This window comes from Rhinolophus hipposideros (genome assembly GCF_964194185.1).
Source record: "Rhinolophus hipposideros genome assembly, chromosome: 12".
NCBI lineage: Eukaryota > Metazoa > Chordata > Mammalia > Chiroptera > Rhinolophidae > Rhinolophus > Rhinolophus hipposideros.
In genome coordinates, this window is record NC_138058.1 from 45,430,484 (window position 1) to 45,574,179 (window position 143,696).

The window sequence follows — 143,696 nt, forward strand, 5'->3', positions numbered from 1 at the left end:
AAAGAATACCTCCTTCAGTTCATTCACCGAGCCCATGCTTTCTGAGATCCAGTTTAGTGAATAGCCTTAAAGGCCAAAATCCATCTTTGTGTCCCATCTTGCTGTGGAGGACTGAGCTGGATGACGAGGATGACCTCTCCCCCTCTTCCGGGTATCCAGGGCCTCTCCTAGGACGAGGCATGCTGCAGGCTCCCAAAAATGATATATTGATTATGTTACCTTATGTTTACAAAAGGTTGATCAAGATACTCTCTTTAAGGTCCCTGTCAACTCTCTGATTCCATCATCTTATCTCGTTGATTGCAGAAACAAAACAAAACAAAACAAAACAAAAAAACCCAAAAAAACAAAACAGTCCACCAAAAAAAAAAATCTCGATTTTTGATAACATTTTGGACTCTGTCTTCATACTTCCTGTGTCACTAGATGTTTTCAAAAACTCAAATGTTTGTCAATTCACGAAGATAGAGACATTGTAGTGTTTTGTCTGGTTAGCTCTCTTTCCTGCCAGTTCTGCTCCTACTTTCTATTAACAGCATTCAACCATAGTAATTGGACCAATGGATAAATATGTGGCCTAACCACAGCCAGCAAAAAACTTCTTTGAGATTTTCTCTGGGAAAACTGAGACAGTTTCTGGACTCACAGCTGGATACTAGAAATGATGTTAAGCCTAGAGTCCTTTGTGCTTTTTCCATCCCCTGTCTGCACAAGAAGGCTGTATGCAGTAGAGGGCGAGGGCTACACGCAGAGAATGGATATGTGGCCGTAGTTTCAGAGTGAAAGAGAAATCACAAAACATACCAGGTTGAAGATAGCATGGTTTGAACTCTTGGATCCCTCTGACCTGAGGCCAGATCTACTGCTTTTGTTCTGAGTCATGTGTACCAATACATTTCTTGTGTAAGGTAGTTTCAGTTCTGTTTACATACTTTTGTTAAAAAAAAAATTGCATTCCTTCTTTCCAAAAGTATTTATTGAGCACAAAAATGTGCCATGCACAAAGTTAGATCTAGACAATAACCGTTGTAAATCATACCTGTAGCAAGTTCTGCCTCAATCTTTTCCCCAATTTTTGTTTCGTGTAAAAAAATAGCAGCACATCATTAAAGAGCACTTTTAAAGAATAAGATTTATCTCTATTTCCACTAATGTATTTTTTTTTTGGTTTTCTGTGTTTCCATCTAGTATTCCCTCACATGCAAGATAATTTTTCATGGTTAAAATCATAGTATACCCCACATTTAGAATTCTACTTTTTCTATTAACATCAAATCATAAAGTCTTTATGTTTTTAATGCTTAATTTCTATGTAACAGGGTATCTCAACCTCAGCACCATGGACATTTTGGGGCCCGTCTGTGCATTGTAGAATGGTTAGCACCGTCTCCGGCCTCTCCTCATTAGATGCCAATAGAACTCACCTCTCTCTGCTGGGACAACAGAAAATGTCTTCAGACACGGCCAAACGTCCTTTGGAGGGGACAAAATGGTCCCTGGTTGAGAATCATTGCTGGATATTATTGGTTTGACTTAACACCCTAATGTTCTTAACCAATCCCCTATAATTTGGACCTTGAGATTACTCCAGATTTATTGCTGTGGCAAATAATGCAGAGATGAATACCCTATGCATGTACTTATTTATATTATAAAATCGATATCCTGAGAATAAATTCATCAAGGTCAAGTGGTAGGAATGATAGTTATTTCCAACCTGTTTTTTAAAACAATTTCACCAGTCTCCAGTATAAGGTATAATTTTAATTAATTGTTTCCTCACCACCTTGCCAGTATATAGTCTAATGTGTTGTAATTTACATGCAATTTCAGCTTTCTGTAGTGAAAGGAATCTAGAATTTGGAGTCAGACTGGTCTGGATCAGAACCCAACATTAGCACTGATAACAGGTTAACCTCAGGTACTTTCTTAATCTCAAAGTCCCACGTCCTCATTTGTAAAATTGTTCTCAGTCACCCGTACAAGGGTTGTGCTCAGTCACAACTATTAACTGTTATTGTCCTTTACGGCTTTGGATGCTCAAAATACCTGTGAGATTGGCACTGGAAAATATCAATTGTGCTTTGAAAAGCCCAGAGAGGGGTAAGAAATGTACTGTAATCACACAGGAGATCTGTGTTCCCCACAGAGGTGGATTATTGCATCAGAGAAGTTGTTGCCTCATATCTGCCATCTTGTATGTGCTGTACCAGCTGCCTGCCCTGCTGAAGGCTGTCGGGGCCATCAGGGAAAGGGGTGGCAGAGGTAACTGACACCTGAAATTACAGGAGCAATAGGCAGAAATGTCAAAACGGAGGGCTGAACTGGGTGGAAACCTGTAATAAGGGCTGTGGGTATACTCAGGAGGACAGGAGGACAGGGGGCTGTGTTTTCAAGGGGAGAATGCTTTATGAGGACTTAGGGTGGGCTGCAGGTAAGCACTAATGAGGTAGAGAAGAGGAGGAGGTGGTGGTAATAGGGCGTGTCAGTTAGTGGGGAGGGGGAGGAGCCAAGAAGAGTGAGGAGCCTGGGCCAGCACTGAGGGGAGCAGGAGTGTGCTAGAAGCAAGCAGTGGGGTGTCAAGGAGGGCAGATAGGGTGGAGCACAGGTAGAGTCAGGACAAAGCAACCGGAGTGGCCCAACATCCTGTCCTGTTGCTGCTGTTGGGATGTTTTTGACCTGGTATTTTCAAAGGAATTGATGGTTTGCTGAAATGACCAGAAAGCTGATGGGAGCCATAACAGCAGGACTCTTCTTGGTAAAAGTGACAGAAATACAATATGCACATCTTTGAGCAAATAGAAAATACTGCTATTGGTGGTTCCTCAATGTCCCGACCGGCAGGACAATGCAACGTGGGACGAGGGGAAGAAACCTGTTGAGGGTGAGAAAAAAAGGGGAGACAGGAGACGCGAAGAATGGAGGCAAGACAGGGATCTGATCAAGCCTCAAAATTTTATTAAGATGGCGGGTTATATATATAGCTATGTCAGACGGGGGTGGGATATGCTATGTCATAGGGTGGCGAGGTATTTGTCGCGGGCTGATAGGCTAGGACAGGGCGATGCCATATGAGGTACAAGGAAATGGGCAGGCTCTGGGTTTGGCGCGCGCGGGCTCTGGGTTTGGCGCGCGCGGGCTTTTGGTTTTGTGACCAGGAAGTTCTGCCTAGGCAAGGCCTGGGGATTTCTATGGCTTCCGACATCTCCTCCCTTTTTGTTTGTTTTAAGGAGGTGGGCCTTGACCGAGTGAGGGAACAGAGGCCTGGTTCCTCCAACGAGCAGAGCTCGTTATTGGATGGTTTTGGGTATCTTTTGTGGAGGAGAGGTAGAGATTTTTTGATACCAACCTCTATGCAAACCAGGTATGTTCTCAGGAAAGTTAAAGGGAGCCGACCGTTGTGAGTCGAGCCCTTTCCTTGCAAATGCTTTGCTTTGCACTCACCTAGGTGCCCATACCCCTCCCCAACTCGTGGGGGGAGTAGACATACCCTTAGTATTATGTCGTCCCCGTGGGGAGGAAGCCAAGATAGCCTTCTTCGAGGCCGTCCCCTGTTGCTAGCCGCTGATAATGGATTTGGATTGGTTTGGCCAAAACAGCATCGATTTGGTTTTTAATGAGGTCAGTAATGCGCCTAAAAGCCCATGGCCCGAAGGCTATTAAGAGAAGGATGCATAGGAGGGGGCCAAGGGTGGGGAGCAGGTAGGGGAGAAGTCCGTTGAGACCCGTCCAGAGTGGGTTTTCGAAGAGTTCTTTGCGTCTTTTTACTAGGTCCTCTTGTAGTTTTTTGATCTTGTCTCGGACGATCCCAGACTTGTTAGCATAGAAGCAGCAGCGTTCCTGTAAAGCTAAGCAGATACCTCCCTGTTCTGCAGTGAGAAGATCTAGGCCTCGACGGTTTTGTAAGACTACTTCAGCTAAAGAGTCAATCTGATCTTGGAGATCATTGATGGTCCCAGAAAGTGTTTGGACATCATCTATCAGCTGGCGTGATAGTTTATTGTAGGACTGGACTGCAACACCTACTCCCGCGGTACCCGAGGCTATTCCAGCAGTAATTCCTAGCCCTACGAGTAAGGGAATGGCTGTAATAGCACGCTTGTGGCGCCCGGTGGCAAATTCTAGGCTGGGGAGAGGGACAGGTGTGTCTCCTGGGATAATAGAGATATCAGGGAGGAGACTAGCTGAGACACAAAGTCCAGTCCAGTTGGTGGGTAACGTGGTGTAAGCGAGGCTGTTCCCACATATGAAAACTTGTCCAGGGCTAGAACACAAGGTTCCGTTAACTTGAATGATGTCAGAACAGTTAGTAAAAGTGACAAACCCTAGATCTACATCAAAAGTGTTGTTTTGAAATCGTCCCTGATAGCAGGGGGAGGTATTAAATCCTACAGGTTGAACTCTAAGAGGAAGGGAGAGACGGGAACAGTTAGAGATTTGTGTGTTTACTGTGATATTGGAGGGGATTGCAGTAGGTATGGGAGTTCCCATAGTCATGCAAAGCCAGCAGTCCTGGGCAAGAGAAGGGTTGGAATGATTTAAGGCCCAGAAGGTGGATTCGAGAATGTTGTTGGTTTGTGTGTCTAAATCCATATCCCGGGATTTTGGGAGAGCCAAGGGGTGGTAAGTTGAAGGGGGGAATAGGTGGTGGAGTATTTTTTGAATGTGCTCAGTGACAAGAGTCTCTTTTAATATGTCATTTGGCCCTCCGCCATCTGAAATGTGGACAGGCATTTTAGTTGGCCAACAGACTTTATTTCCAATTGTACCACTGCAGCCCGCCTGACTATATTTGTTATTGTCAGAGAGGGAGGTGGAGTCCCAATCGCCTCCGAATGTGGCGGACCTACGTCTCAATAACATGGCTGTGAGATAAGTTTGGTTGTCTGAGCCAGTACAAATTTGGGTGGTTGTGTAGCAGGAAGAATGCATTTGATCAAAATAGCTGCATTCGCTGGGGCAGGGCGGTGGTAGTCCTGCAATGGGGGGAATAATGCGGGGCTTATTGGTACAGGTCCATTGTGTTTCATCTATTCCTAGTCCGAATCCCCCCTTTATATTAGGATGATAGGCGAGGTAGGCTACTTTATTACCGCAATCAGTGGATGCTAAGTATGCTAAATCTACCTGTCCTTGTGGGGCTGGCTCCTCGGTGTGGGCACGGAGGTATCCACTGGGCACTGTGCCTCCCGGGCAGTCACATGGGTTGCCATAGAGCTGTCTGTATAGCTGCTCGCGGCTTACGGGGGGCCCAAACCCTCCGTAAACGGGGATGATGAGGAATGTGAAGAGTGTCAAAGTGAAGGACTCCATGAAGAACTTTATGTCCTGTGAAAAGAGAGAGAGATTTTCTCAGGGAAGATATCCCTGGAGTCTTTATGTGTTATTTGGATTTGGGGTGTTGACAGGCTTAACGAGACGCTCTGGCAGCCATCGCGCGCCTCCTTCCTGAGAATCATAAATGCAGGCTGACCCACGTCCCCAAATGAGGACTGGATCGGGGCCGTTCCATTTGGAGGTTAATGGATCTTTCCACATAACTGTAGCATATTGATTTTTTGTTTCTTGGTGCCAGAAGCGATCGGCAGCCGATTTTCCCTGAGCGTCAAGTTGTAGGAAATTAAGGGTAAATAATGCATGGCTGAGAACATTACGAGGAGATCCTTTGGTCGGATAGGCAGTGGTGGTTTTTAACTTGTTGATGGTGTTTTTGAGTGTCTGGTGGGCTCGCTCTACAATGCCCTGGCCTTGGGGATTGTAAGGGATGCCAGTGACGTGTTTGATTTGGAATTGAGCACAAAAGGCTTGAAATGCCTGGGAGGTATACCCTGGTCCATTGTCTGTTTTTATAGTTTGAGGTTTTCCTAGTGTGGTAAGGCATTGGAGGGTATGGGCTATGATGTTTTTTGTAGCCTCGCCCCCATGAAGGGTGGCAACCATGAAGCCGCTGAAGGTATCTATAGTTACGTGTACATACTTTAAATGGCCGAATTCAGGAATATGTGTAATGTCCATCTGCCAGATTTGTCCAGGGAGTAAGCCCCTTGGGTTAACTCCTAGGTGAGGAAGAGGCAGAAAGGTTATGCACCCTGAGCAACTTTTAACAATGTGTCTAGCCTGATCTCGGGTAATTTTGAATAACAAGCGAAGTGTGTGGGCATTGACATGATGTAAGTTGTGGAATTGGGTGGCTCGCGTTATAGGATCTAAGGTTAAGGGACATACTAAGCGGGTATGATTGTCTGCTATAGCATTGCCCTGTGAAAGGGGTCCAGGGAGGTCAGTATGAGCCCGAAGATGACTAAGGAAAAATGGGGTCTGTCTTTGTAGTATGAGATGTTGTAGTTGTTGAAAAAGTTTGGCAGCGCTGGTAGAGGGCTTGATATATGGCACTGTTTCTAGTTGGGGCACAGACAGGGCGATATAGGCACTATCAGTGTACAAGTTAAAGGGTGACTCCTGTAGTTTTTTAAACACTTTTATAACGGCATAAAGTTCAACAAGTTGGGCAGACTGAAATGGAGACTGCACCTGAAATCTTTGTGAGTTAATGACATATGCTGCTACGCCAGAAGAAGACCCATCCGTGAAAACCAAGGCGGCATTTTGTAATGGTTTAGTGGCTGTTATCTTTGGAAAAACAAAGGGATGTAGTCTGGAGAACTGTAGGAGTTTATTAGGGGGATAATGATTATCTATCTTGCCCTGAAATGATGTAAGGGAAATGATCCAGTCATCGTTATTTTGGGTTAGCCAATTAAGCTGTTCTTTAGTGTAGGGGAGAATGAGCTGATCAGGGTCCCTGCCAAAGTGTTGTCGGCTTTTTTCTCTTCCTATCTTAATAAGTTTGACTACCAGGGATGGGTATGTGACTAGGACCTTAGACGGGGAGGAGGGTAAATGAACCCAGAAGAGGGGATTATCTTGCCATAAGACCCCAGTAGGTGTATGAGGGGTTGCACAAATAATGAGGGAGAAGGGCTGTTTGTATGATAGGAAGGTGACTTGTTGTTGTTGAATTGCCTTTTCTAGTAATTGAAGAGAGCCCTTTGCCTCAGGCGACAGCTCTCGAGGGGAGAGAGGGTCTGAGTCTCCCTGAAGAATATCAAAGAGGGGCTTGAGGTCTCCTGTAGTGAGCCTTAAGTATGGTCGAAGCCAGTTAATATCTCCCAAAAATTTTTGAAAGTCATGTAAAGTGTATAAATGACTAGTTTTAAGTTGGACTTTTTGGGTGGTTATGGACTGATTATGTAGCTCAAATCCCAGATAGTAGTAGGGGTCTTTGAGCTGGATCTTATTGGGGGCAAGTTGGAGTCCATAAGTGGTAAGATTGTGAGTTAAGTGTTGGCAGCATTGGAGTACCTCTGTGGTGGTCTTTCCTGCTAGAAGGATATCGTCCATATAATGAATAATATAAATAGTGGGCCATTGTGTTCTAACAGGATCCACAGCTTGTGCCACAAATTTTTGGCATAGGGTGGGACTATTGGCCATGCCTTGTGGGAGGACTTTCCACTGAAAGCGCTGCATAGGACCCTTGAAGTTGGTTACAGGCAGGCTAAATGCGAAACGCTCTCTGTCCAGGGGGTGTAAAGGAATGGTAAAGAAACAATCTTTAAGGTCTATAATAATCTTGTGATAGTTAGCTGGGATAGCTGTCGGGGAAGGGAGGCCTGGTTGGAGGGCTCCCATGGAGAACATGGTTTTATTAATTTCTCTGAGATCCTGAAGGAGGCGCCAAGACCCAGACTTCTTTTTAATAACAAAAATGGGTGTATTCCATGGCGAAGTAGTTGGTTCTATATGTCCTGCCGCTAATTGTTCCTGCACTAACCGAGAAGCTGCGGACAACTTTTCCTCAGGTAGTGGCCATTGGTCCACCCAAACGGGGGAATTATCTTTCCATTTTATCTTCTCCGCATGGGGTGCAGGAGGATCAATGGCCGCTAGGAAAAATCCTGACTGCCTAATCCTTGTCGGTTAGGGTTGGGCTTTATAGAGAGGGGATTTTTTATCCCTTGACCAGCTTTTCCCAGTCCCTGTCCAGGGAGATAGCCTTGGTTAAGCATCTGTTGAGCAACTATTTCGTTGGGGCTGCACATGATAAGTTTGAGTTGTGATAGGATATCACGGCCCCACAGATTAATGGGAATTCCAGAAATAATATATGGCTGGACCTTACCAGTATTGCCCTCTTCGTCTTCCCATGAGAGTATTTTAGAGCTTTGTCTGGGATTGGCTGATTGTCCTATGCCCTGTAGATGGGTATATGAGGCTTTAGAGGGCCATGTTGAAGGCCAGTATCTATCTGAGATGACTGTTGCGTCCGCTCCCGTGTCTATTAAACCTTGAAATTTTTTTCCATCTAAGTACAGGGTTAAAAGTGGCCTCTCTAAAGTGACCTGTTGTATCCAATAGGCATCTGAGGAGCCGAAGGCGGACTCCCGTCTCTTTGGTGTCAGATATTGTTTATTAGAGGTGTCTAATGGGAGAAGCACAAGCTGTGCTATCCTTTGGCCTTTTACTATGGATACAGGGCCCAGAGGGGCCGAGGCTAAGAGTTGTATGAGTCCTGTATAATCATTATCTATGACTCCTGGGATTATATTCAGGCCGGCGAGGGAAGAGCTGCCCCGTCCCAATATAAGTTCTTTTTCAAGGGCATGCAGCTCCTTTAGGAGTTGCATATGTTCGCGTTTTTGTTGGAGTGTCTCTCTAAGAGAAGAAATTTCTTGGGTTAAAGATATTTTTGCCTGCCTAATGGGATCGGTTAAGGATGGGGTGTTTTGAACTAGGGTGTCTTGAGGGAATAGGGGTGGGTTTGGGTTTAAGACTGGGTCATAGAATGTTGGGAGTTCCTGAGGGGGGACATAAGGGGGAGGGGTATGTATTTTTTGTGAAGGGGCGCGCAAGGTTGGCGCGGCGAGGCCCCAGGGATCTTCTTTTTTATTATAGCGGGCAGCTTGTTCCTCTAAATCTATCTGGTCTCTTGGGGAGAGCTGGTCCTGATTATTAAAGGCCAAAAGGGAAGGGTAGATTTTAGGGGGGTCTTTTAATGGGTGATTCTCTAAGGCAGAGGCTTCCTGATTATCAGCTTGTTTTTTAGGTTCCTCTGGCATGTCTATTGAAACAGATTGGCAGACAGAAGGGGGGCGGGAACTCTCTTTTAGGACTGTTTCCCCTGTCTGTAAGATCTCTCTAACATCTGGGTCTGAGGAATGTATTTTTAGGATATCATTAATCAGATTCCAATATGAGAATGCCGATACAGGGACCTTGTTGGGTCCAAAAACCCGATAGTAATCATTAAAACAGTCTCCAACTCTCTTCCAATATTTTTGATCAATCGTTCCTTCTTGGGGGAACCAGGGGCAGATATCAGAGACAAAACTGAAAAACTCACGTAAATCTTTTTTTCTAGCCTTAACTCTCCGCATCTTGAGAGATTCCTTAATACCCTTAAGGAAGAGTTCATGTGAACTCAACTCCTGTCCCATGTCAATCACCTACTCACCAATCTCTCGTCCTTCGCTGGGCGGCTACTCCAACGTCGGGCAAACTTGGAGTCTTTTCTTACGGGTGAATACCTCGTGAACTCCAAACGAGCCTTTTTACTGCCGAGGGGGCTGTCGAGTCTTGTCCCTTACGGGCTCGAAACAAGCCACACTCGCGCCGGGGAGGCCCTCGAGTCTTGTCCCACGAGTGAAAACTGCGTGGGCTCGAAAGAAGCCAGCCCGTGGAGGCTCAGGGAGGGGGGGGGGCCGCGGCGGTTTCCAGAGTAGGTGTCCTCATAGAATCTTCGTACCTCGGGCCCCACGTTGGGCGCCAAAATGTCCCGACCGGCAGGACAATGCAACGTGGGACGAGGGGAAGAAACCTGTTGAGGGTGAGAAAAAAAGGGGAGACAGGAGACGCGAAGAATGGAGGCAAGACAGGGATCTGATCAAGCCTCAAAATTTTATTAAGATGGCGGGTTATATATATAGCTATGTCAGACGGGGGTGGGATATGCTATGTCATAGGGTGGCGAGGTATTTGTCGCGGGCTGATAGGCTAGGACAGGGCGATGCCATATGAGGTACAAGGAAATGGGCAGGCTCTGGGTTTGGCGCGCGCGGGCTCTGGGTTTGGCGCGCGCGGGCTTTTGGTTTTGTGACCAGGAAGTTCTGCCTAGGCAAGGCCTGGGGATTTCTATGGCTTCCGACACCTCAAAAAGTTGCAAGAAATTCCATATGACCCAGCAATTCCAATCCCAGGTAGATAGCACCACCATGTCGCCCTGCCCCCCCTCCCCAAATTGGAAACGAGGCTCAAACAAAAACTGTACATGCTTGTTCGTAGCAGCACTACCCAGAATAGCCAAAAGGTGGAACCATCTCCTATGTCCATCAATGGATGAGTGGATAAACAAAATGTGCTATATACAAATAATGGAGTATTATTCAGCCATAAGAAAGAAAGAAATTCTGTTACATGCTACAACATGGATGAACCTTGAAGACATTATGCTAACTTAAAGAAACCAGGGGCAACAGTCACATGTTGTGTGACTCCACTGATATGAAATGCCCAGAATAGGTAAATCCACAGAGACAGAAAGTAGATTAGTGGTTACTAGGGTGGTGGAGCTTGGTGGGGAGTGACTGCTTAATGGAATGGGGTCTTCTTTCGGGAGGAAGAATGTGTTTTGGAATTAGATAGAAGTGATGATGGCACAATATTGTGAATGTGCTAAGGGCCACTAAATAGTACATTTTAAAGTTGTTAGTTTTATGTTGTGGGCATTTCACTTCGTTAAGGGTCATTGCCACAGACTCAGGAATGGCAGGCACACTGCTGGTCCTCAGAAATAGCTGGAAGCGGGATTTGAAGCCCCCTAGAAGGCTTCTCTCTGCTACTTTTTGTGTGTCTGCATCATGGTCTCTCACTTCTCATGGAGGAAATCTGGCAGCTGACAGTTCCAAGGTGCACTGAGCATGGCAGCCCCCCCACCCCCCATCTCTCCGTCTCTGACAGTGTTTCATATTGATCCAGCATGGATCAGCTACTCACTCTTGAGTCACTCATGCAGCGGGACCAGGATCATAAAACCCTTCAGAGACTGGGCAAACAGATGAAGCTGACAGTGTTGGGAAGAAGTCACTGGGGGGCCCATATATCAATTAGACACCAAGGGAGAATGAATAGATCTTGCTCACTAGGTCCACCTCATACATTTAACAAGGGTGTTCAAAATAAATGCTACCTTTCTGAGGAGCACCCACCTCCAGCCCCCACCCCACGTTATTATGACAAATGATTCTCCTCCAGAGAGTCCAAAACAGATTTGTGGAGGTGGCTTTGATTTTGCTGCTGTTGGGGCCCCCCAGGGCCAGCCCTATGCACAGTAGGTCCGCAGTACATGCCTGGTGCTGCTACTGAGTCCAGGCCTCCAAGGATTCATCTCTTTCCTTCATTCCCAACACTCACTCCATCAAGTGCAGTCAGCTGTACATCCACTATCCATCCACCACCCATCCTGATTCCTTGGACTCTCTCTCCTACTAGTGTCCTGCCTTCGGCTGTCACCCCTCCACAGTCCACTCCCCACAAAGCCTGGGCATCTAAAAGGTAAATCAGATCACATCACACCTTTTCCTAAACCCCTCAATGCCTTCTCAGTGCCTTGTGAATAAATGCAAACTCTCTATTGGGGTCACAACACCACACCTCAGTGGCTCTCAGCCCTGCCGAAGCTTTAGATTCACCTGGACTGCTTTTAAAAAACACTGATGTCCGGGCTTTCTATAGACCAATTGAATCAGCGTCTCAGGGTGAGGTGTGGGAGCTGAGCATGAGTATTTTCCAGAAGCTACAGAGCTATATTGCAACGGGAGTTGAGAGCGACTGCCCTACATGGTCTGGTAGCTGCCTGCCTCTCTGAATTTTCCTTTGTCACTGTCCCCTTCATTCCTATACTCCTGACATGTTGGCCTTCTTTTTGCTCCTCAAGTCCAGACACGCTCATTCTGACCCCAGGGCATTTGTACTGACTTATCATTTGGCCTGGAATGCTTCACCCTCAGGTCTTCTCTTGACTGGCTCCTTCTTGCTTTTCTGTTCTGCGCTCAAATCCCATCTTCTCAGAGAGTCCTTCTGACCCTCTGACTATTTTATCTAAAGTTGTTTCCACCATTTTCTCATCAGTTGCTTTCTATCAAGTTACCTTATTTTCCCTTTTTCACAGCACTTGTCACCATCTGAAACAAACTTAAAAAGAAATCTGTTCATGTCCTGTGTCTCTTACAAGAATGTCAGTTCCATAAGAACAGGAACCTTTCTTGCTTTATTAACCCTTTATCCCCAGAGTCTAGAATAGTGTCTGATATTTAAAATACAACTGAACCCTGCAGCCCAAATTCCACATCGTTTAGAAATGGGCTGTTTGTATGGCTATGATAGAGCACTTAATATATGGCTCTTCTGAATTGAGATGTCCTGTAAGTGCAAAATATACACTTCGTATAAAAAATGTAAACTACCTTGTTAATAGTTTAAAAATTGGTATTACATGTTGAAATGATAATATTTTTGATATACTGGTTAACTAAAACATTATTAAAATGAATTTCACCATTTTCTTTTTACTTTTTGTAATGTGGTTATTAGAAAACTTAAAATGCCATGGGGTGTGTTAAATTTCCATTGGACAGCTAAGGAGTTGAAAGGGCAGATGACCTTGTCAGTGGTGTATCCCCACCAATCCCAATGTCAGAGCCCCTATACTTGGTGTTTCACCTCCAGGAAGGTTTGGTGATCTTCACAGTTTTCCTGTTTCTGCAGATAACGTCCCATGGGGTTGACAGGCTAAGGACCTTTATTACATTGGTTTGAGCCCTCTCCCTGCTGTTTTTTTCTTCCCTTCCTCACCATTAGTCCATCTTTGTTATCTTCTTGGGTTTTTGCTGTAATCTTTTCCATGGACAATTGATCTTAAGCTACTTGGCAGCCATGCCTTTTGTTTTTCATTTGATCTTTTCTAAGAGCCACAAAAACCATTGGAAAAGAACCAGAGAATTGTGAGAGCTAGATGGGACCTTAGGGGACATTTTATAAATCAGGAGACTTGACCATCACAGAGTGCAATTGCCTTGCTTAAGGTCACTTAACATATTCAATCGTTCGTCTACCTTCTTGAATATATGGAATATAGTTCCACTAATTATTTTAATGGTTTTGTCTACTACGTTTGTCATTTGTGTTATTTTCATATGTTTCTATTGATTGGTTTTTTTCTTCTTCCTGTTCCTTTGTATGCTTGGTAACTTTGTATTGAATGTGAGACATGGATTTTACCTTTTTGGGTGCTGGATATTCTTGTATTCCTACAAATTTTCTTGAAGTTTGTTCTGGGATGCAATTCAGTTATTTGGAAACAGTTTGATACTATTGAGGCTTGCTTTAAGTAAGGTGGGGACATCATAACTTTTTGTCTAGGGCTAAATTTCTACTGAGGCAATACCTTTTCGAGTAATCTACCTGATATATCATGAACTGCAAGGTTTTCTATTCTGACTGATGGGAATACTGACTATTCCTAGCCTTGTGTGAACTCCAGGGTTTTTCTTCCCTCTCTTTTCTTGAGTGATTCTTTCTATAGCCTCAGGTAATTTCCTCACATGAATGCATTGATTCCCCCGCCCAGCAGAAATCTCAAGAGGAACCCTCTGAAAATCTTTGGATCTCTTCCCCTCCCCTCCCTTGTGCAGCTCTCTCCTCTCTGCTACTCTTCCCTGAGAACTCTCACTTTCTTGGGCTCCCCAGACTCCCAGCTCTGTCTCCTCAACTCAGAGAGACTGTGAGATTCTTCCTGGCTTCCCCACCCCACCCCATACCATAGCAACTAAATGCTCTCCAGGCAGTAAGCTGGGGAAATAATGGGGCTCACCTTGTTGGTTTCTCATCTTGTAGGGAGCCCTGTCCTGTATTGCCTTATATTTAATGCCAGGAAACTGTTATTTCCTCCCTTCCCCACCCCCTCACCCCCACTTTTTTTTTTGTTGAATCTGGGATGGTAAGTCTAGGCTGTATTATTCCATCTTGGCCAGCATCAGAAGCTCAACTAGATTTAAAGGCCTCAAAAACACTAACTACTCTGTTTTGAACTCAGTGAATATTGCTTTTTTACTTTCTATAATGAATTGTCCCAAACTTAGCACAATACTCTAAAAGACATATATTTGAACTAAAGTCTGTTTTAAAATTTTCATTGCTCCTAGGTACAATAAATTCATATGGGACTTGTTAATATGTCATTAGATTCATTTAAAGCTGACTGATTGCCTACTGCATGGTAGGCCCTGTTCTAGATATTGAGAATACAGCAGTTAACAAATCATATACGAATTCTTGCCCTCTGGAACTTATATTCTAGTGAGAGGCTGATAGATTTGACCAGGTAATAGCTAACATTTATTGAATGGTTACTATGTGCCAGGGACTAGGCTTTTTATTCATATAAATTTAATTCTATCCTTAAAACAAGCCTATGTGGTAGGTACTGTTGTTATACTTATTTTATAAAGAAAAGGAGAGGTAAATTACATGCCTAGGGTGGCACAGTTCGTAGGGGATAGAGCTGAGATTCAAATTCTATAGTATGTCCTAAGCACCATGCTATACTGACTCTATGTTTGGTAACTCAGATATGCTTTTCGAGCTCAGATTCCCATGAACATTCAGCTTTACAAATCAAGGGCAAGTATTTCAAATTATGCAGAACTCAGACCATGCTCCATTGGCCTCTGTTTTCTTGCTAGTAAATATGATGTCACCTAGCGAAGAGGTCTTGCCCCCAAGCCATTTAAGAGCTGCTTAAGATGTTGGAATCCAATCTCTCCTTGCCTTTATCATTTCTATAGGCAGTTCTATTTGGTGTTCCTTGTCCTTTTTTGAAAAGGTGACTCCCCACCCCCTCAGTTCACCCAAATGGGCTGCCTGAGTATTGCTTCTAAAATGAATGTCAGTTTTTGTGCAATAAATTGTAAGCCAGGGCTTCTTGATCCAATGTTTTACAAGAGGTGCAGGCAGGCTCTATGTACAGCTTTTCCACTTTAGAATGCATTGCCACACCTTGGGGGGAGGTCAGGTCAAGAGTATTAAAAATGGGGTATTTGATTCTGGACTGGAATTAGTTACAGATGATATTGGGTTGAGCTGCTGGCCATGACTGAAGAAAGAGATCATCTAAATTGTTTAATTGACAGCTTTTAAATCTGTGGGTCCTGTGCTGTGATATCTTTTATTTTGCTTGGTCTACCTAATTCAGACCACAAGCTTCTTGGGGGATGAAGCCAATCAACATTCAGTTAAGGAGGATTTCAGGAAAAGGTACCTTACATGTTATCTGCTATATGTATGACAATAAGTGGTCCATTCTTTTCTGTTTATACTGGCTGTTTAAAAATCCTAAATATAAAGACATATAAATAATTATACATTGTTTGTTTAATTATAAATTATATATAAATTACATAGTTATGAATAAATTAAAATAAAATAAAAATACTAAAGTTAGTAAAATTATTTTGGACACTATTGTCAACATGTGGTGATGTGTTGGTCTCATGATTTATTTTATTAAATGTCAAAATAACTTTGGGGCTCAAAAAGTCACTCTAAATCTGTAACTTTTGTTTGAAAATCACAGTTATAATGGCTGCATATGACTTAGAACAGCTTTTGGCCAATAACTGCAAGTCTCTCCCTGCCCAGGCACGGATATTTTAGCCTGAGATTTAAAGGAAATAGCAATATTTGGCTGGGAGGTAGGGTTGGTCTATTTGTTATTTGCACAGTGGGAATATTTCTTTTATTTTTATGTTTTAAATTAGGAGCATGAGAACTCTTGGCTTTCTTTCTTCCTGTCCTCTTTGGGCTATTCATTTTTGTGCTTGGCAGAAAAAAGAACTTGGAGAAATTAGCTGCCCAAACGTGTGATTTCTTGGTCTGCCACAGCAGGGCACAAAGCAGGTGCTCCCAAGACATTCGCGGGTTGTCCAGGGTGTTTGTAAGGGGATTGGAAAGTGCCCATCCTGGCTAGACGTTGCAGTAGCATCGTTTCCCAGTGTTCTACGGGCTCTAGCAACCTGGGTCAGCCCAGATCTTTCCAGTTCTCTGTGATCGATGCAGGCTGTTGGTGACATGTGGGGCTGACAGTTACCCCTAAAACTTGGACACGAGGGAAACAAGGATACAAGCAGTGTGCTGGGGTTTCTCCAGGAGCAGATGTAGGGCATCTTAGCCTCTTACAGTCCTTCCTGTCTTGGAGTCTCTGTGACAGGGACAAGAGCATTGAGGGGACATTGAAGCCCTGCATTCTGTTCCTAGCTGGTCATAGGACAAATAGTTTTCTCATCTGTAAATGAAAACGGTGGACCCATGAATGATCTGTAAGGTCCCTTTGAGGATATAGTCTATGTTCTATGATCCCATTTCTCTGTATTTTCTCACTCTTTTCTGTTACCACGTTGGGGCCAAACTTTGGCACTGTCTGTGATTGGAAACAGAGTTGGACAGGGGTATCAATTGAGGGTGGGGACAATTTCTTCCCACTTTGGCTCTCACTGTCCTTCCTTTCTTATCCTCTCCTTTTCCCCAAGGTGAAAGTGCTGCAGGATTCTCAGAACTTGGAACACCCCGCCCCCCCAGTAATTTATGAAGCTCAATATGTGAATTAGTGAACCAGGCAAGCTCTTCTTGACTGAAAACTCTTAACTAGACAACCTGTTGGGCTGTCGAGAGAAATGCCAGCTGTCTCAGGTGAATTTGGCTAATATTGAAGTTAGAGAGCTGGCTCCAGGGGAGGGAGTGGTGTGTGTGTGTGTGTGTGTGTGTGTGTGTGTCCTCACCTGAGCCAATGACACACCTAAATGGGCCCTGGGCCAGTGGCTATTGAGGCTGAGGTAAACACCTTGAGAAGCTTTTGTCAACAGAACCTCAGCCCTGCATGTGGACTGGAAGACAAAATTGGGCCTCACAATAGCCCAAAGCAGGCTGGCATACTTCCATTTAGACTACTTAGTTTTGTCTCCAAAAGCTGAGCCTAATCCTTTCAGCTCTCCCCTCCCAGTGTGTGTGGGGGAGGAAGGTAATGCTATCCTTGCCTCACCAGCTCAGGGAGGTTATGTAACCAGCACCAGGCACCGGGAAAGAGCCAGTCCCACCTATGTGCTCTCTGTGGGCTGTGGGGAAGACCAGCAAGGCAGGAAGCCCAGTCCTAGGGCTGGATTCCCCACTGCAGGCTGGAGAGAAGCGAAAGGAGGGCGCCTTCCAGATCCTCCTGGGGAACTTCCAGGCTGTCTGGACCTCGTTCCCCAGGACCCCCAACATGTCAGAGCCCCTCTCTCCACATTCAACCCTTGACCTTCTCCCTCCTCACTCTCGTACACTCCCTGACCTTATGATCTCCACACAGCTCTAACTACACCTTGCTTTCAGCCCAAGCTTCTGCTAAGCAATAGACACAAAACCAGCGTCTCAAGGTCATCGTGGAGCAGAGACATTAATAATGCAGGCTCTGAAGACCAGATCATGGCTCTGATACAAGTTTTCAATCACTCTATGCCTCAACTTTTTTCAGCTGTAAATGGGGATAATATCAGCATGCTTCTCAAAGGGTTGATGTGATGTTTTTATGAAATAATTCATGTAAAGCTCCTAGATCAGTGCCTAGCACCTATTATGTCTTTTCTTTACCCTCTCTCCCCTTCAAACCCTTCCCTGTTCCGGTCTTCCTACTTCTGATTAGTAGCTCCATGGTGACCCAAATCATCTTGGAATCTGCCTGTTCCTCATCCTGCATCTAATCAGCTCCATGCCTCAGCTACTCACCTCTTCTCCATTCCTGATTCCATGGTATTAGTTCGTACTTCTTTATTTCTCTCTTTGCTATTGCAGTAGGCTACCCTCTGCGCTCCTTACCTCCTGTCTGTCTCACTTCTTCCAGTCTAGTTGCCTTGTGATACACCCGCTGAGTCTGATCTTTACACAAAGGCCTCCAGTCTCTCTCTGTCAGCTACAAGACCAAGCCCACACGCCGTGGTACACACAGCCTGGCAACATCAGGCCTTTGCCTACCTTTCTGTCTTCATTTCACCACGTGCTCCCAGGTAGCAGTCATGCCAAGCCACAGCACATGCTTTCACTTCCCTGCCGCTGTTCCTGTGGTTCCGGCTTCTGGAGCACCTTCCCTAGGCCCTGCCTCATCTGCGAAATGCCTGCTTTTCCTTCAAGACAATAATATTAATAAGTACAGAACCCAATAGCCAACACTGTTCTAAGTGTGCTTTGCCTGTATGAATTCATTTAATCTTTTCAGCAACCTTATGAAGTAGGTGCCATTTACAGAATGAGAAAATTGAGGCACAGAGAGGTTAATAAGTTGACACACTCGTAGAACTAATAACTGGCAGAGCCTGGGTGCAAATCCACACAGCCAACCCTAGAACCTGTGCCTGCCCCATTACAGCACACTTCAGGCCTCACTGGCATTGCCCTTTCACAGAACCCCCTCCCCACACCCCACCTCCAGACCCAGTTTGTTGTTTGGCCTTCTGTACTGGTGATTACTGTTCCTTTGAACAGTTGTCTGCCATATTGCTTTCTCCTGTGAGCCTCTGGAGAGCAAAGACCATGTTCTATTCATTTCCATATTTCCGTTGCCCACAGTGCTTGGCACTTAGAGGGTGCCTAATACATATTTATTAAATAAAAACAAAAGAGCTGGTGAGTGCTTGCTTCTTCCAAGAAGCCTCTTCTTTTGCTTGAAGTATTCCTCTCCTTTGCCCATGACCATATATATGGTCAGCTCTTGGTTAGGTCTGCGGATGGCAGAGGAGCCACAAGCAGCCAGCCTACTTGGGAAAAACTCTGGTTTTCTGGTTCTCTCTGGTTTAGGAGAAGGAGGCTTGGTGGTCAGATCTTGCCCAGCTGGTACAAGGACAGAATGAAGAAGGGTGTGGGGCTGAGGGTAGAAAACAGACCCGCAATGGATCCTGTTGGGACGTCTCTCTGCCATCACAGCTGCACTCTCCCCAATAACACAAAGAGCAGCAAGGGATTCAAATGCAGAACTAGGGGCCATCCTGTTCCCACATGACTGTAATCAAGGAATCCATGTATAGAATAAAAGAAATGTCTTTCTCGCAAAGTATTCATTCTGAAACCAAAACTGTGAGTCAGGGACAAGACAGGACCTTTTGAGGCTCCTGAAAAGTTGCCACAACACCTAGAAGCTTCCGTTTGTCTAACAGCCTGTGTTTCAGGGATGCTGGCAGGGGTGGCAGTGAGGCAGTAAGGGCCTACCACTGATGGAGCTCCTTCTATGTGCCAGGTAGTAGGCTGGGTGCCCTTCACACTTAGTGTCACGTGGTCCTCATTGAGACTCAAGAGCTGAGGATTATGCCTTTTGTGCAGAGGAGGAAACCAAGTCAGGAATCAGTTCGTTCACCCCCAAGTGTGCACCCCCTAGGATGTCTGGTAGCTCTAACATCAGCCACTCAATGTTTTGGACACGATTCTTCCCTTCAGTTTGTCTTTCCCATCAAATGGGATGTGCACCCCAGAAGAAACAGGTCTGTGAGCTTTGGCAGTGTGAGCTCTTCCTCCAGGAAGTCTCTGCTCTTTAAAAGTGTTTCGTTCCCAGATGTTTCCTGCAGTCTCAACCCCACTCTTCCCGTGGAAGCTGAAGTTCAGAGAGGGCTTGGAACATTCTCTCAGCCACCTAGATAGAGCCAGTTTGATGTGGATATGTCAAAATGGCCCTGTCCAAATGTAAAAATCATTGGTTATTTCTCGAGCACTATGTCCCTCCCTCAGCCACCATGTCCCTACCTCATTTCTCCTTCTCTCCCTACCTTGATCTTCATGCCCCATCCCTGACTTCCTCACCATCTTTGACCTTGACCGTCAAGATCTCAAATGATTCGTGGGGGGCAGGGAGAAAATAAAGCATTTGTACCTTACTATGTAATTTTTCAAAAGCAAAATGTTTAGTGTGTGTGCGTGTTGCTGTGTTGGATTTAGGTGGTGTTAAGTTGTTCCCAACATGGGCCCTCTTCCAGAGTGTCGAGGGTTGTCCCTAGGAAGTGCCTTTGCTGAGAGAGGGGCTCCCTTGGTCACAGCCTCAGGTGGGGCCAGGCCACAGGTTAGCTGGGACATCAGTGTTTTCGGCCCCTGGGCCTTGCTAGCTCCCTTCTTGACAACGGGAAGGGTGCTAAGAATCCCTTAGGACACAGAGCTGGGCTCAATGCACACAGGGCAGGCCACCCCTGGGACCCAGTGGTGGCCCTCAGAGAGCACAGCCAATCTCTCAGGGCCAGGAGGGAATGCATTCAGCTGAGTCATGTGGCCTGTGCATGTAGGCTGACTGAGCTTCAGCTTTGCTGTGGACTACCTGGGTGACCTTGGACCTGCTCCTTAACTGCTCTGAGGCTCATGTCCTCATTCATAAAAGGAGGATAATGATACCTATCCTTTAAGTTTGCTCTGAGGGTGAAATACCAACATGTTGTTCTCATGATTCTCAGAATTCCCTTTCTCAGAATTCCATTGACCTACTTGTATGCTATCTCCACCCTTACCCTCATTCCTGACATTTCTTTATCCTCCCTCACCTCTGCCCTCTTAGGATTGACCTAGGAACACAGCAAAGTAATAATGGCTTTCTTATTTCCAAAAAGACTTTCTCTAGAATAGTGGTTGCCTGGGGATGAAGATGGAAGGAAGGAAGGAGGAAACATTTGGGGGTGATGGAAACATTTGCTATTTTGATTGTGGTGATAGTTTTGTAAGTATATGTCAAAACTGATCAAATTGTATACTTTAAATATGTGCTAATTATTATTCTTCAATTATACCACAATAAACTTGGGGACATAATTGAAAAGATATATTTCAAATGAGCACCAAGAACAAAAATACACTTTGTGCTACATTCACATTTCATTAAACTACACCAGAACATTAAAAAAAGCTTTGTTTGTGGTCATCTCAACAGACCATCACAGTTGCTCTGTAAGTGAGGCCAATATGTGCTATAACTCATAAGCTGTGCAAGGATAATATTTATGGTTATAGTCTTCAAGCTGAGCCCAGAGTCTGGTGCCTGGTAGGCATGCAAAAACATTGATGGATGGGTGGGTTGATTGATTGGCTGGCTGGCTGGCTGGATGGATGGCTGGATGGATGTGGAAACTAAGATTCAGTTAAGAGAAATGAATAGACATGCAACCAGCTCTTCTATATCAAACCTACTTTGAAGAAGGAGAATGTAGTCAGGAGTTTCTTCCTGAATCCCCCCACCTTTGGTGTGCTCAGGATGCCATGCAGGGTTCTCAGTGATTCCCTCCCTGGCCCCCAGAAGACCTGCTTTTCCTGTACACGCTTCCTGAGGCCTTCATTGCTATCTGACAACTTCATCTGCGCACAGGTTGAAGGGGATGGTGCCTCCCAGATAATGTATTTCACGTCCTGTAGGAATGTGGACGATGGGTGCTTCAGTTTCCTCATGGTATGTAAGGAGGGGTTGGACTGGATGGTCTCTAAACCTCTGCCCTGCTCTGGCATCCTAGGGTGCTTTCACTCCGGACACCATCATGAGGCCAGGACCATGTTTCTGTTTGGATTTATGAATTATACTCGGACATGGTACAAAACTGAAAAGATACAATAGGATGATTCTCCTCTCACCCTTGTGGCTCTTCTCCTAGTGCTGGGTCACAGAGGCTACTGCCCCTGCTAGTACCTGATGTGTCCTTCCAGGGACATTGCAGCATATGTAAACCTAGAATAAGGCTTGGCTGGGGCCAGATTGGGTCAACATTTGTTCGTTTGTTTTGAACGCTGGTATGCTATTGTTTAGCTGCCCCATAATTTATTTAATCTGTCCCCCAGCCCACTCCGACATTTGGGCTTAAACATAATGTTGCAATGAATATCCTTGCGCATGTATTTTTGTGCACACGTAGAAGTATAACTGTAAAAGTCCTATAAGTAGAATGGCTGGCTCAAAAGATATATATAGCATTTCAATTTGCATAGCTATGACCAAATTACCCTTCAAAGATATTTACAATTTATATTTACACTCACAACATGGAGTGCCTGTCTCCTCACATACCTGCACTAACAAATAATATTTATAAAAGCTTTTTCCAGTTGATAAAATTTTACTGAGGTATGGAATTCATGCAGGAAAGCACACAACTTAAACATGTATAGTTTGATGAATTTTCCCAAAGTGAAGCGTATCTATATAACTACATTCTGGTCAGAAAGAGAATATTTAACAACATTGCAGAAGCCCTCCTCCTGTGCTTTTTTTTGTGTCAATACTCTTCGTTCTGCCCAAAGGTGATTAATATTACTTTTCATCTTAATACCGTAGTGTCGTGCGGGGCGGCCTATGGGGTTTCATCTCCCGCTCCCCACATAAGAACGCAGGACACAGTGAGGCCAAACAGGAACACCCACAGAGCCATAGGTAGGGGAGTCATACCACTACATTCTCGCTGGCGGCCGGATTGGAGACACAGGAAACAGGAGCCACACAATTCTCAACCTTCACTGTGCCGCTTGCAGGCTCAGCCACCATCTTCTTGCTAGCCCCCATTTGATGCTAGCATAGCCACAGCAGTTATATTAGTGGCCAATGGCTCACTGGTTACAGCTGACGGCCAACTAGCCACAGCTGATGGCCATCCAATCACAGTTGATGGCTATTTACTACCTGAGCCAGCACCTTTCCATGTGAGGGCGAGAGCCTGGGAACTGCTTTCTGGGGCTCTGTCCCCACACATAGGTTAATTTTGCCTGTACAAAACTTATACATGGAATGATACAGTTTGTTCATTCACTGCTCCTGGTTTCTCTAACTCTCAGCATTTATGAAGTTTATCCATGATCTTGCATGTGGCAGGAGGTCATTCCTTTTCATTGCTGCAGCGTATTCTATTTTTTGAATATACCACAACTTAGTTGTCTGTTCTTCTGGTGATGGATTTGGGTTATATTTAGTCTGGGGCCATTGGAAATAACGCTACTGAGTATGTGAGGCTGAGAGCCTGGAAACTGCTTTTTGGGGCTTTGTTTCCACACTCCACCGCTACAGGGTCTCGCCTCACAATCTACGTGACAAGCGTCTTCTGCGAGGGTCCCTGTGCCAGGAGCCTGGAGGTGAATGCAATATCCTGGACACAGCCAGGCTCTCTGGGCACAGCCAGGTTTTCTCAGGGCACCACCCCAGTACTTCTGGACACAGTCAGACTTCCTGGGCTTCTTAGGGTACCACCTAAGAAGCCCAGGGTACAACCCTGGGCACAGCCAGTGTTTCTCGGGGCACCACCAGTACTTCTGGCTACAGCCAGACTTCCTGGGCTTCTTAGGGTACCGCCTGTCTCCCTGGGCACAGCCAGAGTTTCTCAGGGCACCACCCAGTACTTCTGGGCACAGCCAGACTTCCTGGGCTTCTTAGGGTACCACCTGTCTCCCCAGGCACAGCCAGGGCCTCTCAGGGCACTGCCACTCTCTCTGGACACAGCCAGACTTCCTGGACACAGCCAGGGCCTCTCAGGGCACTGCCACTCTCTCTGGACACAGCCAGACTTCCTGGACACAGCCAGGGCCTCTCAGGGCACTGCCACTCTCTCTGGGCACAGCCAGACTTCCTGGACACAGCCAGGGCTCTCAGGGCACTGCCACTCTCTCTCTGGGCCTCTTGGGGTACCATGCTAGAACAACAGCGGCTCACATCAAGGTGGTTACATATTCTCAATGGCGGCCAGTCAAGACACAAAAGCAAACATCCGCCAGTTCCACTACATGGTGGTATGTTCCCAAACAAACAGTCAAGCTGTCCATTAAATTAATTAAATTAGGGATGGAAGGCAATTCCCCATAGTCCATAGTCATTCGCCAGGGCTGTCCTGGGGGTGAGGGACGACCTTGACCTCACCCTCATCTCCCAAGAAGGACTCAGCAAGTGTTTCCTTCCGGGACAAGACCCGCATCCAGGCTGCCTCAGCAAGCACTTCCCAGCCCACAGGGCCGCAATGTCCTTTGCTTTCTCCGGCCTCTGCTGGTTGGGGAACCATCCACATCTTTCCACCCCTCCACGGGAATCGAGCTCCCGGCAGCTGCTCCTCCTGGTCTTCCTCAGACTGAGCTTTCATACGCACAAACTGCTCCACTGCCCTTCGGAAAGCTTTGGCCAGCACCATATCCTGCTGACTACGCCATGTGTCACGCGGCGGACCCTGCTCGCTGCGCCATTTGTCATGCGGGGCGTCCTGCGGGGTCTCAGCTCCCGCTCCTCACATAAGAACACTGGACATGGTGAGGCCAAAAAGGAACACCCACGGAGCCATAAGTAGGGGAGTCATATCACTCTATTCTCGCTGGCGGCATCCGCCTCTCTGCAATCCGCTCTTACTAGCCCCCATTTTTTCTTTTTTTTAGCGTAGCCACAGCTGTTATATTAGTGGCCAATGGCTTACGGGTTACAGCTGACGGCCAACTAGCCACAGCTGATGGCCATCTGATCACAGTTGATGGCCATTTACTACCCGAGCCAGAACCTTTTCATGTGAGGCCGAGACCTGGAAACTGCTTTTTGGGGCTTTGTCCCCACAAGTGTGCTTATGTTCAGCTTCTCTATGTGGCGGTACGCATTTACACTTCCACCAGTAACTGGCTGCTTCATGTCTTCTCTAAGACTTGGTGTTGAGAGTTTTTCAACCTAAGCTATTTGGTGAGTATGTAAGTGGTTTTTCTTTGTGTTTTTAATTTTCATTCTCTTGATGACTACTGAATCTGAGCTCCATTTTCTAGTTTTATTGGCCATAAAAACTTTTGTGAAGTGTCTATTCAAGTCTTTTGTTCATTTTTCTATTTTTTTTAAAATCGATGAGTTCTTTATATATCCCGGACATGAGTTTTTTTGTCAGATGTAAATATTGCAAATATTCTATTCTGTGGATTGCCTTTTCATGTTTAAGATGTCTAGAAGTCTTGCTTACTTTGAGGTCATGAAGACATTTTCCTGTGCTATCGTCTAGAAGTTTTATTTATCATTCACATTTAGATCTCTATTGAACCTGGAAATTTTATGTTTGGTACAAAGTAGGAGTCAAGAATATTTTTTTCCCCATATGAATATCTTATAGACTTGGTATATTTATTGAAAAGAACATTCTTTTCTTAATGCTCTGCAATGTTACCTTTAGCATAAGAGTGAACGTCCATATGTGAGTGGGTCAATTTCTGGACTATCTTTTTGTTTTATGGATCTAGTTGTAATATGTCTATTCTTATGGAATATCACATTATTATAATTTTTGTGATTTATAAGCTTATCAAAATAAGTTTTTATATCTGATAGTATAAGCTCTCCAACTTTGTTCTTCTTCAATATTGTTTTGTAGATACATCAGAAAAATAGCACTAAGAGCAATGTCAGAGAGTTTACCGCCTTTATTTTCTTTTAAGAGATTTATGATTTTGGGTCTTACATTTAAGTCTTTAAACCATTTTGAGTTTATTCTTCTTTGTGGTGTGCAAAGGTGGTCTAGTTTCATTTTTTTTTTTTGCATGTATCTATCTGGTTTTCCCAACACCACTTATTGAATAGAGTGTGTTTCTTGTTGAATTGAGTACTCTATGTTCTTGCCTCCTTTGTCATAGATTAAATGACTATATAGGCGTGGGTTTACTTCTGGGCTCTCTATTCTGTTCCATTGATCAGTGTGTCCATTTTTATGCCATTAACATGCTGTTTTGATTACTATGGTCTTGTATGGTTTGATATCAGGTAGCATGATACCTCCCATTTTGTTCTTTTTCCTAAAGATTGCTGTGGCTGTTCAGGGTCTTTTGTGGTTCCATATAAATGTTAAGATTATTCTAGTTCTGTGAAAAATGCCATTGGTGTTTTGATAGGGATTGCATTGAATCTATAGATTGCTTTGGGTAGTATGGACATTTTAATGATATTAATTCTTCCTATCCATGAGCATGGTATATGCTTTCAATTTCTTTCTTCAGTGTCTTACAGTTTTCCAAGTATAGGTCTTTCACCTCCTTGGTTAAATATATTCCTAAGGTTTTTTTGATGCAATTGTAAATAGAATTGTTCTCTTAATTTCTCTTTCTGACAGTTCATTATTGGTGTATAAAAATGCAAGCAATTTCTGAATGTTAATTTTGTATCCTGCTACTATACTGAATTCATTTATCAGTTCCAATGGTTTTTTTTGTTGTTGGAATATTTTGAGTTTTCTATATTTAGTATCATGTCATCTGCAAATAATGGCAGTTTTAGTTCTTCATTTCCAATTTGGATGCCTTTTATTTATTTTTCTTGTCTGATTGCTGTGATGAGGACTTCCAATACTATGTTGAATAAAAGTGGTGAAAGTGGGCATTTTTGTCATGTTCCTGATCTTAAGGAGAACACTTTTAGCTTTTCCCCATTGAGTATGATGTTAGCTGTGGGTTTGTCATATATGGCCATTATTATACTGAGGTATGTTCCCTCTGTTCCCATTTTGCTGAGAGTTTTTGTCATAAATCGATGCTGGATGTTGCCAAACACTTTTTTTGCATCTATTGATTGGATCATAGGATTTTTATTTTTCATTTTGTTTAGTGTGGTGTATCACATTAATTGATTTTGGAATATTGAACCAAACTTGCATCCCAGAAATAAATCCCACTTGATCGTGATGTATGATCTTTTTAATGCATTGCTGAATTAGGTTTGCTAATATTTTGTTGAGGATTTTTGCATCTATGTTTATCAGGGATATTAGCCTATACTGTTCTTTTTTTGTAATGTCTTTGTCTGGTTTTGGAATCAGGGTAATGGTCGCCTCGTAGAATGAGCTTGGGAGCTTTCCCTTTTCTTGAATGTTTTGGAATAGTTTGAGAAGGATCAGTGTTAATTCTTCTTTGAATGTTTGGTAAAATTCACCTGTGAAGCTATCCTGTCCAGGACTTTTGTTTGTTGGGAGTGTTTTTGATTACTGATTCAATTTTGTTAGAAATAATTGGTTGGTTCAGTTCTTCTGTTTCTTCTTAATTCAGTCTTGAAAGGTTGTGTTTTTCTAGGAATTTATCCATTTCTTACATATTGTCCACTGTGTTGGCATATACTTTTTCCTAATATTTTCTCATAATCCTTTGTCTTTCTGTGACAAAGGATTCTTAAACTTACATTTGGTTACTGACTTTAATTTTACTGTGGACAGGAAATATACTCTGAGTCATATTACACTTTTGAAATGTGGTAGGGTTTGCTTGGTACTAATACTATGGCCTAGTATATGGCTAATTTTAGTAAATTCCCCATGTGCACTTAAAATAATGTTTATTTTGTAGTTTTTGTATGTCTTACATATGTCTATTAGGTCTTATTTCTTAATTGTGTACTTCAATCTTTTATACCTTTATGTACTTTGTTTTTCTTGAGATATAATTCACCTACCATAATATTCACTGTACAATTCAGTTTTTCTTAAATATATTAACAAATTCTGCATCCATCACCACTATCTAATTTCAGAACATTTCATCACCCCAAGTAACCCTACCCATTTCCCCCTTCCTCCAACCCATGGAAACCACTAATTTACTTTTTGTATCTATTGGTTTACCTCTTCTGGCCATTTCATATAATTGTCTGGCATCTTTCACTCAGCATAATGTTTTCAAGGTTCATCCATGTTGTAGCATGTGTCAGTACTTCATTACTTTACATGGCTGAATAGTATCTCATTGTATAGATATGTGACATCTCCTTTATGCATTAATCAGTTGATAGACTTGAGTTTTTCCATTTTGGGCTGTTATCAATAATGCTGCTATGAACATTTGTGTATAAGTTTTTGTATGAACATATGTTTTCAATTTTCTTAGGTATCTATGTAGGAGAGGAATTGCAGAGTGAGGTGGTAATTTTATGTTTAATATTTTGAGGAACTGCCAGACTGTTTTCCAAAGGGTTGTACCATTTTACATTTCTACCAGAAATATAGGAGGGTTATAATTTCTCCACATCCTTATTAGCAGTTGTTCTTTTAGATTTTAGCCGTCCTAGTGGTGTGTGAAATGGTATCTTATTATGATTTTGCTTTGCATTTTCCTAATCATTAAAAACCTTTAGCATCTTTTTATATGCTTATTGGCCATTTATGTATCTTCTTTGGATAAATGTCTAAAATCTTTTGCCCATTTTTAATCTGGGTTATCTTCCTTTTAATTGTTGAGTTGTAAGTGTCCTTTATATATATTAGTCCCTTATCAGCTATTTGATGTGCCAATATTTTCTCCAATTTTGTGGGTTCTCTTTCCACTTTCTTGATCCTTATTTACTTTTTCCTGCTTGTTCTATCAGTTACTATGAGCACTGTGTTAAAATTTCTTACTATGATTATAGATTTTCTGTTTTTCCTCATAGCGATATCAACTTCTGAGACTTATTAGATGCACACAAATATCACATTATAATATCTTCCTGTTGCAGTGACCCTTTTTTTAAATTATGAAATACCCCTCTTTATTTTAGTACTGCTTCTTCCTTAAAGTCTATCTGATATTAGTAACTACAACAGCTTTTTTTTTTTTTTTTTTTAGTGTCTGTGTATCATTTTTTGTCCTTTTACTTTCTCCTGTCTACATTCTATTCCCTTCCATGGCCAAGCAATATTCCATTGTATGAATATACCACCTCCTCTTTATCCATTCATTCACTGATGGGCACCCAGGCTGCCTCCATATGTTGGCTGTTGTAAGTAATGCTGCAATGATCATATGGAGGCACACGTCCCCTTGAAGTTGTGTTTAAGGTTTTAGTTTTTTTCTGATAAATATTCAGAAGAGGCCTTACTGGGTCTTTCTTTGTCTCTTGTGATAGCCTTTGTTTTAAAGTCTATTTTGTCTGTATCAGTATTACTACCCCAGCTTTTCTTCCCCCTCCCATTTCCATTTTCGTGAAATAGCTTTTTCCAGCCCTTTACTTTCAGTCTGTATGTGTTTTTCAATCTGAAGTGAGTCTCTTGTAGGCAGCATATGTAAGAGTTTTGTTCTCCTATCCATTCAGCCACCCTATGTTTTGATTGGAACATTTAATCCATTTACATTGAAAGTAATTGTTGATAGATATGTAGTTGTTGCCATTTTATTATTCATAATTTTGATTTTTTTTTATTGTCTTAGAGACGGCCTTCTAACATTTCTTGTGATACTGGTTTGGTGGTGATGAACTCCATTGGTTTTTTCTTCTCTGGGAAGCTCTTTATCTGTCCTTTGATTTAAATGACAGCCTTGCTGTGTATAGCAGTCTTGGTTGTAGGTCCTTGCTTTTCATCACTTTGAATATTTCCTGCCAATCCCTTCCGGCCTGCAAAGTTTCTGTTGAGATGTCAGCTGACAATCTTATGGCAGCTCCCTTATACGTTACTAGTTGCCTTCCTCTTGCTGATTTTAGGATTCTCTCTGTCTTTAACCTTTGCCATTTCAATTATATTACGTCTTGGTGTGGGCCTGTTTGGGTGCATCTTATTTGGGACTCTCGGTGCTTCCTGGGCTTGTAAGTTTATTTCCTTCACCAGGTTAGGGAAGTGTTCAGTCATTATTTCTTCAAATAGGTTCTCAATCCCTTGTTTTCTCTCTGGGATATGAATGTTGTTATGCCTTGATATTGTCCCAGAGATCTCTTAAACGCTCCTCATTATTTATTTATTTATTTATTTTCCCCTCTGCTGTTCCAACTGGGTGTTTTCTGCCACCTTGTCTTCCAAACTGCTGATTCAGCCCTTGGCTTCATCTAGTCTGCTGGCGATTCCTTCTAGTGCATTCTTCATTTCAGGTATTGTATTCTCCCTTCTGACTGGTTCTTTTTTATGGTTTCTATGTCTTTTTTAATGCATGCTATCTCTTTGTTGAAGTTTTTACTAAGTTCCTTGAGCATCCTTATAACCAACGTTTTGAACTCTGTCTTTGGTAGGTTGCTTGCCTCCATTTTGTTTAATTCTTTTTTTCTAGAGTTTTCTCGTGTTCTTTCATTTGGGATGTATTACTTGTTTCCTATTTTGACTGCCTCTCTGTGTTTGTTTCTATGTATTAGATAGATCTGCTATGTCGCCCAGTCTTGCCAGGTGGCCTTATGTAGTAGGGACCGTGTGGGGCCCAGTGGTACAGGCTCCCTGGTCAACTGCACTGGGTGCTCCAGGAGTGTCCCTTGCGAGCGTTGTGTGTGCCTTCCTGTTATATTTGAGCCTTGATTGCTATTGGCACTTCAGTGGGTGGGACTGACCCTCCGGCTGACTGGCTGTGGGGTTTGAGCCCATCCATAGCTTATGGACTGCTGTGTGTGGGGACTGCTGTGTGTGCCACATGGAGTGGGATTTGACCCAGCATGCTCTGGTGCCTGTTGGGACTTCCCTTTGTGTGTGACACTTGTGGGGCTAATTGGGTGGTATTCTGCTATGGTCTGAAGCCAACTTTCAAGTATGTTGGTTCCAGGGGCCTCTTGGGAGGGGCTGTGGTACAGGCCCAGGTCAGCCGCTGCCTGTGACTGGCCAGGGTGTACATGGTAGGAGCTCCAAAGTGATTTACAGTCGGTCACTGACTGTGCTGGACCTAGACGCATGGGGGAGAGTGCATGTTGTGAACCAAGGACAGTTGCCACCAGTAGTGGATCTGGGAGAACTGCAAAAAGCCAGGACATACTGAGGCCCGGCGCTGGGTGCTAGTGCCCCTAAGGTTCAGCTACTGATAAAGCCTTGTGTAGTACAGAGTTGGGTGTGATGGGGTCTCAGTGAGTCACCAGGATGGAGTAAGCAGAGTTCACCAGGCCATCAGATTCAGATTTGGCCATGGGTGTGGGGGAGAGCTCAACATAGGAAAAATGGCACCCACCTGCCAGCGGCACAGGAGAAGGACCCCATACAGGGAAAATTTTGACTGTCTTCCAGCCATCTCCCCAAAGTCACGCACCTCAGTGTGCCCCCTGTATGTCTCTGATTCCCCCGAGTCACTGTTCCTTCTTCAGAGCCCAGTAAGTGCTTGGAGGCGAATCTATATGGGCCCTTTAAGAGGATGTCTTGGTTTCCTGCAGCCTCTGTCCCACCCAGATGGTCAGAATCCCCACTGCTTTTCAGAGCCAGATGTTGTGGGGGGGCTCCTCTTCCCTGGCACCAGTACTCCAGGCTGAGGAGTCTGGTGTGGGGCTGGGATCCCTTGCTTCTCCTTGGGGAACCTCTATGGTCAAGAGATCCCTCCCAGTTTTCATCCACCACATGGAGGTTTGGGGCCAGCCCGTTTCCGGCCCTGTTACCAGTCTCGACATGGCGTCTTCTTTGTATCCTGAGTTGTAACTTCTGTTCAGCTACACTTCAGATGGTTCTCCAGGTTGACTGCTCTATAATTTAGTTGTAATTTTAATGTGTTCACTGGATGAATCAAGCACGGTGTGTATTGTATCTACTCTGCCATCTTGGGTTTCCTCTCTGAGGCATCATTATCAACCAAGTACATACTTTATTCAAATTTCCTCAGTTTTTGCCTAATGATCCTTTCTTCCATCTCAGAAACCATATTACATATAATTATCATGTCTCTTTAGACTCCTCTTGACCATGACAATTAGTCAAGTTTACCTGTTTTTGATGACTGACAGTTTGGAGCAATATTGGTGAGGTATTTTATAGACTGTCCCTCCTGTGGGATTTGTTTAATGTTTTTCCTGTGATTAGACTGCTATTATAGGTTTTAGGGCTAAAGAACGAGAGGTAAAGTATCATTTTTATCACATGATATCCAAGTTACATACAATTAACAGGCCTCTCAAAATATGGATCTTCCTTTGACTGTGGGTAACTATGCCCATTGACCATTCCAGGCAATGACCACATGTCCCTGACAGGATAAGAAAGGAGCAGTGAATTGCATGTGTCCTCAGGGAGTCTATCACCATATCCCCCTCAAGGTGTGAGCATCTTGCTGTGCTGAATATAGTTGTGATTAAAGACGTGTCTTTTCTTTACAACATGGTCCCTAAATGTATGCCAACGATTTCATCTGGTGCTCATCCAAAGAAACCAGATTTGTTCTGACACTGGAGGAAAAACTGGCTGTGCTGGGCTGAAGAGAGGTGGGGTATTAGTTTCCAGCCTGGTCACACCTTCTGTGGGGGTTCTCAAGGTCGTTTTGACTCAGGTGGTTTTTACTTTGCTCACCGACTTTAGATGTGACTCCACAATATCTCCCAGAGAGAAGCAGTAAGAAAACTATACAGTAGAAATGTATATTAAGAAAAACATTTTTAAAAACCAAATTCAACATAATTTGTGTTTTCTTCTGTCCAGACAGGAAATAGCACTTAAGGAGCTGTGCCAACACCCCTCTGATCATTCTGGGTTCCATGGGCCATCTGTGTTTGATGGCCGTGCTTTATCTACACAGAGACCTGAGCAAAGATTTGAAAGTATAGCTTTTCTTTATCTTTACAAGATGTCCTTAGATAGTATCATCCTCTAAACAGCCTTCTTTGGTGATCAGGGGAAAGATATTATTTTTTTGTTATGCTGAGCAAGCAAACATGACACATCAGGAAGGAGTGAGGTTTACTCTTGAGTTACTGGCAGATTGAGCAGAACTCTTTTTCTGAACCTACAGACCTAATACGATCCTTTGTTGCCACCCAGAAAAACTCTGCACACTGTTTTTTCAGATATTTGAAGGTGGGCTTTTGAGCTCCCCTGATCTTATTTCCTCTTGGACAAACTGTCTCTATTTCTCCAGTCAGTTGTGACATGGTTGCATGTCCCATCAACATTGTATTTAACTTTTTTGAACAAAGTTCTGTTTATCTGTATGTCTATTAAAGTATGGTGCCCAGAGAGAGACATACTATATCGGGTTGCTCCTTAGCCCATGGTATTGTGGAACTATCAGGTCCCACAGCTCAGTAAGGCTCGGAGTTGGTGCCTCATCTTCAGGTCCTTGGTATATGGGATCGTGGGCATAACTGACCCTCATGGCAGAACCTCTCTGGTCAGTGTAGCTGCCTCTCCATGTTTTAAGAAGCAGCAGAAGCAGACACCCATACCCTGGGTTTCCTGCACTCATCTGGGCCAACCTGCCCCAGTCTGGAGTCATCTATCTCATCCAGATTTGAATCTTTAATTGGATCCCTGCCTTGGCCTTTAAGCACCGACCCTAAATGATGTCAATATCCATGCTCAGCTGCCCTCACTTCAACCAGGCTAATGAGAATGGGAAACCTCCCTTTGTTTTAGGCCAATGGCTCCTCCAACTTCAGCTGTCTTCCTTTGTTCCTTTGTTTGGGTAGGCCCACCCACAGGTTTTAAAAGCAAGATTCTGACAGGCAGAGAGGGAGAGCCACCCCTTGGCCACCCTCACACATGCCTTAGAGAGCAGCAACTCTACCTTATGTTCAATGAGTATATTTGTATGTTGGTCCCTAGGTGCTGCAGGATATAAGGAGAGCGTAGAAAGCTCCGCAGACATGGCAGGAGGGCACAGCTGTCATACCTCCCTGCCATGCCCCTGCAGACTGCAGGGGAGTCACCCCAGCTTTGCAACTTGAACCTTGAAGAGTTCCTCAGGATAATACACCGTCTCTACCACTGCATTTACCTCAGTCACCAGTGGCAGACCAAGGCTTCTAAGTCATCTGGCCTCTGTCCCTGGACAGTTCATTGTCTCCCATCTCCCACTCTTCCCCACCCTCCAGATCCTTCCACTGCACTCTCTGGAAGACCGTCTGACATCAGCCACCTCCTAGATCTTCCCGTCTTTTCTGAATGTGCCTTCACCTTCCTTTTTAACTGGAGCCCAACTCTGTGCTGAGGGCCTGTGCTCCCTGCGTTCCTCTCTCCCTGGTTCTTTCTCCAACAGGCAGGTGTCAGGCAGGGCTCGGAGGTAGAGGGGGGTCCTTTTAGATTCTTGATGCTGCTGCTAAACCACTTCTCCCTTTTTCCTCCCACTCATGTCATTGAACTTCTTGTTTCTCCCCATAGCTGTCAGCCGTGGCCTCTGGTCATGCCTCCTTCAATGATCTCAGTTCCCAGCTCATGCCTTTCCTCTGTCACTATGCTCAGTGTCATTGTAACACCTACCTCGCCAGTCCCAACAACACCCTGTGTCCCCTACTTCCTAAGGCAGTCTCTTCCATGTTATTTCAGCCACCTCTGTAATCTCAAATTTTACTTTTTTAAAAAAATTAAAATATGGTTAATAGTATTAGCTTCAGGTGTACAAGATAGTTATTCAACATTCAGTGAAGTGATCGCCACAATTAGTCTAGTAACCATCTGTCACCATATAAAATTATATTATTGACTATATTCCCTATGCTTAACTGATTTTACAACTGAAAACGTGTACCTCTAAATTCCCTTCATCTTTTTTTCTCCTCCTCCCAACCCGTTCCCCTCTGGCAACCATTAGTTTGTGACATATGTACCACAGTAATGTTAGCAATAGAGGGAACTGGGTGCAGGCATGCTCTACCATAGTCTTGCAACTTTTCTATAAATCTGAAATTATTCTAAAATAAAAATCCATTAAACGTTTAAAAGAAACAACACTTCCCTTGACTCCTTCCTTAACTTGACTACATTTCCCTGCTTCCCTTCACATGGAAGCCTCTTGACAGAGTTGTGTATTGCTGTGGTCTCTACCCCAGCCAGCTTGTTCCTCAATCCACTCCCATCAAACTACTGTCCTTAGCTCTCCACTGAAACTGCGTGGACCCAGGTCCTGGAGGACCTCCACGTTCCCCATTTCCAGAGCCAGTGTTCCCCCTTCTCTGTGTCCTCCTTTGACTTCTGCCAGCATCTATAGGGTTCAGCGCTCTGTCTTAGGACTCCACTCTGTGTCTATGCTCTTATCTCAAAGGCATCTAGTGTTATGGAGTTAAGTGCAACTAACCTACTGTTGATGCCCAAATTCATATCTCTGGCCTTAACTCTATGCGGCGGGGCCGGTTATCATGCTCCTTTCACAGGAAAGCAGACATAAGCTCTCAGACATTAAGGGGCTTTCCCAAGTTGACACAACTAGATGCTGCAGAGCCAGGATTTGAACCTAGATCTGTCTGACTCCAGGCCTGTGCTATGATTGACCAGGCTGCCCCTCTCCCTCCATCCCAGCTCAATTTGAAATGCACCTCAGAGACCATGCTTCAGGAGAAGGTAAATTTTGTCCTGTATGGACCACAGGGAGCCAGGGCTGTCCCTGCTCCACTAGGTGGGGCTGCCTCCTTCCTCAGCTCTGGACGTCCCCATCCCAGAGACACTACTCATCTGTAGGGTGCCAACCAAAGCAAGTGCTAGGACATGTCACACCCTGCTGGGGCTTGCCTGCCTAGAGGAGAACCTATCTAGAATTGGGAGCCCCAGTGGCTGAATGATTACTAATTCTACATAGGGGCCCTGCCTCTGGCCCCACACAACAGGCCATGCAGATACATACCTACTCCTAAGCTGACTTTTGAAAAGTAAACTATGAAAGCAGAAGCATTTACGTTAGTCTGCACTGGATTACTTGAGAGAAAACATGAAGGAAGCAGGGACAGCTTGGATGGGGCCTGTGTCTTTGGAGAGGCCAAGGTCCTCTAATCCATTGGGGCCAGTGGACTCAGTACACTCCCCAACCCCGACTCCGTTGCTGGACTTGGAAGCAAGGATCTGCCTTCACCCCCAGGGGCTGGAGGACGTAATCACAGCCTTCAAGTGGTTGAGGACAACAGCCCTGCCCAAAATTGCCTTGTAGACCCACGGCCTGCTGAAGTTGCTGTTGGGGTGGGGGGTGGATGGGCCGGTGGCAGGGTGTTGCCCATCCATGTCTGACTCCTGAACTTGCCAGGGCTCAGAGGCAACTCTGCTGTTGAAGGCTGGGCTAAGGAGTGTCATTTGCAGAAGAGCTTCAGAAAAGATGATGTTTTCAAGAAATCTAAGATGGCAGGCAAAAAAGCCCAGAAAATCCAATCTGCAAGTCCAGGCACCAAGTTTCGGAAGAAAAGAGATGAGGAGAGTAAGCAAAAGAACCAGAAGGCAGTCTAAATGTAAAAGTAATAAAGATAAAAATATTCTTTTTGACAATGAAACAGAGTCCTACCATGTTTCCCCGAAAATAAGACCTAGCCGAACCATCAGCTCTAATGCGTCTTTTGGAGCAAAAATTAATATAAGACCCGATCTTATTTTACTATAATATGAGACTGGGTCTATACTACACTATAATGTAATGTAATGTAATATAATATAATATAATACCGGTTCTTATATTAATTTTTGCTCCAAAAGACGCATTAGAGCTGATGGTTGGGCTAGGTCTTATTTTTGGGAAGCACAGCAGCATAAATTCTACCTCCCTGGAGGCAAACTCAGTGTGAGAGGAGTAGAGCATGGCCCAAACGGGGCTTATGTTTCATTTCTTCCAACAACAGGGTATGACTTGTGGAAGCCGCTTCATTTGACTGTTTCAGCTGTGAATTGGGTGCTCACGGGACTATTTAGCCTGAGAATCAAGCGAACTAAGAAGGTGAGTGGGAGACCCACACTATGGGGACTGAAGTATTAGGTGAACAAACGGCCTGACACTGGAACGGCTGGTTCTAGGCCTGACAGTTGTGAGCAAGACGGCTGCTGGGTGTCTCCCCACTGCCCCCATCACACCGTGGAGACAGCTGTCTGGTTATAAGCAGGTCATGATTTGGAAAAGTAAAATTTTGAATTCGGGAACTCATCATGGCCATATCCAGTTTGGGGCTTTCACTGTGCTCTGTCTCTGGCTTTTTTTTTCTTTTGGTTTCTTTTTTCCCCCGCCCTTCCCATTCTACCTGGAAAGTCCCCACTTGAGCCCTGCCACCTCCAAACTGAAGTCTTTTGACTGCTAGAGCCCAGGCTTTCCCTTCATCATAGAGGGTGTAGTGTGAACACACGTAGACCAGCACAGCTGTCACATAGCTTCATGTCATTTTCTGAAAGCAGGGACCATGACTGCTTTCCTTGGATCCCCGCATTGGATACAAAAAGGGCCCTGTGGCAGATAGAAATATAGACAATGCAACATGGCATCCCAGTCTCAGGCAGTTTCCAAGTATTAACATTAGTCTTTTCTTCCTTCATGTATCTTAGTGACAGTTGGCCTCTGTTGTCTCACAAAGCTCAGTGCCAATGTTCATTTTCTGTAAATTATTTAATAAATACTTTGCTTTACATCAGGGTAACCCACGATAAAGCCATAGGAAACAAGAGCCACCAGCAGTGGTAGGATCAGAATACTTTAATAAGATATCAGTGTCAAAATACATTTCCTTATAAAGTTAAGCTCCCATATAGTAATAATGTTGTCAGTAGGAATTCGACAAAATAATAATGTACATGAACTCGTTACATTGACAGGTAAGGTTAATATTGAAGCTCGGAATATTTTTCAGAGTGTTTTTAGTAAAACTGCAAGGGTGAAATACCCTTAATGCTGAGGCAACACACACAGGAATCAAACACCAGTATTTACATATCAGTAGCCCTTCAAGTTCTATTGCCGTGTGTGGAACAAAGCTGTGGTGCTTAAGTATGATTTGGGCAACACAGTGAGTAGGTAATTAGATTTATAACTTAATTTCTTCTGAAATTTAAATTTTTTTAAGTTTTGTTTTTGGCAATAAATCCATCCAGGCTTACCCAATTCTTGGCCTGCTATGCATTGTGTGTGTGTTTCTAGAAACTTCTTCATTGTACCCACGACAGAAGAGTTCTGTGATTGGTATTTAAAAACCAAAAAGTATTGTCCCTCTTACCCAGTGAGTTAAAGTGCTCTGAGAACACTCTATTTCCAGTGCTTCCTACCTGTACAAGTCACTTCAAGTGACAAACAGACCTGGGGGAGGGCCTAAGGCGGGGGCTGTGCTGGAGGTCTGCCTGCTGCTCACCAGCAGGAGGCGCTGCACCTAGGCCTTGCAGGGCGATCCGAGGGCAGGAGGAGGAAGGGGCACTGGGATGGTCAGGACTAGCTGCACCTACCTTCTGCGTCCTCTAAGTCCAGCGCCACATGCTCCTAGGTGGTAAGCTGGGAAGACATGGACTGGATCACTACAACATTTCTGAATCCTTTCTTTCATGAATTCCCATCTAAACCATCTCATGGTAGTTCTGGAAATAGCCAAATGTGCCACAGAAAGCCCATTAGTCACATAGCTCAGTGTACTTGAAGGGCTAGCGACAGAACCTTAAGAAAAGTTAAAGCACTTCCTCTCCCTTAGATTTGCGCCCTCCCCCCAACCCATGATGTGCCATCTGACCCTCTTGGCAGCAATAATAATATATACATACATACATAATACATACAGAACATGAGGAGAAGACAGCTCGCAATGCTCCCACTTGATTCCACGCCTTTGATTGTTTGTCACGCCTATGGTATACCCCAAAAGCAAAAGCCAACAGCGCGGGACCTTGCGCAGTGTTAGTACAGGCCCATGGAGGTACTGTACAATTCTGCAGTGTCAGCAACACCAGGAAAGAGAAAATTAACAGCTTAAAAAAGATCTTAAAGTGATTTTGTGAGCAGGATTCCATTTCCGTTTCTAAGTTTTAGATATTACAAAGTACCCATATATATGATAAACACTTAACCCAGATATAAATTTTTTAAAAAACAACCTCAGTTATGGTTTTGAATAATAATTAAAAAAAAAATCCACTGAATGTGGGGGAAAAACACCAAACAGTTTAGGAAAAGCCACACTGTGCAACTTTCACAGATAACCACATACACTGGAGTTCATCCTTCACATTTCTTTTTTCCCCCAAAAGTCATAAAAATTAGAGCAAAGAGTTGGATTAAAAAAAAAAAAAAAGACTGAAATTTACAATATGGTGATTGGTTTTAAAAAAGAAAGGAGAAGGGCTGTGAGAGGGAGAGGCCACAAATCAAGCTTGGAAAGCAAAATTATTTGTTTTTCTTTGGCAACAACAACAAAATCTTTTTAGTTAAATGAAGCCAAAGCTTTCCCTACAGTAGAACAAACATACACCGAACTTGTTAGTATGACTGTGTGTGTGTGTGTGTGTGAGAGAGAGAGAAAGGCCTATGAATAATATAAATTAGAAGTAATTGAAGTTGAGGGGGAAAATCTTACAAAATTTAAGAACATTTTCATTGACAAAGTAAAACACAGAGGGTAAAACAATTGTGTATTTTAAAAATATGGATAATAAAATGAGCATCTTCCAAAAAAGGCCATTATTGGTGACTTGGGCAAGTTTGCCAGGTAAGTACATCTTGTAAAAAGTGTGTTGGTGTTAGAAATACCTAGTTGCAAAAAATGACAGAGAGTGAAGCTGGCAGGATGGCATTGGCAGGGGTGCCTGCCTGGTAGAAGGCTCTAGTTCAAGTGGCCTGGTCCAGGGCTCTGAGGAGGTCCCCTCCTTGCAGGAGCGTGGAGCTTCCTGGTACAGGAACGTTCACCTCACAGTCATATCTGGTCAATTCTGGCAGCATGTAGGGCTCAAACGAGGGCCCTAGCAGCCGGCTTGCCATTCCTGAAAGAATGATTGGCACCATATTTTAAAAACTCTAAGTCAAACATTTGGAAAACAGTCTATTTCTTAAGAGGCTAGCAGGGATGAGAAGGGCACATGCGGAGAGCAAGAGGCATTTTTCAGTTGTCATGACTTGGGGGTGTGGGTGGGGCAGCCATAATATCACTGTGTTTTTTCAATGTTCTTTCCTCAGTGACCTACTCCATGCTTAGAGGGTGGACCCAGCAGCGAACGTGTCTGCCTCTGGACCCATCTCACTAGGTGGGGTGCTAAGTCCCAGGGAAGAGAGGAAGTACACGATGTAGAAAGCAGCAAGAGGAGGGTTTTGGGGGGTTTGTTGGAGGAAGACCCCATGAAGGCTTCCTGGCCCCAAAGGAGGAGACATCAGTAAGAGTGTGTGTCCACCGTGCACTGGCAGCAGGGAGGAAAGACCCAGTGGAGACACGGAATTCTGAACCAGCTGCTGCCTGCACACACACTTGAGTGTGTGCTGTACCATACACACGTGTGCATGAATATGTATACATGCATCTGAACAGACATGCACATACAACTATGTGCACAAACATATATCCACATTGTAGCAGAGGGGCAAAGGGGAATCTCACAGCACCCAAACCCCACTAACCTGGAAGGGAGGCTTAGGTATCCATAGGACAGCCTGGAAGCCCTTCATTGGGCCCCTCTAATATGCGGTACCCACTTTCTCTTCCCTTGGCTTACGTGCAGCACCCGATCCCCGGGGCCCTCTTCCTCAGCCCTTTCCCAGGGTCCACACCTGCCTCCCCTACTCAACAGCGCGCCCTTTGTGGTTGGGGGTGGGTCTCACGTCTCTCTGTAGCCCCTACTGTAGCAATGGATACTTACCATTCCTTTCTAATCCCTCTTTCTTTTACTTTCTGCCAGAAATAATCTCCCTTGATTTCCATAGTTCAAGGAAACTTGTGGGTTCACAGAAGGAATATTAATGTTGGTTATCATTACTGAACACAAACCACACCAGAACTCAATCCTTTGAATGCAAAGTTCTCATTTAAATGTGTGGCTCGCTCTGTCCTCAAGCTGGTAAAGAGCAGAGCTGGAATTTAAGCCCAAGCTAAAGGGAGGCTCTAAAGCCTGGATTCTGAAGCACTGAACAGTAACTTGCCGCAAACCATACTGCTGAGGATATTGCCCTCTTTTAGGGCAGGGGTCTGGTACATTCCACCACAACCATGAATTACGTATGTTTATGCTAAGTAGCAACTTTTTCATGACAACATTGATGTTTTCAGACGGTAATAGACAAAGGAGGACCAGGAGAGAAGATGGACATCAGGTGACTAACCCTCCCAGAAGGCACAGCAGTGTGAACCCTCTCAGAACTTTCCAGGACACCCTCCCAGCAGCACGTTCTCTGCTCGGTTCCTGGCTGAACTCAGAGCGATGCCTCCAATGGTTAATGGGGCATTAGGCAATATGGTAGCATGAAGAACCGAGTAAAAGATGCAGGATAGCAGACTCTGGATCAAAAGAGCCCTAGACGTCACCTGAACGTTGGGAGGGTCCTTCTAAAGCCCTGTGGGCAGATAGCCTTCCAGCCCCTGCTGCACTCCTTCTAGGACAGACAGCTCACCCCTCTGAGGTAGTGGCTGTTCACGGCAGCAAGTAATCCTCGTACTGAGCAGAGACCAGCTGCTTTGTGATGTCCATCTCCTGGCCCTTACCCCTTTCACACACATCAGACTCCGGCAGGGGGTTCGAGTTCCTGAGCGCACCCACCTGACACCTTGTGAGCTGATGGCAGACTGTAGTCCTGGTACTGGAAGGCACAACACTGTGAGGGGAACCCGCTCTTGGCGTGCTCCCTGGGGCTCACGGCCGATGGTGGCTGTGGTGGTGGCAGGTGTCTCAGAGGCTGGCTCAGACCTCTCATGGGATTTGGGGTGAATTCATCTGAAAGATCAGTTGCAGAGTGAGGGACAGCGCCGAGCAGAAGGAGGAGACTGTGAAGCCCAGCATCCCTACTTCGTTCACCAAAGGTGCTCAGAGCCACCAGAACGAGAGCCAGCTCCCGGGGGCCTCCAAGCCCAGAGATTTCTGATGACATCATTTGAGCCAGAGTGGAAAGGGTAAGTTGGGTGTAGGGCAGGCAAGACAGGTGGTGAGTGACTGGAGGAACCAGGAAAGACCCCTGAATCCCTAGCCCTTCTACCTTCAAATGCCCTCTCCCACCCCGGTCCCCCAACCCTGCTGCTCACCATTGGGTATGTCCGCACTCAGCAGTTTGTCAGGCATCGAAGGGCAGTTCCCACAGCCCCTGAGATTCTTCATCCTTTTCCACATCAAATGTGAAGTGCTGCTTCCTGGAGGGTCCCCCTGGGTGTGGGAAGGGCAGATGTAGAGAGGGGAGGGCTTGAGACAACCAGATCTTCAGACTGAGTGGGGGGACGGGTGGGGAGGGGTGTGCTCAGAGCAGCTGTGCCTGGAATGGGGCTGATGCTTGCTCTCTATGAAAGGCCACCCCTCCCTGCTGCTCCCGGCCAGAAGTCTGAGCCTCACAGCAGTAAGAGAGCAACCACCAGCCTGGATCTCTGCTCTCAGCCCCGAGTCCCGCTCAGCTTGCCCCAAGGGCTGTGGAACCCACAATGGTACCAGTCAGGAGATGGCTCACCCCATTCATGTCTTGGAAGGCTTGCTCCTCATATTCCAGCTGTCGCTTCAGCTTCAGCTTGTTGGAGAGGGCTATCATGGCTGGGCTCATTGAGTCTGGGCCCTGAGGCCTGAAGCGCTTTGCAGACCTGCCAAGCCCAAGAGGGTGGGTCATGAGGGATTCTGGAGCCCCATGCCACCCAGTACCTTTACCTAATCTCAGGGCCCACAGATGGCCTTTAGAGAACTAATACTTATGACTGTGGTGGCTCTAAGACACAAAGAACAGAGTCTCAGAGGAGGTGCATAGGCTTAGAAGGGGCCTGAGATTCAGCTCTGCTACCTTCTCCAGCTTCCTGTGCCTGCTGAGATGCTGACAGTTCAAGTCACCTATACTTCTCTCCACACATTTCCAGCTGCCCGGCTGTACCCAGGCAGCTCTCAGGCCTGACCTTGTTTGCAGATGCCCAGCTAGGAAACATCAGGCTTTAGGAAGGTTTCTTCTGCCCTATCTCCCCCTGCGCTGCTTGAAGTGCTCCCACTGAGGACCAGTGAATCTGCTCTGTCAAGGGCAAGAGCCCCAGGGCTACATAACCAATGGGCTCCGGGAGCTGGAGGCCATGTGCCAAACATTGTGCCTTAGCACAGGGAGCTCCAGAGGTTAAAACGGGGCTCGTTTGGGAGATTTGAAGGAGTCAGGAGAAAGCAGGGCAGGAAAGGCAATGCCAGACCTTGAGCAGCCAAAAGGCAGAGGAAGGCCTGGGCATCTTTTCACTTTTCTCAACCAGGGCTTCATGAGAGAACTGAGGACATCATCTGTCAGGTAACTGTTTTGTGTTCTGTGGCTCAGGTAAGAAAGGCACTCTAAAGGGTGGTCTGATAAGAGAGACATCAGTGTTCAAGGCCTGGACAAGCCACTTCTTTCCCCTTTCCTGTCCTCAGTGCCCTCTCAGGCTCCTCTGGACCTGATAAAAACGTGGCCCACCCACGGCCGCACAGACCTTGGGGTGATCACCCCCATAACCTAAGCTCTTGGGTTTCCGCGAAGGGCTAACTGGAGGACCAGCCACTGTGGAGTGGAAGTTGGTGATGGGGAAGGAAGCCTGCCCCTCAGTGGGTGCTCCTGTGTCCCTTCCCTGTTCAGCACGAACTTTGCTGAAGCAGCCATGGGTCAGTGCCACTTACCTCTTCTTCAACATGGAAAGATGGTGTGAGGTGTCAGAGGGCTCCAACGGTGACGCCCCCATGGCCTCAGTGTGCGGATTCCCAATAGGCCACTTCGATGGCCTGAAATGTAAGGGTGGATCAGGGGGCCACTGTGTGTTGAATCTGCCCCCCAAAGAAGAGAGAGGGGTATTGGCCTGGCCATAGCACAGTGGCAGGGATGCCTTGCTCCCGCCATCAAAGAAGATGGAGGACATGGGCTGGTGCTCAGACTCTATATTCTTGCTTTCCAGCTGCTGCTGATACTTGTCCAGGAGGAAGGAGCCGTGAGAAGACATAGGGGCCAGTGGCTGGAAGATGTTTGTCATGGTACTGAAGCAGTGCTGGGGGGTGAACTGAGGGTTCTCCGGCAAGAGCCTCTCCTCTGGGCAGATGGGGCTTAGCTGGAAGTCTTCCCCATCCATGGGGATGTAGGGTGCCAGTGTCTCCAAGTCCAGCTCGTTGAAATCCATCTGAGGAGACACAGAGCAAAGACAAAGAAGCTCAGTGGTTGGCACTGCCTCACACACTACTCCATCTCAGCCCCTACCCCCCTGCCCCTGCTGTCATTCACCCAGGCACAGCTTGACAGGGGCACTGCCCTGCTCTAAGGCCTTTATGGGCTCCCTGTGGCCCACCAGGAGGAAACTCAGACTCCTCTTCTAGCCTTTCCATGTGGTTTATCCCCTCTTCAGCCTGTGCCACATGTCTCCACACCCCACTCAGACATCCCTCCACGACCTACTCTCGTGTCACTGCCCTCACCCGATCCGAAATGCCCTCCTCTCTATCTCACAGGGCCCCAGCAAATCCCACCTCTTCCACAAAGCCATCCCTGTCTACTTTGGCTAACAATGACTCCCCCGTCCCTGTCCTCCTGGGACACTTAGGCCTGTGGTACGCACAGCGGCTCCTGGAGAGCCAAGGGCAGCTTTGTTCTCTCTTCCTCATATGCCCCGACATAGGCCTAGACAGTCAGTGCCCAGGGTACATCTGTGGATTGCTCATAGAGGGATAGATGGCCACAGTGGTGGAGGGACTTTCATTTTAATCAGCGAGCCCTCAGAGACGGCCCCAAAGGTCCCGGTAGCATGATACGCACCACCGAGAATACTCACAGGTAGAGGCAGAAAAAAAGTTCCACCTTCAGCGAAGGACACCCTCCCTTGGAGGTTGCTGCTTAATGTATTAATAATTACAACTAAATGAAATGGTTAAAGAGCAGAAGCAGACAGTTATGATCAAGGGCTAACTAATAAATCCTGTAGAAGTTTAGAGGAGAGAGAAGGGAGGGCTGAGAGGGAAGGGCTGAAATAGGGACAGTTTTGCAGAACAGCTGCAACTTGTGCCAAGCAGGATAAAGATTCAAGCTGAGGAGCAAGGTAGACATTTGGATGAATAACACAGACGAAGCCAAACGGGAATTAATGGGTTTTCTGAAACATTTCCCACCCCCGCACCTCAGCCTTATTCACAGATTTTGCAAGAACATTTGGCCTTATGTAATAAATGCTTTCCTGAAAAGTTGCATGCAAATGAAAATTTATGAATCAGATGTTATTTTTAAATGCATTTAAAATAATAGTTATTTCAAAGAATCCTAAGGTGATTAAGGTTATTTCAAAGAATCCTAAGGTGATTTGTGAAGGGAGTAATTGTTCCTTATGCTTCTAAATGTCTCATACCTCTGGATGTACTGTTTACATGTTGGGCTTCCGTAAAGAAAGGTTCAGTCATAATTTTGGTTTCTGTGCACTAAGAAAGCTATCTCAGTAAGTAGGAGATAAATAAGGTGAGAGTTCAAAATGGCAGGCCTGGATTTGCCATACGTAAAGCAGCAGCAGTGGGAGAAGGGGACCGACACAGGCTCCAGTTCCCTGCACCCTCCCTCAGTTAGTGAGATGGCCTTGGCCAAGTATCCTCACTGTTCTCGGCAATAAAGGGACAAGACTGCAAGAATGGATATGAGGCTTCACTGCCACCAGCTGGCAGGCATGGCACACCACCCCTGCCTTCTCCATGGCCACCTACCTGGGTGCTGCATGGGTCCTTTGCCTCAGTATCCATGGCAAAGAGCTTCTCAATCACTTCAATCTTCAGGTCATCATTCAGAGACGTGTAATAGTCTTCAGGGCTGCTGGGCTGGGGGCCAGGAAGGAGGGTGACCATGTCAAGGGTATGACAGTGGTCTTCCCGAAGTCCAAGGTGCAAGGGGAAATACATTCTTGGACCCACAGATCAACTCCATTCCACTAGACAAGTACTTGTAGGGGGCCACTCCCTACAATCTGTGTGAATTAGGTCAATTCATCAACCTCTCTGAGCCTCAGTCTCCTCCTCGTAAAATGAGCCTATCTTCAGGAGTAAATGGGATAAAGGCCATGGCCTGCCAGTTCTAGAAACTGTACAGCTCTGTGCCCCAAGCAGGATGGTTACTGCCCTGCACAAGAATGGAGCTGGGGCTCAAAGCTCTGTGCGGCTCAGCCCCTGCCCTCAAGGAACTTATCAGTTAGATGGCAGTGGGGATGGATATGGACAGCAAACAAACAGCTGGGATACCTGGCAGGCAGGTAAATGTCACCACCTCTTTAGGGGTCTTTAGGATAACTTGAGTAGGAGGAGAGCAGTATTTCTGTCTGGACTGTCCAGCCATCTGGCAGTGGTCAGAAGAAGGAACCCACCCTTTCCAGGCCCTCATTCCAAGGGAGGCTTACCGTGGAGCAACTGCTGCTACTGGTGGCACTGGGGCTGGTGTTCCCTGGGGCAGCCACCTGGGGCATGGTGAAGGCGGGCAGGCTCTGGGCCTCGCTTTGGGCACCATGGCTCTTCAGTTCCTTGGCCCATGGTTGGCTCGGGAGCAGGATGGTCTCGCCATAGGCTGAGGACTCCTCGAAGCTCTGGTTCCCTGTGGAGACAAGGTCTGATTAACACCCACAACCACTGGGCTCAGTCCTGGGGCAGAGAAAGCCCAAAGATGCACAAGAAATCCTAAAGGGTCTGGAAGTCATGACTGGGGCTAGGCCGTTAGCACTCTGAGGCTTAGCTGGGACAAACGGGCTGCCTTTCAAGAGGACACCCCTCCTGTAGCATTTCACTTTCAGAGACTAAATGTATGAGGAGTGTTCTTCCTTGAAGAGCAATCCAGAATGTAGATGAGGAGGTTATGAGAGGAGAATTGGGCAATTTGCCTCAGTACTACCACAAAAGAAGGAAACTACAAGACCTCTCAACCCAGGACTGTTCTTTATGATTCTCTAAAGTTGTGAGTCTCGACCTCTCAAGAACACATCCAAAGGGGCCAAGACAGTTCAGAGAGAGCACATGGAGGAGCACTTGTTCCCCCAGCAGCCACGGCAAGGCTATGGGTCACACACTGGGGAGGAAGGGGCCCCCAGGTACACATGAAGGGAGCTTCCAGCAAGGGAGTGGGATAGGACCTGAAATCTCTGTCTGAGGCCACCAGGACTCAACGTTCCCATAGGACAGGCATACATTTTAAAGAAGTAGAACCTATGAGGGCTAAATTTGGGCCAGAATATTTTCTCCATCCAAGTTTCTGGAATTATCTCTCCCCATATTATTTTATCCTACCCTTCTGCCTCAATAAGCAATGTGTCCCTCAAGGCCAAGTAGAGATCAGCCCTCTTTGTGGAATCGTGCTAGTGGCCTTGGAGCAGATCTCTTGCTGTCCCCCTCTCATCTCAGATTCCCACTGCCTGTGGGCCAGATGGGACTCCTCAGGAGGGGTTCCTCCATCACCCCGCCTGGTTCAACACTTTACGAGGTCAGAAATAGGACCATCTTACTCCGAAGTGAGGTGGGTGCATGTGTTGCACCCGGCACAGTCTGCCCACGAACAGATCCTTAGCAAGACTCAGGGAAGGGACAGCGTAGCTCTGGTTAAGGAATAGCTGTAGTCAGGGTGGCCTGTTACGGTAAGAACCTCCCCCACTCAAAGAGGGTTCGATGGGCCCCGGCTCAGCTGAGAAGCACCCACCGAAATCCAGGGAAATGATGGTATCTCCCGCAGTGGGAGCCAGCTGGGCCAACTCCTCAGGCTCCTCCTTCAGCTTGGTGAACAGGAAGTTACTCTTCTCAGACATAGTCAACTCGCCACTGTTGTCGAAGATGCTGCTCATGGCCATCAGGTGCGGCTTGAACAGGGATTCCGTCTGGTCCATGGAGAATACCACGTCGTTCTTCTCAATCTCACTAAAGGGACAAGAGGGGGCTTCAGTCCAGTCACATTTTCTAGCAAAATCCATTTGCTCCCCAGACACATGGAAATGCAGTGGCTAAGCCTTTCAACCTAACACATGGGTATGGACACTGTGTGTCCGCATTTTGTAAAGAACCATGCAAGGGAAATTTGAGTTGAGGTCGGGGTGTGGAGAGTACCGTCTGACTATGTATTGTCTTGGATGCTATTTTATTGTCAGACGCTGCATGGTGTATATGGGTTTGAAGATTTTTATTTCACCCTAGCAATGACTTTATTCAGCTTTCTCCCCAGGTGTGACAGAGTGAAGGTGTTACATCTTCTTTCCCAAAACACACAAACGATTCTCTTCCCTTTCTCCCCCTTCAGAAAATACTTGTTAAGTGATGACTATGTTCTATCTGCCTCCCTATGCGGGTCAAAGGCATGTCCTAGATGACACACCAGGGGGAAGGGGCAGAAAAAGCACTGTCCAAGGGAAACCCCAAGCGTCACACTGTTCCTGAGACATCCACAAAGCCCTCTGGGTCATACGGGTCAGTGCTGCAAAGAGCTCACAAAGAGCCCTCGGAGAAGCTGGGCATCCCCTGGGCCTGCGTTCTCCGTCTGGGGAGCTCGGGCACCTTGCCCCCTGCCCACCCACTGGCCCTCACACACTCACCTCAGGACATAGTTCACACACATGATGCACTGGGGCTGCAGGTTGCGAGGATTGTAGATGACTGTCCCCTGTGTCTCTAGCCACACGTAGCCGCCGTGCTTTGCCAGCATCCGGTACTGGCCGCTCACCACCTGGCCCTTGGTGCACACTAGGGAAGGAGAAATGGAGCCCGAGGTCAGGGAAGCGGGGGAGTGGAGACCCCACTGGAAGTGCCATCTGGGGGGGAACGGACAAGACTAGGTGCTAGACCGTGCGACTGGGGAAAGTGAGCTGGAAGGGCGCTTAGAGATCATCTCACCCAACTCTTCATGTTAAATACAGAGAAAGGAGGGCCAGATGGGATTTAAGGACTTGCCCAAGGCTGTCCGCTGAGGGAGTGGCTCATTGCCAATCCCTTGAGAAGTGGCTGGCCAACCTGCTCAGCTGTAAAAGGAACCAAGAACAGCATTGGCCCCACTTTTCCCCTAGGGTTCAAGGACAGGAAGCCCCCCACAGGGGATGCCAGGAAGAGCCTCATCTGTGTGTATGAGGGGAAGGGGGAGGACCTATTTGGAAACCGCTTGAAGAAACCCCTTCTTAGGGCAGCCTTTTGTAGCAGACCCGCTACCAAGACTCACTTTACGAATAAACGCAGTTTAAAAAAAACCCAATATCCTTGATTGCTTCAGGTCATCTGTCAGGCCTGCCACCTTAGAGCCACAGAAGGTTTGTGACTCATAGCAAAGGCAGAGGGTAGGCCCTCGGCCCCCAGCTGAGGCTGAAAAAGGGCTGGGCCCCCAGAAGACTACACTCAGTCTCTTCAAAAGCTGTGGATAAGTCCTTCCTGCTCCTCCTTCTCCCAGCTGCCCAGCTAGGCTGCCTACATATGACTTGGATCCAATTCCAGATTGTTCTAAATGTTTGTTTGATATTCGTTTTTACTGTATAAAAGCATGGAGGAAGGGACCTCACATCCCAGCACCTCTTCTCCCCAAGTCCAGAATGTTCTATCTGCTCCCATTAAAAATGAATCAATAAATCTCTTTAAATGAAAGTCTACTGATGTTAGAATTTCTGGTAGCTTTCCAAACTGCCCCACTTACTTCATTCTTTGGGAATTCATTCTTCAGAATCCCAATTCAGAAATCCCCAAATCACAGAGAATTGTAAAGAAGCATGATGGAAGAATCAGGAAATCTTGCTAGCATGGGGACTTTGGGAAAAGAACAATTACGCTTGGGTTTGGTTTCCTTGCCTGTAAAATGGGGTATTGATAACAATAATAATAGTAATGACAATAATTACCATTATTAGCTACGCAGTATACCATACCTGATTGTACTGAGGGCTAAATCTGCCTGGCTGGCTTATCAGGTACAAGAATGTTGACTGAACGTTACCGACAAATGCTATATAGGAAAAGCCACCTCTTCCCTAAAGTTACTATAATAAAATGGATAACGCTCAGGCCCTGTCACATTTCCAGGTCACGTTTGTAGATAATGTCGTGAGGGGCCCTGTGGGAGAATATCCAGATTCTCCTGGTAGGCTAGTGGGCCACCTCGCCATTCACCACCCCTGTGTGGTTCAGAAATGCAGCTCTGTTCACACTAATTTATGTCTTCTTGGTACATACTACCCTTTTCAAAAATGTAACAAGTACCTCCAAGGTACAGGAAATACCATAACTCACAGGTATATAGTGCTTTTCACGGTTCAAAACTGTCTCAAGACTAATTCATGTCTGCAAAGCAATAATAACAGTGCTTGGCACATAAAGCATCAATAAAGACTGTTACTGTTACCGTCACCTCACTTCGGACACAAGAACACCATGAGGTATCTTATTATTCTTGTTTTACACCTGAAGAAACTGAGGCTCAGAACTATTGAGTAATTTGCTGCAAGGCCCTCATCAGTGGAAACAGTAGACAAGATTATAGTCCAAAGTAAAGACTCCTAGTCTAAGCTTGTTTTGGTTAGCTTTTCATTTTTTAAAGCCAACTTCAGTGAGGTTTAATTTATCTTCAATAAAAAAGGCACCCATGTAAAGCATACAGCTCAGTGAGTTTTGACAAATGTATACACCCTTGTAACTATCACCACAATCAAAGGAATGGGACTTTTCCATCAACGCCCCCCCCCCCAATTCCTTATGCCTCTTGACGGTCAATCCCGGTCCCAGGCAATCAGGGCTGTGTTTTCTGTTACTCTACATGGAAATGCTCTTTTCTCCATTTGCATATAAGTGGAATCATACAAGACTATGTACTCTTGTGTCTGGCTTCTTTGCACTCAGCATGTTTTCCAGAGTCCTCATGTTGTTGCAGGGATTCACGGTTTGTTCCTTTTCATAGCTAAGTGGTATTCCATTGTATGGATGTACCGTAACTAGGTTATCCATTCACCTGTCAATGGATGTTTGTTTTCAGTGTTCGGTTATTATGACTAAAGTTGCTATAAACATTTGTGTACACATGTTTCCACAGACACGTATTTTCATTTCTCGTGGGTGCAGCTAGGAGTGCCATGGCTGGGTCATATGCTAAGTATATGTTTACTTTTAAGAAGCTTCCAAGTTATTTTCCCAAGTGGTTGTATTATTCTAATCTTTAAAAAAAAAAAATCTATTGGGACTCTGTGTTATCGGGAGGCTAGAGATCACCTTCTTTTGACATGAGGAAAACAAGGCCAGAGGGATTGTGACCTGTTTGTCATCACCCAGGATGATAGCGACTCGGTCTGGGCCAGACAACAGTCTGGTGGCTCCTAGCCCAGCACTCTCTGACTACATTTTCCTGAGCAACAATTCGCTGGGAAGACTAAACTGGCTGTTGCCTCTGTCTAGAACCATCATGGACTCTTCGGCCAAAGAAATAACTTCTGTCCTCCCTGACTTCACTTTATCTGCACCACCGAGGCTTCCCTGCTGCCGTGAAATGATTCTTGCACAATTTCAAGTGGCTGGAGTTAACTTATTTAGACGGTTCTTAATGCAGACAAAATTCAGGGCTTTTTTTCTTCTTGATTAAACAGTGCAGTGAGCAAAGGTTTTAACTGCATTTCTAGCGATTGCAGGCGAGGGCCTGCTGTCAGTAGAATATAATTATGCCTGCCTTCTAATCATCTGCTCATTAATGCCAGCCTTGGTGAGGGGCCTGCTACTTGGTAGATAGGCTTTTTATGGCCTTTAATCTTGTTTTCCTAAGAGCACATAATGTCCTCACACAACAAAGAGAAACCAACCCCTCCCCTCTGAGAGTAACAACAGTATAAATTACTAATCCATTTGGAAATGATGGCTTTCAATTATCTAAATCTGGTTTGAGGGCTGAACTTCCCCAGCAATTTCAACAGTAAATGTTCAGAGGCTAAGACATACATACGTGCCGAAATTCGGGATGCTGGTGTGTCAATGTAGACCAGCCTCAAACCTGGGCCTCCAGCTGTTACACAGCATGAGTTTGGGTCTGTGGTGCAATTGTATTTGCACAAATCCAATGAGAGGGAGAGTGAGAGAGAAGGAAGGAGGGAGAGGCAGGCGCAGGGGCGGGGGACGCTTTTGTTTTAGCCGGCATTAACCCAATTTCCAACCCACGAATATTTCCCTTTGCTGGGTTTGGGTTTGCTGGCGAGGTACAGGCCTCTAAGCTGACAGCAGCTTTACTTGGTTCCACCAGGGGAAGAAGGGAGCCTGTGATTTCTGTTTGGGCTGTGAATTACCTTGAAGTGCACCTAATGCTTAAATACACTGATTCGATAAAAAAATGTCATATTTTCCCTGGAGTCAGCAGAAAACTTACATGACAAATTTTTATCCCAGCTTGTTTTTAGGAACCAAAGCTTTTCTAAGAAGAAGAAAGAAAAAAAAAATCCTTTACATAGAGAGCAGTCATCATTTTTGCTTCCTTGGAAAGGAGTTCCCATCCCAGAAGACAAAGTATAATACTGTCTTCCAAGAATTCCCAGAAACTTTTACTGTTATCCCTGCTTCGACTTCACCTTTGGCTGAGAAGAAAAGCTGGACTTTCCCCCTATTTTACATCTAAAGGAGGGAAGGCCCAGAAAATCCAGCTCTGGGGAATCAGTGGGGCAGCTGAGCTGGAGCCCAGGACCCTAAGTCCCTGTGTCACGATGACTTTGGGAGCAGGAACAGTCACGGACCAGAAGAGCACGGGGGGGGGGGGGGGGGAACAAAGTGAAAGCTGGAAGCACATTCTATAATTTCAAAGCTGAGGCAGGGTCACTGCCAGTCTTGCGGGCTGGACACACAAGAACACCTCCCCCTCCCTCCCCATCCCTGGGTCCCTAAATGTGGCTGAATTGAGATTGTTTATTATATATTCACTTATTTGCCAGACAGCAACTTCTCAGTGAGAAACTTCTCTGAGATATCATCAAAGGGCCTTGTTTGTGGCATGGTCAGATGAACCCCAAAAGTCATGAGGAAGAGGCAGAGAAACCTGTTAGAAAGAGAAGACCTCACTCCATTAGAGACTATTGACGGTGCTCACATAAGCTCATGGGTTGCTGATCTGATAGCTTCTCTGAACTTCAGCTGTCCTAATCTTGGGATAGAGGAATGGATTTAGGAATAATGAGCAAATAGCTGTACTTCCATTTTCCTCATTGCCACTTCAAGCTACAGCTACTCTTGAGAGCCCCAGATCAGCAGAGCCACTGGGAATCTTCCTAGATTTACCTTCCCATTTTTAATCCTTTAATAATCCTCTCAGCACCTCTGCTTGTACCACTGTGGATACTTATTTTGAAGCATTCTTCCCCAAATATGTGTTTTGCCCTTGGGTTTATCATTCATTTAGTACCTGTACTGTACCTGACACTAAGCTAGACACTATAGCTAAAGGTATGAGCCACCTGGCTTCCGCAGAGCCCAGCCCCTTCCCCGCAAGAAATGAGATCCCTTAGGGTAGATATCAATCCTATCAATTTCTATGACCCTCAGTGGGCCAAGTATAGGGTTATAAATCCAGAGTCCTTGCAGGTTAATAGGCTGTAGACTCAAGAAAATGGTCTTGGATCACCTGTAAATGGGAAGACTGACCTAAGAATATGGTCAAATGAATGCACTAGAACTGCCCTGTCCAATATGGTGGCCACTAGCCAAGTGTAGGTAATTAAATTTTAAAAATTCAGTTCCTCAATTGTACTAGACATATTTCAAGTACTGTATAGGTCACAGGTGGACTACACAGATGTAAAACATTTCCATTGCAGAAAGTTCTATTGGACAGTCCTGTTCTACAGTCTTTCATAACTCAGGTTTCTTACAAGCTGAAAAGCACCGTTTCCATTTGCCATCACTGGGTTATCTGGACAGCCTCCTACCACTGAGCAATCTTGATCCAGCCAGCAAACTCTTCGAGAACCATGTCTATCTCAACACATCTATTAAATTTGTACCCTACTACCTTCCCCTCTGTTTAACTCAATTTTCCCCTATCCTTCAAGGTGTCCACTCAAATGCTCTATCCTTTTCTTTCCTGAACTTTCCCAGCCCTTCTCTTCTCTGAATGGATATACTTGCTTCTGCAGCACATAACCCAAGGTGATTACATGTTGTCTTGTGTTACTCGCTACAGGGCTGTCCCACAGAGCTGTGCAGACTGCAGACTGTTGACTCTGCAAGGGTGCTCAGCAGAGGCTGTATGTGGAGTCTGAGATCCAGCCCACCTTCCATTCTCCCAGCTGTATGCTTTGGTGCGGGTGTGTCCCCTAGAGGAATAGGTCCTTCTCCTAATTTGCATGAAGGTGTACTATAGGCTGGTGGCAGCCTTGGTACTCTAACCATCCTGACGGCATGAATCTTTCTGCTGCACAAGATGGTGGCTCTATGAAGGAAGTGACCAGGTCTTCTCCTGTCTCACTAGTCACACCCCACTCAAGGCCAAATTCCACAGAAACAAGGGAGCCACACAGGGTACCCCATGAACTTACAGTTCTGGTGACTTTTGGTCATGTTCTCTGAGTCCAGTGCATGGTAAAACTCATAGGCTGAGCGGCCGAGAAGCTCCTCTGGGTGGTAACCAACCAGTTCTGTGATTCTGAAAAATATATTAGGAAAAAAAATTGTGGGAAAAGAAAACATACGAATGTAGACAGAGGTTCAAGGAGCTATATAAACCCAGAAGGTAAATCAAATGCACCATATTCAGATGAAAACACTCCAGGCTTCCTGGTCACACCACTGAGGCAAGCAATAAAAACATGGTGGTCAACCTGCAACTATGGGTCTACCCAACCTCCACTCTTCCTGCCCTTCCTGAAATCATGTTTGGGGAAGAAGGAAAAGCACTTCCTCAGGGGATGCCCTACCCTCCCAACCCTAATATACACATATGCCGAGTCTCCAACAACCATTGGAAGGGGTTCTCAGTCCCTACTCCCCAGTTTTTGCAGATGAAGGGGTAGAGATCCAGAGATGGATGACAATTTGCTTGATATTCACATGTGTCCAGGGATCAGAGCAAGAATGAAAACCAGGATCTCCTGATTACCTACTAGATCAAGTTTAATCTGATAGAGGGTGATATAAATGAAAAGTGAAAATTACATGGCCCCAAGTGGGGAAAAGCATAGAGATGACATTTGTCTATGTGTGAACCACAGAGTAAGTGAGGATGAACCCCACACATGGAGAACCCCATCTGTGCTTAAAGCTTCACTCCTCTGAGTGCTTCTCCTCATGTCCTGCCTGGTGACCTCAGATTCCTCTTGGACATGGAGTCTGCCTTACATGGGTTCTTCTACTCATCCCCTACAGGAGGGAGGGCAGGAGTTGCTGAGAGAAGAAATGCAAAATCACAGTTATAGAAATGTGCCTCCTCATTACACTTTCTGGTAAACAGGAAGCTCTGAAATGACAGGGCTTGGCTGTCCCAAATGTCCCTTGCTTCATCTTATAAGGTGTCCGTTGTTGATGGGAAGTGGGCAGAGAAAAGGCAAATGTGGAGCACCATGAAGAATCACCTAACACTCCAAGGACCCTTTGCTCTGTACTGGAGTCATTAAAATAAACAAGCCCTGCCCAAGATTAACCACTATCCCATGTCACACCTAAATACAGAGGGTGCCAAAAAGATGTATACACATTTTAAGAAAGGAAAAAAAAACTGCATTAAAATTGTAATATCTAATATAGACCAATAACAAAAGATAACAAGCTACGTTTGACTTCTGCAATTACAAGAGGTGCTCAAAGTGGTTACCATCAGCATAATTTTAATATAGTCTTTTTCCTTTCTTAGAATATGTATACATTTTTTGGCTCCCTCTGTATTATTTTTCATAATCTTTGTTATTTCATGCATTTTTCTTATGGGCTCATTGTCTTGTTAATTTGGCCTATCACAAGTTAGAAGTGATGCTATTCTCATCATTCTAACCTCTATTTCAGAATGCATGACTTTTAGCTATGGCCTCATTATTCATCTATGTTGGAGACGAATAATACGGAGAGGACAGCAGAAGTGAAAGCAGGAGTTGTTCCTTGGTTTCCTGTCTCTACTCTCACTCCTCTTCCAAATGATTGCCTACATCTATCAGAATAAATCATCCTAAAATATTATTTCCATCATGGCATTCCCCTACTTAAACATCCTCAGCTTTCCCTATTACCAACCACATCAGAGTAAAGAAACTCTCTGCCTAACTTCCAAGTACCCCTAGCACCTAGTCTCTATCTTCTAAACAATTTGATTTGCAGCTCTCTCTCAGCTTGTCTTGTACCCTCTGCCTGGCGGATTCCTCTCCCCACAGTCCCTTGATGCCTCTCCTCTTCTCCCGTTTTCTAAGCCTTGACTATGGCAGGGCCAGCTTAAGGCTTCACCTTCTCCGAAAGCCCGCTCCAATTCCTCTGCCAATGTCTCCTCATGAAGTCCTCACAGGTGAATACAACATCACAGAGAATGATGTACTTGTCTCTCCACATCCTAGGCTATCAGCTTCTGAACTCAGGGACCATTTTCTCCTTTGGCCTCCCTTCCATGGGTGCTCAGCAAATACTTGGGTTGCTGGACTGATTCTGTCTTAGGACCTGAGGTTCATCCACAGCACTGTCTATCCCAGCACTGCTAAGAAATCTGGATACCAATGTTCTACTTTTCCTCCAAGAACTGTCTCAATGCCTGCTGGTGCACACACACACAGCCCTGAGCAGAACCCCTCATGATATTCAATCTGTCTCAATGCATGCATTGCATCTTTTCTTCATTCTGAAAGGTGTGTCTGGTGTTGACAAGGGCAGAGAAGAGGCAAATTGTCTGCCTGGGTGAGCCTTGGGGGCTTAAAGCCTTTGTCAGACAAGGAACAGTCCAACAGGCCTGAGAAGCGTAGGTCTCAGCTGATTGAGCCCAGTGGAAATCTCTCCAGTGAGATTCCACAAGCTCACTTGCACCAGCTCATTTACACCAGCCAGCTCGTCTCAGACTAGGAGGATCTGTCCCCTTACTTGGCTCTGAGCAGAGATGTCGCTGAACTCATCAGCAACGGACATGGCCCTTGTCAGCCTGACCCCAGAGCTGGTGCCCTACGGTACCTTAACTGAGTAGAGATTGGAGGAGAATAAGGAGACAGTTGAACAGTGCTGGCCCGTCCTTTCCTACAACCAAATAGCTTTTCTGTCAGGACCAGTGCCTTTCTAGACCAGCCTGGGAAACAGAATTGTACCAGCAGGCTCTGCTGACATTGAGCTGGCCATTTACAGGCTCACCAATTTGACAGATAAGCTGCTTCTGTTTCTAGATGGATCTAGAATTTTCTAGAGACTCAAAAATGAGGCTATTGGGACAGATTTGACTCTATTCCTTGAAGAAACTAAATTTTCTTTCAAGATTAGAATCTTTAAATTAAAATGTTCAAAGCAAATGTTTATTATAGTCAGCCTCATAATAAAAGTATTTTTAATCTAATTAATGTACCATCCATTCAAAGGCACACAATAGGCATGTTTTGGAAGTAGACAAACAAACCTACATTTCAGAATTGCCAGCTATCTTCCCAGCAGCAGCCTTCATTTATCTTGTCAACTAAAATAAATATTTAACGTCTCTTTCTTCATTCCTTTAAACAGACTACTATAAAAACTGGGAAATACGTATACCCTGAACACAATTGAAGAACATTCAAGTTGTCAGACTTCACAAAGCCAGGAAACCCCAACTTAAAGCTACTGGTCATTCGCCTTCATCTGTAGGCACACAGACGCCAGTGGGGAGGTTAATGAACTCAGCTTGTTTATAGGGTCGGCTACAACAGCACAGAAGGGCCTTCCCTGATAATTTCCCAGAAGCCTCTGGAGCTGGGCTGTGATAACACAGTTTCGCCCGCTCTCTCCATCAACAGCAGGGAAACTATTTATTTTTTTTCTTTCTAATTAAGGTTTCCTGACTCACTGGGGAAAAAATCAGCTTGGGGTCACCCATAAATTTTAAAAAGTCCATTCAGCAGGGCCCTTCTGTTTTTTAGAGAAGAGGGAAATGTCAAAGGGCTTAACTCACCAGATTTGAGAAATGAGAATAGAGGTCCCTTTTTAATAATAAAGTGGAAAAAGAAACAGATCAAGGATAAAGTTAGAAAGGGAGCTGTAGATACAGGCAACCAGAAGACAGAGAAAGACGGAAGACAGAAAAAAAGAAAACAAAATATAGAGGAAAAAGGGTTGTTAAATTCTGAAATTAGTATTACCCCAAGTAAATATGTGGGTCGGACCACGGGAGTCTGGATTTCTGAGTTAGATACACCTTTGTAATGTAAAATGACACTTAGTCATGGCTCTTCAATTGCTCTTTACCGTTAAAAATGTTCAGAGGCTCTTTTCAACATGGACTACCTATGGATGAGTGCTAGGAAGAAAATTATCCTCTTGGCTGCGGTGTCAGTGCCAGCATCTCAAGATGCAGAAGAAATCCAAGGAGGCCAAAGATGGCTTGCTTTTCTTCCCAGTGACACTGCCTCGTACCCGTCCATGTGGGACCTGGCAGCAAGCTCCGACTTCAAATACAATTGCCTGGAGTCAAACAAGGTCTGGCTGCAGTTTCTACCCTGGTCCCCACAGGAGTTATGGATTCGCTAGGTCAATTGTTCATGTAAACAAGATGGTTACAACATTTAAACTACTTAAGAGGATAAACCACCTGCTTGTTTTCCAAAGAGTGCATTTGCTAATAAACCACACGTTAAGGGTATGGTTAAGGGTCTGCTTTCTTCCCTTCCACCCTCGGGCAATGGCCTCTCCTAGGCAACACTTGATTCGCCTCATTTGGGTTTCTATATGTGCTTAGGAACTTTGAAATTTCATTTCCTTAGTAATGTCCAGACTAGTCACTAACTCAGATTTCAATATATTCACTAACTCTGTTGCAATATATTTTTTTCCAGATTTTGTTTGTTTTAAATAACATTACTTAAGCCTTGTGTTTTCCTCAAATATTACATGGTTATGTGAAATCTATACAACCGGCTCTATAGTTAATGGATAATCAATTTCCATCCCTTCAGTGTGATGTATTACGGGTGGGGTGAATTTATTCATAGGCAGGTTGCCCTGGCTCAATCCTGGATTGACCCTGCTCTGTGTGCCACCAGATGCATGGCTGCCTTTTATTACCTTGAAATAGTAAGAGGAGATTTGCCATGAATCACAGCAAGAGAGAAGCAGACCATGTAGAAGGAATACCTTTTGAATTGTGAGGGCTGTTAAACTTTGAGATAACTTTCTAAGAGAATTTGTAGGGCTACCCCTTTCAGGGAGTATTTCGAGTAGACTATATTAGACAGGATACTATATAAGGATTTCTCATTTGTATGCTCAAACTGTTAGGGCCGATTTCAGAACTTTCTCATTTGGAGGAGACAGATGTACAGGGAGAGCACTTAAAGTTTCTTCTAACTCAGGGACTGAAAGAAACACACTATACCCTCTTGCATAAGATGTGTACAGAGAGGCTAATATACACGTCTGCAAAAATGTTTAGAGCAGACTACATATTAAACTAAAAAGCTACATGGAATGTATTAATTTGGAAATCACCTTGAATTTAAAAATGCCACCCACACTCTAAAAAAAGTAAAAAAATACAATTTATTAAATCCATCTCAAAATGCAATAAAAGAATAAACTTTTACTACTAATTTGCCTGACGTCAGCCTATGTTCTTCTCAGACTTCAATACTCTTGCCTTCCAGGTGTTTTGATGTGTGTCTATTTTACCACTCATGGCTCTTTATAATTTTCTTCATTGACATTCTCTGTATAGCCCTCAACTATCCCGTTATCATCTTTGCTATTCCCAACTTCTTTGTAGAAAAAGAATCACCATAAATTTAATCCACAGAATTTGAAATGCAGGCATCTTAGTTTATTCAACTTCTGATATTATTACACCCTATGCTGTCCTAATCCAATGACAAAGCAGGGTTGCTCTCAAATCCTACCTGTAAAGATTACATGACCTTCTTTGTTAATTTAAAATTTTTACTGCAATTTTGATGCCTTTTCCTCCTCAGTAATACAGATCCTATTCAAATAATTTGCCTTTACAATTTGTTTCTAAGATACAGGAAGACTCATAAAACTGACAAAATCACAGTGGGATTATGTGAATTCCAGATTTTTGTCCTGCGCTCCTTAATGGCTTGATTTCCTTCACAGTTATTATCTTTTGCCAGAAGATGGCACCTCCATCTGAATTGAAGAATCATCCAATTTTAAAATCAAACTATTTGGGAACAAACTTTGTCTGCCTTTTGAGTGAATGGGATGCTCTATTACGTACTGTTCACTGTGGTTTCATTAAATTGCTTGTGTCTCAAACTCTAAACGCTTAGTGATCAGGAATCATCTCCTTTACTTCTTTGGTGTAAAACTCTCTGGCACAGGGTTAAATACATAGCAGATGCTGGATAAATAACAGTTTATTAATTGGTTACTCAGTATTTTAGGAAACAGAGTATATAAATGGAGGTGAGATTATTAATTACACTGGTAACTGGGACATTCTTCTTCTTTAACCTTGCTACTCAATTTGACTTTCCCTGTTGGGAGCAGTCAGCCATATACCAAATATGACTGACACATAAATTGTTATAGAATTCGCTTTTTAAAATATTCACTGTACTTCAGATAATTAATACAGGGCTTAATAGGGTCTTCTGACCCTTTATTAAAAGGAGCAGGACAAATGCATTTTGAACCATCTGCATTCCTTCTTTCAGTTTCAGAGTTTCAGAATAATAGGTGGTTTCAGATAAGCTGATTTTGGAAACCTGAGGGTGAAACACAAGATTAGAGTCATTTTTTCTCTCTGTTATATTTCTTTTCCCCTTTTCCTGTCTGTTCTCCCTTCTTTCTTTTCTCCACGATCCTTTTCTTTCTTTTTTTTTTTGTTTGTTTGTTTGATTATGTTTGTGGTCTCAATACATCTAATGAAAAGTACCAAACAGCCTCAAAAGTAATTTTGGAATTGCCTTACACTTTCATCAGATTTTTTTCTAATTTTCCTTATGGGAAAATAATTCGCTTTGTGGGAAATCATAGCCCTTAAGGTGTGTCAGATATCATTAAATCTAGTGAATTCCATTATTAAAATGGAAATTCCCCCATTAGCTATTATATACAAGTGTTGGTTTTTCAAACATTGACCTCAGAAGGGTATTAAAAAGAATATGTTGGAGAGGAAGAGAGAGAGAAAGAGGGAAGGAGAGAGAGAGAGAGAGAGAGAGAGAGAGAGAGAGAGAGAGAGAGAGAATATGCATATGTTTTCTCCTATCCCAATACAAACAACGAAAACTAAAACTTCCCAGTTCTCATCAAAATAATCGAGAAATAACACTTAGGGATTAAGGACTTAAAATAGTCACTTTATAAACTGTTTAAGCCACGCCTGTGCCCTTGTGGACTAATCTGCTAATCGGTTAAACACAACTTCTGCGTGGCACAGCATTCTGTGTATTCAAATACCTTTGCATTCATCTCCCCAGCACCACTGAATTCAGAGGTTGGGCCATGGAACTAGGTGTCTTGAAAGGCAAGGTTTTGCCGAAAGTTCAATGTGTCTAGCCGAACTTACAGGCAATATCCCCTTTGTGACTCCACACTCTGAGTCACAAAGCCCTAAATCATAGGTTCCTTCAAGCCAGTATAGACTCTGCCCACCATCCCTGAACCCAACTAAACACTCAGTGTGGGGTCACTCTCCTTTCTGTGTCCCTTTCCTCTTCAACGACTCTTAGGCCCCGAATTCCTTGTGTTTTTTTTCCGTCCTCTTTTATCCAAAGGTTAGTTGCTTTCAGGAAATAACCTGAAACTGATTCAAAATAAGATACTGAATGAAGGATAACTTCGAGTTACCCTTTCCAGAGGTTTTTTGCCCCCTTTACTTTAACAGGGATCAAAGTCTTAAGCTTAAATATATATCCCTCTTTTACATTATCTAGGGAATGACAAGTTATTTTCTAGGATCCCAGCAGGGTTTTTTCAGTGCTGTGGGGTCACTTTAGGGATGAATTTCACTCACTGGGGCTACACGCAGCTTTCATCATTCATAGCACAAGAGCTGCTGCCAGGCTATATGGCTAACAGTTGGGAGCACCAGCTAACCTGGAAGCCAGAGAAGAGACACATGGGCTTTGCAGAGGTATTTCCCTTGTCATCTTGGAAGATTACGCAGAGGGATACACCTTACAAAACTGTCTTCTGCCCAGAATGTTCATTTGAATACAAAGACTGCATCTGATAAATAACCTTACATACAACATGGATTTCTCTGGTGTCCGCCTTTGGAGCAATCTTCTCTCTAATCATCATCATCAATACAATAATAACAGTACTAACGGCTGTAATTAATGGTGACTGTGTCAGTTCCAGGACAAAGGGCTTCATATGTGACATTTTCTCCCTATGAGGTTAAAGCACTTAATTCTACTTATATAACCACTCACTACCTCCAACGGCCTTGAGTGCTGGCACTATGGTGGTTAGAACTGGGAAACAGGAATGATACAAGGGCACTTTTACAAAATTTCTTAAATTGTGTCAGCAGTGGTGGCCAATTCTAAGAAGAGGCACCAGCCAACATCAGGTCAGTCTAGAATCAGGGGAGGGAAACTCAGCCTAGCCTGGAAAGTTAGGCCCCACCCATGAAGAAACCCAGATACCCCAGGGATGTCCAGTGGATGAGAGAAAGGTGGGTAGGCCTAGGGAAGGCTGAGGGGTCTGGTGGCTGGCTAGGAAGGCAAGGCAGTTTCTTCCTGGTGGTCTCTTTTTGCAGGCCCCAAGCCACTACATGCCTCCAGAAGTGATCTTGGCCTCTTGGGTTTAGTGGGGAGACTTACTTCGGGGGAGGGCAAGGACAGGGAGTAAGACATAAGCAAAAGCTTCACATCAGTTGTGGTGTTCATGTTTTTCAAAGTGCTTTTATAGCCATGATCTCATTTGACAATGATCCTGTGAAACAGGTTGAAAAAGTATTATCATCTCCACTTTCATAAGGGGAAGCTGAGACTTCAGGGTTTTTTGAGAAACCCTAGAAGGGGAAAGGGGAGTAGTTGAGTAGCAAAGAGTTACCGCAAATACTGTGCCACTGGAAAAAAACGGCGACTCTGGCTACTGCAGAAAGCTGAGGCCAGGTTGAGAGATCTCTGCCCTGACGGGCATGTCTGGGGATACACTGATCAGCAAGTCACAGTGGCATTCACTTCAGCCAGGCCTATGTTGACCTCACCTCAACCTAAGAACTCGAGCCGACATGGCTTACACATGCCATGTTTTAGGTGCTCTTTTGACAACTTTTAAGAAAGAAACCATTGAGGGTGAGCATACTTACACAGAACATTTCCTATTGGATTTGAACCTAGGCCGTCTTGTCCCAGAGTCAATGCTCTTAACCACTCCACTCTCCCCTAAGAGAATTTCCACTTGGGCTCAGCGCTGAGGGTTAGAGTCTGGCCTAGCTTCCTTCAGCAACATGCCTTCAAAACGAGCCTGGGCAGCGGCCAGAATGGAGATGACACAGGAGCAGCAAAGATTGAGGGCAGTAATGGCAGACAACGCATGGACGTGAGAACACGTGGAAGTCAGAAGCCAGGGGCTTGGTTGGCCTCTGAATTGGGAATGCTGATGGAACTCTCTTGACAGTCATCTCCTGGGGATGCGGACTGGCCTGGAAATTTCCTCAGGAGTCTGACACATATGTGGAGAATATGTACACACCCCAGTGATCAAAAATGACAACAGAGTCTCACACGAGAACAACTCTGCAGTCAGACTGTGTGGCTGCCTCAGTGGGGAACCACCAAATATGATATTCAGAACCCCTTAGCTGCACAGATGGAATGAAACAGTGACACAGGCCCACAAACTTGCACCCCGCAATACCACATTTATGCCCCAGACCCACACCCATACCCACAGGCACAACCACTGTCTCCCTCCCAGGCCCCTACCTGTCATCGCAGTAGGTGAACTTCATGTCCATACTGTGGCGGCTCAGGAAGGTCTTGCTGTCCAGGGGGATGTCCATGTGGGACGGGTGCTGGATGGGCTCACACATGATGATGAGGCAGGAGAGCAGGGGCTCCTTGTAGCCACAAAGACTGCTGTGAGGGGGGCAGTTGTTGTAGACCTTCACCTGGCCAGTGCAGTGTAAGACCTGAAGAACAGCCATGGAGTGTCAGATGTGGGGCCTAGCACATGGGGTGGGGGCACATCGGGGGCTCCAACCCACACCTGATGCTGTCCTACCTTCCAGGTGGCTGACTTGAGGTTGACAGTTCGGCCTCTGTTGGTGACCGTGCACTTCATCCTCATGAAGAAGTCCCTCTCTGTGGACATGTCTTTGCTTTTCTTCCCAAAACCAGAGCCTGGATGGGGAACAGCAGAGGGAATCAGCAGAATTTAGTTTTTCACTTATATTCAGAAGAGGGACCCAGTGGCAGTGTTTTCTGGGCAACACCCTGTTTGTACTTCCCAAGTATCTGCTCTCTTAGCACCTGTAGCCTGCCATGAATGCAGAGTAGCATCTTGGCATATGGACTAAAGCTTTCTCATCTCCAGCTTGTCCCCCCAACTGGAATATAAGCACATGAGGAGTAAGACGATTCCGCTATTTTATGTCCACTGCACCTGCCACGTGGTCAGAGCTCCCTTCAGAGCAGCGAGGCAGTGAGTGACTATTAGCCATAATCTCAGCAAACTGCTGCTGGGGCAGGCCTAGGTTTCCTAGGAGGAATTTCCAAAGGACAGTCTGGGCGAGACCACAATTATCCAAGGGGACAAGCCTCTCAGATTAGAACTGTCCCTCAGACATGACTGTCTTTTCTTCATTTGTGTCCCACAGAAATTGGATCCTTCCTGTGCTCTATTTTCAACTAGCAATAGCTGCATTCAGGATAATGTACTATCAGCCTTTTCCCTAAAGTGACATACGCATATGTCAAGCTCAAGAGACACCTCTGGTCCAAATCTCTTGGGATTTGTTGAGCAAGTCCACTCCAAAGATGAACTCAACATGGATCATATCCTTTCTCAGCCAGAATTAAATAAATCACCAAGACAAACAATACAGCTTCCTTCCTTATAGTCTCCACGTAGCTTGCCCATTCAGAACTTTCTCCACTTTCTTTCAAGCAAACTGGTGAAAGCAGTACATGTCATCTGAGCACCCTTGTCCATGTCTAAATTCTGCCTAATCCACTGTCCCCATCCTGGGCCTCCCAAGTACGTGCCTACCACCTGTCTAGCATCACAGAACAATCCAGAGCCTTGTTTCAAATACTCACACCCCTCCCTCCAGGCATGGCCACCTAAACTCCAGAGGGCTGTGATTTATTTGATTGACATATACCCAAAGATCTGTGTGACCAGCGGATTGTGTCACCTTTGACTCTATCTTAACCCTAGGAGAGACCACTAAGTAATGGACCAAATGGTGAATCTGTTTTCTTTTTAAGAAAGAATATTCCTTCATCATGATCATAAAACCATGCCTCCCAGACTTATGTTTCTTACAATTTTAATTTTCATAGTTGGGGTTTGCATATCATGAGATATTCTCATAATCTCATACGAGATTAGACCCACTACCTCTTGGACCAGCTCTGGTGTTGGGGATGAGTGTGGCTGTGGCTTAGGTTGTTATTATTGTGGCCTCCTAACTTGCCAGCCTCTGGATTCTTGCCATTCTGCCATTCGATTAATCTTTCTAAACACAGTTCCAATCAGATTACTCCACTCCTGCTCAAAACCCTTCAATCGCTCCCCGCTGTCTATAGGATAAAGTTCGAGGCCCTCCACCTGGCCTTCAAAGTCTTCCACAATCTACCTCCTGACCTTATCTTCCTCCAGATGCTCACACTAACCCTTTGCTTCCAGATCATGAGTCCACTCAGGCCGGCACCTTCAATAAGGATTTGATTGCTGATTCATTGAGTTTGATACCAAGTTCTCGTGAACCAGGAGACCTAAAGTTCTACTCAGATAAATAGAGTAGTATCGTGCTGTGAATCATGGCACTTGAGAGCTGGAAGGTCCTAGACTTTGCCTGGTCCAATACCATCAATTTGAAAAGAAAGACTCCAAGGAACAGAGCAATGAAGTGACTTGCTTCAGGTCACATGTTCAGACCGCGACTAAGGTCAGTCTGAGAAGGAGAACTCAAGGACCGAAAGGTTTCTGGAGTAGAGAAGATATAAGAGACTCTGGTTTCTTCAGGCTTCAAGCACCTGCTTTAGAAAGGGATTCAGAAAGTCTGGTAGCTCCTTCCCCGCAGAACCAGACAGGACTTTCTCCGCAGCACAGCTAAGGTATTGAATAGCCCATGTAGTTGCTCTCCAGACTGGACTCTAGGAGCTAGGTGGCCCGAGGCTTTCAGGGGGGAGAAAAGAGGCACTGCATGAGAAGTCAGTGGGTGGGTTGGGGTGGGAGGGTAGTTTAAGTCTACATTTTGCCAGCCCAGACTGCAGGCTCGGTCTGTAACAAGGGTGGAAGTGGGCCAAGGAAGTGTCTGCTTTTGTGACGTGTACAGTAGCAGTATCCAAACCTTGCAGGCTTAGTATCACAACCTCTGTTATTCAGGTTGGCCAAGCATACACCCATGGCAGTGACAGGTGAAGGATGTTAAAGGGGATGTTTAGACATGGGCATAATCTTCCCAGGACAGTGGTTGAATCTCCGGTTCAGAAGGGATCGTTAAAGTCACGGAGCCCCACTGCCACCCAAAGCCTCAGTCCTCTTATAATATCCTCATTCATCCCTTTCCTTGATTGAATGTCCCCAGTTACACGAGATGAAGCAGCAACTTCAGTTGTCATTGCACAGTGTTTTCTGTTTGCATGGGCCTCCCATCCATCAGCGTCTAAGGCTGCCCCCACAGCTGGAGTACTGTACACTACACCTTTTAAATTTCTTTCCGTCAAAAACTACCTGTCCTATTATCTCCACTAGGGGACCAAATTTAGTTCTTGGCTCCCAGAGTAGCTAGTCTCCAAAGGTGGCCCCAATGAGCCACTTCCCCCGATATTCATGGCCTGTGTAGTTCCTTCCACACTGATTTGAGGCTGGCCCGTAACTTGCTTTAACCAACAGAGTGGGGCAGAGTGATACGGTGCCAGTTTCTGGACTAAGCCTTGGGAAGGCCTAGCAGCTTCCACTTTTGGGAACCCTGAGCTGCCATCTAAGAAGTCTGGCTACCTTGGAGGTCCCAGGCAAAGAGAGAGAGGCTCTGAGACTCCATGGAGTGAGACAGAGGTCCAGCTGTCCAGTATCCCAGCTGGCCTGAGCCTCTAGCCACAAGGTCCCAGAGATGTGGGTAAGCATGTTGGTCATCCCACCTAGCCCAGTCCCCAGATAATGGCAGTCCAGATGACATGACACGGAGCAAAAGAACCACTCACAGAACCCACAGAATTGTGAGAGGTAATAAAATGACGGCTTAGACCACTACATTCTGGGTGGTTTGTTACGTAGCAATAGACAGCTGCAACAGTTCCCATGAACACTTTGGTACAGATAAGTTTACCGGTTTGGGTGCCATTATTTGGCAGAGGTGCTGAGCTCCCTGGTGATAAAACCTCCTGGAGACAGTGTCCTAACGCCATGGAGTGCCCTAATAGTGTGATACCAGGCACCATGCAGGGCCAGAGGAGATGTTTCTGAGTACTCGGACCTTTCAGGGCCCTCGGTCTCATCTCAGAGGCTCTGCTGGATTTTTTTTATTTATTTTTTGGATGTCAGTTTTTCCTGGATGATATTCATGATCCATCTCTCCTACATTTGTGTGCAAAGGGAATACAGATGCTCTACCAGGTGGCACAAGAAGGCAGGAAACTCAAGAACACATTACCATTTTTGAGATTCAGATTCTCACGGATCTCCTCGTGGTCACAGGGATGAGTAAAGTCAAAGATACTATGTCCCGTTAGCTCCACCTGTTTCAAAAACAAGGTCGGGCGTCATTAGTCCTAGATTTGGTGATAGGGAGGAGACTGAATCAGTTCTTCTCACATTCTCAATCCAGTGTTGGGTCCCCAGACATAGGGATGTAACTGAGGGCCGCTGTTGGTGACAGAACCTTGATTCACAAGGGTGGGCCTATTAATCTCGTCAGCATTGCTGTCCATCAGGATGGCCATCGGCAATGCCAGACTCAATGCCAGGGAGTGGACGTGTGTCCCTGAGGCTTGTGGCCTGAGATCAGAGAGGGGGCCGGGTGGGTACGTGCAGGGAGAGGTCAGGAGGTATGTTACCAGAGTCTTCCACTAATTTCTAGCCCCAAACGGGAACAGTTTCCCTTTCGGAAAGAGCCAGAGGAGGGTGCCACCTGTGTGAGTCCCATGAACTTGCTGATGTTTTCCGACAGAAAGATCATGTCGCCATCCTGAGTCACCACGGCAAGGAAACCCTCCAAGGCTTTCAGGTACAGGGTGTCCATCTGCTGGTCAGCCTCGGCTTCAGACTCATTCTCAGAGCAAACTGGAAAGAGAGGGGGTTGGACGGCTGGTACGAATGTGGCGCTAACACAGGTGACTGGCATAGGCGGATATCTGCCAGGGATGGTGCAAAGGCATCAAGTGCACTTTTCTGGAAATGCACACTGCCAACCATCGAAGAGTCTGCCACATGCCCAAGCAGTGGGCATGGGGTGAGCTCACAGGATGAGTAAAGGTGCCAGAGTCACAGATGAGATCTGCAGAGGAATAGAGCAGGCCCAGGCCGCGCGACAGGCCAGCCCAAGACATGGGCTGTACAGACTAGTGTCCTCAGGCTTTCCCTCTGTTTTGCTGAAATGTTGGAACAAAAGGAGGGAAATTCTTTCCTCTTCACACCCTGGCTCCGGTGGCCAGCCTGTGGGAGGGGAGACCCTCTCGGAATGTCCTTATACCACACACCCACCCTTGATCCCTGTTTAGGGTGACTGCCAACTAACTAGTCAGCTGAGCTGATGATAATGAGCTGAAGCCCAGGTGTGGGTGACGCCTCTGACAATGTTAGGGCTCTCACTTAACATCTACACTTAAACAGAGGCTTTAGGAGAGACGATGATTTAAAACTCAGTGCTTTCAGCGTGCACCAGAATCACGTGGAGGGCTTGCTAAGACAAGGATTTCTGGGCCCAGGACTGCTGTATAATTCTCGGGGCTCGGTGCAAAGTAAAAATGTGGGACCTCTTGTTGAAAAATGAAACCAGGCCAAGGGCCCTTCTAAGTGTGGCACCTTGTAGGTCTGTGTAAGTCACACACTCAGGAAGCTGGCCTGGGATCGGCTCATCTGCAGAGGTCCTAACTAGGGAGGGCTCAACTGGGGGCTGAGAATGTGCATTTTCAACACGTTCCTAGCATTGATGTCAGCGCTACTGGCCCTAGGACCGCAGACGGAGAAGAACCACTGTAATTCAAGGTCCTAGAAATGACCCCAATACTGGGAAAATCAGCCTATTTTGGCAGGTGGTGACCTATCTGGAGGATGAGTGAGGAGAGGTTTTCAGCACCATTTAAATCACACCAGATAGGTGACCACCTTCTCCGGACCGCAGAGGCCAGCCCTGTGATTTCTGGCCTATGAAGATTTTTTTTTCTCTTCAATTTCTTTGATCTCAGTGGCAACACTGACTTTAAAATCTGGAGTAATCCCAAGACAACCTTATTTGGGTTAACTACGCCCAGAGGAAATAGTTCTGCTTAAAATTTCCTGTTTTTAACAGTTCTGACACAGCTAAGCTGGTTTCCATCCATGCCCAGTACACTTGCTTCCAGGAGGTGGCGAAATTGGCTACTGCAGCTGGCCAGCTGACCTCTGGGAGGGAGGGAGAGGGGCGCTCGGGGGGCCACGAATGGAAACAGAACATCTTGGAACTGAAGTCACAATGGCTGGAGGATCAGGAAGCTAGCGGGCTGGCCCCCAGGGACCCTGGGACAGCCAGGCCTTTTTCCTCTGTGGAACTATTTACTCCTGCAGCACCTGCTTACCCTTCTGGGGGCTTCTGAAGGAGCCCGGCTAGCTCACTGTCAGCTCGGAGCGGAGGGTGAAAACTGTGGGGCGAAGGCAGACTTTCACACAAGGGGCCAGCGCTCCTGCACATCACCCTGCGGCTGCACTTGTCTACCCATCGCATCCTCCCTGATGTATCATTAATCTCCGACTTAGCGTTAGGCACATGGAAAACTCACTCATTAGCTACAGTTATTATGCTCCTACTGTGTCTGCCGTGTGCTGAACCCAAAGCAGGAATCAGGCATCTGTGAACAAGTGTCACTTACTCTGTGCTCAGTCCTGTCCTAGGGAGAATCAGGGATACCAAAGGGTGCAAGAGCAATCCTTTCACCAGGACCCTACTGGTGGTAAAGACAAAGATAAACCACTGTAAGTTTGCACAACAAGGGAGAGAAATCTTTGGTGCCCAATAAAGAGGAGCCCACAGTAGGTGCTCAATAAGCCACCAAATGGGGGGTCTTTAAATCACCTTGGCTTCTCAGTCTCAGGTGCTTGCCTCCCGGGACCTTTCAGGGTCTGACATGAGAGGCGAGGGGCAGGTCACCCAAATCAGAGGCATTCTGCTGAGAACGAGGCCTGCCCAGCCCAGGGAGCACAACAAGATTCTTTAATGCTAAAAATAGCCCTGTAAACAGGCTTTGATGACTCCCCACAGCCAGGATATGCTCCGGCTGAGGTTTCGGAGCACTTTTTCCGGAGCACCGCTCATTTCCTTCAGTCAGCACCACCCTATGGGGTGGGACCCACTAGGCAGTGGGAACTAGGCATCTGGGGTGAGCAGACAGGGTGGCAGGTCAGACGCTCCTGACAGGGTCTCTGAGACCGGGCTGTCACATGATGCGGCTGCTGGTCAGGACGCATTTTTATTCCACCAAGGACATTTTCCCTCTTTGTTTCCTATTCTGAGAAGTAACCAAGGACATTTTCCCTCTTTGTTTCCTATTCTGAGAAGTCCCAGGGTTGCTTTGACTATTCTTAAGACCATTCTGCTGTGATCTTCCTGGTTCGGATATGCCTGGCAGACACTCACCACTTAGTTTTGATCACAGGGGCTTTCCATTTAAACCGATTCCTCCCCTCACGCTCTCCCAGGGCCACAGATTCCCGCCACCTCCCCACCCCCTTCTTGGGTATACTGATTGCAAGACCAATGACACTCAAACCACGACTAAATTACTTTTGCATCACTTACTGGCTCATTAGCCATACCTTTAAACTCTACTATTACCAGACAGTAGGCCTGGGCTCCCTCACATCTCTGGCAGAAAGCATTGTGGTTTACCCGATGTTGCAGGCATCCAAAGGGCCTTGAAAGTCCACCATTAGAGATTCATTCCTTTGTTCTTGACATAACTTCCTATCCTATCTTACTTCTCTATATTAACCTTCGTAAACTGTAGCACAGGGTTGAGGTTAGCAAATACCTACTGATTGACAAGATCATTCTTTGGTTTAAGCTAAGAGAATAATCTGAACAGGGTCAGTATCTCGAGAAGAGATTATACATTAGCAGCTCTTAGCCATTCACATCCCAGCACAAATCAGTTTATCAGCTCCTCTCCCAACAGGATAGAAAAAAGCCTTGGTGTGGAGGTTGGGTGGGCCAAGGGGTGGGACAGTAAAAACAGTGGGGGGTGAAAATTTAGGAAAGGCAGTCTGAAAGTGGCACTGAAAAAGGCATCAAAAACTATTATCTGCCTCCACAGTTTTCCCCGTTTGGTTCCACTTTCTCTGCCTGAAAAAGTCATGGTAGACATTTTAAAATCATTTGTCCCACATTTTAATATCTTCCCCTTCGTAGTCTAGAGAGCAGGAAACCATAATCTCTTATTAAGACTAATATCTTCACTAAGCAAATGCCAACGTATCAATAATAAACCTGACATTTCTCTTTAGGAAACTGGCTTCACATTAATCTCTAGCTCTTGTATAAAATGAATTTCATTTCACTGCATGTGAGTGGGGGGAAGTAAAAAAATCTGTTTTATGGTGAAAAGCCAATTTTGCATATTTACTGCTGTTTGTTTTAACGCCCTTCGAATGCAGAAGTGACGCTCATTTGGTCTTGATTTGTGGGACTCATCTTGAAAGAGGATTTAAGATAATCAAGTGGTATTTCCACAGATGTTCCCGTCAGAGTGTGTTCTGTTCTCGGCCCAGTGTGGAAGCTAATATCATAAAGCTATTGTTTCAGTTTGCTTCCTGTGATATGAATCTCAATCCGCAGCCCAGACTCCTAGCCTGAATTTCTTAGCGTTGAGGTTTCCTCTCCAACATTCCCACACAGAACAGCCTACTGTGAAAATCAAAGGGAAACGTGTTACTAAGTAAAGAAGAAACTTTTCTAAAGCAAAACCTGGTCTTTTTTAGCCTTTTGAACTTTGAGGTATGCAACCAGCTATTTCCTATTGTAAAATGAGCCAACATCAGTGCTCACCTTTGTTAGAAATGTTTCAATAATGAGTCTGTTTTGACTTGGAAAAGCTTGCAGAAGATAGTATACTTATTATGTATGTTATTTATATATACTTAGTGTAAATCAATTTACTCGTTCATAATAATTTTGATGTCTAAGCTATAACTTGTCGAGAGCTTAGTATGTGGCAGGCAAGCGTTAGATAAGGGCCTTCATGTCCATTGTCTCAATCCTCATACAGCATCCCAGAGTAAGTGCTGTGACCCCCTTCGGGGAGATGAGGCAAGTCAAGCTCAAGGACAGTAGAGATTTTCACAAGGTGGCAGAGAAAGAAGACAGCTAGACCGAGGTTCCAACACAGGAACTATCTGCCCACAATTCTTGTACTCCTTTTCGTATGTGTTGGAAAAGCAAAATATGATTAGAAAAGAAAAAGGTCCTGTCTCCCCTGCAATTCCTGAAGACAATTTTAACAATTGGAAGAGAGGGTAGAGCAGGGGATATTGAATGCCATCTATCTCCTCCTCCCCCGGGGCGCTGCTTGTTTTATGAGAACTGCTCTCCAAGGACATTAGGACCAGATGGTCAAATGTAGACACTTTTTATCCTTCTCTGTCATTTCTTTCCCTGGGATAGAGAGGACCGGAGCTGCCATGCAGAGGACGCTGGTTGGTCTGGGGCTGAGTCCAGCCAGCGGGTGGACAGTTTGTGTCCACAGTTAGCAACGGCTCAGTGGGAATACATGATATCTCACTGTGGCCACTCTGGGCCTTTCTCCCCGGGCACGTCTGGCACACAGGGGATTCACATCAGCATATGTGCAAGCAGACATGCCCTGCGAGTCATGGTTCCCTCAAAGCCAACCTCTGATCACTGAGAGGGAAGATTAGCTTATGTGTGAGAGAGCATGGAAGACAGGCCATGCACCAAGAGAAAGGATAGGAACAACTCACTGAATGTGTGAGGACCACCTCCCCTCCCCCTAGGTGATCTCCATTTAACGTTGGTTGCCCTGCCTTCCCCTCCTCTTCCCCACCGCTGGGCACTTGTCAGCATCCTCACCTGACCGTGTGCAGATTGCTCCTGCCCTCCTGTGTCTGTCCTTCCCACGAATTGAGATTCAAAAGGACTTGAGTTCCTGGTGCGCATTCACCACGTGCTAAATATGAGACTTTGGGCAACCTTAACTTTTCTTTTGTGCCTCACTTTTCATCATCTGTGAAATATTCTGCAAGTCCAAATTCAATCAGAGAGGCATCTCAGGATTAATGTATTGTCTCTTTCGGGCTCTCTTTTAGTGGAGGAATACGGGTGGTGATGGAAGGAAGTGATTAACCCAAAGGAATTCATGTTTAAGAGTTAAATTGTAAGTACCACAGCAAGGAAGTTTCTGGGTGTGGGGAAGGGGTCTTCATCTAGTCCCTATATCCTCCACTGCTTACTCTGTGTATCCATAAAGGTGATTCTAACACTACCAGACACTGCCCTCACCTATCCAGGAAAATGAGCCTCTTTAAAAGAAAGAGGTACACATGTACCCTGAGATGGCATCTCCAGGCTTTTCTCATGCTTCAGCCCGTTGTTCCCTCTTTCGATAGCATGTAGGATGACAAATCTGCTGCTGCTTTGCTTTATTTCTTTGAAAGTATTTATAGAGCACGCCTTTGCCCTTGGTTCTCCCCATCCTGTCTGCTCCTTTCCAAGCCTCTTTAGACTTGCACTACAGGGTTAGCCCTCCAACCCTTGGACTCACTGAGCTGTCATCCTATTTTCTGAAAGTCTTTCCCCCATATCCTTCCTGTGCTCCAGGGCCCAGAATAGCACATGCCGGTCTGGCCTCCCAGCCTCACACTGGATTCCCTCTGCTCAGGGTTTCTTTCCCAGAATAGCCACTTCATAACAGGATGGCAGAATCCACCCAGCTCCAAGGCACCGGGTTCACTCACAAAAACTACAAACCAACCGCAAAAGAACCTTCCCCTACCTGCCTCCCTCACACTCACTATCTCGGATGCGACCCACCTGGAGCACCACAACCAGTGGAGAGGGACACTACCCACTGCCCAATTTCCTTCCAAAACTGACAGATTAAACAGGACTGTCACACAGCATCCAACACTGGAAAATTCAGGCCACCTCTTTCTGGCCAGGACTAACAGGAAATGGTTTTTTTGAAGAATGTAAACTCCGAGGAAAAAAAAAAAAAACAACAGAAAAACTTTTGTGAACTTGAGACTTGCCGAGATACCAGGGAGGGTGAGAATGAGTTGACTCGGTGTGGAGGTTGTTACTCGTCAAAGACCCACCAGTGTGAATAAGTGCGGTGTGTCAGACATCATCTCGGTTAATTTGCACAACCACCCTGTACAGTAAGTACTTTTAACCCCTTTTTATAGATGAGGACACCAAGAGCAGAGGCACCAAATAATTTGCCAGGAATACTGGCTAGTAAGAAGGCAAAGATCATACGGGCACACGTCTGCCCTTTTGGAGAAGGTAGCTCACAGAGAAGTACTCAAACACTTTTAGGGAGTCAATCTAGAGTGGAGTGTGGGTCTGACAGCCAGATGGAAAGGCTACTGGAGGCCAGCAAAAGCTGCTCTTGTTCTCCTCTCTCTCCTCTTCAGCTTCTAGGTACCCTCGTGCTTCCCTGGTCCTGTCCTCGCCCTTCGTCCCATGGCTGTATTCATTATAAAGGTCATTGCTGGGAAGGAGATGTGCAACATGAAGGAATAAAGCATCGATGACAGTGTTGACAGTGTTTCAGTGGGCGGAAGTTTTGCAGAGTGGGGACTGCTGAGCGGGGAGACCTTCCCAGTGGCCTTCTAACTCTCGCAGCACAGATCCTCCTGTGTGGAGGGACACACTGGCAAGGCTGCTAGCAGGGCCAGCCTGGGGGAGCCTCCCAGCCTCACCTGAGGACAGCAGCTTGTGTGTTCGCAGGAAGCTGATAGCCAGCCGCATGATGGAGGCTTTGTCCAGGTGGGAGCTCACGCTGTGAGGCAGGGGCAGCTCGTGGGCCAGCTCATAGAAGACCTCCGTCTCCTTGCTTCGCCTGCACCTTGCCGCATCCCGGGACTTCTCCTTCCTTCTCTCGGAGCTGCTCCTAAATTGAGAGAGAAGAGGTTAGTCCCTGAAACATCACTGTCATCCTATCACATCCCTGACCAAGACATGCCCAGGGCCCCCCAAACCACGGTACAGCCAAACTGTCCCATGGAACCTCTCTGGGCTCACGCCCGTCGTCGGAGCCACACACCGCCTGCTTTCTATGGTCAGTTGCATGTTTCTGTCTTCTTAACCACCTTCCTCTTCCTGTAGGCCCACGGGGTCCAGGACAGGGCTTCACGGGCTTAGGCAGACTTGACAATTAAATTCATCCACTGGCCAACGCCGTGGACCTGGCCCTGGGTTATCTGGGCACTGAGGTGAAGATGCGGTGATGGGAAGGCAAGTGTGAAGAACTATGGCCAGTGACCCAAGCGGCTGTGTCAAAGGCTCTGGAACACAAGATGAAACCTGGTTCAAGGTCCTCTTTCTAGATAAAAGGCACTAAGGAAAAATTAAGTCCAGTACTGAATCTTAGATCCCATTTTGTATTGGAGTGATTTCCATGGTAAAAATCGAAAATGCCATGAGAGCCCAAAAAGAACAGTCCACCAATCCGTTACGCGGGTGACCCCAAGTGCACACCTAGCAAAGGTTACAGAGGAGTGAGCACACACACGTTTTCTTTCTAATCCTGCCAGCCTAGGTTACTAGCCTGTTACTTTAGCTTCTTTAATTCTTACACTACCGTTCGAAGTTATTATTATTATTATTCCTAATTTATAGACGAGGAAATAGGTTCACAGGGGCTAATCTACCTGCAGCCTCTTGGCAGGTAAATGGGGAAGTGGGTCAGGTGGGCCCCAGAATTCAGGCTCTTAGCCATGGGTAGCTCTCTTCTCTCTAAACAAAAATGTTAACAGTTTCAGGATGGTGAGGTTAGGGGGAGTTTATTTCTTCACCTTTATCTGTATTTTCTTATATTTCTATAAATAACCTGTACTGTACAGATATTAAATGAGTTGTTTTCGTTTTGTTTTTTTTCACCCTGTCCAATGCCGTGCACGGCTCTCAGAGCCTTATCCAATCAGTCGCGGCTCCCTCTGTCCTCCCTCTGAGGTTTCCAAACTAGGGGCTGCTGCTCCTTTTGTTTGACTTTGGAGCCTGTTATCTAGACAGATAATCAATATTTGGGGGTTCATGGAATGCTGACATGCCTTTCAAACCCTTCAAGTTTTGGGGTAGAGGCACTGGTTTGCTTCCTTTTAAAAAATAGAACATCTAGCAATCTGAACAGATTTTTAAGCACCATGTATTCAAACTGCGGAATGTCCAATAGCTGTTGATGAACAAGAAGGGCCTTCAGAAAAATTGTGAAATGGGTGAAATTGTTTTTCTTGTCCCATCTCTTTCTTCTGTTTTCTTTACCTAATCCTTGTTCCCTCATCTCCCCCTGACTTCCAATTTCCAGAACTCTCCCCCTGCATCCCACCCATCTCCAGCCTCTCAGACCTGCCCTGGGGATCAAGTCGCTTTTGCACCAAACCATTACCGACACTTTGTATGTTAGCCCCTCCCACTTGTATTTTAGTCCTGACCTCCAACTGTGGAGCAAAAGCAATTGTTCAAGGTTTGTAGTTTTCCTGGCACAGGAAAGGAGGGTGGGAAGGGAACAGGACACCAAAACTTTACCCATCATGCCTGTGTGTCCTGAGAGCCCGGTAAAGGAGAGCCAGTGTCTTTAAGATGTTATATGCCATCCTGCAGCACCAACCCTTGCACTCTCTGACACATGATCAATCTTCAGGGCATCTAGAGAAGCCATGCTGGGGTGGAGAGATCCCGACATAGGCTGTGAAATTAACGCCAATGTCTACATGAACAGAGTTTCCCTTTGCCATTGCCCCTTTCTTAGAGTGGAAGAGCAGACAAGACAGAGAACCAAGTGGGGGAAAAGCAGTCTGAAGTCAGTGCTCTGTCTGGCAATGGCATTTGACATTTGAGTCTTACTATGTTCCCTGGACAATGCAAACATTTATTGACACCTACTTTTGTGCCTGGCATTGTACCAAGAACCCTACATTATATTACCTCATTATAATCCTCCTAACAACACACTATGGTAGGTATTGTGAACACAGGTTACACATGTGGAATCTGAGGCTCAGACGCAAAATGTAAGTTGCCCAAGATCACAAAGTGAATGCCTGCATAAGCCCTTGAAGACTGTATAGTCAGTGAGCAGACTCTTAGAATTCTTGAGACACATGGATGCGGCCTGTTTAATTCCATCCTCACAAACTACATGTGAGATGGGCAAGACAGGCATTGTTGCTGTCCCCATTTCACAGATCTAGAAACTGAGGCCCAACCCAGTTAAGTGACTCACAAAGGGCAATCTAGCTAATTAGTGGTAGAGCTAGGGCTAGAACCCATCTCTTCCTAGGTCAATACACTTTCCACTGCTTAATGGTAGGAGACAGTGACGTTAGCAAGACATAAAGAAACAGCAATATCTTAACACTTAGAAAAAGATTGAGAATCTCACGCAGTCTCTTGGTTTTAAAGTCATGAGCTCCATTTTAGCTACCCTGTTTTTACAGTTGCACTCTGGGGACTGACACCACTTTAATTAGATTATCTAGTGTAACTTGACACAGCCCAGAGATATCTGTCTAATGTTGACTTTTGGAAGAACAGACAAAAATGCGTAACACTGCCATGATTTAATTAGTAACACTGAAGAACAAGTATAATTAATGCTAAGTGTGAAGGTAAGACCTCCCTAAGTCCAACTGATGCATATACAATCTACTTCCTTACACAATTTATCGCAGGTTAGGTTTCTTCACAAATAGAACAGGGGACTGGAAGCTAGGAGAACTGATGTTTTAATATATTGGCTACAGGACTATCCAGATATCTGAGTTTGGACAAGAAACTACATTCTTTGTACACTGATAGCCTCATCTATAAAATGAGAGAGCTCTCATGTCTTAGTTATCAGGATCAAACGAGACGAGTGTAAAAGGGTTGGCAGTCTAGGCATACCTCACTTTATTGTACTCCACAGATGTTGCAGTTTTTTATAAAATGAAGGCAAGAACTACTACCAGCAAAAAGATTGCAACTCACTTTTTTACGGTATTTGTTGCTGTTTCTTTATTTTTTGCTAAAGCCATTATCTCCTACCATTGGGGTAGTCTGGAACCAAACCTACACTGTCTCCGAGGTATGCCTGTACTAGAAAGCGCTCTACAAATGAAAACCATCAAGACAGATAATAACGATCCCATTATCTGGCTAATCTGAGCATTAATCACATTCAGACTTTGGCCAAAACAGCTGCTCTTCATCGCCAAATCAGTGCTGTCTTGAGGCTGGAGATGATTTGCCGTCAGCTCTTTGTGTCATGTTGCTGAACCCCCTTAGGTCAATGAGGCTTTGTTTCCTAAAATACTTGCACTTTATTTTCTCTCCCCAGATGGGTGATAGAATGAACTGCAATAGACCAGGGTTTTTTTTGTTGTTTGTTTTTAAATGACAATTCTAGACATGGCATGTTAGAATTCTCCAGTTTCTTGTAAAAAAAAAAAGAAAAATTATCCTAAGTTTTTCAAATCATCAGAAAAGATTCCAAAATTTATTTCTTACTCCAAATTGCTCTTTCTACAAAGTTCCTGCTCCTATCTTTCTTGGTGACCCGCCTGTGACCACAGGGTGGTCCTACACAATATTTCATATATGGAACACACAGCAGAAACCGGGCCCTGGTTCACTGCATCCTTGTGCAGACCCAGAAGTGTTTACTGAGCTCTGGGCTGGACCCTGTGGAACTGTAGAGTGGACAAGGCATACATTCCTTGTTCTCAAGGAGAATGAAGTCTAGTTAGGAAGCCAATAACTTGAAGCATTTCTATTAATGACAGAAATAAGCACAGGCAATAAACAGTATAGGTGGTTAAGATAAGAAACAGGCTGGTGTGAGCAATAAAGGTCAGCGAAGGCTACTCGGGGAGGCAGGAAGGATTTCAGCTGATCCTAGGACAAACGACAACTATAGTGTTTGAGGGCATTTTTCCTCCACGTATGTTATCTCACATAATAAGTCTCCCAATAACACGGAGAGATAGGAACTATCATTCCCATTGAATAGATGAAGAAGCAGAGATGTAGAGAGATTAAGTAATTTGCTAAAAGATACTGTGGCGCACCTCTTTCTTCTGGGTCTATGATCAAAGTTTTCTCCACTGGTAAAAAGGAAACTCACTGAATACCTTCAACGGCACAGTGCTGTGTTAGAGACTTGCCCACAAACCGGATGTTGATATACAGGATGGGAGGAAGAGGAGGCTTAAGATTTGGAAAAGAGACAGTGACATAAAGATTCCGTGGGAGGAGATTCTGTCCTTAAGTGACACCCACTGACCTTGGGAAAAACCCCGGAACCTTAAGAGTAGGATTAAGAACCAATACATGAGTTCGAATGGGGTGTGAGTAGGAAGAAGGGGAGTCAGTGTAGTGGGCCTTCACAGAAGGCTGCCTCCACGACCGCAGTGCTGCAGGGTGCTGAGGTGTGATCAGCAGTGACGCCATAGAGTTCCAGAGAAGCTGCGGGTCCAACCTGCAGGTTTGCCTCTCTCCATGCTGCTGGCGGAAAACAGCAGTTTCTGTCTTTTTGTTTTCTTTGGACATCTGAATATACACCAATTTATACTTAGTCTCCCCAAGTTGGAAACTCAAAGTCTGAAACATTGAATCCCAACTCAGGGAAGCAACCACTTAAGGAACAGGCAGCCAGTCAAAAGAAAAAACAAAGCTGGCGGTCCTAAAGCTCCAACAGGGTATACGTTACAACTCAGCCAGGAAAAACCTCTTATTCCAGAGCTTCATTATCTTAAAAATGTCTCAACTTTTGGGTCACTGCTCCGGACCTGGTTTAGGGAACCCTCACGTCAGTCATTGAACCGTTATCGGTTCTTGGTTAAGATGACCCTGGTTTCTGACTTGTAGGTGAACACAGCCTGGTGGGGGGCCTCCAAGATGTCACCAGTTGCACCAAGGGGGTTGGCTGCTTAATTAGCTATAGTCTCCCGACCTTTAGCATGTCAGGACTCCTATGCCTAATGCCCATGAATCATCAGGGTACCAAGACAATATGCCTGTCACCTGGAAGGTTAGCTGCTTAGAAGCAGCATGGATTTTAGGAGGTCAAGGAGAGAGACTGAAGCTAATCAAGCCATTTTAGATCAGTCTTTTGTTGGTGGTAAAATTCTAAGGGGATGTCAACTTGGAGGCGCTGTGAATAGAGGAAATGAAGGTCAAAAGCAATGGGGAGGCTGAGCGGCTGCTGCACAAGGGCTGCCTGAGGGAGGAACACACCAGCCGCAGGGCCCAGAGATCACAGGACAAGTGGCAGGTCCGCACACCTATGGGGTGACAGCTGAGTGGATTAAATTACAGCAGAACCAAAGCGGGTGCTTCTCAACCTTGGGTGCTCACTGCAATCATCAGAGGCGCCTTAAAAACTGATGCCTGGGTCCTCTGTGGACTCACCCCAGAGATTCCAATGTCATAGATCTGGGGTGCAGCCTGAGCACTAGGGGTTTAAAGCTTCGCTCGTGATTCTCAAGTGCAGCCAGGGATAAGAACAACTGTGGCAAAGCAGTCAGCTTTAAAATAAAAAGGCCTCTTTTCTATTTTTATTTTTTGGTGTAAAGCAAAAGAAACTGATATTTACTGAGCACAGGGGCTAGGTACGTTTCATCAACAATCTGATCAGCTCCTCACTTAAATTATGCAGTGTTTTTGGTCCCAATTTTGTAGAGCAAGGGTGCACAACTTTCGCCTGCAGCAGACTCACCTGGAGGCTTATTGAACCACAGGTTTCTGAGCCCGTGATCATATGTCTCTGGAGGATTGACACCTAGGTCGGTTTCTTAAACCTCACCACATACTTTCCCTCTGAAACGCACTGTGTTCACACTCACTATAGCCAGCAAATTTGAAGTCAGCATGCTAAATTAAACAATTATTTGCCTGGGAGCTCGTGTGACCATCACCGTACCAGACCCATGGCTGACAGAAAGAGGGAGGTGAAAATAGGCAGGCAGAGATTTGCATAGATACCACACAAAAGGCAGCTGCCCCTCAAGGTAGCCATCTTGGGAAGGTACAGACTTGATTTCCTGTGAAGTGTTTGGGGAGGTCTGTTAAGAATTAGTTGCAGAGCCACACAAGAAAATCAGTCATAACATTGCACAGAACATGCTTCATTTTAAATCCCCCCAAAACATTACCCTATTTACCCACCCCCTGTAGTCGCCAGATTTAGCTGTGGATGGAATTTGATTGTTTGAAAGAATAAAATGTGCCCTCAAAGATAAAGCTTTGCCACAATTGAAGGTTTTCAAAGGAATGGTCTTTGGCTCAGACGGCAATGCCAAAGGAGGGGCAAAAATGTTTTAGAAGAGGGCGGTATTCTGGTGACCAACTTTCTGGGGACATTCTGGTGTCTTTCTAAAGGCAGTAGTGATTAATTGGGAAATCTATTATATAGAGGAGGAAAAGGCATCAATGTTAGCCAGTCAAAATAGAAGAAATCAAATTAGCAAATTCAGGAGGTACTGGACAGAACAGACAGACCCAGACAAGGGGAAGAAGGCATCCATGAGGAACATGGTCTCTACCCTGAAAGAGACCACCGCCCAACTTGGAGATAAGGCTAATACCTCAGACTAGTGTATCAAAAGTCCAAAGAGAAGGGACACAAAGAGGAGGTGAGGGCCGGAATGGTTAAAACAGGAATGGATGTTTTCACTCACTCCTTCCCTGCAGGAGGAATCCTGAAAAGTGTCTCATACCTCAACCTCCCAATCGCCCCTCCTCTGGGGCCGAGGGCCCGGCTCCCTGACTCACCCTGATGGCCTGTGCCCCTGGACAGAGGGCCTGGATTGCATTCAGAGCTGACAGTAATGTCTGGGGCCTACCCAACATGGCCCTCTAATAGTCAATTCTGCTTGGGGCCCATGAAGATGCTTATCTGGTGGCCTTCTCTGCTCCAGGCAGCCTCGGAAAAGAGCAGCAGATCCAATTACCAGCAGCCCTATAGGTACAGTCCATCTGGGGCTCCAGATAACCCAGCTCCTTATATAATTGGAGGACGTGTGCAGTCCCCAGCCCAGCTGGGGAAAGCCATGCATGTACAGGGGTAACGGTGACAAACTTGTCCCTGTGCTTAGCTTCACCAAGCCCAAGCCATAGCAGGGTTCTCTTTATTCAACATATTAGTGAGTAATATCTCTACATTTGTATCACTCATTACAAAGCACTTTATAAGTAAATCTGTAAATCTTAGCCGGTCGGATAGAAAGAACATATACTATGATGGTCATTTTAGAGATGAGGAATATTGAGGCTCAGAAAGGTAATGGGAATGTGTGGAGTTGGAACAAAACTCTGACTTTGAGCTCTGACTCTCACAGAAACAGAGAGCCCATTGCCAACCAGCATTAGGCATGACACATAACTGGAAGTAGACCTTCATTATGCATTACCATCTCATAACCTAGTTTATCTTAACAGGTCATTTCCTTTTAAAAAATGTCTAGATGGAAATAAGGGTAACCCATATTTAGTGTAGGCAACTTTGAAAATACAGAAAGGTCTAAAGAAAGAACACTGAAATCTCATTGGATTTATGGCTTGTCACTTAACATTGAATCACATTTTAAAGAACTCTTTAAACATATGGATAACAGCCAGTGACATAATATTGTATGGCTGGATCATCAACAAATCTTGATGATGGTTCAGACACTTTCTAATTTCTAGCTATTATAAATAACACGATGATATCTATCTTTGCATCAGGTCTTGCTTTTCCTTTTTTTTATAATAAAAGATGACACACATCCATCTTGCTGCTGGTTCCCCACACTTTCCTCCCAGTAATCTCCTGGGGACGTTGAGGAGATGGGTTTGGCAACATCAGCACTGTCAGGACCACGGCCACCATTCCTGAATGTGGAGCCCTGGAGGAGGTGACGCAGAGAGCGGCATCAGGTGGAAGGACAGGGGGATGTGCACACCGTCTCAGCAACTTTCCCTGGCCAGTCACTGATTCCCGTAGGCTTCCTCTTTCCCTCATGCCATATCCAAGTTAAAGCATCTGAAGAGAGACGACCAACTCTACTGCAGTTGTAGAACCCAGTTCTGTGAAGACGGCCACTCTTGTTGGTCAGCAGGACCTCATCGCCCCATGTAAAAAAGTGTCCTTTCCACCTACCCATCTCTCACCATATCCAGTGCACTGATGGAGAAGCCTCGGTGGCATCTGCACCCAGGAAAAGGGGAAGACAGCTAGCAGCCACAGCAGGCATTTGCTTGGCCATCCATTGTTCTCTCTGACCTCGAGGCCTGCTACTGCCCAACCCCTACACTGTGCAGACTCCAGCTGAGGGTCTACCTGGCTCCAGCTATCCAAGAGATGGCTGCTGCTATTGCAGCTAGGAGAAAACCACATGTAATACTTGTAGATTGATAAAGAACTCTCATCACTGCCTCTGACGTAATCCTGAAACAATCGCATGAAGTAGTTATGGTCTCAAGCCCATTTTATATATGAGGAAACCGACCCCAAGGCTGTTAGTGACATGTTTAGTGTCTCCCAGTGATGGCGCCAGCACTCACTCCCATCATTTGACTCTAAATTCCATATTCTTGATTGCAATTGGGCAACCTTCCCCAAAATGCCTATAAGAAGGGCCCTCTTGCGGGTTCAAAAGGTTTAGCTGAGCTGGTTTTATCGGGGGGGTGAAGTCCCCAAAGGACACTTAATTTGATGAGCTCTTGATCTGGAAAGCAGCAAAGGGGATATCCTGGTCACCTTCTTGCCCTAGGTCAGCCTCAATTGACAAACCAAGCCCAGTGGAATCGTTTTTCTCTGCTGGGAGATGTCTGTCTTAAAAAAAAAAAAAAAAAAGTACTTACTTGGCGAGGCCCGTCTACAGATGCCACAGGGTAAGGGTTTCATTCTCACTAGACTATTTTCTTTGGTGCCACTACTCTGGGCTTGTTTCCCCCCACACAAGCTGTGATCAGGTCTGGTTTAGGGTTTGTCCTTCAGACTTTCTCCTTTGGATCCCACACGCTTCCAACAGCACAATCGGTGGTCTGGCTCAAGCCATTCTGTGTGCACCGCCATCCTGTGCCTACGACAGACACTGCCTTCAGCTAAGAATGTTGACAAAGAAATTGCACAAATAAAAGGAAAGAGACAAAAGCGTCCGAGATGTAAAACGGATTCCCCAGCATAAAAGAAGCATTCTCTCTGGAGCGAGCGGGGAGCAGTTTACCACCCCATAGATGCTGAAACCTAGGTCCCGCTCCATCCCAACCCCATGACCTTCCTGGAGGACACACACTTCACTGCCTTGGCCTGTCTAAACCACTCTCCTCGTTCAGGACCTCCCACAGTCCATGTTCTCTAGGAAGGCCTCCCCTCTGCTGACCTCTCTGCACCCCACTTCAGAGATCCTGCACTGCGAGATCCAGGCCCATGCTGCTCTCCAGTTTACTTCACTTCTGTAGCTTTTGTCTGCCTAACTGGACCACACATTCTTGAGGGAGGGGGCCCCATCATCTCTTTGGTGACCTCTAGAGCATAAAGAATACAGAGTGGTACAAATGGAAGGCACTGGACAAAAACCACTTAAATGAATTGTTCCATAAATTTCTCAAAATCGCTCAGTGCTCTAGATCGTTCATAAGAATTCTACTCTAATTCTTAATCAGAATAAAAAGTTTCCTTCTGGGAAGAGCCATAGTGCAGAGATACTATGTGTGTGTGTGTGTGTGTGTGTGTGTGTATGTGTGTGTGTGTGTGTGTGTGTGTTCCCAACTGTGAATCACATCTGGGGAGTCTGAAGTAGTGCCATCGACAGTTGCCCGTGTTCACATAGACCAGCACTTCTCAGACTTAACTGTGTACACGAATCACCCAAGATCTTGTTACAATGCAGTTTCTAACTGAGTGGGTCTGGGCTGGGGCCTGCGACTCTGCATTTCTTACAACCTCCCAGATGATGTTAATTCTACTGGTCTGTGAGCACATTTGGAGTAGAAAGAGACCCAGACCCAGGGACACCTGAGATCTTGAGACCAAGGACACAATGGAGATGCCAACATCTGGCAGGCTTAGTGCTACCCTCATGCCATCCTTATCCAAAGCCACCTGAAGTCTAACAAGCCAGGTCTCCTGCCAGGAAGAATCTTACTCTTTTTTTTTTTTTTTTAATATTTCTTTATGGGATTTCACTAAGCCCTACTTTGATGTCTCTTCCTTCATGTCTTCTCTACCTCTATCATCTCATCCCTTCTTATTTCTTAGAATTTCATCCTCAGGGCCAGTTCCTGGGCTTCCTTGGCTACCCTCTCCCCCTTCTCCAAGGGGTTTCTTGCCCACATTACTCACAAGGCCCCCCCCACCCCCATCTGTCTGGATTTTCTATGCAAACCTCCTGCTGCTATACCTGGACTTGTAAGTACCTTGGTGCCTTGGGGGTGGGGGGCACAGACATGACATCCTTCACATGACCTTGGCCCACGGCAGACAAACAGGGTAAATATTTGCTAATTGAGTGTAAGGACAACTCAAGTGTGCCTTTTACTCTTCTCCTTTCCCTCTCAGGGAGGACAGAAAACGTGATCCCAGCTGCCTTGGCCTCCATCCCCAGCTCCTGAGGCCTTGCTCCTCTCCCGGGAGCTGCAGCTGGGCCAGCTTAGATTTTAGGTCTCGGCAGCAACTCTTCCCTTCAGTGAAGAGTTAAAGCGTTGGGAAGGCTGCTTCCCACTTGGAAATCTCCATTTCCTCATGCAGCGTGAACAAGAGAACATCTATGGACAGAGGCTGAGCGAGCCAACTGCACAGGGAGTGAACTCACTCTGAATGGGGCTCTTCTAACACCCGCCAAGTCAAGTCATTAAGATGCCATCCCTGAGGTGCAGCCCCCAGCGTCACCTCTAGCTATCCCCCTGAAGCCTGAATGGTGAGCACAGAGCCTAGTAAAAGCAAGCTCTTTCATGAGCAGGGGAAGAGAGGACCTCTGCTTTTGCGTTAGAGGGGGTAGGGGTGCTGCAAATGTAGAGGTCCTCCTCTCTCCCACTGCCCCCCTTCACCACACTCAACTGAAATTAACCCCCTGATCTATGCAGAGTTGCCGAAACAATTGTTCCTCAAAAGGCAACCAAGGTGTGTGCGAAGGGGGTAATAACATTAGAGAAAATACGTGCAATGCCAAAAATAATCATCCTGTCACGAGAAGACGAGGAGTCACTGGGCCGCCTCAGGGGCGAGCAAGGTGTATTCAGGAAGGAGGGGGTAGAAATTACCCCGGCAGTGTTGTCAGATATGATATTCTGGGTGAAAATATTTTAAACGCCGTAACTGGAATAGACAATTGTCAGAGAGAGCTCTTTTGAAGTACAGGATATGATTTTCAAGGGTGAGCTCTCTCTTATTTCGGACACTTAAACTTCAAAGAAAATAACATTTGTTTGGTCTTTTAATCGGGATTAACGCTTAATCATATGCTAATAGAGGAATACCCTAGGATCTGCTTTACTAATCCCAATGTGAGGCCAGAACTTCCAGTGCCTGGTATTTGAAGCATTTCAAAAAGGCAAGAGAAGGGGGTGGGGGAAGCACAAAATCTCTTACTTTCCTCCCCCGAACCGGAACCCATAATCCCTTCTCTTTTTATTTTAAAAGAAGAGGGACAGCAAAAGCAAAGAAAAAGTGAAAGGAGCCCAGAGAGAATCTCAGAGACCCTTTCTCTCTGGGGCTTCCTTTAGAACCCCAATTTGCAGCTTACGTGGTCTCATGTCTAAAACTGTGGGATCTGATTCACGGCCACGGCCCCAGCACAAACCTGTGTTTTCTCCCAATTCTGCCCCGTCATACTACGATGAGAAGTAAGAGATTCACGCACATTTAGGAAGCTACACGCCGTTCCTTTGCAGAGGAGTCATCAAAAGCTATGGGAAATGCCAAAAAGTCTTTCCCAAGTTACTATCATGCTCTCGAATGATAATATGGAGCTATTTGGGAAATAGGGTTGTTTTTTCCCCTCAGCGGTAGCTTTTGCTCTCCACTCATTCAACAAATATTTATGAATTCCCCTTCACGTGCTGGGGCAGCAAGCCCTGGAATGAAACATGGAATGACTATTTCTGACCTCAGGAAGCCTGCAGAGAGAGTGAAGTCCTGAAGGACAGGCCTGGTGTCCGTGATGCAATGAGAGTGAGAGGAGGGGTCTGCAAGGCTGGACCTCCCAAGAGAGCTCAGTGCTGGAGGTGGGGCTTGACAGAGGACCAGGTATGAGAGGCACTCAGGAGGGCAGGAGGGCTGAGGACCAAGCTTCTGCTGGGGAATGAGCAGGGAGGCTGGCGGTCAGGAGACAGGGTGGAGGGCAGGAAAAGTCAGAGTGGGGAGAATGCATTCATTCCGCAAACACCGTTGAGTATCCACAAGGTACCAAGCACAGAGGAAGGCTTTCACCAACAAAAAGACTGGTAAATAAAGTCAGATGATCTGATGTCTGCCTCTGCCATTGACTAGTTAGTGGCTGATTTGCTAGGTGATGGGCAGGGCACAACCCAGCCTGGATTCCTCTTCTGCTGGTGGAGCTTTTGCCACACAGCAAGTATGAGCACCCCTTTTACGTGGCAGCAAAGCCAGGGGCTATGCGTCCTTTGTTAGGAGCTCTAAATATGGCAGCAACCCTTGGGTCACCACAGGCTGGAGCCTCCGTTCAGCCCACGGAGACCTCGGTGAGGCATTCTTGCTGAACAGTAACTCATAAATGCTACCCATGGGACAAAAAGCAAACTTTACTGAGGGCACATGCCTCCTCTGGCTCCAGTGGTGTTTTGTTTATTTTTAAAGACTTTAGTCCCAATATTTTTTTTAGTTGTTTCTCCTTCCCCTCACCTCTGTGACCACTGATCAAACAGAATACGATTCCAATCAGATCTCAGGGAGAGGAACAGTTCACCAGTCCACTGCCCTCCCCCCGCCCAAACCATTTCAGCATGTCACTCCCATATTTAAAAACAGGAATGGCTCCCTACCGCCCTCACAATGAGGTCCAAGCTCTAGATGCCCCTAGAGGTCTATCAACCCTGATCTTACTTTCCAACCCTAGCTCCCACAAGCTCACAGCACCCAATCTGCTCCAACCAGCCTACACTTTGCACCGCCACCCACCACTCAACACCCATCTGATACGAGGTATTCTTTTTTTCTACCTGAAATTCGATCCTGCTTTTCCTATATTCCATACTTGATAGTTTCAGAAATCACATAGGCCCACCACCTCCATGGAGATTGTGATCACTTGAGCCAGCCCACGTGGATCTCCCCTCCCACCCTGACCCTGAACGCCTGGAGAATTGATCTAAAGCACGAACTGCAAGGCAGCACCATCTCATTATTCCTTATCCTAAGGGTGTTCTCTGAGGGGAGAGGCACATTGTCAAACTTCTTACGTATCACACAGCCTGGTACTGTACCTTACCCCAACAATAGCAGTTCCGTCTAGCTCTCTCAGATACAGTACAGAGGGCTGGAGTGAAGGCTAAAGCAAGGCATGACCCCCCCACCCCCACCCCCAGCTGTAGGACTAGCATGGCGGAGGTATAATGCTTTGGTGCTTTCCTAAGGAAAACACCAAAGAAAGTGGGTTAATAAAAATGAGTGACAGTGGCTGCATTCATCGCTAGGTTACCAAATATCTGAGGACTCATCACTGTCCCCAGGAAACTGATCCCCATACTCTAAGGATGTTTTCATACAGAAGTTGCTGGCTGTGCCTGCTGGTCACATCACAGGGGGTATTCAGTGAGCTAGATGCCAGCCAGCTTCCACTGATACTGGTGAACAAGCCTGAACAGGGGCGGCCCCCTTCCCCCCACCACCACCGTTTCCGCCCCTCTCCTTCCCTCCCAATGAGACCAGGGAGGTTCTGCCTCTGATCCCAGCTCCTTGACACGCAGAACAATGTGTTGCCCAACACCACCCATTGCCCAAAGCGCTCACATCACATGTGTAGATGCCCTTCTTGGAGTCAGATTTCTGCCAGGGAGGATGCCAGGGTTTGGCCAGGGTGCCACCCTTTGGTGATGTAACATGGAGATGAGAAAATGGGCCAGGCCAAAAAAAAAGCCACTAAACACAAAAATCCTAAGGGTAAAAGCATCAAACAAATTAAAAACCTAATGACAACGTTAAAGTTCAGCATGACCCACACTTTGGAATAAACACTTTCCATTAGCCTAAACTTTTAATGTTTAAAAATCTAGTCTCCAAACCTCAATCTCATCCCCAAAACACACACCAGGCCAGGAGGGGGTTAATAAAATCCAGCTGCTCCCCTTATCTGGCTAACTTGCTAATGGCGAATCTCTGCCATGGAGATTCTATCAGTGATTTCTGCTAATCACTTTTATTAGAGATAATGTCATTTTTACTTCATTATCCAGTCCCACAGTCAAAGGGAAAACAAGTTGTATTTTTTCTGTGAAACGCCAGTTCGGTCCATTAACGCTGACAGGTGACAGCGAACTGAAACTCTTGGCCACACTTTTCAAGAGATTTTGTCAAAAGACTGGGCAGTTAACCCTTTGTCTCCTAAGCCGAGCAGAGCACCCACAGTAGCCTCTTCCCCTGCGACAATAAAGCAAAGGTTGGTTTCTATGTTTGTGCTACTCGCTGCCCTGACTGCTCAAGGAGGGAGCGTGGTTCCGCAGCCGTCGTTCTGCACACTCAGTTCTACCGGGCAGATAAATTAGTTGTATAACGTCCAGGCAGGCGAGTGCATTTGCACGGTTAATTCTACTTTGTGGAAAGCAATAATTAACATGTGAGTCAGCAGCAGAGAAAGACTTTAAGCCCAGGGAAAAAACAACCCCAAAGTCCCTGAAGCCTCAGAGGCCGCACCGTGTTCGATTAAACGATTTACAAGATTAGCCTGAGTGTAAGGAGACCTGAGCAGAGGGCGGTTGTGCAACTCCAGTGGCTCTCATGAGTCGTCTTTCAGCGATGCCTGAAACACTCCAAGTCCTGCTGCCACTGGGTACAAGGAAAGAGGTCACTTCTCCAGAATCAACTAAGAAATGCTCTTTTCTGTGTCCCTGCTTAGTTTTTTTCTCCTAATTGTTTATAAAATGCCAGACATGGCTTTAGTTTTATTGGAGTGATTTCTCCTCGACTCAGAGAGTGTGGCAAACCCAGGTGTCCTATACCCACCACCGTCGGCCAACCTCACAACTCTGTGGCACCTAGAACAAAGTTCTGAAGCAACCAGAGTTTTAAGAGCCATGCTTTCGCTAAAAGAGCAAGTATTCCTTTTCATTTTAGCATTTTTGCAAGAAGGGTGGCTCTTTGGAATTAATATCCCCTCTGATGGTTATGTTTGGGGAGCTTTAGCTTTCATGAATTAAACATGTGCTGAGAGTCGACTCTGTGCCGAGGACTGGGAATGCAGAAGACAAGACAGGTCTCTGACTGCAAAGCGTTGACAGCCTAGTGATGGGGACAGACAAGGAGACCAGGGCACAGGGCCAGACGGACTGCCTGGGCTTGGGGGCTCAGACACTTCCTGTGACCTGGGGCAAGATACTTAGGTTTTCCTAAACCTCAGTGTCCTGTAAAACAATCACTGTAAAAGTCCCTGCCTCCTAGAGCTCTTGTGAAGAATTATACATGTAGCATGCTTAGAAGGGTGCCTGACACACATGGTGTACTCGGCAGCGCTGAGATATTGCTGCAGAAGTCAGGAACAAGTGCTCTGGAAGCACAAAGGGTGCCATGACCCAAGGCAGGGACAAATGGAAGACTTGTGCTGGGCTTTCTTGGTGAGATTTTAAGGACAAACCCAAGTATCCAGGACAAAGAGGTAGTGAAGGGGTCCCAAGAAGATGGAGCAGAATCAGGCATGTGAGGCCCACTAAAGAAGCATTCAACTCAGGTTTTAGGGGCACAGGCCTTACCAATTGGAGCTGACCTCCAGAATGACAGCTGGGACCATCCCTCCCGAGGTGTCCCAAGGTGCCCTCAGCCAGAAGCAGAATCCTGGGTTAGCTGAACCATGGAGCAACCCTGTTGTGGCATTTCTTCTATTTTTGCATTTCTTGTGCTTTGACAATGAGATGATTGTGCGGATATTACAAGAGGTGATTATCTCCATGGGCACTGAGCCTGTTTTAGTGCAAAGACCTTGCCTTGCCAGAGCCAAGACTTCTGAGGTCACAGCTAACTTGCCAATTCTAGAGAACCTCTGACAAACCCGAAGGCCACTAGGGGACCTGCTCTTTGCAGGATGGCTTGTTTTAAAAGATAAGATGCATGAAACAGGTGTTTGACATGGGATGGTTTCAATTCAGGGTCTGTGGACTAAACATCAATGTGTGCCTACCTTCATGTGCAAGGATTGGAGGGAAGAGAAAGGCAGCCTCTGCCTCGAAGTAGTAACAGCTCAGAAATAGTCATCCATATTTCTAGATTCCATAAAGCCTTTTTCCCTGAGACCTCTATGGGAGTGGCAGTGCCTGGTGCAGCTCATGCCATCACAGGGGTGGAAGGGCACAGAGCTTGTTTGACTTTGTCATGATTAAAAGCATTAAGATGGAAACTTGGAGGAAAAGTTTTAAGAAAAGGGTAAACAAAATAGTACTAGTTTTTCTATGTATTACCGTATTTTCCCAAAAATAAGACCTAGACAGACCATCAGCTCTAATGTGTCTTTTGGAGCAAAAATTAATATAAGACTGGGTCTTATGTAATATAAGACTGGATATAATATAATATAATATAATATAATATAATATAATATAATATAGTATAATACCGGGTCTTATATAAGACCCAGCGTAATATAATACAATATAATATACTATAACATGACATAACAATATAATATCAGGTCTTAGATTAATTTTTGCTCCAAAGGACGCATTAGAGCTGATGGTCCGGCCAGGTCTTATTTTTGGGGAAACACGGTACAACAAACACTGGGCAGCACAAATGTTCTGGGACCTCAATCAGAACACTTTCAGCAGTTACACAGTCTTAGTTGGATTTAAGTCATTCTGTGAATGATTCATCCTGATGCCTTCCTGGCTATGAGGGGATAGATAACTAGAGAAACAAAAATGTACGTACGATCTTCCATATGAGACATGCAGAGGCTATATTGATAGCCAGTAGTATTTTATCTTTAGGAAAGTTTTTTTTTTAAAAAAGAACTCTTACTATTCTTATTATTCCTTAGAAGTAGAAATAGAGATGAACACAGATCAATGAACAGGCGAGGTCTCCAGGAAAAAAAACATACCTCGTCTTTGAGGGAGGGCGCCTGGGTCTTATTATCTTTTAGCAACCAGCTTCCCTTGAGCACCTTCCTGTTCTTTTATGGGTCTCCCTTTACCTCGAACTACGATAACCTACATGTTCCTCTCCCGCTTTGCAAGCAAGGAGCCAGAGAGTAGGGGCTGAGTCCTAGGAAAGCAGGAGTATTCTAGAAACGGCTCCTCCTTCCCTGTTGTTGCCTAGCTCCCAGAAAACAATCCCCAAACCAGCCTCAGTAGCCAACCATAGGTTTCCAGTTTTGGACATGGTCTAATCAGCCAGGAAGGATTTCTGGAACTGCCCTTATTAAGGAAAAGAAATGTAAGACGTAACTTGACTTAAAAATCCAGGAAGCTCTAACGCTCTATCAAGTTCTTAAGACTTTTTCTTTCCTCCATAATCCTTGGCCAAGTTCAAAGGTGAGCACTTTCCCAGAGGCTCATTAGGAATAATGTTTATTTCATACATTTGGAGGTTGCAAAGTTTGGTTCCATCTTGCTTATTTGGGGAAAAAAATAACTTTTTTTTTTTTTTTTTTTTTTTTAATGAAAGCAAAGGAGGGGGAAAAGGAGAATGAGACAGGGTAAAATTGGGTAGAGAAGAAAGGAAGAAAGGTGCTTAGAATACTGGCCTGGAAAGCAGACTTGAGTTCTGAACATTTTTCATCTCTAATTTTCTCTGAAGGGTTAAAATGGCATGTCACTGCACCTTTTACCCTTCTGAACCTCCACGACCCCATTTGGCCTCCCTGCTTTTGTGGGTACTTACGTGAAGGTTTGTTTTGATGGCAAATATGATGTCTTTGTGCTTTCACAGAAGGCGCTATAGAAATAAAATGTACTGACACGTATGAGTAGGAGGATTTCTGGGTTCTTGACTGTTAAGGAGATTCAGCAGAAAGCTCTCTGAGGGTTTGTGGTCTGCTCATTTGAAGCCAGGATGTCGCAAGCTAGCCTATCAAGTCAGACCATCGCTGACTGCCTGGGAGATGAGTGGGAATTCTCAACAACTGGTTGAGGCCAGGGAGTTCATGCTTGTGCCTCATCTATCATTTCCATCTCATTTCTTTCCCCCAGGATAAAATGCCACATCAAACTGGCTCTGCCACTTCCCTTGTTTGGTTAGTGAGGAGTAGTATGGAGCGTATCGGAGGGGGCAATGGAAGTACTTGATGCTTCTAGCTACCTTATCTGCTGACTTGGCTTCCCTCCCTCTTTAAGGCTCACTCCAGCCCCCCGCTCACCCATTCCAGGGGGGTCCTCAGTTGCCTGGACAGGGTGACCTCACTGTCTACACCCCTCTTTTTGGCATGTAGCAGTCTCTGCCAAGTATTGTTAAGTCTCTTGTCACCTGTGTAGGCCAGGGTCACAAATGGCCCAATCTGCATATCTCCCTTGAGGAACTGCGGGAGGTTGCAAGAGAAATTTGAGGCTGTTGTCAAGTTTTCTTAAAACCTCAATTCAAACGCTGCTGGGGAGAGAGGCTCTGTAGTCCCTAAGGTGGGGAAACCTTCAGGAGCAGGAGAAACTTTAGGGAGCAGGAGAACTCATGTTTTGGTAAGGCGGGCTCATCAGGAGCCATGAGGCAACAACAAAGCTCTCACAAAGCTGTGGCTGGAGGACTGTGCAGGGCTGCCTCTGTGTGCTGCCCTCTAGAGGGGGGGCTGAGAACACCACCCCAATGGCCGGGATGTTCAAAGCTGAGGAGTGCAGAGCACTGGCTGTTCCCACAAGTCATTCAACAGGTGAATTGTTTTGTGCCTACTTTGTGCCAGGCACTGTGTTCTACTGGAATTATCATCCAAGAATATATAGAAAATCAGTTTGAGCCTCTTTATAGTTTCAGTCCATGCTACCGCTTTGGGCAAGGAGTTTTACAGATCTCATCCCATTTAAATCCTAAAGAGGTAACCGTCATTTTCTGCAGTTCAACTTTAACTGAAATATTAATGCAATGTTCCAAGCTGAAGAGTTCTGGAATGTCTGCAAAAAAGTCTGAGCTCCTGTCTGCAATCCTTGTGGTTCTAGATATCGAATTTATTGTATAAATATGTCAAATCTCCTGGCTACTTTGGTCTGCTCGAACCTCTCTATTCCTAGTCTCTTACTACCATACAACCACGCTTTAACTTCTCATATTTCCTAATTCTCTAATAGTCTCCTGACGAGCAATTTCCTCTGCTCACTTAGATTATGCTTCTTGAGGGCAGGGACCACATATTTTATTTTCTTTTTTCCCCACCATACTCAGCACAGTATTGGGCACACAGCAGGCACTTAATATACTCTCAGTCACAGAATAATAGCATTTTAGAATAAACAAAATGGTAGCATTTATCCAGTCCCTTTAATGTACAAATAGGGAAACTGAGGCCTGGAGGTTGTCAGTCACGAACTCTAGGTCAGCACAGGTTCTTCTTTTGGTCTTGGAGCTAAGACCAACTTTATGAGCCTTAAGGCACACTCTCTGACATAGGTACTACAATGGCCCCCATTTTCCAGTTGCGGAAACAGAGGTACAGAGTGTTAGACTTATCCAAGACGCCTCAGCTAATACGTGGCAGGGCCAGGAGGACTTGAATGCAGGCTCTCTGGCTCCAGGGCCTACACTCTTACCACCTTTCTATCCTGTTTCTCCTTTCTAGAACCCCTAAAACCACTTTGCTCACTTCCCTGACACAGTATTGACCATTTCCTGCTTGACCGCAATCCCCTGCACACTTGTCTTACTCCCACCCAGCTCCCACTAGACTGTAGCTCTTACAGGCAGAAACAAAGGCGTCTTATTCTTCTTTAATCCTCTGGGGTCTCTAGCCCAGTGCCTTCCCTGCAGTGGGTATTTGTTGAATAAAACTCCAGGAAGATACAAATAAAGTCTGCAATGCGAGGTAAGGCAATTATTTCTTCCTCCTAAAATGCTGTGCAGATCTTTTAATACAGACATACCGTGGAGATATTGCAGGTTCTGCTCCAGACCACTGTAATAAAGCAAGTACCACAATAAAGCAAGTATCACAAAAAAGCGAGTCATAATTCTTTGCTGGTGGAGAGCCTTGCCTTCAATGTGCAAAAAATGCAATCTCTGTGGAGTGCAATAAAGCAAAGCGCAATAAAACAAGGTATGCCTATACTTGTTTTCCCCACGGGGAGATAGGAATCTATTAGGAGCACAAATGTGTGTGCCAAGGCCTCTCCACCCTGGCCAAATGTTGCCCAACTCTTGCACAACCATGAAGTCAAATGGGAGGTTCATCCCACCAGCAGGCGATCCAGCTATTAGGTACTCCTTTCTTTAGCCTTGTCATGCTTTTTATTACTTAATTCTTTCACTCTGCACAGAGGACTTCATCCTGACTCCCATACTTAAGCCACTCCAAGAAATCTTATTTCCCTTGTTATTAGGCAGCTGGAACTGGAAGCTAAAGTGGAAAGCAGATTTGCCACTCCTCCAGCTTCTCCCAGGAGCATAAGTTGATCCCCCGCTGGTGGGAGAGTCAGTAATGACTACTGGATTCCAGTGTTTCCCAAACCCACACAGGAGAGGAAACTGGGCTATCCCCAAGGGCTGGGATACTGCCTGGAGGGAACTGCCCCAAGGAAAGCAGTAGAGTCACTTCCATTTCATACTGAATGTCACTCTTTTCTCAAATAATCAAAATAACATCCTTGTTATTCCAAGGCTGCCCCTTATGTAGACTAACTGGGCCCCATAATTACAGTTTCTTTGTAGGAAGTAATCGCTACAGCTCAGCTATTTTCTCTCTTCAGGATTTAAACGGGGGGAGGGGGGGAGGAGGGGCTTTCACTAACTTTGTAAATAGCTGTTTTCTGTTTCTTCTATATTTTTTGTGTCCTATTTTTAAAATCAAATAGCCCTAACACAGATTCTGAGAAATACACCATGGTAATAGAATTTCAACTTTTTCACTAGAATTTTCATCCGTGCGGCAGCTATGGGTAAACTTACACAACACCTCCTGGAAATGGAGGTGTACATCCCAGTGGAGTTGTTCTGTAAAGGTGGCAGGAACAGAGAAAATGGTTATGGAACTCATCCTCCATCACCTGCCTGATGCCACTCGCCCAACAGGCCAGACTATGCCTGTCAAGTAATAGAGAAAGTCATGCTTACAGGACATTCTGACCCTGAGACTACGAGGGCTTTTACCACAAAGGAAGCACACCCTTAGTGCTTCTCATAGTCCCTCAGCCCCCCGGAAACACCCACATCAGCAAAATTTTTCTTTATGCTCTGTTTTACATCTGCCTCTTCTATCTACAACGATGGGGCAAAACAGCGCCCCCCTCCTCCCAAATACCTATCTAAAATAACACCAAAGGACATTAAGATTCTAACATAACACAATAATTATTTTTAAAAGTATTTTTTATCTAAGACTCTGACCTAGAACCTGCAGAACCACTGCCCACTGGAGAGCAATGAATGGCTCATCCAGGTCCCAGGGAGCCGCCTTCTCTGTGTGTTTAGGGAAGGATGTGTGCTCTTCCCAGGGACCTGTCCTTAGAGGAATTCTCTGCTCCATCTGGAAAGGTTCGGTCAATCCTAAGGACAATCTGGATCTTTTTTCTTTCTTTTTCCTTCTCCTTCAGTGTTAAATGAGCTACACAGAACATACCTATATATTAAACAGCCTCTCTGTCAATGGGGAATTTCATAATCCAACACTATAGGTCAAGTCTGTACCCTCACTAGGTAGGGCAAAAGGATGGCTCATGCAGGCTGTGAGACCGCCTTCAGCCAAATCCATTTTCAGCACAGAGCAGAAACATCAGCCGGTTTTGGATTTCCCTACGCTGGACCTTTAACAAAACAGGCTCCAAAAGGAAGACTGCCTCCCCTGTTAAGCCTTTGACAAGGTGCAGTTAGTTTCCTATTTACGTAGCTGCTTTTACTCCATAGCTTTCAAAATGTAATGCAGGAAAACATTGGCATCCAGAAACTGCCCAAAGATGACCATTTTTTCACTCTAACCAACCCTAGTCTTGTCCACCATGAGGCATCATCCCACTCCAAATGGGCAGCAAAGATGATGCCCTTCTTTTTGGGGGCTCCCAACAAAGCATGTACACTATTCAGCCAGGATGGAGGAAATCATAAAGGAATCTCTTTTTCTCTCTAGAGGCCCTATGTTTAAGTTTTTAGTCATTGAATAATCGGTACTCATTGATCTATTTCATTTGACCTGCATCACTATGGTCCATGACTTGCAGCGGCCAATTGAGTCACCACCGTGAGTCTGCACAAGATTTCAATCCCATAAATGGTTTCACTGACTACCCATGTGGCTGTTGGAAAGCTTTCTTGTCAGGACAGGTTTGTTGGATGAAATTTTCTTCTTCCTTTTGTCAGTTAGACTTCACAGGAGGTCTTATTAAAAAAAACACACACGACTACAAAAAACCATGACTACAAGCATGCTCATATAGAAATACGGGCATTAAGAATATGCACAGAAAGTTGAATTTTCTATACAAATGGGGAGTCCGAGGTAGAAATGGTCAAGTACCACAAAGTCTTTCCTCTCGAACAATTAACAGGGCAAAACCAAGGAAGGCTCTTCAAGGTAATAAACATAAATGCTCCCTGTAACTGCATCCTAGTTTGGCCTGAGACACCCTTGAACTATTCTGTTTTGAGGGTTACTTTTCCCTACCTCCAACATATACCTTCCTTATTGATGCTCTTTTCAACCCTGGCACAGATGACCTCAGCTCCAAGCTTTCTTCCTCCCCAAGCTCATTAGGTGCTCGATTCAGATCTGAAATGCAAAATCACCCACCCCTTAAAAAGTACATGCACACAAATATCCACAGATACACGCTCGCTTTCATGTCAGATATATAGGGTAGTGTACACACATAAGCACATCTTACATGTATGAGTATGCTTAGGAACATTACATTGTTTCTTTTCTCCAAAGTTTTGAAAAAAATCTGTACTTACATGTAATGAATATTTATTGAGTGTCTACTACAGATAGGCCTTGCTAAGTACGGTGGGGGTACTTGAAACATATAAAAATATAATTCAGCCTGCCCTTGCTTTTAAGTTGCTTACAAACAGCAAATGAGACAAGAGATTTCCCTGTGTACACAACAGAAACAGAGTAAATATTTGTTGTTGGTGATGACGAGGGCCAGACATTGTGTGGGCTGGCAGAAACATGCAAAAGACAGCGGTGGGTTATTCCAGAGAACAGCAGAATCACGCCTGACATAATCAGTTTCCTTTAATCCCTCACATACTCCTATGCAATTTAGAAGACTGTTGACCTTTGTAAATTCTGTTTTGACTTCCATTAACTTCCTTTGGAAAACTCTGAGCAAGTGTCTGAAGGACGTAACAGTGGCAATGCCTGACACAATTCATGATTTTTAGAGAGAGAGAAAAAAGAATTATTCCCTTGATCTGTCAGTTTGATCAGTTTTCTAATAATCTCTCATAAGAACGCAAAGAAAATAGAAATCTATAGATGCTTTTGGGACTCAGAGGGGCAATGCAAATGCAAGGTGTTATCTCTTGTTCAGTCTTACTTAATCTTCCTGTCCATTTGTTGAAAGGTCTCATCAAGTGTGGACACAGTTGCCTCTGGCACCTACTTTATGTTTGCCTTGGTTAACAAGTATTTACTGAGAACTATTTTCTATCCATCACTGAACTTAGGGCCAAATAATGGCTAATAACTAATTTCTGAGTAAAATGTAGCAGAGACAAATTACACAAATTACGGCTGCTTTAAAAAACTCTCTTCGCTAACTATCTAGATTTTAAAATTTTGAAGGATAAGGGCCCCTGGTCAAGGATCCTTGCCTGGGTGCTGAAGGAAGACTCTAGTTGGCGAGCCATGAGGTTCCAGCACAATGTGGGACAACTGTGCTTCCTGCAGCTCCCAATCCACCATCTACTTCCCTCCTAAGCAGGGCAGAGCAGATGGGCGCTCAGTCCAGGGCTCTAATTAGATGTTCATAGATCGCTTTTTCGCTAACATCTCTGTTTTAGAGAGGCTCTATCCGTCGGCATAGGTATAACTAATTTCAGCTCCCACTGATGGGTAGGTATGGCTGTTGGGGGCAGTGTGTGGGGATACCAAGGCTGCCCTGGGCTCAGAGATGCCGTGATTGATTACTACTGCTGGTCTCAGGGGTGGACTAGATGAGGGGTGCTCAAGGGCTGTGCGCCTGCTCCTCCTGACATAATGGAAACAACAGAGGCTTTGGAGTAAGGGCCTTCAGCTTCAGATTTGGGCGTTGGCGCTCTGTCTGTACGACCTGAGGCAAGTCAGCTGGCCTCCTGACAACTCAGCTCCTATAAACGAGAATAACATCTATTTCACAGAGTGGATGTGAGGCAGCGGTTTTCCTGGTGTGGTCTCCAGGCCGGCAGCGACAGCATCACCTGGGAACTTATTAGAAAGGTAAATGCCCGGACCCCACCCTGACCTCCTGAATAAGAAACTGTGGGGATGAGGCCCAGTACTCTGCATTTTAGTAAGTCCTCCAGGTGGTTCTGATGCATGCTAACGTTTGGAACTCCTGTCGGAACGAGTCACACAGTAAATTAAAAGTCCTAGAGCCCTTAAAGACAGGTGCTTCCATCGACTACACAGTGACTAGCAAAGTGCCAGGCTTATCACAGATGCTTAATTAATTCCCAGTTATTTCTCTTTCTTGTCAAAATATAAGCTGCCCACACACGAACCTCTTGGGTGGGAGAGAGGAGGAGGTGTTTATATTGTTTTCACTGGAGAAATTAGACAGTGGGGGTCATTTAAAGACCTAGGAAAACCCTTGGCAAGATGTCTGGGGGATTTCCTCCTCAGGAATGGGGAAGAAAATGGGCTGAGACTTCCGTAGCCAATGACAACAATGACAATTCTCGGGGCAGAGGGACACTTATGCCTACACATCACGCTCAAGCAGGAAGGATTACACAGGGTAGGCCACAACAGGTTTCCTTAGGAAAATCTCATCCAAAGGGTTGCTGTTACTTCAGCCCCAGAGGCCTCCATTTGAAGAGTTTCACTTGCTCCACAACACAAACTTTGAAAACAGGTCTCCTGAGGTGCCTGTACTGCATAAAATAATCACATGGTGCCTCCCTCCCTCCCTTCCACCTTTCACTCCCAACAAACATCACTGCATTGACAGTCTCATTTACCTCATAGGTATAAACAATGGGGTAGTGATTTTCATTCCCACACACATGACAATATAGTTATAAAGACAAATAAACTGCTAATCACCAGGGAAATGCAAGCTAGAACTACAACGAAATACCACTTCACATCCCCCTAGAAATGCTTTTGAATAAAACCCACAGAAAATATTATATGTTGGCGAGAATGTTGAGAAATTGAAACACTTGGGCATTGCTGGTGGGAACGTAAAATGTTACAGCTGCTATGGTGGTTCCTCAAGAAAAATATTAAACATAGAGTTATCATATGCTCAAGTAATACCACTTCTCGGTATATACACCCCCAAAATTGAAAGCAGATACTCGATATTTGTATACCCATGTTCCTAGCAGCATTATTGACAATAGCCAAAGATGGAAACAACCCAAATGTCCACTTATGGAAGAATAAACAAAATGTGGAATATCATACCATGGAATATAATTCAGCCTTAAAAGAGAATGAAATTCTGACACATGCCACAACGTGAGTGGAACTTGAAAACATGCTAAGTGAAATCAGCCAGACACAAAAGGTCAAATGTTGTATAATTCCACTTTTGTGAGGTACCTAGAACAGTCACATTCATGGAAAAAGTAGAACAATACTTACTAGAGGCTTGGGGGAACTGAGAAATGGGGAGTTATTGTTTAATGCTTATTTTCAATTTGGGATGATGAAAACATTCTTGAGATGGACAGTGGAGGGGCTGCACAACAATGTGAATATACCTAATGGCACTCAAGTGTACACTTAAAAATGGTTAAAATGATAACTTTTATGTTATATATAACTTACCACAACATTAAAAAAAGAAGTAATTAACCACCTCCATCCACCAAAGGAAAAAGCACCACAGTGTAAACCTAAACTGCTCCTAAACGCTCATACAAAGTAAACATCTTGAATAAAAAGGACTCCTCTCCATGCTTGAAATATAAAGTGATAATGGCAGTTACACCCTGTCAAGACAAACAGTATCCCCAATTTGCTTCGGCTTGCCACGCTCTAAGCATATCTGATGTGAAAAAGAGACACTTTAGCTGTGGCTCTCCAGTGTGTGCACTCGGTGACTTCAAAATCCCCATCCTTCTTCCCATTAATAAAGGTTTGCTTCGACCTTTCCATTAGCCCACAAACTACTATTAAAAAAGCCATTTATCAGATTAACACTGAGTACTGCAAAAGTCATCTGCCAGCAGCGTGTGCTTTTCCACGTAGGGGTTGCCATGCCAACAGCTGCTCCATGTTAACTGTACAGAAGTATCAATTTCAACAAAGTCCTGTTTCATAATTCTGAGAACCAATTCAGTCTTGCTATCTCTTTCCCCACTCCCCAAATGTGCACACATGGCAAAGACCTCACCAAAGCCAGGTAATGACCAAGAAAGGGAACAATTACAGAATCAATGTGTTGAATGTCTACATACCAAAAACGTTGTAAGAAGGCAAAGATTATATTCGTTCCTCTCTCTAACTCTCATCGCCCTCCTAATTCCTCAGGAGTACAGTCAAGAATTTGATGTAATAACAGTCTGGGCAGTAATTCTAGAAAAAGGAGTCCTGGGTGAATAAATTGAAGGAGCGACTAAAATTATGCAAATTGTCATAATAGATTATTTGCCAGGAGAGCAGACAACTATAAACAAAATGGAGTAAAATACTTGGATTCTATCGGTGCCAAATTCTATTGCAAATTTTTGTTTTAAATGACGTCTGAGAGTTTTTCAATAAGTGTATTTTAACTTACTAGCATTATCATGCTTTTTGATTTAGAAGTCTGAAACAGCTCTAGGAAACAGTTTGTCTTGACTCAAAAGTAAACCTAACAAGAAATTTCCAACCACAAGCAATGAGCCCCAGCCTCAGACTAAAACTCCTGATTAAATTAAAAACTATCCAATCCAGCTTTAAAATGATTCAAAGAAAACAAGCAAATGCTGTAGACACCTGGCTCCCAAATGCACAGGAGTCATCTCTATGCTGAAATTTACTGTAAATCTAGGCCACACTTCCAACCACGATTAGCAGTGGAAGAGAAAAAGCTCATCACGACCCTTATGAATATACAGCTTTCAGGGATGGGTCAGAAGCATTGTACAGATAGCATCTATTTCAGGTAAGAAAAAAGAAATTTAGATCTTCCAACTGTAAAAAATCTGAATGATACTAAATATGCATTAAAGTGTTCAGTATCATGAATACACTGTATAAAGAAGAGTACCTTTTCAAAAAATATGGATTGTGTCACAAAGTTTCAGATTAAAATTAAAATTTTAAATGGAGCTTATGTGAAACCTTGGGCACAGGAATGCCACAGAAGACAAACTCGTTCTCCCAGCTAATGGCTTCTTGCTCAAGCAGACACATGGGCCACATTGGGAGACCCAGCCCAGCTCTGACAGCTCTCAGTCCTGCAGCCTCCTCTCTGTAATCATGTTAGTTATTCTAAGCCTAGAGAAAGGTCGACATGGGTACAAAACCTTTGAATTCATAGTCATTTCTGGGACACCAGAACTAACACATTGGTCCGGCATCTAGAAGAGATGCTGCTTTTCCAGTTGGAGAATAATCTTTAGGCTGGTTAGAGCTTGTTTTCTGAGCCTGGACACATCGATGAATAGGGACTGCATTTTGATACATCTATAAGTAGAATTCACTACAGCTCTATTAAATCTACGCACCTTGATATCAAGAGATAATTCTGATATATTGCTGTATACAAAGTACATTTTCACAACAGCATATAATATTCTGTCCTTACGTATCCACATTTATTATATTGAAGAAGTGTGTTCACCAAAGTGTTAACAGTGATTATCTCTGGGTGGTGGAATTTTGGTGATTTTTATTTTTATCTTGATGGCTTCCTGTACTACGACTTTTTACAGGGGACATGTATACTTTTTATAATCAGAAGAGACCAACTTAGCTACTTTAAAAATAATTTTAGAGGAGAAATGACTTATGAGGATGTGTGTGAGTTATGTGCGCACTAGCACCGTCTCCCCTAGCTACCCTTATGCTACAATCTTCCACCAGGTAATTTGGGGAGCCCTGTTCCTCCTTCCCTGAATCCACAGGGCCCAGAGCACCCCTGGATGATGTTTGCACATCCCCGCCCTCCCTCCACATCCTGCTCAACGTCCAGCAGCGTCAGTGAGCTGCCCCCACACTGGGGGCAGCCGTTCAAGAAGCAAGGAAATATTATGCAAGAGCACAGGAAGTCAGAGGAGACAGGATTCTGGGCAGGCCTGGCAAAGAGTCTGTGTGAACTGCAGTGAACAAGCGGACTTTGCTCAGCGGGGCTGAAGCCAGCAGAAAGCCTTCCCAGGGCGGCAAGGGACAGCCGTCCACCGCAGGTCTCTGGCCAGCGGGAAGCCATCCAGGACTTGATGTACCTGATGAAAGGCAGATAAACTCAAGTCCCAATATTTCCACTTTTTGGGCACAATTTCAAGGTGACTCCCCAACACCCATGCACCGTGACTCACCTCTGGCCCACAGTGCACCCGCCTCCTCCCCAATGCAGTGTAACTCCATTCAGTAATTTTCAAACCTGATCCTCTCAAAGCCTCCAGCTTTCTAACTGAGTTCTCTTTCTTTCTCGATTTCTTTCTCTTCCCCTCCCTCCCTCCCTCCCTCCCTCCCTCCCTCCCTCCCTCCCTCCCTCCCTCCCTCTCTCCCTCCCTCCTTCTCTCTCTGTCTCTCTCTGTCTCTCTTTCTTTCTTTCTCTGCCTCAGATCAAAAGACAGTATTTTTCAGTAAGAGTCAAGATTATGTCAATCATCCCATGTCAGTATCAACTGAGCACTCCAGACGTGTTCTCTTATACACATACACACTAATATATAGACACGTACATATGAATCATAATAGTAATAACCCTCTTTTGTAGCAGTTCATATTTTCCAAGCCCCAAACCAATTGGCAAGGCAGCAGTTGATGCAGCCATCTGACAGATGTGGAAATAGGCCCAGAACGAGTCCACGACAGGCTGCAGTGTGGTGTCAGAGCTGGGAGCCAGGTCTCCTACTTGAGGGTATTCTCACTCCAGCAGCCTGCCTCCTTCTTCCCTGACATTAGGAGACCAGACACTGCCCCTCTTGATAACACAGCTGTTCCCTTTTGTAGAAACCACGGGGCAGTGTACATTGTCATATCTGAACCCACTTCCTTCTTAAGGGTGGTCCCACTGCTATTGTGGAAGTGGATCCAGCCCCTTTTCTCTGGCAGCATGCCATGTCCTTCCAAGTGACTTCTTCCAATAGTGACTTCCAAGTCTCTGTCCCTCTCTACTTTAACAGAACCTCTTATAGAGGGGGGAGTTACAGAAGAATTGGAAAGGCTTCCTCCAACCCCTCACTGATTACCTTTAATCTCCCATCTTCTTTCCCCAAGGAAGCACCTGGAAACAAGTCAGAACTAGGCTCCACTTAGACTGTACTTCACAATGGAATCAGAACCCTGGAAGGGATCTTTGAGTCAATCTTGTCTGGTTCCCACCTACTGGCCCATTTTAAAGATGGAGAAACTGAGGCCCAGAAGTCACCCCGCTGGTTAGCACTCCTCTTTCCTTTCCAGCAGGCCACAGGAATTCCACTAGAGAGGACATAAACAGGACATGTCCCATGCAGAAAGGGCCTAGGTGTGTGTGGTAGGATAGATGGGACTAGGCAGAAGTGGGGCTGTGGTCCTACTCCCCTTCGCCTCTGTCAGGAGAAGGCAGTGGTGTTTCAACACGCAGGACCAGCCATGTAGAGAATGACACCCACCCAGTTACTACCCCTGGCCTGACAATTGCTAATTGTGGTAAGGACCGACCGACAGTGACATTCTCCTGGGACTCTGTTGTATTTCCAGACGCCACCAACACACAATGGCCCCTACCACTGCGGTGTAAACATTGCCAAATAAGACAAACAATAACATCACCATAACAGAAAAAAAAGAGGAAAGTGCCTGAAGAGACACCACCAGTCAGTAGAAAGAAGCTGGGGCAGGGATCTCTTAACATGGTCTCTACCGCTCTCTGGCTTTAGGATGCCATTTTTGTGCTTCAGTTGTTTTGTCTATATGATGAGAATAACAACTACTTTAAAATACCTTATGAGCTTTGGGGAAAACATAAACACTGAACAAATGAGTCTTCAACAAATGCGGAGTTGAAGACGAAGACCCAGCAACCCTGGATTCATTATTTTCCTTACCCTGTGTTTAAAGAGCATCTAATATGTGCAAAGGACTGCCACAGACATGAAGGATATGCTGGTGAGAGGGTCAGCACAGTCGCTGCCCTCAAGCAGTTTACAGACTAGAGGGGAGCAATAGACAAATAAATTACAGCATGTAGGAAGTGTTGTTAAAAAACAACAACAACAAAGGAGACCAGAAGTGGAGGGATGGAGGTTAACTGAGGGAGGTCTGGAACGCCTTCCCTGAGGTGATATTTAAGCTGAGACCTAAAGCCCAAGTCAGCTGGCTGCCTCGGCTTGGGCTGAGGGAAGGGCAAACTCACGGACAAGAGGTATTAGGGATGCTGCAGGTGATGGGTCTGAAGCCAGAGCTGAGTGACCTGCCAAGGCTCACGGTCACTGTGCTGCAGAGCCAGACCCTTCCTCCCCAAAGCCTCTTCCCACTTCTAGTAACTCCAGGAGGCCCAGGTATTCTTCGAGGCATCATCCTGCCCCTCATTTCTAGATCTCTCAGTAAAGTGGTCTGACCTCGTAATGACTTTGGGCCAGGCACTTAGTCCCTTCGGGAGCCCACAATTAGGTCTTGCATGTAAGATGCAGAGCAACAAGTGGACCAGAGCAGATCTAATATGGATATAGCCCATCAGGTCTAGAGATTTGGGGGTGTTAAATCAAAGGGCAAACTGCCACTCATGACAGGATGGCAGCTGGCATGGGCCCTCTCTCTCCACAGGTGAGGGGAGAACAAGCCAGGCATGGAAAGGGCACACTCAAGGTCATGCCATTTTTCAGGAGTCCAGGAGGGTTCCTTGGTCTCTTGGTCAGAGTATGGGGAAAATATAATTCATATCCTGAAATCACTATTGGGAAGGGCTCATAATCCTGAAAAGCTCAGGCAGGGATTGAAGTGGGGGTGGGGTGGAATTTAAAGGCCTGAGAAAAAGCACTTTTTAGATTCTCCTAAGACTCCCTTCCAAGTGCAGTCAAACCACTCCAACAAATGATGTGCCAAATGATTATATTGCTGGGCTTGTTAATAATGGTGCCTTAATGGTCTGTACTTTAAACTTTTCAAAGGTCTTTCTATGGATATAATGGTTACAAGAAGATTTCTAAAATGTAATATACTTTTAAAATGCATGGCTCTATTGAAACTCTATCTCATTCCAACCTCAGAATACTCCTCTTAGAAAGCAATTAGTGTGTCTAACCCCCATTTAGGAATGGGAAACATGCAGAGAGGTTAAATGACCTGTTCTAAGTTACACACGTCAGAAAAGGATCTAGAACAGTCTTTCTCATTCCTAGAGCCTTTGAGTACTCCTTTGAACCTCATGTGCAGGCAGGCTTTGCCAGGGACACAAAAGCAGTGAGGGTGGCCCTGGGAGCATTTACGAGTATAATCTGTTTGGCAAGACAAAGGCTAAGAAATACGCAACTCTTGTGGTCAATCCCTGACATTAATTTTTTTTTTTTTGAGAATTTTTATGAGTTTATTTGAGCCAAACTGACAACATATGCCGGGGAGCAAGATCTGAAATGCTCCCCCCTGACACTAATTTTGAAGGCAAAGGAATTCAAGTGGGTGAAAGTTTGTCCCTTTCCAAAATAAACATGTACTCTGTGTTGGCCAGGAAGATCTAACTCACGGAGAATTATGCTAGCGTCATTACCCTTGTAATATCTGAACTCATACGAGGAGCTGCAGGTGGCCCAGAATCACAAGGTTTGTGTCGATCTGAATATGGAAAATGGTTTCTAATGTGCTCAAGTGAATGGCTCAGAAAAGAAGGAATCAGGGTTCCTGGTCATCTCAGCACGCCAAGGCCTGAAGCCGGCCAGGGACAGCAGTGACCACATCACCCCCAAGTGTGCCCAAGTCCCATCACCTCACACCCAGGTGGGGGAAAACAGTTTGCGAGGAGTTCAGCAGAGACAAAGTTGGAATTTTTCAAAAGGAACTTTTACTTTGGAAAGGAAACGAACAAAACAAGGTAAGTTCACAGGTTTCACACCGTAATGGCGTAGTCACAGATTAGCTTGGTTAGGTCACCTTCCTTTGCCTTCCTGAGGCCTACCTACCTACGGCTGTAGGAAGGTAGATGTTACACTCACATTTTCAGCTTTGGCTAGATTTGAGTGAACACCACTTTCCGGCCTATGGGTTTCTTAGGACCTCCTCGAGGCAGATTCCTGGGAGATGCCCACAGCCCCAGGCAGCCTTGTGTCTGGGCTGGGCAACCTGGGCCCTGCAGCCCCTTCCACCTGACTCCAGGGGCCCCTCTCTGGGCTCAGGCCCAACATTCAGCAGCCTGCACAGAGTAGTCATTTAAATGATTACTGAGCACACCACTGAATAAAACAATCCTGCCTGGGCTGGGCAGCAGTTTCCCAGTTCTACAACCATGTACTGATGACTGAGGGGATAGAAAAGGAATGAGAGGAGACACTCAGGTATCATGATGAGATTAAATTCCAAGCCAAGAGTGTTCAGGAGCTGCAGCCTCCCTCGAAGTACCACAGGACAGGGTGCACTAAAGTGACTTTCTTGGCCTTTGTTGGTCCCTGGTGTGGGATCTTTTCCAGTGATTCGGGATCTCTGGCCAAAGCCCTGCTCATGAGTGTCCAGCCATGACCTCAACTGCTTCTAAATACCTCTAGGGGAAAGGTTAGACCTGCTGGAGGAGGGGAAAAGCCCCAGCTGCCCTACCTAGGTGACCCTAGAAAGATGGCTCCTTTTTCTGTCTCTTCTGGCAGCATCGGGCCAAGAAAGTCAGAGCTCGGGCTTTAAGGAATGGTGAAGCCACATCACAGGAAAGCAGAAGTCCAAGGAACAGCTCTGCCGCACTGCTCCACAGGGCATGCAACGAACAATTAGTAAAGATGACAAAAGGAGTGATCTGACTTAGATTAGGCCGCCTCTCTACAAATAGTGGAGTGTCAAAGGGACTGTTCTATCTTTCTACAATGATCAGACTCAAAAAACCTAGAATCTGGAAAAGGGGAAGAGGGGCTAGAATGAGAGTCCTTAGCAAATAATCAAGGGGACAAAGACTACCATCCAAACAAGAGCACAGGATGAGGGTCACTGCACCCCTCCCCAGAGCCCCAAGGACTCTTTGTTACAATATGGTAAACTATCTCCTTCCAGCTCCCCCTCTGCACACGGGGAGACATTTATTACCCTGAGGAGTGGTACAGTCCACAAAGAAATATGTTCCACATCAATTCAGGCATTTTCAGGTGAGCGATTTCCTAAGGGAAATAGGGGGACATTTTCAGCCTTTGAGGTCATTCTTATAAAAAATAATAATGGCCTCTTCCAACCACCCCTTGGTGCTCACACTAGAACCAGGCTCCTGGCTGGAAGTTAATGGAGGTGCCCTGAGCAGCTCCCTCAGGTTCCACTAATTCCTAAGAGAGGCATGCACTGCTCCTGTAGCCCCAAGGCAGCCCAAAGATTCCATCGCAACGTGACTCCGTGACTCCGAGAGGATTGTCCCTCAACTTCCCAAACATCCGTCCGGGCCTGGTCCTCATAGCCTGTCCACTAACAGAGCTCCAGACTCAGTCCTGGAAGGAACCGCTCACCAGCCCTTGCCTGCACACCCTGTTGATTCCTCCTTCCTCGTTTGACTCAAGTGGTTCACCCCAACTAGAACATCCCATACCCACTGGCCCATCCAAAGTCCACCTAATCGTCAAGACCTAGATCTTATTGCTCCTCCATGAAACCTCCCTCTAATCTATGCTGATCACCCCTCTTTCTATCGATTCATAATACACAAGATCTATTTACGCAATTCACTCTCACAAATTACTACCAAAATTCCACTGTTTGCTTCACGTTTTATCTGAGCTAATTTTGACTATCTAACAAGATAGCGATATCTTAAATATGGGCCGAGGGCACCCGTCACTAAACCATTTTGCAATATTTTAAACAAATAATTTTAGGTATTTCTCGACTCTCTAACTAGACTATACGCCTCCTGAGTACAGAGTCCATCTAATGCCTCTTCGTGACCACACTGCATGGCATGGCACCTGAATGTGGAACGAAACCTACCAATTTTTACACACAGTGATGATGCCAGCATCCCCACCCACCTTACTACATGCACGGTGGGTGACCAGGAGGATGGGGAAGTTGATCTGAGAAAAGGTTCCTGCCTGTGCCTCTCAGCCTCTGCACTAAGCTCCCGTAGTTTCTGACATAGAACTACGAGTTCATACACAATTATTGGGCACCCAAATGTAGGCCTCTGTTCTGGGTGCTGTGGGAAGACAGAACAGAAAAGGATGACTGGGTCCCTGCCCTTGGAGGGCTTCCCACCTAAGTGGTGATCAGGGACAGATTCTCTCTCTCTCTCTTCCTCTCTCTCACACACACACCACTCAGAAGCAAGTTGTAAAAGCACCACACAAATAATAAAACATAGACTGAGGGCCATATAAACCCAGGGGTAACCAATGTGCTGCTAATTGAGGAGGGCCCCCCAGGGAAGTGGATTTCTGAGCTGAGAGCGCGGGTTCTCCCGCACACGCTTTCCCACCTGGCTTTTTAACTTTGAGGTTAAGCTGGAGTACTTTATTGTTTGGCTGGTCCTTGCCTTAGTGTATTGGGCATTCTGGAAGTGAAGCATTGGCATAATACTAACCTCAGGTTTGCCTTTGATGTAAAATCATTTATCACCAAGACCTGCCAGTGGTCCCCTCGATTTTTTCTTTTCCAAAAATAATGAGTAAAGGGCTCAAATCTATAGGAATGAAAACAACAAGGAATGAAAGCCCAAGAGGCAGGCTTTCCAAGGACCCAAAAGACAACAAAGCAATCCTGATTTTTTTTTTTAAATTGAGAAAATTCGTAGGGTTTTAGGAGCTGTGCCAGAAATGGGATGAAATCCAGATATATATTTCTTATTATAAATCACAATATCACACTCCTATACCTCACTTTGTGAATTGTACGATGCAATCAGACAAGTGAAAATTAAGCAGTGGCTCAAAGGTAAACTCTGAAGATGCCATTAAAAAATAATAATAAATAAATAAATATTATGATTTTAGGGACTCAAAATATGTCAGGTTTTACAGGGCACATCAGAAAATTAGATATCCTTGCCCTTGAGCAACATGCACTCTTGTTGAGAAGACACAAACACATAAAATGTCATTTGATAACAAGGAAATATAATCAGGCAGGCTCTTTGGCAAACATAAGCAAGAGTTAGAAACAAGTGGAGGGGGAGGTGCCAGTGTGGGAATTACTACAGAAGGGTTTGTAGGAGTTGTGGGTTTGGCCTCACGCTAAGAAAGTGGGAGATATGTGAGCAGAAAGAGAGGAGAGGAGCCTCCAAGATGAAAGGACTAGGGTGAGGGAACAGAGGTGGGAACACTACGCAGGGTACCCTTTGGGGCGGAGGGAGGAAGTTTGCATCTTTGGAGCTTAGGAGACATGTGGGGTGATGGTGAACAAGGTGAGAGAGCTAGGATGGGGTCCCTTAAAATCAGTGAGAGGAACTCCCGCTTCCCTGGAGGCTGCCCTTGGGCCAAGGATCTGTGTCTTCATTCAGGCTCTGAGTGTGTCTAGCTAATTCTTGCCGATCTTTAAAGGAAACACTCAAATCCACAGAAGGAACCCCTTTCCCACCTTGAAGACTCTCTGTGCTCTGCCTAAAACAGGGGCACTCTTGGAACCTTGCAAACCTCTTCTGAGAGGCAGGAAAGCTATTTTAGCAGCCAGACTGCTTCCTAGATGGTCAGACAGCAGGAAAATGCACTGGGCACTAATGTCCATGGAATAGCAGGAGGCTCCATGGAGTAGGGGGCGGGGATGGCGTGGGGTGGGGGGGAGCACAAAGTGGACTAGGATTTCCACCTCCCTTCTTGGCCACCCCAAAGGGCCTTACCAAATGGGAGGGGCATGTCGGTTTAGCCAGAACATGCAGAGAAGCCAAAAAACTGGGAAAGGCCTTGCCTGGCTCCCAGGCCCCACCCACCATTAAGTCCCCTAAGTCCCGGGTATAGAATAAAAGACAGACTCCTGCTGCACGGTGATATGGTTACATTTATAGAAGCTCCCTTGTCACCAGCGAAATGTGACCTTCATACTTTTCTTATCTTAATATCTAGGTAAACGTTTGTTGTGCAAGCACACAAATAAAGGTTCTAAAGGTGAAATGTGGTGTGTCCGGTAACACCACGGTGCTCCAAATCCAAGCACCAGAAAGCCCTTTTGGCTCTGCAGGTGACTCCTCTCTCCCTTTACCCTGGACACCAAAATTAGCTTCATCAACCTCAGCCAGTGCCCGAGTGAAGGCTGCCATTCTAAAATAGCACTGAGAACTCCTGGAAGAGTAGGAGAGAAATACAAGGGGACCGTGGTTTACAGACTTTTACTGAAGAAAGCAATTTCACTGGAGTGCTTTTTAAACCACATAAAAGGACATGAGCATTATCAGGATTTATTCTAGAATCTTGATAAAGTGAATGATATTCTTCTAACTCCCTGAATCCCCCACATGGCATATTTTATACATCCTGATTGACTCCATTAAGCAAGACTTTTCATTCAGAAAAATATTGTAGAGGTTGTAGGTTCATGAAACAGTGTTTATCCAATGACCTGTGCTTTCACTCACAATTGTACTTTACAAACTTGCACACTCCTATTATTTCTAGAATACTCTCTAAAAGTATCATTAAACACTGGATGACCCATTTTCTCATAGAGTTAATAATCCAGACTTGATTTTTAAAATTTTGTTTGGAAGTTCAAAGAATAGATGCTCAATCAGCCAGCCCCTCACAATCATTGTTTTCTGTTGTTTGCACATGGAATTCATAAACAGACCCAAGCAATTGATTTTGTGTGTGTGCTTAAAGACACTCTTTCCTGCAACAGTGTATGACGTATTTTTCCAGGACTATCTTTCTCAATACTCCAAAGTGCTTCAGCAACAGGAAGTCGTAAAGGTAGGAAAAGAGGCCTGTAAATATTTGCTGTAATTACTCATTAGTAATGAGAATAGTTAGTATTAAAGTTTGAGTCATCCCCTCTGTGCTCCTGCGTCTTCATTACCTTGTCACAGGAGCCCAAGGTGGTAGATAGAGGCCACAGCTCACCAGGGATACCTGGGCCCAGTTCTAGGTCTCACGGCATATGGCACGACTCGCTATTTTCAGCAATTCAGTTTCCCAGACATCAACTTTGTTTAATGTGTTGCCTTTCCTTCCCTCTGCCCCCTACCCCGAGGCAGTCAGGACAAATCTTATACAAAGCGGTGACAATTTGAAAATTTTATCAAGAAGAAAATATGTGTATTTTATTAATATAAATACGACATCAAGAGACAGAGAGAGCACCGTCTGGCTAGATACACAACACAGTGATTTAAATGATTACTACCAAAAAATAATCATACACTTCCATTGATGTATTTTAAAGGAATTATAAAATGCTTCTGAATTGTCTTAGGTGAAGCCCATGTGTCCTCACTAAAGCTGTTAGAGTTGATTAATTTCTAAAAAGACTATAATATTGGCTATACCCCCAGCATTTGCAGGCAGCAAACACGGCTGCGGGGTTAACCACCAGCGTCACAATCATGAGTAAACCACGATGGAGTCATTTTCCTGCTCATGTGTTTTATTACATAGCCTAACCCAAGAAGATCCCTAATCTGTTATGATTCCTAGCACTAACCTCTCTCAAGTTTTATTTTTCTATTGGAGGGCGCCACAGAGAGGGGAGGCAGGAAGTCACTTGAGGAATATAAAAATAGAGTTCTAACAATCCACTTCCATGGCTCTGCAGAATTGGGAAAGTGCCAGATGGGTGAATGGCAGATAAACATATTTTTTAATGGGGGTCATTTTCCTTACTGACAGCCCACCCACCCTTTCTGAAATACCTTTGCATGTGAAAAAAGGAACTGCTTCCCAGAGTCATTATCTTGCATAGAAGTTACTTGTAACTTTAAAATTGAAGAATTTTTCCATTTTAAAAACGGGGGAATACATGATGTTTCAGGTGGTGATGTGCTATAATAAGAGTTTTTGCTGATGTACTCGTGGTCCCTAGAAACACCCTAAGGCAGTCAAGCGAACCAGTATCTCTTGAGAAATTAGGGGAAAATGGAGGCCACTTAGAAGTAGATCACATGCCGGTCCATTCCGCACCTGTTTCCTCAGCTCCAGCGATCTTCAAGGGCCCTGCCACTCTTCTCTATTTCATGCTGGCAGGTCAGTTCTGTAGCTTCCAATTGCAGGACCAGACAACTGGGACCAAATTACACCCATCTCTATTCAAAAAATCACAGATACTGTGAATGGCGTGTACCCATGCATGGATACCATACATACGGTGCTATGATATGTGTCAGTGCAATTGTTTTACGGCACTTGGACAACTCAGGAGGCCCTTCTAGGTTCACAGTGCAGAGGTCAAAGGTGTGATGGTTGCGAAAGCTTGGCGCTCATCAGAGAAAGGGCTCTATAAAAATGCAACGTATTATTATTGCAATGGTCATAGCTCTTTTTTATCCCCCCATCCATTCTTTCCTTCCTGTGCTGGCAATTTCAAAAGATCAAAAGAACCAGAGGAAGTCTTGTGCATCTTGATTTGGAGATGGTTCTTCAGAAGCCACAGAGGAAGACTTCTAACAGGTTCTTCTGCACAATGGAGTCCGAAAGCTAAAGTAATTATTGAAGTCTTGCCACCAGTGAAGGGTGGGAGGTGGAAAGCTTTGAACTTCTTTGGGGCAGGAGAGAACCATCTCCTGCCAGAGTTGAGGGAAACTCATGAAAAATAAGAATTTCCAAGATTGCCAATTCCACCTTTCAGATCTTCAATCCCTGTCTACGTGTGAGGTGCAATGCAAGTGATGAGTCAGTCACAAAAGGGAAAAGTAATTATAATAACTGTAAATCCAAAAACAAAAGCAGTTATCATTTATGGAGTACTTACCATGAGTCAGGAATATTAATTACTTTATTGATATCTTGGGGAAAGTAAGGTGGTATGGATCAGTGGTTAAGAGCAGACACTCTGGAGATACCTTGCCTTGTTCAAATCCTAGCTCCACCCATACTACCTATTTGATCTTTGGCAGTTCACCTTTTTATACTTCAGCTTTCCCATCAGTGAAATGGGGATAATAATAATGCTTATCTCATCAAGGTTGTTATGAGGATTAAGAGAGTTAATCCATATAAAATTTTTAGAATAGTGCCTATACAAATATGACTAAGTGTTTGGGTTGTTTTTTTTGTTTCATCCTACCGCATATATGATTTTTACTAAGGACACACACATTCCTAGTGTATAAAAAGACCTTCAAATAACTGAGGAAGATGGAAAATGTAAGGATAAATTTTCACGGCCATTTTACGCAGCAGTAACGAAATGAATCACACCAGAACTAACCCTGTGCAGGGCCCTCGGCTCCCCTTCCTTCCATGACGGATGGGAGACATGTGGTACAGGTAAGGTTAAGCTGCACCACGGTATCTTTACTAGATGCAAACACCAATCTCCGTCCCTATCTCTATGACAGTGAGAGACACTGGTAGAAAAACTTAGGAACCGTCTGGGACCTGAACAGAAAGATATTGAAACGTACGGCAGTCACCAACATCCTCTAAGAGCCAGGGCTTACCTTTTCCAGATCCTAGAGCCTTTGAAAGGCTACTGAGAGCCGAACATATTTCCATCAGGGGGGAAAAAATGCTTATATACATCATCCCTTCCACAGAATTTCAGAGGCTCACAGAAGCCTCTTCACAAAGCGTAGGGTAAGAAACTCCCTCTCCCTTCTTGGCCTTCCTGGAGCCATAGCTGTCTCCACTGTTATCCTCAGTGGGACAAGAACCTGCAGCCCTATCACTCTTGGAGCCCTACTAGATGCCTCCCTCTCTGCCCAAAGCAAGTGTGTAGAGAACAGCAAACATACAAAGTTGGGGGCCTGTCTGACTGGTGTCAAAATATAGGACGGGAAATACTCTTGAACCCTCCACTTTTTCTTTCCTCTCATTACCCCCTACTCACATTTGACCCCTCCCTCAGAGCCAGTCTTTATGATGGTGGTCAGGACCTACCCTGGGTGATTACAGGGAAAACTATGAACCAACTCTCACACCCCCAAACACACACAATGCTTTTTAATAATTGTGTGTACTGGTGTAATGGTTACCATTGCCTGAAAAGCTAAGAGCTTCTTATCTTTAGCTTCAAAAGACTTGATCCCAACAGAAAAGTCACTTGTAAGCTGCTAGCTACCTATATTTTTAGTTAAGCTTCCTTGTGTGTCTTCCCCTCCCCCACCCACCCACCAAACTAAGGGACTTGAAGACAAGCACCACATCCTCTGTTTCTTCGTCCCCTCTCCAGTATTTTATCCAGAGTAGGACTAGATGCTCAATGCACATTTGTTGTCTTATTTATATTGTGATGTGAACACGGTATGGGGGAATGCGGGGGTAAAGGGTACTGAGGGCCCAGTAAGCACACGTTGCTAACTTTACAATATTAGGAAACACTCTACCTGTTGTGATGAATCAGCGATGGTAAGTACTAGAAGCTAAAGGAAAGATTCAGTAGGCTAAAGTGGAAAACTTATGAGGGTTTCAGACAGGACTGGGGACAATACAAAAAAGCAAATACTACTGGATAGATTTCCTGAGATGTGGAAAATCCTAAATCTTGAGATACTTACTGATAGCAAATATTTTCAAATGTATTGGGCTAAAATCCTGGAGCACACTAAGATTGATCTAATTTGGTTCCTTCTATTTGTAAACATTTTATACAGTAGATTCCTAGAAAGTTGAGTATCATCCTACAGAGACAGAGACAAAGATAGGGATAGGGATGGGGGGGGGGGGGAGAGAGAGAAAGAGAGAGAGAGATTGATTTATATTCAAAGCTCGTTAAACAGTTTTAGTCTCAGGCTTTTCACTCCTAATGAAAATGTCACCTCACTCAGTATAGGAATCAATCTAGTAGCTGCTTGAATGTCTCCTCTGACAGGGAGTTCTCTACTTCACAAAGCAATCTGCTCCACTGGAGAACAGTCCTTGCTTTGATTTTGTTTAATGAGGTTCATATATAACTAATGTTTTTTCTAAGTGAAATAAAGGAAAAGCACTAAAGCAATGAATTCATACTTCCCAAAGTTTACAGATACTGGAACCGGCACCCACTCTACTTCCTTTTTTGCCAAAAGCAAACAGAATTACTCCGTCTACAGCCTGAAGTCTTTTATAATTATCTAGAAAAGCAAGTCTCCTTTCTGCAAGGTTCAGTGTTTAGAGCTAGGGAGGCGGGTGGGGCACTATAATCCTTTGGGACTCATTCTCACTGTCTAGAGGCATTTCCAGGCTGGGGGTACTATTCTGTCAATTATAGGAAAATACATACTTAATTGAAAGTAATGAACCAGGGTTCTGATTCTCACCAGCAATAACTATCCCTGTGACTGGAGGTCACTTAACTACTCTGGGTCTCAGTTTCCTGATCCAGAAAGAGAAATGTTTGACTAGATAATTTCCACAGTCCCTTATAAAATAATTCTAAGCTCCCCATTAGTGACACTGAAAAAACCTGTAGCCACAGCATTCTTTTGAATTTCACGAAAGCTGTATGAATTAAAAATTTAACTATCTGAACCTATAATGTGTTACATGAATTCCTTATCATCCCTGAATCCTGGTAATGCAACAGAAACAAATATCAAATGTTGAAGGAGTATTTATAGAAAATATACTTAAATTGAGAAAAACTGTCCAGCAATATTTTTGCCTTCAGTACTGAAAATAGATGGACTTTGGTTTTATTTTAGCAGAGGAACAAATATGTTCAGCTGGCAGGGGGAGGAGGAGATAGTTTGAAAACTTCTGATCCAGATGTTTCTGACTCCTTCCACCACTGGCCCCACACTAAGCCTTCCAGAAAGTGTTCTGAGCTGGGTCTGGCTTTGGGAATGGACTTTGATCCCTGATTATCCAAGGATCTCATTTACATTTACCCGAACCATTCTGTTCCCCACAGTACCTAAAAACTTCCAGACTTTTTTGTCTTCCAGGGAAGGGACTCAGAAATTGTCATATCGGGAGGTGAGTAACCCAGACACTTTCTAGCTCTTTATAGAATCAGGAATCTTGATGAATGAGGCCTCTACTTCACTTCTGACAGATCAGTGCAGAAGGGCAAGGGCAGCACCCTTATCAAGCTTTGGTTTCTGACCATCTCTGATATCACCAGGAATGCCCTCTACTACCAGAAAGTACACTTTCACACCCTCTATCCAGGCCAGACAGCCAACTCTTAGAAAGCAAACTCTTTATTATTAAACATTAATCTACCCATCAACACATGAACATTTGGGAACAAAATGATCCTGCCCACTTCTTGAAGGGCTGTTGTTGAAAGGAACATTACAAGTGTTCCATGCATCTTGAATCTGGGGGAAGAAATGGCTCTGCTGAACCAAAAGAATTACAACTCTTGACAACTAATGCACAGAATCATCACCGACAGGCCCCCTTGGCAGGGGACACACTGCACTTGTGAGGTACTCTGGGAAAACTAAGGACAACCACTTACATGTCACACCACCTTTCAATGTATTGGTTCACCTATTTTAATTACACCTTTGTCCTGCAAGGAGCCTGCAGCCAGCAAACAGAGCCAGACACGAAAAGCAAAAATGTCTTTAAACAATTAGCCCTATAGGAATTGGACAACCCCTACAGGGACTCTCGATGGTTGAGGGACTCGCGTTTGCCCTGCCAGCCTGCAACACAAGAAATCAAGGCAAGTCGCAGAGGGCAGTCACACTGGGCGGTAGCACCCACTGAGCACCGAGGCTACTCGCAGGCAATGCTGGCAGTCGTTCTTCAACCTGCCGCTCTCACAAATAATTCGGAGTCTGATTATCCCACTTTTTTCCTGCTCCCATTCCGGCTCCCTCTGCCTCTAACGAAGGAGGCACTACAGGCGGGCTTGTCGAAATAATTCTTCCTCTGCTCTCAAGTTTCTTGCAACGATTAATATACATAATAGCACAGGACCTGCGCTGAGCGGCACGGGAGAAGCTGACACTTCACACATCTTTCAAGATTACCGTCAGGCCCCACCTCTGCGATTGCGACATTCACCAATAGGCATCACAATTGTAAACGTAGAAAAAGTTCCCTCGCCGGCTCCCGAGCCCGGAGCTCGAGCAGAGGAGCTGACTGTAACTTTGTTTTTTGATTGTTCGGTCCTTATTATTGGTATTATGATGCAGGTTACGTTGGTTTTACAAAAGGCGATGGAATCCTAAAGTCTCTTTCCTGCTTCGCTGCCCTTCAAAGACAGAGGACTCCAGGGCTAGAGTCCCCCGGGGGCACAGTCTCAGGGCCCTGGGTGACTGGGCCAAGGTTCGCTCACCCTTCTCAGGCCTGGGGGCGCCACAGTGACGCGGGAAGGGGCCTGCGGTCGGGAAGGGGGGAGTCGGGCTCAGTCCCTTCCCCCCATCGATCAGAGAACGGACGGCCAGGGCTCCCTGCCAGAACACCAGCGAGGTTTTATCAAATCCTTATCGGTGCCCCGAGGTGGGAACTGCGGCTTTCGACCAGAGGATACACAGTTTCTAGCTCCGTTCTCTCAGTGGACGTCAGACTAGAGCAAATCGGCACTGACCCTGAGTGAGCTCTTCGGGCCCCCAGCTCGAGGCCAGTCACCTCCTCTCTTGGTGGCTGGGTCCGGGGTCTCCGCACCAGCTCACAGCCGCCCAGCTGATCTCCTGAGGCTCAGGCTGTTCAGCTGGCCGGCCGCGTTCAATTCCAACCCCCCCTCCCCGAACCCGAGTCCTGCCAAGCCTCTGCCGAGTTCGGGGCTGAAAGTTCCAGCCCGCTGGGGCAGCACCGGTGGAGATAACGCAAGTGGGGTGCCAGGCGGCAGGCAGCGCACGACTTCGGGAAGAGACGCGGTCCTCCCGTCTGCGCGGCCGCGCGGAGCACTCTCACTCCGGCCGGGAGAGGGCCGGGCGGGGAGCCGCCCGGAGGGGGCGGGAGGGCAGTGAGAGTTGGCCGGAGTTGCTTCTCACACAGTGCCTGGAGGCTTGGCAAGGGCAGGCAGGCAGATCGCGGCTGCCCTTCTCTGTCCTCTTGGGTGGGAAACACGCCCGTTGCCGCCATCCCCTCGCTGCCACCAAGACACCTACTACCCCCGCAAAGCAGCCCCGCCCACTACCCACTCTCCCGCGGAGTCAAGGTGCGGGATCAGGAAGGGGGTTTTCTAAGCGTCAGTGGGGTCTGGAGACCCGGAATGGGGCCTTTTGCTGCGTCCGGGCCCCTCCGTCCGGCAGTGTCCCAGCGTCGCGTTCCGCCTCCGACCCCTTGTCCGTTGGGGCGCACAAAGGGCATAGCAATTCATTTGGACCGACCCGAAAAGTCCGGAGTAAAAGAGGTGTGGATGCTGCCCCGCATGCGAGACTTAAGAAAATCGAAAGTTGACTTCAGTTAAATCAACCTAGAGACATTTCAACCTGCTGGCCGCGGGAGGTTGGGGTAGGGACAGGGGAGATTTTGGAAGGTACCCCGGGAGCACCTCCGACCTGCAGGGCCATTTCCCTTGGCCTCCTGGCCTCGTTTCACGCTCTGATTCCCGATTCTTTCGGGCCGCAGAACTCTCCACCGCGAAGCTGCAGCACCGCGTCCCCAGACGGGGCACCTGCTCTCCCCCCTCGAAACCTTCCAAACCGATCCTCGAGCCTCAAGGACCTCTCCGAACTCTTCTCCTAGCTGCTCTCAACCGCGCCGGCCCCACAAAGCCCAAACACCCCTTCGGACCAGCTCCATAGCCGGCTCGGACGCGCGTTTTTACCTTTTCTTTTCCTTGTCAGCTGTCATTGCCGCTGTGGCCCTTTTGAGACGCCGAGCACCTGGGTTCCTTGGCGGGCGGGGGTTTGCAGCTGCTGGCGCTTTCCCACTCCCTGAGGTCCGGGCCCGTGTTAATGGTCCTAAGTGCTCACAGGCTCGAGAGCCCCGCACAGTCAGGTGCCAGTTTGCGGGCTGCTGGCTAGGTGCGGGGAAAGGGGGTGGAGAAAGGTGACAGGGAGGAACCTGCACCGGGAGGCGGGGTCAGGGAAAGGAGTGGGAGGAGGCTGTCAAACGCAAAAACGAGGGGAGCGAAAAGGGACCGAAGTTCTTTTTCTTCTTCGAAAAGCAGCCACTTTCCTGGGTTTTCAAAAAAAAAAAAAAAAAAGTAAAAAATAAAAGTGACTCTAACGACGGCAGTTGAAAGAGTCTGGGGCCGGGCGGGCGCGGTGGCTGAGATGACCATACAGTCTCAGGACACTGCCGAGGATTGTACGATCGGCTCAGAGCAGCGAGGCGGGACCGCAGCAGACGCCGGAGCAGTGCCGCGGGCTGCTCCCGAATGTCTAGTTCCCCCCGCGGCCCTCCCGCTTTAAAACCTGCGGCGGCCCACTCGGGGGAGGGCACGAGGGGCGTGGGCGCAGGGGCGGGGCGGGCGCTCTCCGGGAGGCCCCGCCCGTGCTGCGCCGCGCGCCCGGGCAGCCCACTGCGTCCTGGCCAATGGAGAGGCGCGGCCTCAGCCTCCGCGCTGACCTCGGCCCGCCCCCTCCCCCGGCGCTCCGCTCCGCCGCCGCCGGCCCTCCCCGCCTCCTCCCTCCGCTGCTGCAGAAGTTGTTTATGAGGGCTGCAGGGTGGCGGGTAGCAAGGTGGGACTGCGCGCCGGGGAGGGGAAGCTTCTGTGGGCTGCACGATAGCCATAGTCGGTCCGGGAGTGCTGCGGAGCGCGGGGGTGCTCCTGAGCGCGGGTGTCCTCCCACCGCTGCCGTGCCCTTGAGTCGAGGGCAGGACTGCCGGCGCCGAGGGTCCCGCGCCTGGCCTTGCTGGCAGAGCCGTCCCTCACCTCTCTGCGTGGCCCGTCGGCCGGGTGGGGATAATTCCGAGAGCCCCAGCAGCCGCGCTGCAGGCCTGGGCGATGCGCTTTCTTCCGCAGAACGCCCCGAATTTGCCGTTTGGAAGAAGAGATGGGGAGACCTATCACCTGCTCCTGTCGGGTCTGGGGAAAATAGTACAGTGACACTGAGCTAGGGTTGCCTCTGTTCTTCCCTTTCCTCAACTGGCATGTTGGTTGCTTGCAAGGTTGTACTGGGAGCTTTGGCTGGGATGCAGGAGAGTAGGGTCTGCCCTGCCACAGCCTACTAGCACCCAACACCTGCCACCACCGCCCGGGGTTTTCGGGCCACTTCAGAATCGGACAAGTCAGGCTGGCTTCCCAGTGTTATCTTGGGGTAAGAGTTGAGAGGCTGTCCTCCAATCATGAGATCTCAGACCTGCCCTATGAGTCTCCAGGGTCCCATTGAAGCCCTAGGATCCTGAAGGCTGCAAGTGTTAGATGTGGAGAGATCAGAGATCTAAGGGGCAGATGGTTAGAGCTCAAGCATTTTCCAGTTGAGCTTTGAACGCTGTCTCCAACCCCTGCAGGCCTGACGCCTCTGCCCTGCGCTGAGCTACTCTCCCAAGAATCCCACCCCATTCCCCTACATAGTTTACCATGATCCAGCTGGGATATCTCAGGAAGGGACCGGGGAAGCTTTTAATCTTTGAAGCTCTGAGAAGGGCCCACAGGCTTCACAGGTGTGAGTTGAAGACAGGAGAAAGCAAGGGCCACGGAACTGGCCAGCCCTGGGACCTGAAACCTTTTCCTGCTTAGCCTTACCACAGTTTATACACCACAGTTTATATTAAATAATCTGCCTGTAGAACCTCCAGGACTTTGTTAAGTGACATAAATGAGGCACAAAAGGACAATGCTGTAAGATTCCACTCATGAACTGTGGAAAGTAGTCATTCATAGAAACAAAGTAAAAAGATGGTTACCAAGGGCTGAGGCGGGTGGTGCAGGGCAAGCAGGTATTCAACGCACACAGAGTTTGTTTTGCAAGATGATAAAGTTCTAGAGAATCTGTTGCACAACAATGTGAGTATATTTATTGAACTGTACACTTCAAAATGGTTAAGATGGGAAATTTAATGCTATACATTTTTACAATACAAAAATAAATATCAAGAAAAAAAATAAGCAGATTTTTGGGTTGTAGGTCTATGTCACCACCACCATAAAATTAACATGCATTCTTCCCTTGCACATGGTAAGAGGGGCCTTTGGAAAGCGCTGGAGAGCAGAATTAGGGAGAGATGAATAAAACCTGTGGCAAATTGGGGACCTAGGCACGTTTTTCTCATTTTCCTACAGCCACTGAGCACTGTGCACATAGACTTTGAAATCAGACATCTAGCCTGACATGACAGCCAAGTGATTCAAACAAAAATTGCCAATCTCTCCAGGGAGCCATTTCCTGGGACTGGGGGGTTTCAGAAATGGGATGATTTCATCCTGGGCTTCTCCAGCCAACCAATCCTAGTGGACACATTTATTTATCTTAATGAGGAATTCAAATCGGTAAAACACGATTCTCCCTTAATCAGCAATAAGCTTACTCACCTTACTTGGGACTGGAGTGGAGGAAGAAACAGGTGCTTTGTTGGCTTCCAGTTACCCAAAGCCATTCACTGCCAAAGCAAGGAAAAACTACTGAGTCCTGAGCTGTGCTTATAAGTCACAAAGCAACACTTCCTACCCATAGAAAACATTTCAGCAGGGTTGAGCTTATGAAATTATCTTTTTAGATGTTAAAGAAAAGAAGAAAGTTAAAAGGTCACTGAAGAACACATCAGCCATGTTAATATAACCTATTCTCCATGACCAGCCTGCCCATCTTTCTAATTGGTATTTTGTCCTCTAAGTGAAAAGTCCCTACGCTAAGATTAACAATTGGACAGATTTTGTGGAAGTCCTACTGAGGAACTTTAAAGAATCTGGTATTTTGGCAGTGTCTAGAGATTCACCAAAGCCTGTGTAATTCACAGCAGGATTGGACCCAGACTTGTTTAGAGCAGAGCTGAGGATCCCAATGGCCATTTAAGATTTCTTTCAGGATTTAGTTCAACCAACTTTGCAGGAAGGATCTGAGAGTGTAAGCCAGACAAAGGCTTGCAGCGAGAGTGTCCCATTTTACTTTTTAAAGCCCATAGAAAACTAAAAGACGTTGGCAGGGAGAGATGGATGCCAGGATTTAGTGTCTCTAGAGACATTACTGTTTCGGCCACAGAGGGCAGCAGAGGGCACCGCGAAGCAAAGCTCCCAGGCTACTTAAAATGGGAGCGAACTGCCCATCTCCCAGCCAATCTCTCCACCTGTCTCCCAACTCTAGACTGGGTGGCTTGGCGACAAAACCTGTGGCAACAAGAAAACAGCCACTCATTTTTAACAAAGAGCAAGACTAAGTCTCTAGCTTCTTCTCTCCTCTATAGAGCACACCCTTCAGAGGATGGGATAGAGATGAGGAGTTAGTTAATTTACAAACTTGCTAGAGAGCAGGCACCTGGGATGAAGTAGGCAGGTGGAAGAAAGAAGGCCTCAGTAATCCCATTAAAGTAGCAGACAGTATGGGCCAGGATATGGTTAGAAATCAGGTTGGAATGGGTGGGATCTAACAGCAGAAGAGATCTTGGAGAGCTGGGCTCTTTCTTTAGTATTTTACAACTTTCAGTGCATTGAGGCTGAAAAGAGAGGCCCCTGGGATGCAAAAGAAGGCCCTCACTCTCTGGGTCATGCACTTCCTGAACTAGTCCTGGCCTACATTTGTTATCGCTAGGATTACCCCTTGGCTCTGGCCTGGCCATTTAGTTGGTTTTGGGCTGGGGAGAACGTGCAGGCTAGGGAGCAGAAGTGGAAGGAAGGATAATCTGGCAGAGACTGTGGCTCCTTTTCTATTGAAATGCTTTTACTGGGTCACCCCTTTCCTCACACTTGCGTGTTACTCCCTCTAAACCAGGGGGGTCCAAACTGCGGCCCACGGGCCAACTGCAGTCCGCAATCCATTGTTAATTGGCCTGCAGCAAATTCCAAAAATATATTTAGTTTACTTAAATAAACCAGGTGAGGCAATACGTACTTCACCTCGAGTGAGTGGCCTGGCTGTTTGTGTATTTTACCTCATATTGCCCTTGGTGAAAAACGTTGAAAAAAGTTTTGACACCCCAGCTCTAAACAAAACCAACTCTTCAAGTGTGACTTTCCAAAATCTATCCTCACACTCCCTGTCACTGAACTCCAGGACAGAAAACCATACCCCCTGTGTTTGGCTTCAGGCCAAAGCTGTATCTACCATTAATTGCTGGGACTTTTGACCTCCAAAAGAGTTCTGTGATTTTTATTGAGTAAAGGGTCAAGTTTTGTGTTTTTTTTTCCTACTTCCATTTCTAAGTGCTTACTGATAAGGATCCAGTGTGTTAAAGAACCACAGCCTCCATCCCTCTTGTCTGGATTATCACTGATTTCAAGACTAATGTCTTTCTAGGTCGAGGGATGAGATTTTGGCCTGTGAAACATCTTGCATGTTTATCATTCTGTCATTCAACTAATGGTGAAAGAGTCATTGGTCCATGGATACAGTGCAGTACTTCTTCCGGGAGAATGAAGACATCAGTCTGCTGGAAGAGAGAGCCAGTGGTTCTCTTCCCTCCGGGAGACCATCCAGTTATGCACACGCTGCATTTCCCAGATTCTGACATACACATTTACTTATTTTTCAAGGCTTCTGAAATCATTGAGCTTCTTTTAATGTATTAGGTTGGTGCAAAAGTAATTGTGGTTTAAAAGGTTAAAAATAATTGCAAAAACCACAATTGCTTTTGCACCAACCTAATAGTAATGATTCCAAAAAATGATTTTTAATTGATATATACAATTTATATAGTCTCTTTTTTTTTTTAATGTAAAAATTAAGGGATGGCCAGTTAGCTCAGTTGGTTAGAGCCTGGTGCTAATAACATGAAGGTTGCCGGTTCGATCCCCTCATGGGCCACTGTGAGCTGCACCCTCCTTAAAAAAATAAATAAATAAAATAATTGAGAGCCAAATCATATAATCATACAACAGTAGGTGTTGTAAGAATTTGGGGCTAGGTGGGTGGGAGGGTGGAGAGAGTGAATGGAAAAGCAGAAAAAGCTAGAGTCCCAGCCATGTCCACTGCTAGGACCCAGCGAGTAAAAGACATAGCAGAAATGAAGGTGCTGCTGTCACTCTAAACAATGACATTAGGCCCCAAGCAGTGCTACTCTGAAGCCTGAAAAACTAAGAATGACATGGAGTGGGGATCAGAGGTACCCTTCCCACTCCTATAGTCTGATTTTGGCTGGCCTGCAACAAATATTAAAATGGGACTTTTTCTAGTTCAGTTTCAACTGAGCTCCCAAGACTTTAGGCTGCCCTTAGGGAATGAGTGAGACCTTTGATGACTCCACTTGGTGGGATGTGTCCTTCATCCTTAAAGGCTGGTCTAAGCAGCGATCACAAGATCCAATACAGTACATAATGTCTGCAGAACAGATGTGGAAGCCACAAGAATAAACCCACATAGGGTTTCAGAAACATCCGTGTATGTTTCTTCAAATACATCTCTGCAGAAAAAGGTGGAGAAGCCACTAGAAGCAGAATCTAAGGAAAGATCACAAGCGGCCAGCTGAAGGAGGTCCTTCTGAAACCATGAGGGCTGTAGTTGGACAGCACCAGCAGGGGATATCCAAGAAACCCACTAAGACACCAATGAGGGCAACAGCTGACATAGCCAGAGAAAACCAAAGAGAAATTACACCCATGCTAGTAAAACAAAAACAAACAAGCAAGCCAAAACAACCTTTTCCTACTCCGTACTTTTTTTCTTCCTACCCTAGATGGGATAAGGTAGGCTATTAGGGGGATAGGAGAAGAGGTGCTAGGTGAGGAAATATTTTAGGATCCTCAGTGCCTAGCAGGGCATCTAGCATAAAATGGGCATTCAGTAAATGCTGATCAAATGGATGTATGACTGTATGAATGAATAAACGAATGAATGTGTCAGTCAACATGCTAAGTTGAAGCAAGAGACCCCATCTCTTCTTCTGTCCACACAGGCTAAAGGAGGTCTAAGTTGGGGAGGACAGAGCTTTAACTTGAGGTGAAGCTTGGATTTTTCATCATTACACTGGACTCAGACTTCTATTCAGTATGAGCAAAGCAATTTGTATTTTTACTATTGAAGAGTGATTCAAAATGTCTTAGGACCTAAATGAGGTTTTATGCAAACTGGGAATGCAATGATCCATCAAACAGTCTACTTAAAAGTTGAATGGGAGAAGATAATAATGTTGCTTTCTAATTGTACTATACAAATCCCACTTGTTCAACTTAACTATTCAGGAGACTTTGGGCCTCTTGAAGCCTGTGCATGTGGACCATATCAGAAGCCAGAGCAATGCTGGGGACTCGTTGAAAGAGACTCAAGAAGTGACCCATAAAGAAAAAATAATAATAAAAAATAATAAAAAAGATGGGCTCAGGAGGCCCAGTCACAAGCGTATTGACCCAATTTTGAAAGAGTCCTCAAGTATGGACATCCCAGGAAGTGCTGTAGAGATTGGGAAGCAAATGGCAGCTACAGACAGACCTTGTGAAAAAGGTTTCAGCCAGTCCAGAAATAAGTGAAGAGAAGACTGCAAGAGGGTGGGACATCCTGCTACAAGAGTCAGCCAAATGCACAATGTATTAATATCTTGCACCATACATTTTCTTAATTCATTCACGGTAATAGACACTTCTCTTTCTTCTTAGCCCCTTAGCATCTAAACCTTAGTATCTTTCAATCTTTGGGGAGTTCCTCACTCACATTATGAAGTAAGGCCTGCCTTTCACTACAGAAAGTAAAAATGCCAGCTATTCTCAGCCTCCTTGGAACCCTGGGTATGAACATACATTCAGGTTCTTTGAATCAGATACACCTGCCCAGACTTTGAAGCTAGTGATTGAGGGAAGCAAGCCCCTGCCAAGTGGGCACCATCTCGGTGGCAGCAGATCTGGCATCAGCATCCAGAGTCAGGAGCTGGTGGGTTGGTCATGCAAATTACAGTCATCTGCAGTGGGAACTATGGCGTTCTCATGGTTCCAGTTTGGGGCTTCATTCCTGGTTGCTGAATCTCTGAGTCTGGCTCTCCAGTATCCCAGAGATTTTGTGAGATATCCAAAACCTTTTTAATGAATCATTTCTTCTTAAATTAGCTAGAGATCCTGTCTGTTACTTATAGCTAAGAATCTTGGCTAATTCGTTCATTCGTTTACTCATTCATTCATATACAGTATTTACTTCATCAGCATCTGTTGAACACTCGCTAGATACCAGGCCCTCTGCTGGGCATTGATGACACCAAGATCAATGAGACGTACTCCATCCCTCAAGTAACTCACAGCCCGGCATAAGTTTCTTGAACAGCTAAGTTTCTATTTTTGGGCCTCAGTTTCCTTTTTTTTTTTTTTTTTAAAGCGAGAGGACTGGATCTTTAGCGTTCCTTTAAGCTCTGACACTTGAATAATCTCTGCATCCTTGAATTAGGTGGTCTCTTCCTCATTAGCCAGAGATGTGAGGCCCTCATTGACTGCTTAGGGTTAAGCTGTAACTTGTGTTATCAGAGCTTTCGTTGCCTACTTGGGAAACTAACCACTCTCGGCATCTTTTCCAGGCAGATGCTCTACTAAAGCAGAGCAGGAGTTGGTCTCTAGCATCTTCTCGTCTCCGGCTCTCATGATGTCCTCATCTAGAATGTTTCTCCTGCCAGCCCTTTGCTGGCAACTTTGGGGCAGACAACAGAGTACCCAGCAGTGACCTTGAGAAAGCCCAGGTACTGAGAGAAGATCATAGTCACATCTGGCCCACTCTCCATGTTTAAATCTCAGGTTTAAACTAATAGAAGTGAAAAGGAAAATGGGAGGAAAGGGCCTCACAGATTCAGAAATGGTTCCCCCCTCAAATCATCATCATGTCTCCCCAGCAAATCCCGTGCAGGTTCAAGAAGTGGTCAGAGATAGCAAGACAACTGAGGCTTTGGACCTACGTAAATTGAGAAGGATGGTTACATGACATTTAGGGGATCTAGGAGCTGTACGAGTTTGATTTTGAAATGTATCAATATACAAAGGAAAATGTTTGCTTCTTTATGATTTCCATGGCTGTGTAAAGGCCTTTCCTATTTGCATTATTCTGGGAACTGAAGTTGGGTGTTTTTGTAGTGTTGGTGTTAGAGGGGAGGGCGTCAGCAGCAACTTTTGAAGCACACGTTTGCATAACCCCAAATGTACTTCCAAGTACACACATATCCATGCGCATACTTCCCCAGGTGCCAAGCCAAGAAATAAGTTCCTGAACCGTGTTTCCTGGAAAATAAGACCTAGCCAGACCTTCAGCTCTAATGTGTCTTTTGGAGCAAAAATAAATATAAGACCTAATCTTATTTTAATATAAGACCAGGATATAATATAATATAATATATATAATATAATATAATATAATGTAATGTAATGTAATATAATATAATATAATATAATATAATATAATATAATATAATATAATAAAATATAATATAATATAATATAATGTAAACTAAACACTTGGTCTTATATAATATAAGACTGGGTATAATATAATATAATATATATATATATATATATAATATATATAATATAATATATAATATAATATAATATAATATAATATAATATAATATAATGTAATGTAATACTGGGTCTTATATTAATTTTTGCTCCAAAAGACACAGTAGAGCTGATGGTCTGGTTAGGTCTTATTTTCGCGGAAACACAGTACAACCTTCATTTTAAACTCTTCATTTCTCGAGTGCATATCTCTGTCTTTCCCTTTTGAAGAAAAGCAGGGATGCAATGCTGACAATGTGTCTTTACATACTTAAGATTTTAAATTCTGAGGATTTTCTCTTGGTAGCCCTCAGAGGGTACATGAATGCTGGGGTTGCAAGCCCAGTCGTGACCCATGTGCTCAAAGATTTACCCCAGTGGAAGGAAAGGAGGCACACACATTTCAAAGCCTTGAGACAATGACAATGGGCCTTAAATGTTAATTTTATATCATAGCAGATTAGCCTTCCTAGTTATTCTATTTTAGGCTAAATTAAAGCGGATGCTAATCAGATAGCAATTTATGGTAGAGAGATGCCTTCTGACCTAACAACATGCTAGCGGTAAAGCTCTAAGTAGATGACTCCAAGGCAGAGAACCCAAAGTTTACTGTGGATGAGAGCATTACAGAGTGAATCTCCTACGCCCAAGGTTTAATACTTAAGGCCATAATCAAAAGAGTAATGGAAAGACCCATAGACAATTCCAGGCTAACGTTTCCTGTTAAGAGTACAAAGCACATTATTACATAAAACAATAATTTATAAAATACAAGTTTCCAAACTCCCTCTTCCAATCCCATTGCACTTGAGGCATCAACCCCTTTGTGTATACTCTAATCTTTGTTTAATTAGTTAATTTCATTTTCATTCATTCTTCCATCCTTCAGCATTGGAGTGTCCCCATCATTAATTAATGTGGTTGACACTCAGTTAGAAAGATCAATAAAACACAGCTCTACCCTCTGAAGCTCACAGTCTACTGTTGGAGGCCAACTTACAAACAGATAAAAATACCACACTGAAGAAGTAAAAATCCTGTTTTCCTGGGAGTTCAGAAGGGGGAATGATTTTGCCTGCCTGGTAAGGGGTGGAGGATGTTGGGGAAATCTTCCAGAAAAGGGGACGTTTTGGCTGGATCTTAAAGGGTGACCAGGAGTGTGCCAGTCGGAGAAGGAGCAGAAGAGCCTGCTGGTCCAAGGGTAGGGACTGACTCCTCTCTCATAACTCTCAAAGCAAAGGACAGGAATACAGAAGCAGCACAAAAGGCCCTTTGAGGAGGTTTAGTTATTATTGTCCACTGAGGTTATCAGCTATTACTGGCTTTGCACAGCACTTATAAGACCTGAATTCTTGACCGATAGGGCCTTTTGAGGATGGCAATGACACTTGTGCTGGTGAGGAATGGGATGTGACCCTCATGTTTTAGCCATGACACTCCAGCTTTCCCACCATGGGTTTGTTCCCAATGATTAAAACCTAAATTATTGGGTTTGTTCCCAATAATTAGGTGGCTCTCACAGCAGTAATGACACCAAAGCAGACTCCTGAGTATTTCTCTGCAAACTCTAGGGGCATCTGTGGAACAGAACGCAGATGTCCCTGACCTGGGCAGCACTTGGCTCAGGTTACCAGGCACCTATTTCCAGTCCTTCTCAAGAACAGTTTATTTGTCTCGTTCAGCCCACTTTTTACAAAGCCTGCATGCTCTCTTTATATTGAAAATTGCACAATAGACGTTAGCATCAGAGAGAAATTCCTGTAGGTTCTAGAAGGTCCTGAGTATGCCTGCTCTAAGCAAGGAGCCAATTATTATAGCCCTGACATTGGAGGGGATACTGGTCTCTCTGTGTGGCCCTGGACGGATAGATGGATGGCCACGTAGGTTATCACATCATGGGGATGTTAAATAGGGTCAAAGCAAATCAAACTCTCCCCCACAGCCCAACTTGGGGGTTATTTTGGTGGAGGCATGAGGAGATCCCTGGAGCTGGGACGAGAGGACCTAAAGGAAGTCCCAGGGTCCTGCAGGTTTCCACTCCATTCTTGCCCTGAGCGGTCTTGGCCCCGACCTGCTCTCGGTGCCTGTTCCTTTTCTTTTTCTCCTCCTCTTCATTTCTCCTTTTCTTTCCACACTCCCCCCCATTCCTCTTTCCCAGTCAATATATCATTTTTCTCCAGAAGTTTCTAGTGAGTTTGAGTGTTTCAATGACCAGACTTTCCCCAACCATGACCATCCCAGAGATAAGAAGGCCACGTCCATTAGTCTGCATAAGAGAGAGCAGAGCTGCCGAGGCTCCCGTCTGCAGGCCTGGCTGAACTGTTGATGAGGAACTCTAGGAGATGATGTGCAGGCAGGAGGTCAGGCTCCAGCCAGCTTCTGTGACTGGAAGTGACTCAGGTCAGTGCCGAGGAACCCAGCACCGTGCTAGGCCCTGGCGGGTTGAGGGGGTGCTGGGGAGTGCGTGGACAACAAATGCTGGACAGGTGTGGTAGAGAGCTGGAGAGAAGGTGTCAGGAACAAAGAGATCCCATTTCCCATTTGTCCCTACATTGATTCTTCTTCCTAGTTAAAGGAAACCTCTTTCTTACAAGGTGAAGAATTAAGTGAGACATGGGATGGGAAAAGTCTAAAGCCCTGTATCACTATAAGACCTTGATCTGACCGAACCAGGTCTGTGGGAGTTAAGGTGCTCCGGACTGGGGCAGAGCTGGAAAAAGGAGGCAGTTGAAGGGTTTCTCTTTGCTCCTTTGGGTCCAGACTTCTCTATATAGGAGGGTGCTGCGGCACCCACGGGGTGGGCTTGGAGTCTGAAGCCCGGAGCTTAGGTTCTGGGCTCTACTTCCTAGGTGACCACTGCCCCCTTTGCCATCTCTGAATCTTCTTCTGCAAGATGGGAATACTAAGAATCCCTACGTCTCAGACTTCAGGACAGAAGCAGATGCAATACGGTGCCCAGAAACACCTTATAAACTAGAATACAAATGTGGTTGTAAATATCCTATCCATATCATAGTTTCTGATACCATTATGGATCTCTAAAGGGAGAGTATTAGCGAGATAGAATAGTCTCAGAATGGACTAAGAAAGCTAAATCTTGCACACTAAGATAATATCAATTTCACATATTTCAAAACTTTGTTTTTTTATTGGAGACCATTTTAAATCAGTTTATATTAAAATTAAGAGGCATTTTTAAGAGTCAGGAAAGACCCCTCTTCCCTGCTCTGCCAATGGTAAATTAGCCTACTGGGGGGGAGGGCCTACTTTTCCCCTCCCTACCCACTAAGGTAGGGGTGCTTAGGTGAACTTCCTCCCCTTCTCCCTGAACAGATGGGTGGGGAAAAGGTAAGCCTCTGGTTACATTTTTAAAATAGTATTGAAAGAGAGAGAGGGAGGGAGGCCCACCCGACAGGCAGGGCAGGTTCTTCTGCCTCCCTTCCTGCCTCTCGTCTCAAGGCAGGCGACGCTGCTGAACTGCACACCCCGTTACCTTGTCACCCCAGGGGAGCTCACGTTAGAGGGCACTACACTGGCCCCACACAGCCTTTCCACAATAATCTGTCCTTCCCACTGATTTCCCCTTTTCCCCAGGGACCTCCCCCCACATAGAAAGAAATCCCTTCTCTACCTCAGTTCCTGCATCCAGGCCCTGGGCAGCCGCAGTCACGTAGCCAGTCATCAGCTAGAAGCTGCCAATGCTGAGAGGATGGCTCTGTAGGAAAATGGACAGGGTCACCTGGACAAGCCTCAGAGGTGGGTACAGGCTGTGCTTGGCATTTCCAGTGGCCCTGTCCTGGCCATCCTCTATGCTCCAGCAGGGTCCAGGGCCCTGAGTCCCAGGCCCCAAGAAGGGAGGCAGTCGGGCCCTCTTCTGGCTTTCCCATGGTGGCAGCTGAGGCCATGGCATTACCCTCTTTCACTTCTCTGTATCCATGGATCCTGCCTCACCTTTAGGCCCTGGCAAGTTCCTTCTTCAGTGGCTGGCACTGCCCCTCCATTGGGCATAGATGTAGCTGTGTCTATTGAATTATTCTCAAGTTCGTACACATCCTGCCTCCCATGCCAGACCTCACATCAGGCCTTCAAATAATATTTGCTGGATGATTGATCATTTGAGTTTTGATGGACTGAATGACAAACCAGCCCCAAGAGGTCTGAGCTTGTCCTCAATCATCTCTGGCCTGAAGGGTTCCCAGGATGTCTAGAGTGTTGGCCTTCACAGAAAGAAAGAAGAGAGGTACATCAAATGCTTCAGAACTGTACGCCTGAGGACTGGGGTGTACAAACCCTGGAATTAGGCTGACGTGGGCCAACTCCTAGCTCTGGAACTCCTCTGATACCCTTGGACAAATCTATTACCTTCTCTGAATATCCGTTGATGAAACCTACTTGGAGGGATACTGTAAGGATTATATATATATAATGCTTAGGTATAAAAATCACCTAAATACCACTCAAAGTATAACATGTAAATGGAGTCTGTCTTCTTACGTTTGTTTGTTTGTTTGTGTTTCTTATTTTGCTTTGTGCGTGTGTTTTCAAAAAAAGTTCTCTTCTGTTGGAATCCAGACTATAGGGCCGGAGCTGGGCACAGGGTGACATGTGCTGGGGGAATACAAAAACCTTTCTTGATGTGTCATAGGCATTCTTTCCCAATCCACTGACAACAGGAATAGTTCCCTCAGCAGCAGGTCAATACAAATAGCATGCCAACATGTCTCCAAGGATTTCTGTTGATTCCACAGCTCCCTGTGAGGAAACTAGGACAAGATTCTTGTCCCTATTAGCTTTAGAGGAAATCACGTCAGAAGAGAGGTGAAGCAGCTCAGCTGGCTTGGAGTTGGTCTTCAATCCCAGAAGTTGCTCTCATTTCCTTGCATAGGGAGCTGCCTCAGCGGTGGGGAAGTGCCACTCTCTCAGTGGGGCTGGTGGTAACCAATGACATCCAACTGAAAGCTGTCTGATCAGCTTGGGATCTCGAGGGAATGGATCTACTGGGCACTGGGGTTACTCAGTTGAGTTCGGCCTCATTAACCAAATTAGCTAATCATCTCTGTGCGAGTAAAGTCTCAGAAGCCACAATGTTCATGGAGGAAATTAACGCAAGTTATTATTATACAGACACCACTTAATCAGTTGAATTTAGTGAGTGTCTAATATACATACCAAAGGGACAAGAAGATACCATTGCCTTTGCTTTTGTATAGCCCTTTGTTCTTTAAAAGTAACTTTTAAATGGCCTAGCACTGATTACTAGTCTGTCTCCATGACATAAAGAGCATAGATGTTACTATTGGCATTTTAAGGACAGACAACAGAAGAGAGACTAGGAACATATCCAAGATCACACACTGCATATTGAGGAATCCAGGGCTCCTATCTCTTAGCCCATTGTTTGGTTTTGTTTGGCTTTCATCACTGCTACAGAATATTCTCCACATAGCAGCCAGTGTCATCTTTTAAATTTCAAATGAGATCTTGTCACTCCTTTGCTTACATCACCCAATGGCTTCCCATTAAAGGAAGAATGAAATCCAGGTGCCTTCCCTGGTGTAACCACTGTCCCTTCTCCAAGCTCCTTTTCTGCCCCCCTCTCAGGCTGTGCTGTCTTCATTCTGCCCAACTCCAGGCCTTTGCTCATGCTTCCCCTTTCCCCACATTGTTTCTTCACAGCTTACCTCCTTCTCATCAATCCTAGGGTCTTCTCAGACTTCCAGGCCTCTCTGACCTACCAGAATTTTTGTTCTTTGGAATCATGTTTGTGTCTGGTCTCCTACTGTCAGAACACCAGCTTGATGGGGGCAGGGTCTTTGTCTTGTTCATGCCTGAGAAAAAAGTGAAGAAGTAAAATGGAGTCACTATAGTAAGGCATGAGGAAAATAATCTATCCTTGTGTTAATTAGCCTGAGAACTTAAAACTTTTAAACATTTCAGTTGTACATCAATGCCTGGAGGTATATAAACTCCTATAAGTAATCCTCTGAAGGACTTCAGAAAAAAACGAAGAACGTAGGAAAGAATGTCCACATGTCTTCATTGCCTGACATCCATTATCCAGACCACCAGACATCTGGAAAATTACCATCTCGGACCAATCTGGAGGCTAAGAATGCAAGACTGTCAAGAATGTGTTTTTTTACTGTTAGAACTCAGCTTTTCTTTCTTCTTTGGAATGGTATGATTATTACCTAGTTGTGTTTCCCATTTACAAATCCTAAGACCCTTAAATAAATCTTGGCCATTTATTTCTAGCTAAAGCCTCCTGACTCTTGTGCTCGGTTGACATTTAAAGCTTCAGGGTTGTGGAATCTGAAGAACTCTGCTTCAATTCTTGTGCTGCCATTGGATTCAAACAAGGTAACTCCTTGGGCCCTTTGTGCTCTGTAATCTCCAACAGCACCAGGATTCTAGCGGTGAGTGTTCTGGGTTCCCAACCTTCCTCCTTTGAGGTTCAGACCTTTTACTCTTGGGTCCTCTGATACCAGTTTTTATAATGAGGCATCCTCTTCCTAACTCTGCTTTGTAGGGATGCCCCCATTCTAGAACACCAGCTGAATTTACTGTCCATCCTCTGCTCCGTGTTTGTCTTGGTGCACTTCTGATAGGAAGGACAATTTGAAATCACAGCGGCCACTCCAGGGATCTTCCAAGATTCCATAATTAGTATACTTACATGCGTAATTAGAGAATCTTAGAAATGTTAAACAAGCTCAATGGGAAGCATTTTTCAATTGATAGTTATAGGCCTCTAAGAAATTAAATGATTCAAAGATAGCCTTAACATCACTTTAGTCTTTTTGTCCAGCCATGAATGCTTTCAGGGGAATTTGTCTTTAACATAGGAGCTTAACCCTCTAAAAGTTCCCCAAAAGCTCCTTCCTGGTTATAGATACAAACCTTTTGGTCTCTTTTTTTTGTGCCTTTTTAGTAAAATGGATCAACTAACCCAAATAATTTCAAACTCTAATGGCCATTTAGGAAAACCTTTGTTTTAAGTCCACTTCAAGGGCCCTCCCTGACAGAGAGAATACCAAACCACTAAGGAACAATGGAATGCATTCTTTGATTGAAAAGCAGAAGCTTCTAAAAGACAAAATGATTTTTTAAAAAAATCAGCTCTAAAAGCTTTGGCCATCGGAGTAGATACTTTCAGGTTTTTCACTGTTTCTCCCACCTGAAACCTGACAAAATATTTGAAAGGATTTAATAACTTTTTTGCTCAGAAATTTGGCAAAATAGGAAGCTACAGATTCAGAGCCTAATAGGATTTTTTTTTTTTTTTTGTAGGAAAAAACCTCCTCCCCTGAGCTAAAATAAAACTATGTACCCAGAGGGAAAGAAACAAATTAGGAATGACATAGTAGTTGGATGGGTAGATCAGCCTATAATGTCTCTAAAGTTACAATCTAATTCTTTGGGGAATTCAGAGCAACTGTCCTTATCCTACAAATCTTTGAAATCTTTGTGAAATCAGGAATGCAACTCTAGAAGCAGTTCAAAACCCACCTATCTCTACAATCCTCAACTCCTAAGACTGAAGGGGAAAAAAAAATAGGAAACAAGGGTTTTTTAAAGCAAACTGCAGCTCTGGCTCCAAGGTTCCTTGCCAAGGAGAAATAGAAATCTTGTCTTCACCACAAATATTAATAAGAAAAAGCCTTAGCTGTCTGAGCGAATAAACTTAACTTATTTCAATTGCCATAAATTAGTGTGTGTGTGTGTGTGTGTGTGTGTGTGTGTGTGTGTGTGTGTGTGTTTGCCTTAATGTATCTGTCTCATGGCAGAAAATTTAAAAATTGAAACTATCAGGTCTCTTGTTGCATTTATATATCTGTATATACATCTATCTGTGGAGGACGTTACTAGAATTGGTTTGTTTAAAAGCTCTGTTTAATTGGCTGAATGGAATTAGGCACTTATATAAACATTCTCAAAAATATAATAGAAACTAACCCAAAAGCTTTTCAGAATCATGTGATGTGGGAAAATATTTTATATGAAAGCTGAATTGAATCTGGTTTGGTTAAGTAGGCATGTTTTCAGAGTTATCAGTATTAAGCGTAATACTTTTATTCTACCTGGGTTTATTAATCAAATAAGTACTTGTTATCTCTTGCAAAATTTATCAGCAAAAATAAAAATGTTCAGTATGATACAATTTTCACAAGTGATCTACACATAATTGTTAAGAACTAATAAATTAAATAAATGTAAGTAGGTAAAAAAGGGTTTTTTTAGACAAACTCTTTAGCAATAATTATACTTTATGTGTACAAAAATAGTTTCCTGAAATCTTTTAGTAACTTGCAACTTTAAAATTTTGCTAGCTAAATTAAACAATGGATAGTCATTGAATATCCAGATCATCTCCAAATAAGATAAAATACTGAAATATTAATTGCTAACTAATTCTAAGTTTACCTACTTTTGATTTCTTATTATAGATAGATGAAAAGATAAATTTGGATCTGTTAATGAATATATGTAATTGAAACAAACCAAAATAACAAGGGAAACAACTTTGAATGCAAGGAAATAATATGTGTTTTCAGTAAAAGAAGATATAAAATACAGAAATGCAATTTTTGAGGGAATTAAAAGAAAATGGTTTGTTCTAAAATAAGTTGGTTATTTCTGAATGAGTAAGAAGAGACAAACTAAACGGGACAAGGAAAGTTGTAAAGTTTGTGAAAAAGGAATCTTGAAAAAGGAAATTTTATGTGTGGTCAAGCTAAATAAGATTGAAAGGAATTTAACTAAATAATTCAATTTAAATATAAAAGTAAGCTGATGCAAAATTAGACTTTTGTTCTTTCTCTTCTGTTAAAAGTCCAACATTTTCCTATACTATTGGTAGGTCCTTAATAAGAGATTATAAAGAGAAAGCAAAGATTTTGTATTTTATTAAAAGAACTTCCTGTGCTCTATATTGTCAGGTCTTTGATTGTGTAGGTAATCTTCAAATTCTCGACTCTGCAGAGGATGTTGCTTCCAGGGTCCTCCTATATCTGCGTATTAATGCAAGAGATAACTAGGAGCCCCTCAAAGCCTTGGGAACATACAGGTGAGGACAAACCAAAGGTTGTCCTGCCACAACCAGATTTAGAGAGGCTATGGGTAAATGATGGAGGCAGGTAAATGAGGAAGGGTGACGAGGAAGGGTGATGAAGGCACGAGGAATGCTAGGAGCGTGTCCCTAAACTTGGAGACAATGATTAGAAAGGTGCACAGCCTGTACAGTCCAGGCCCATTCCTGGTTTCCAAGTCCTCCAGCACTTTCTTCCTCCTCCTCTTCCATAAATGTCCCCAACCCCTCCAACAGCTGACTTCTTATCATTCTAACAAAACATACTCAAGTTCTACCACAAAGGTTCCCACAGCTACAGTTATCATTTCCTCTCCTTTTCTAACTTTGCTCTCCTGTCAAGATTTCTGAAGCCAGGAAGATCTGGGTTCAAAGGTGCCCAGACAGACCACTTACCGGTTGGGTGGCCTTGGATAATTCACTTTCCTCGTTGAATCTTGGTTTATTCATCTGTGAAAATGAGATTTTTTTTCCTCTTTATTTGGAAAATCATCAAGAATAAATATAATAGGCATAGGGTTAATATCATGAAAATATAAAGAGTTTCCCTAAAACAAGAAACACACTATGACAGAAACAATAAGTAGATAGGGGTCATAAACAGATAATTCCAAAAAATGAACTACAAGTAGCCTATAAACATTTCAAGACATGTTTACTCTCATTAATAATAAAAATGAAAATTAAAGAAATGAAGAACATTTTGAAAAACAATGAAAAACAACTATAGTTTTAATCTATAATAATCAGTATTTCAAGGGTATGGTAATGTGGACAATTTCTGGCTATTAAAAATGCTTTTTGTAACACAATTTGGCAAGGTGTACCAACACTTTGATAATGCTTGTACACTTTGACCTAGTAATTTCACTTCTAGTAATCTATTTGAAGGATATAATCAGAGATGAGGTCAAAGAATAATATTCCCAGATGTTCAGATATTCATAACAGAGTTATTAATAGGAAATTTTTGGAAACAAAAATCTAAATGTTCACTAGTAAAAGAACACTTAAATTTGTATGGTATATTCTTAGAGTGGAATTTCACAGCTATTAAAATAATATTTTTAAAGATAATTAATCACATGATTATAACACAATGCTTGTTGATAAGCAGGATATAGTAATACCAGTTTTATGCAGCTGTATTTATTTAAATTTATATATGCATATCATCGGAAAAATGACTGAGAAATAAACACCCCAATATGTTAATAATAATAATTTAAGGTTAGATGATTTTATTTTTTTATGTGTTCAAAATTTTTCACTATAAACAACTGTTACTTTTAAAATCAGAAAATAAAACTACTATTTAAAATCACAATTATACTGTTTGTCCCAGTAACTCCACTTCTTTTAAACTATTCTAAAAAAAAAATTAGAAATTCATAAAAAGATATTGGTACAAAGATGTTATTGAACCATTATTTATAATTTCAAAAGATAGAAAAAGAGATGTCCAGCAGTTGGGGAAAGTTATTTCCACCTAATGGGGCACTGTGAAGGCACTATAGATCCTTTTTTCAAATTTTTAGTGACATAAAAATATTTTTGTCATAAAGGTCAATTTTTTAAAAAAAGAATAGAAAGTTGTGTATACAATGTGATATCACATGTTTAAGATGAATTTTAAACATGTACACATATAAGTACTAATAATGGTTATAAGTTTGTTGTGAGAATATCAGTGGTTTTTCTTTTCTTCCTTGCACTTTTGTATGATTTTTCTTGTACCATGTCTAAAACACATGGTACACATGGTACACATGGAACACTAATTACCTTATGACCAGAAAAGAAAAAACAAACAGAAAAAACAACAATGGATAAAGGGTGTGAGAGGAAATAAAGTTCTGTGTTGAGAAATGCAGCTGATGACAATTATCTCACAAGATTGTTGGGAAGATTAGCGGAGGTTAAGCGATGTGAATGTGAGTTGCACAGTGCCTGGCTCACCACAGATGTTCAATAAATACAAGTTCATCCCTCCCTCTCCCTGTCCTCCCCACCCATCTTTCCTGTTCTGAACCCTATGCACCATCGGCAGTCCGTCTCCTTCAATCAAGTAACTTTTGTCTCCCCAGTAGGTCTGTTGGACCACAGGATTGAGTTAGCTCCTTCCCACAGCTTTTCCTTGTGAACAAGGTGCTGGCAGGAACTCCGGGCAGCCTTGTTGACCAGGGACAGGGGAACAGGGATGACACCTGCTTCCCTCCACCCAGAAAACCTAGGCCCAAGGTTTCTTCTCAGGGATGATGTCTAGTGAGGTAAGGTTTGCATGCGGTGAAGGAGTAAAAGATGAGTTTCCTTGCAAATGGAATAGTTCCTTTCTCCTCTTTCTACCCCCCTAATCTAGTATATGCAGAACACCAGGCAAAGAAGGCAGGGAAAACAGGGTAGAATTGAATGAACCCAAGACAGAAGCTTCTGAAGATGATTCTAACATGGGCGGGAGAGCATAGGAACTGATATGGGGTGGAGACAAAGTGGTGAGTCAGGAGAAAAGCTAGGCCATCCGTCCAAGTGCAAAGACACAAACAGAGTAGGACTGTGGAAGTGAGAATGGGAAGAAAAGGATAGGGATTTTCGAGGGAAGACTGGGCAAGCCTTGGGGGCTGAGTGGTGGGGGGCCTTCCACCCCAATGCATTCTTTGTCAATGCTGTTGCTGCCTCAGGAGTGCTCAGAGTCCCTGGGAGAGGGAGAGGAAGCACATTTCTGACCAGGGTTTCCAGGAGTTGTACAGGCAGCCACAAATGGGCACTCGGAGCAGGGGTGCAGCCAGGGAGAGGGGCAGCCTCTCCTATTCTCTCCAACAACAATACTCTTTGAGCCAGCCATTTTCTGTGGTTATAATGAAGGCCCTTCTCCCTGCCAGTCTCTCACCCAGAGGAAATCCGGGTCCCGGGAGTCACCAGCTGTGAATACAGTCTGTTAAATAGCCTCGGGCAGACGGGCTGCCCCACTCAGGCCCCTGAAACTCTCTCTGGGGAACAAAGCAGCCAAGCACTGGGCATTCAGTCGGTTGACATGCCTTTACTGAGCGCCTACTCTGTGCCAGGAAGGTGCTAGATACTGGGGATACAGAGGTGAGGGAGACAGGCCCATTGGGGCCATAGACAAGTCAACACATAAATGCAGTATGGCTAGACACTTGCCAGTCGAGGTCTGTGCCAGGAGTCATTATAAGCAGAGATTAGGGCTAGAATGCTCAGGGGAAAGTGAAAAAACGTTTCATGGAGGAGGTGATATTGAACAGAATTGTGAAGGAAGCGTAAGGGCTTGTCAGGTAGACACAGGTAGGAGGAGGTAAGTGTATGGCATTCCAGAAAATTCCATGTGCCAATGCCTGGAGCAGCACGGTTCTCCTGGGGAACCACAAGTCATGGGTCAAGCTGCAGGTACAAGGAGAAAGGGTTGGGAAATGGGCCTGGAAAAGGAAACAAAATCCAGGTAATGAGGATACCTGTGGGCATCCCAAGGTGTATAAATCATCTGCAAACCACAGGGAGCCATTGGAACACAGACATGGCTACTTCCTTTGGCCCTGCTTCAGGGAGATTTTTTTCGTCCTCAGCTCTGGGAATCCAGGTGAGGCAAAGGTGGCTGAGAAAGAAAAGTATTTCTTTGTAATTCACTTCCACCCCACTCAGGGCTTTGCACGGTCTGTTTCCTCTACCTAGAATGCTCTTCTCCAAATAAACCCCACCCCACTATGAATTTATCCACCCCACTCTACTCTTTCTTTCCATAGCACTCATCATCGGCTGTATACTAATTATGTCTGTTACTCATTGTCTCCCTGCTAGAATGGGAGCTCCAGGAAGCAAAGATCTTTACCTATTTTGTTCCCTGTCTGTATCCACAACACCTAGAACAGTGCCTGGCACATGCAGAGGCTCAGTAACTATTTGTGGAAGGAATGAATGACCGAATGAATGAATGGAGGCAGAAACTGTCACTGCAATTCCAGTACCCAACACAGAGTTTGGCAGTCAGAAGTGCTGTAAAGATTAAGGAGATAGGAAGGAGGGAAGGGATAGAGAGGAGGGAAGAAGGAAGGAAGGGAGGGAAGGAGGGAGGGAGGGAGGAAGGAAGGAAGGAAGGAAGGAAGGAAGGAAGGAAGGAAGGAAGGAAGGAAGGAAGGAAAGAAAAAAAGAAAGAAAAAAGGAAGGGGCCAAAAAGTCAGTGTACCCGGGTTTCCACTGAAAATCACTAAAGGCCTGATTTGGACCCCAGTGTGGCACTGCCCCTCCCACTCTGCCCAGCGGGCCACTTGGCAGGGCCGGAGGCGAACGTGCCTCTTGGAGAATCCAGTGCTTCCTCGGCAGGACCGCCCTGCCAGGCTGCCCGGCCGCGGGTCCCAGAGACGCCTCCCCTCAGTGCTGGGCCGGGCTCGGGCACAAAGGCTCACAGGAAGGAAGTCTGGGCGGGGTTTTCTAGGAAGCGGCCCTGCCTTGCCTGGCCTCCTCCGGCTCCGGAGGAGAAAGAATGTGGGGTGGTGCCAGGCACCCCTCCGCCTCACCGAGGGCTCGCTCCTGGACCTCAGAGACCCCCTAAAGTGCTTGGGGTCCCAAGCACTGAAAATATCATGGGGTCCCGGTTCCCATTTGTAATTTTAGAATTACATGTCATTTATTTACTTATTTATTTGTTTGTTTGTTTTTTATAGATAAACAGCTACACAAACAGTAATGTCAGAATAGGACTGGGGCATAAATACAAGGGCACTCAGCTTATCTGAAACGTTAGTGGAAAAATACCTTAGCTTAAATTTTAGGTGGTGAAAATGTGGATGCTGGTGATATTATTCTTTTCAGTTTTCCGTAATTTTAAAATATTTCAAGATTAAAAATGAAATCAACATAAGGATGAGTGACAAGAGTCATATTTTCTTTTCCATGATGACTCTTGGAGGATTGCTGAATTCATG

General features: G+C 45.2%; 1 protein-coding gene across 1 annotated transcript; it reads right to left on the bottom strand.

Moving 5' to 3' along the window:
• Positions 1–37,335: 37,335 nt before the first annotated feature.
• Positions 37,336–121,531, bottom strand: EPAS1 (endothelial PAS domain protein 1). The gene is made up of 16 exons (XM_081068703.1): positions 120,945–121,531; positions 75,141–75,331; positions 68,140–68,291; positions 67,663–67,747; positions 64,065–64,183; positions 63,767–63,972; positions 54,263–54,369; positions 48,326–48,473; positions 47,443–47,657; positions 46,160–46,350; positions 45,477–45,587; positions 43,428–43,918; positions 42,265–42,391; positions 41,852–41,969; positions 41,373–41,546; positions 37,336–39,611 (listed from the first exon to the last, which is right to left on the bottom strand). The coding sequence occupies exons 1-16, from the start codon at positions 120,968–120,970 to the stop codon at positions 39,460–39,462; spliced, it is 2,613 nt and encodes an 870-aa protein (XP_080924829.1). The 5' UTR covers positions 120,971–121,531; the 3' UTR covers positions 37,336–39,459.
• Between the last annotated feature and the right edge of the window lie 22,165 nt (positions 121,532–143,696).

Excerpts from the sequence above, each read along its gene's own strand:
- EPAS1 (XM_081068703.1), bottom strand. The coding sequence starts at position 120,970 with ATGACAGCTGACAAGGAAAAGAAAAG. Across the intron at positions 42,392-43,427 it reads CTTTCCATGTTGAAGAAGAG|GTCTGCAAAGCGCTTCAGGC; the intron begins GTAAGTGGCACT and ends TGGGCTTGGCAG. Across the intron at positions 41,970-42,264 it reads CCTTCCAAGACATGAATGGG|GGGGACCCTCCAGGAAGCAG; the intron begins GTGAGCCATCTC and ends TCCCACACCCAG.